Source organism: Centropristis striata, chromosome 20 (genome assembly GCF_030273125.1).
Source record: "Centropristis striata isolate RG_2023a ecotype Rhode Island chromosome 20, C.striata_1.0, whole genome shotgun sequence".
Lineage (NCBI taxonomy): Eukaryota > Metazoa > Chordata > Actinopteri > Perciformes > Serranidae > Centropristis > Centropristis striata.
The window spans coordinates 15,808,005-15,948,966 of record NC_081536.1 but is presented as its reverse complement, the minus strand read 5'-3'; the positions used below and the strand labels follow the sequence as shown (position 1 = coordinate 15,948,966).

General features: G+C 39.7%; 3 protein-coding genes across 5 annotated transcripts; all 3 read left to right on the top strand.

Moving 5' to 3' along the window:
* Positions 1-20,828: 20,828 nt before the first annotated feature.
* On the top strand, positions 20,829-130,573 carry LOC131993339 (cGMP-dependent protein kinase 1). Of its 3 annotated transcripts, none has more exons than XM_059359201.1 (18): positions 20,829-21,314; positions 33,331-33,497; positions 59,975-60,088; positions 91,578-91,683; positions 99,594-99,657; positions 104,341-104,418; positions 106,882-106,976; positions 116,289-116,354; positions 119,045-119,119; positions 124,168-124,264; positions 124,380-124,519; positions 126,467-126,556; positions 126,924-127,065; positions 127,852-128,015; positions 128,166-128,288; positions 128,383-128,445; positions 128,557-128,623; positions 128,729-130,573. In XM_059359201.1, the coding sequence occupies exons 1-18, from the start codon at positions 21,058-21,060 to the stop codon at positions 128,825-128,827; spliced, it is 2,007 nt and encodes a 668-aa protein (XP_059215184.1). In that variant the 5' UTR covers positions 20,829-21,057; the 3' UTR covers positions 128,828-130,573. The 3 variants fall into 3 exon arrangements, with proteins under 3 accessions (XP_059215184.1, XP_059215182.1, XP_059215185.1); XM_059359199.1 differs by lacking the exon at positions 20,829-21,314 and adding an exon at positions 26,212-26,773; XM_059359202.1 differs by lacking the exons at positions 20,829-21,314; positions 33,331-33,497; positions 59,975-60,088; ... (2 more) ...; positions 104,341-104,418; positions 106,882-106,976 and adding an exon at positions 116,031-116,057.
* Positions 94,477-97,324, top strand: LOC131993340 (tripartite motif-containing protein 16-like). Its single transcript, XM_059359203.1, has one exon. The coding sequence runs from the start codon at positions 94,544-94,546 to the stop codon at positions 96,311-96,313; it is 1,770 nt and encodes a 589-aa protein (XP_059215186.1). The 5' UTR covers positions 94,477-94,543; the 3' UTR covers positions 96,314-97,324.
* Positions 130,574-133,057: 2,484 nt separating the features above from the next.
* On the top strand, positions 133,058-135,565 carry LOC131993682 (dickkopf-related protein 1-like). The gene is made up of 5 exons (XM_059359673.1): positions 133,058-133,105; positions 134,200-134,428; positions 134,549-134,693; positions 134,899-135,033; positions 135,153-135,565. The coding sequence occupies exons 2-5, from the start codon at positions 134,225-134,227 to the stop codon at positions 135,416-135,418; spliced, it is 750 nt and encodes a 249-aa protein (XP_059215656.1). The 5' UTR covers positions 133,058-133,105; positions 134,200-134,224; the 3' UTR covers positions 135,419-135,565.
* The last annotated feature ends 5,397 nt before the right edge of the window (positions 135,566-140,962 follow it).

Sequence of the window (140,962 nt, the reverse complement as noted above, 5' to 3'; positions counted from 1 at the left end):
AAAGTAGCCTACAGACAAAACCAAAATATAACAAATCTCCTGTGTGAAACAATCAAAACTGTCCAACTTTATCAGAAAAGTTAGTGTTCCCGTGGGACCCCATCACTTACAGTAAGAATCTGAAAATAGGTTTTCTGGGGCTTAAAGACAGCCAAAATGTAAAGTTAGCTACTGACTTTCACCCAATTTCACTCGAGGAATGAAGTCGTGAACGTAGTCTTGGGAGTCCAAAGTAAACGTGTCCAAAAAGTTTATCTAGCAAATTATCCAATGACTGATCCGTGATGATTATCGTGGAATCTAGCCACAACGGCCTCTAGAGATACGAGATCCAAACAAAAGCTAATAAGAATCACGACCCCAGGTGCCTCAGCTGGATCATTGCTTGGGAGTTTGAGGAGTTTTCTGCAGTTGCCTGCTAAAAGAGCAAGAGGTCCTCATAATTCTGTGCATGGAATAAAGAGGGATATATTTATCTGAGCTGGCTGCTTGGCCCGCTGGGGAATTTGCTGGCACCCTGGAGAGATTGTGTTGGCCAGCCAAGCCAAACTCCCACACACTACTACTGTACACAAATGAGGGAAGGGAGGAGTGAAGCTGTGCTCTAAACATCTTCTAGTTTCAGCTGACTTCATTAAATAGGCCAGAGTGATGCTCTCAAGATAGTTCAGCTTAATGTGGCTGAAAATACTTCAAATGTGCAGGTGTGCAGTCTGTAGTGAGGAGGAAAAACAATCTGTTCTTAATTACTCACATCATGCATTTGATTTAAGAACTAAAATGCTTCTGAGTCTTTTAACCCAGGTATTATTCAAATAATATTCTGTAAATGATTTTTACAACATGAATAATGTGTTGTCGTGTTGCTCTGGCGTCCACGCCGCAGCAGCCTGTTTCCCAATCTGTCCTTTTTCTACGCTCTGCTGCCCATCAGTCATTTTCCCAAATACATTTCCCTGCTGCGCTTCAGTATTTGAAAGTACACACTTTATATTTACAGTTACGTAACAGCGTCACAATATACTTCCTGCTGCTACAGTGTAACCTTACGCTCCCTTGAGGCAGTGAAGCCAAGGGTAACAACAGTCTGATTCATGGGTTCACAAGCAAATTCAGTTCTATTCTCAGCAGTGCTGTGGTCCCTCACCGTCATACCATACTTAGTCTGTGAAGATAATGTTGTTGGAGTGCAAATGGAGTTTTTGTCTATTAATGGATGGCTCGGAAAGTGGGTGGTATGAGAAAGAAAGATTCGGGTAATAAACCTGCCACGGTGTATACAAACATCGGTGTATACAATCATGACTGGAGTCCTCATTCCTTCTGGTGCTTGTACTGATGATAGTTAATGGATAGGAAGACACGCACACATGTACAAGCATAAAGTCCATTAGTTGTTTGATGTCTTGTAAAGATTAGGAGATTATCAGTTTGGACATTAATTCCTCCACATGTCTCTGTGTGTGTTTCAATCATCTCTCTAGTGCTGTGGAGTATTTTTTGAAGAGTGTGTGAGTGAGAATGCATAACCTCCTGTGATTGACATCCATGATAGGGCATAGTCACAATATACACAAACCTGCACTGAATTATTGTTCTGGCCACATGGGGGTAGCAAAAAGTCGCTACATCATTAGAAGCACTTTCTCAGTTTATATGGTGAAGATGCTAGGAAACAGTTACAAACACATCCAACAGTTACAGAACAACATTATCAGTCATGTCTGTGGCTACCTGATGAATATGAGTCAAATTTTCACTCTTTTTTCACTCTGTTTTGTCTCCACCAACGTCTGAGGAAAATATTAAGCTTTTTAGCTGCTAAATGCACAAGATGTTCATCAGGTATTTGCTGACTGTGACTACAATTACATGCACAAAATATTTCCTTTTTGCCCTTATTCTGAAAAAGACAATTCCTATTTACATGAAAATGAATATTCCACTAATATTCTCGTTTACATGCAGCCGTACAACAAAATATGGACAAATGGAACAGCTTGTGCCATTTTACTTTATTGCATCAAAATAGTTTTTTTGAAATAGGAAGTTAAGCTTCCGGCCCTCTTCTCAAGGCAGAGATGTTTACTGTACTCTCAACAAACTTGTTGATTATGTGATTGGTCACCACAGCATGACGTCGGGCTTCTCCAAAAGTTGAGTCTGTTTAAGGTATTTCTCCCACACACCGATGTGTTGATTTGTCTTCCCAAGTGCACTACCCCCACTCAAATAAAAGGGATTATTTGTGCACTGCCAAATAAGGTCTGAATCCATTCTAAAAGTCACGTCCCTTGGCAAAACAATCCTAAGTCCTTTAGAAATCAGTCCACATGCTGTTATAGGTAACAGAGAAAGTTGGGGAAGGTCTCAGTTCTTAAATTACATTACAACCCATTAACATATAAACTCTAAGCTGTAAAAAGTGATTAATATGTTTGAATAGCTTCACATAGCGTATTTAAATATACAACAGCTTGATATTGTCAGTGCTCTCTTGGTCTACTTTGCTGCAAGCACAGATTTGATGGACTGCAAAAGGTCCAAAAAATATCAGCAGCCAAAAACATCAAGGCAAGTTTTTACATCCTTTTTATTGCCAACAACTTTTGAGATACGGTTAGGTCAGGAGAAAAACAAAGCTATCCTCCAACAACAACACCCTTCATCTAGAGGCTTGATATGATTGAAACACTCCAGACCCTGAACGAATGTGACGGCTGCTGCTGAAGACGGTGACGGGTGTAATGATGATAGTTATTGTCATTGCACGCACACACACTATTATCAGTGCGGGTGAGATGTAATGCCACCCCCCTTCCCCTCCATCAGGGCTCCTCACACATCTCAAGAGGCCGTGAAATGACCAGAGCTTTAAGAGACGAGTGTGTTACCCCACCCCCCCCCACCCCCCCCACCCCGCCGCTAACCATTGAAGTTTATCCTCGCTTGAGAGCTTGCTCATCTTGCCACGCTCTGTCAGTTGGGCCAACACTCCCTCCAGCCTCTGACCACTTGAAATTGCATTGCAGTTTCAGTCCATCTACCACTGGAGAGGTGACTCAGTAACTGGCAGTCATAACAGCCAATATGATAAAGTTGTGATTTACAGTGGTGGAGGTCACCCGCGGGACATGTCGTATGAGGGTCTAAAGTTGGGAGTCAAACTCTGCCTGTGCTGTTAAGTTTGGATCCAGTTTGTGACATTGCTTCCTATACCTTCTATATTCTTACAAGATGTGGATTGAGTGCCTGTCCGAACTGGAGCCATGTCAGAGACGACATACTGTGTGATATAACAAGTCAAAAGTCAACTCACGCCAACTGAGGGGACTCTTCGTGACTGATGGAAACAGTTTCTGTGCCATCTGTGCATAGTCCTCGCCACCAGTGCTGGCACAGTAGGCCAGACAAATATGTCTGTCCTCTGTCTTCTCACCACTCTACCTGCGAGGACGATTTTAATGCATCATCCTTGAACAGACACTCTCATATCTGGCTGTTGAGTAGTTTATTTTTGTTTATAGATTTTGGAAGCGGGCCATGTTGCAGACATGTTCGGGTGAGCAGATGGCAGACTGATTACTGTCAGATCCTGGTTGCCGAAGTGTCATCTAGACATAGACCACACAGCTGCTGAACTGTGGCTCTACCGGCATCTATTGATCACAGTAATGTGAATTTAGTTTGCCCTCCTAGTTCAATGACTACATGAATATATGCCTTAGCTTAAAAAGCAACTTAACAAAGCAGTGATCGCTGCCCTTTCTGGTTAGAAGTTTCACGCCTCTATAGCTGTGTTTTTGTTCAATTGTGAAACCAATTTTAAGTAGAAAACCTTTGAATAATGTAAAAAGGAAAGTGAATGTTTTCATACACTGCTTTGGAGAGAATAAACTAGGCTTCAGCGTAGTTACATCAGCCAGTAAATAAGTAAATAAAGACGGACAGAGGTCTTCAGAAATTTGGATTGTGTGAATTTTAATTGTTATTTCATGTAAGCAACATTAGCATTCATTTGGAATTGTGATTCAGGTCACCTGGCAAATGTGCATCAAATATGCATTCTCTTTTAGCTCTGTTTTTGGTCTCCACCAACTCCTGTGTCAAATATTAAGCTGCTTAACGTTTCACTATGTTCACCAGATTATTTTTTATTTTTTATTTTTTATTTTTTATTTTTTATTTTTTATTTTTTATTTTTTATTTTTTATTTTTTATTTTTTAAACCTGTAGCGCAGTAGCGCGGCCCCGTCACGCTACTGCGCGTGCGCAGAAAAGCCGCGCATGCGCAGAAGAGCAACTGAGCCGCGCATGCGCATTGCGCAGAAAAATAATAATAATAATTAAAAATAATAATAATAAAAAAATCAATTAAAATTTTTTTTATAAAAAATTAAAAAGTAAAGAAGTAAAAAGTGGCAAAATGTAGTGGAGTAGAAGTATAAAGTTACATAAAATGTACATAAAAGTACCTCAAAATTGTACTTTAAGTCCAGTACTTGAGTAAATGTACATAGTTACTTTCCACCATTGCTACCTGCCTCTTCTAACTTATACATATCAGTTAAGAGTCCTCCTTCAGACACTGTATGAGGATTAAAGGGATAGTTTGTGCATTATTATACAAAACTTGTTGTTTTGTTGTTATTTAATAACTTGCAGGTCGTTGCCTGCTCGGGCCCTAATTAGAGAAGCTTTATGGTTGTGAATATACTCTGATCTGCAATAACTGTTTGTGACATCATGCCGATGTTGCTTGCTAATTGTAGAGAGAACATCTCTATTTCTTTCTCTATTTCAGTCCAGGGCATTCTGGGCTTTTTTGGCTGGGCAAAACAAGGGTAAAGGTAAAAGCAGCACCTATGTGCATTGCTCATGGCAACCCCAGCAACAGTGTGTGACCTGGTACTGTTCCACTGTGGGGTCAAGCCCTGTCACCTGAACTCACTCAGGAAATTTTTCTGCATGACCTTGCACCTATAGTGCATGGCTCTCAAGGTATCTTTGGGAAACTAAGATTAGCCTTCTTCTTGCTGGACAAATTCCCAGCTTCCTGTAAAAGCTCACAATAAAACATTAATGTATCTAAAATGAGAAAATGTTCCTTTTTCCGTCAGCACACATCGAATCCAGGTCTGAACAGGCTTTGAAAGGCCCATCAGCAGGGAATCAATCAATAGAGAATGATTTTGAAATATGAAAGCGAACTGCAAGGTGGACTGAAATCGAGCCTTCCTCCTCCTATTTTCTCTTCCTTTGATTATTCTCAGTGGGTTGGTGAGCAGCACTGATGATGATTCTTGTATTCTCATGCTTTGTATCATGCCCCGCTGTCTGACTGACTACTGCATGTGGATCATTTTCAAACACCAAAAGCCTCAAAAAGCCAAGAGCCGCCTTTGATCCAAGATGTCATTGTGACTTTTTCTCTTTTGGGATGGCATTTGGAAAGAAGAACAAAGCTTTGGTCAGCAGATGCTGAAGAGGGAAAATGTCAGCGATAAGTTCAGACTATATAAAGTCTGGGACTGTCATGTTAGTTAAGTAAGTCACAACATGAGCAGCAATGAAAATAATGACCATATATAGAGAGTGGCGAGGCTGTCACTGTAAAGTCAAGGGCACAAGAGTCCTTGAGCAAAATACTAGAGCACTAAAGCTGCTCTTTTGCAGTTCAACGGAGTGCCAAAGCACATTTCTGAAGAGATCTCAACTCATCAAACATCTTTCAAGGCCACTGTTATTTTGAACATCTTACTCTGAATCTGTAATCTTTGATATTAAGAGACTCTGTTCTGATGTTCTGTAGCTGCTAGATTTAGCCCACATAGACCCATTTTTATCTTAAGGCAGTGACATGAGATCTTAAGGGGGAGATAACAGGTCAACAGCAGATGCCACTTAGAAGTGATGTACATCATCTGAAAGCTGGGACTCTGATGATTAAACTAAGATGAACTCTGTGTCAATTTTTGTAACCATTAATCGGTAATAAACAATTTGCTTTAGTGAGTTGCAAGTTGAAATGTTATCAAGTTTAGAATTATAATGACTGACAACATTATGATGATGAAGTAAATGTTATATTCAATTATATCCTGTTGCAGCAACTTTGTGTTGATACCATTTGATACAGATTTGGTGCTAAATTGAACAGTTTTATATCTAGTCAAGAACTGATAAAAATTGTCAAAACCTTGAGGAACACCAAAGAAAAATCCATGCTGTGATTGGGATCAAAAATGTCTGCTATTTAGAAGATTTCTGAAAGAAGTGCATTTTTTTGGGCAATTGGATTGTGAACACTTCTCTTTTGGAAACTGCTGAGAAACCATTTTATTGTCAATATACCTAGAAGAGCCATCCATCCTTTGAATGCCCCAGGACTCTAGTTTGTGGTAGTAAATCTTCATGAGGCTTTGATGATCTTGGAGGTCACAACAGGTCATTTCATACAGTGAGGTCAAGTCTCAAAAATGCTCCCACTGCAATGAAATGCTACTATTGAAACAAAGATCTTTAAACATTCAATTCAAAAGAGTCTAAGCTTTTCAGTCATATCCAATGTATGCAAATCCAAGACCCCAGTATGCAGAAATATTCAAATACACCATTTTTAGAGTAGGCGAAAAGAACATGCATGCAATAAACAGCATGGATTTTGACCAAAAGGTTATTTTGCCTGCTTCCCAACAAGCTATCATGACATGGTCAGTCCCAATGAATTCCTCTCCAGCGCTTATGAGGGTCTCAGAGGGTTTATAAGTAGAGCCTGTAAAAGCAGGTTCAGTCTCATCTTTATTGTATTTTTTAAAAGCTGATTTATGTAGCTGATACTCTCAAGTCTGCTCTGTTAAGTAATCATGCTTTTTTTGGCCGTGGGAACATTACCTTTTGCTCTGCTATAAAAAAAAAAGAAAAAAGAAAAATGGAAAACGGGTTCTTGTGACAAACACTAGAGACTAGATGAAAGGGAATATATACAGTGTGATGACATGGCTTAGTGATGGTAGAAATTAGAGAAAAAACTGCTGCTGAAATCTATACTGGAAGATGATTGTGTCCACTGAGTGATGCTGTTTGTCTTGAGGAGCCTGTACGAGGTCAAAGGGTTTGCATAATGGAGAGTCCTACATGGCTGATTTACTGCTGCACACGCAAATGAAGAGTGATCACGCCTGGAACATGAAGACGAGGAGTGTTTTCCCAGCAGCCATGCTTGACTCTTAACCAGATTTCTCCAAGCGCTCCTTCAGGCTGAGTCATCCACCAGTTTTTTTCACAGCGGTGAACAGTAATACGCGCTCATGCAGGAAACATGGTCAGATTTTTACTGGGGGCCTGCTTGTATTGTACGCTGTTATGTAAAATAGCCTTCATGCACGCATCTATGAAGAATGTCTCTGTTTCTGGTAATATCTCTGCCGTGATATCCAAGAAAGAGATGACCACTCAGCTCGTACATATTACATTAGCGAGCAGTTGCCTCTGGAGGCCCGTCCAGTTATTCTGGGTGAGCTCCTCTGGCGCCATGTGATGTCGATTGGAAATGAAGAGGGCGTCGCAGGCTACTAGGCAACTGCAACGAAGCGCAAATCAGAAGGAGCTGCAGATAAGATCTCAATCTCTACTGATATCAATCAGTCTTTGTGATGCAAATATGGAGATCACATTTGCACGTAATCCACAGTGAGCCAGCTCCTTCTTGCCAAAGGATGGTTCCTTGAATCAGACATCAAAGCAGATCGGCGCTTTCAGCTGCCAAAGAAAATTAATGATGCTTTTTATATCACAGTCACTCAAATCTTTTCAGCAAGATGACTTAGGGAAACACTCAAACTTTAAACGGCCGCACACTGACTCACACCGATCTCAACAAGGCAACAATAAGAACAAGACAAAGAGATGGAGAAGAACAAAAGATGTTCCAGTGTGCTTCTATTTCGGTGGTGGAGGAGATCTCAGCTTCTGGATGTGACTGAGTGTGGGCTTTTTTTCCTCACATTTTCTCACCACGGGATCTTAAGTGACAGCTGAGACAAGACGGCGTTTCTCTCCTTCCCCCGTTGTTAACACTCACAGCCACGGTGGGCAAATGTCAGTCAAAGATGTCGGCCTGTATCCTTAACATGTCTTTGCTACTGTCTCTTCTTTGCACTGCAACGTGTTGCAGTATGCTAGGGCTGGGTTATCACATTTATTTTTCAATCAAAAACAAGATAATCATGACCACAATTATGCTGCATTACTTTGCAAAATGATGCTCTTGTTTTGTCTTGTGTTACAAATTTGCCCATTTTGCAGAATCACTGATTGCAATAACATAAATATATATTTGGGAGTTTTCAGTAGGTTGTGATAGTGCACTACAACACATTTGTTCTCATTTATTTATTTATTAAATTCATGCTTAGTAGTTTTAAGTAGGTTGGTGAGTGTGCTAAAACAATTTTAATCTAATTTCTATTACAAATTTGTATCCTTTTAGCTTTCTTTTATTCATTTTAAACTCTTTTCTGTATTATATTCTTACTTTCTTTGTAAAGCACTGAACTGCAATTGTGTATGAACTTTACTTTGGTACAATTCATATTTTTTCTTTTTAATATATATTAAATATATGTTTAGTAGTTTTTAGAAGGTTGTGAAAGCGCACTGAAACATTTTTTATCTAATTTATTTTGGTAAAAATTTATTTTTATTTGTTGAATATATGTTTAGTTGTTTTCAATAGGTTGCAGAAGTGCATTAAGGTTACAACATAGTTTGTCATTTTTATTTTCATTTCACTGATTTTTATCTATTTTTTAACATTATCAATTTAAAGTGTATATATTTAGCTATTTAAAAAAAATATTTTTATTTTTTATATTTTATTTGTTTCATTGTTATTTTTTTACATTTAAAACTCAAGAAAACTACTGTAAAAAGGCATTTTTAAGTAATGCAAATTTTTTTTACTTTATTACTAGACAGCATTCACTAACAGGTCCTGTAAGTGCGGTCAGACACTATTTTTACAGCACCTTCCCGTAAGGGTGATAGTAAATGGTTTCACAGCAAGAGGGGGATTGTTAACCCCATGCAGTCTGCTGACATGCTGCAGGTGGTGGCCTGTTGAATGTCCAGCTGAGACAGGAATGTGGAGGCCCTTTAGGTGCAGGGATAAACCGTGCAGACAGGAGAGGGTTCTCCTACAGAGCTAATGTTAGCACTTTCAGTATATTAAAGGTATGACAAACATTGTTTGGAGCATTAAAGCACCATAATAAGCTTCAGAGGATTGTTTACAGCTAGGTCTTAAGGTCACATGTTGAGAAGGGGTTTAGTTCAGTGACAGGATCTAAGCTAAGCTAAGCTGCACTGTCCGAGGACCCTTTCTTGTCGGGGCCCTTGGGGTCTCCTACTGATATATGTCCCTCTGACCGGCTGTGTCTATCTTTAGCTGTGTAGACTTTTATGAGCCTGTTGAGGTAAAGGCGTGCTGTGGCACTGTTGTCACGGCTCATTCCAGACGCTCGACCAGCCGCTGCTGTGACTTTACACCACGTCCTTCCACAGGTTGTGCAAAGCTTGCTTAGTTTGCTGGGAACCCTGCAGAGAAAGGCATGTGCCGAGGAATTCAGGGGTCCAATAGCTGTGATTTTTAGACTTCTGAAGCTCACAACTGCTACTGTCTTCTTGCTAGTGGAAAGCCATTACTCAAAGCTTGTACTTAAATACAAATTTTACATACTTTTACTTTACTAGGGGGGGTATTGTACTTTTCAATGTGCGTTACATTTATTCGACAGCTATTTTACCTCAATCTAACAGTGCTGCAAGAAGTATTGAGATCTTTTCAAGAGTAAAAGCAACAATACTACAGTGTAAAAATACTTTGCATTGTAAGTATTGTTCAAATATACTTAGGAAAAATGACCCCACTCCAAATGTATTATAGTATTATATATATATACATATATATATATATATATATATATATATATATATATATAGCTATTCACACTACTTAATATAATAATGACCCATTTTATGTCTTACATGTTAAAGCTTGCCTGAAAAGTAACTACATTGTTTCAAAATAAAAGTAATTGTTGCCTTTTGAAGTTAACATATAAATCAACTTCTTTACGCAGGTACATCATGTTCTACTTCACCCACATTACCAACACGACTGCGTCCAGTAGGATTATGTTTTTACCCCAACCCTGTTCGCATTTCCTAACCTTAAGCAAGTTTCATTTTGCCTAAACATAACCATTTCAAGAGCATAGACGTTTATTACGGTGTAATTAGAGTGTCCGTATCTGACGCTCAGAGGCTCTGGCCAAGCGCTAGCAGGTTGATATTGTTTATTGATAAAACAATCAGTGGATCAATGGAAAATGTGAAACATATTGTCCACAATCAGTAGTTGCAAGCTTATATACAATATTTAAAAATGTGCTCAGCCTTAAGCAACTGCATCAGTAAATGCTGCTTACATATAAGCATCAGTAGTATAAATATATAATATATAACAGTAGAGTATAACGCTCACAGATCTTTGGATACGTTAGGGACATTTTTTCCTACAAATATAAACCTTTACTTCAGGATTTTTACAGCGTGGTATTACTACTTCATTGTAAGGATCTACCTCCACCGCTGTAGCTACCTATAACTCTGCCTTCTTCAGATGCTGATAAAATCATAATGCAGGGAGTTATTAAAAGCTAATGATGCAATCCTCTTGTAATAGGAGGAGATGCCTGATTTTAAAATCAGGTTAGGTCAGGAGGTGGGATTAATACATATTCTCAGAATACACTGTGACTGCTCTTTAAAGTGAGCTACGTGACGCTATAGGAGCAGAGGAAACCTTTCATCTCTCTGGAGAGGTATGATGCGCCATTTCAAACGCTGCCATTGGTCAGAATGTCAGCACGCCTCCTATTCATTCATTTTTTTTCAGTAATTCATAACACACACAACCTGATGGAGGCCAGATTAACCTCTGTTTTACAAGTGATTACTTATAGAAATAAAAGAAAGTTGCTGTTACAAGGCTGTGTTAAAAGCTTCAAATAATATTCCTTTCTACACAGCTGCTGTGATATTATTTTTATTATTCGCTGTAGGTTTTCACCATTTAGTATTATTGTTGACCCATTTCTACAAACCTTATAAATTCGTCTGTTGAAGATGTTGTCAAACAAGCCCCAAATTCTGGATAAAACCTCCAACTCATTAATTAATAAGCCTGCTGTCCCCCAGTAAAGTTGCATGGTTTTTTTTTTTAAAAGATCTGTTCTTATTTTTACTGTTGCATTATTTATTATGTGCTCATTATTCTTCCATAGTCCTGCTGCCTGTACATTTGTTATTTTTTATTATTTTACATCTCATTTTAAGGTCTGTGAAGCCCTATGCATGTTTTTCATTTTGAAGCATCTATTTCATTAAAGTTTACTTTGCCTACTGTTAATTTTGTTCAGTTGGGAAATTAATGAGATTAACCATAAACCTCGCCTTTTGCAGAACATTTGTTTCATCCTTGCTTCTTGTAGCTATTTTCTCTATTTCCTTTCTCTCTTTTTGGAAAGGAAACCTCCCAAGTTACCTCACCTGACTTCATCTAAGCTACATCTTCATCTTTCCCTTTTCAAAGCAGGCATTCACCTGAAGCTGAATATCAGGTGAAGGTGACTTGTAGGTTTTGAAAGGATCTCATGTTTAAGATGAACTTCTAACCCGGAGAAAATATTTTCAGAATTTCTTGATTCCTTTGGACACAAACATCACACATCTCTCCTTTTAGACTGACAGTTTTTTTTAAATAGGAGACTCTGCCAAATGGAAAAATGTCAAAGATTTTTTTTCTTAATATTCCTTGAATTTATACTGCCCCCAATGTCCACAATTGTTGATATGCTTATATCTGGCTCTGATAAATCGTTATTAGGACTATTATCAGTATCAACCTTTAAAAAATGTTTTACAAAAAAATTAACAACAAATATACAATAAAATGACAGTAGATTTAACATACTGACTAAAGAAGACTATTCAGTTGCCTTTTTATTTTATTTTGTTTTGTAATTGTTACCAACAGCACCTTTACTATTAATAGGCAGAGCATGTTTTTGAATAGTTATTTAAGCAATCAAACTTTTGGAGGGAATTTATTGACATAATTTTGTCTGATACTAAAATTCAAAAACATAAATTACTAGTTATGAAAACTTGAGTGATTTTTCAACAAGTTAAAGGGGAATTTCTCTAATAACATTATCATTTTCTTATAAAATGTTATTAATATCGTAATTGCATAGTTACTGTGAACTGTTTTGGCCATGATAATCATACTGTGAAAATTGTGGTAGCCCTACTACATAACTGATGTAAGTACATCATGTTATACGACATGAGCATAGAGGTGTAATGCAACAGATGTCTTATTTTAATCGAAACTGGGATCTATTTCCAACCCCCTACCAAGTAACTGCAAATTCTCCTGGAGGTTTTATTCGATGGCAGGAACACACAGACTATGTGGCCGTGTGAGCTGGAGGACTTTTTGGTTTTCTCTACTGCAAACTTCCTGAAAAAACATAATTCTTTGGTTTTAAAATACAACTTTTCAAAATCACAGCTCAAATGTGCTCCACCAAATGCTTGAGAAGCCCATTGAAGCGCAAAGAAAACATCCTCAATCTGGGACTTTACCAGAAGAATCCCCTCATTGTATGCGAGAGCTCTGACCCTCAAAGAAGAAACTTGGTCATATAGCTTCCATATGGTACGGTTTACACCAGGGGAGGGACGTGGTTTCTCAAAAGCGCTTCCATTAAACACATTCCTTGTTAACAGCCTGATAACGGCTCACTAGTTGATCCCAGCTCTCCAGGGATGTGACTCATCACTCAGGTGTGTTTACAGCTTGTTACAGAAGAAAATTAAGCTTCTTTGGAGAAGAACTACCACGCTTTGTAACACATGTTTGGAGGTCCAAAAACCAGTCAAGGCAGCTCATACTCTCAGGCTGTTATTCATCGTAAATGTGTCTCAGGTGACGACCTTTTCAAACATGTGCTTTCGCTAACACAAACATGAAGGAAGAGAGGCAGAGACGACGAGAGTGAAGCAGCGCTCACGTATGTGTGAGGCTCGGAGGTGAGCTGAAGATGTCAACGGGGTCATTTCATTTCACACAAAACCATCAATTACATCCCACCTCTGCTGCTGTATTAGTTTGTTGCTTTAGTGCAACGGCTGTGGGGCCAGCTGGGGAGAAAGATGACTATTTGTTGTTTTGCAGCCTGAGAGGTGAGAGGGATTCTCCACAGCTTATGTAACATCATTCAATACATCCAGGGTTTTGTCCTTTACTCGAGATGGATGTCAATAATGTGATGAGTGCAGGGATAAAGATAAACTGACTAAAATGAATAAAAATCCAGATTTTTTACCACAAATTAGACACAATTTTATCTGAAAACCAGTAATTAAAGCCTGGTTATTTACAGCTAAGGTCAACCATCACATGCCAGTGTGGTAATAATCAACACATGCAGGAAACCAGAAAGTACATTTTTCTGTCATGACAGCATCACAACCCTTTTGTCACTGCTCCTTGATGGCAAAGTGTCAGACAGCTTGGGACAGGTGTGAAAAGAGACACCTCTTTTACAACTGGGAATTATGTGGAGGAGAAAAATATAATCCTCTTTGAAGCCTCTACTTTCTCCAGAAAAGATGAGCTGGTTTAGCTGCGATCTGGTGGATTTGGTGGAATCAGGCGGAGCGATAACAGCAGATGATGATATCTGTCTGTATGTTCTCCCCTGTTACTATGTGTCTTCTTTTTATCACACTTTCAGGGCCTCAGCAGACCAAGTGTGACAACAAAGCCAAACAAAAATGTGTCTTTTTAAAGTTGTGTTTGCTACTGCAACTCTATCTCACGTCACCAAAACAAAGGGCATTGAAATTAAATGCCTATTGTGTGCTTTAATTTAGAATTTAATTTTCACTTATTGTTTTTTTCAGTTAATATTTGCTGACAAAAGATGCATCTCTAGCCCCTTTCATAGTGCGGTCCAGGAAATGTTCCCCTATATTGCCGAAAAGATATGTGCCGACTTTTCGCCTTAAGGCGGTCATAGTGATCCTGCGAAGGTGTGATATTCTTGCCCTTTCATATTGCAGTCTGGAGTCGCGGAATGAGGTGGGAGGATAGTGAGAGAAGACGATAGTGAGGTGCGACAGAGCAGCAACAGTGCTGTGCAGCTGACTACCTCTGGAGGCGGAAAATTGGTGGGATCATTTGATCCCGGCATCCCGCTTCAGGTGTGTTCATAGTGGAGGGCGAGACGTTACAGAGCCGTAAATGTCCCGGCATGAAACGGCACTATGAAAGGGGCTACTGAGACAAAGGTTGAAGAGTCCACTGTACGGTGGCCTTGAGGGATTAACACAGGCAGATACAGCAAACACATGCAGACCAACAATACCTGGATTAATGGATGCACAAATAGATAGATGCTAGTAATCACACAATGTGAATTATAACATCTTAAACTAAAATAAACTTAAATCATTCGAAAACCACTGACAAGTTAACTTCAGTCACTACGTGTTTCCATACTTGCTTGTGTTTTCTCTAACACGCCCTCATCCATGTCCAGAAACTACATATATAACTGTGAAACAGTCGCATATCATCATATGAAATGTTACAGAGGGAATGTTGTGAAACAGAATTACTCTGAAAGGTTTAGGCAACAAAAGTAGTTGGTTAGGTTTAAGAAAAGATAATGGTTTAGGTTCAAATAAGCACATTGTTACATTACATGACGTAAAAAATGTCATTGCACACAGGAAACAAACAGCTGTCTCTTGGCTGAAAGTCCTTTGTTTCTTTGACCCATAGGACCGTCCGCACTTCCTCTTTCTACTGGCTTTGTTGCACTGTATGCTACATCACCTGACTTCCTCCTTTGCTCCTTTTACATAATTACTACGTCTACTAGAGGTCGCCACTGAACATAAATGTAGGTTGTTTTTGTGTGAGGATGATTTGGTTTTGTCAATGTCTTTGTGTTGTCTGTGTTTCTTAGTGCTGCACATGTTCTTAAACGGGTGATCTTTGTTTTATTTCTGTGCTTTGAGCCCTCGGGGCCACCGTACACATGACTGAGGTCATAGCAATGTTATCCCGTCATCTTCCAGCACACCTGGAAGATGACGGGAATGCAGCATTCCAACCGGCGACCCCTGACCTCCTGCTCGCTTCACAGACATTTCTTCTCCCTGTAACACCAGACGGTGAGAGTATTCTCCCACTCACTGTCATGTCATCTTTACATCACTGTTTTTCTTTTCTCATTAAGACTTCCTCTTTGAACAGAGTCTAGAGCAAAAAAAAAGTTAGCTGTTGAATTGATTAGTAGACTGAGAGAAAATCAACCAACCAAAAAAATGTACTTGTCTAAAATTTGCTGGTTAAAGCTCCTTAAATGTAACTATTTCAGACATTTTTTAAGTGCAATTTATGACTGTTGGTTAGAAAGAGAAAAAAAGGAATTTCACATTTCACATTTTATAGTAATTTTTGCATTGCACCTTGCAAATCAAAAAGGTATTGACAGATGTTGGTCAACCAATCTATCAGTCAGGCTCCTGGCAACTCTGTGGTTAAGGGATGGTTAGCCATAATAATTACTTGGTTAGGGCCAAAGTAAGATCACTTCGCCAAAATGACCACAGGGACGTCAGAACAATGGCATGGAACCAAAACAATGATGGTGATGTGCAAAATGCCAAACTCAAGGCTTCAAAAATACAAATCAAGAGAGTCCACAAACCAATGGATGACGTCATGGTGGCTACATTCAGAGTCTGTAGTCAATTCATTCAAGTATCAAGCATCATTCATACTTGGTATAAAAATATTGATTATATCTACATTAAAGTTGACTAGTCTCCTCTTAAATAATCTACAGCAACTCAAGTTATCTTTGACGGAGAATTTTGAGATATGCCTTATCTTCACCGATCTGACTATGATAGTACAGGATAAAACAGGAAGGCAGGAAGGATGTATCATCATGCATTCACTAAGTCAATTTCCTGAGCTCCGGTTTTATCCATCTCCAGTGTGAGAAGAGTGATCAATCTGCAGCTCTGGATATGATATCACGTTACAATGTAAGACTACGTCGGCGTATGATATTGCTGCTAATCTGCAGGGTTTGCTGTAGGGTTTTACTGGACTGACGAGGCTCTGAAATAGATTGCACCAAGTTTGTCCCAGGACGTCTCTCTCCATCTTTCACCTTCTCCCAGCGCTCATATCGCCTCTCTGGGGATGGCAGGCCCAGGCAGGCGGCCAGCTGGTGGTGTCTCAGCGGGATGGCAGCAGAGTCACCGAGAGCACAGTCAGATGTAGTATCAAAGACATGAGTGGCTCAAGGGGGATGATTCTCCGGAGACGCAGCTGTATACCTCTCTTACCGCTGCACTTACAGTAATCCCCTCTAAGGTTTCCATACTGACATGATCGTGTGTTTGTGTGTGCGTCTGCAGGGAGTTTAGCTTTGTGAATGGTTACATAAATCTTTGTATGCAAGCGTGTGCGTGGGTGATAATGATGTGCAAGCATATGTCTGGGTATACCCAAGATACCTCTCTCTATTTCATCAATGTGTGTGTGTGTGTGTGTGTGTGTGTGTGTGTGTGTGTGTGTGTGTGTGTGTGTGTGTGTGTGTGAGTGTATTACAGGAAAACAGTGACTAATGTCTGCCCTCTTCTCTTCCGTAAGCTGATCTGTCCCTGAGGCGAACGAGAGGGCACCGGCTTTTCTCTGCCCAGAGATGCTTTAGAAACACTGCAAAGACAAGCACATGAAGCCTTTATTACAGCTCGGCCAGACTCAGCAATCATGAACTCAATGGCGCCTGTGAACGGCCACTCTTGCGCGCAGTCAGAGCATCTATCTCTGGGTGCCGTGAGGTTAACTTGGCGTCCATTACCTAACCCACAACATCCAAGGGAGATGACCCATGTAGTGCTCAGACAACACAAGCTGAAACTGGTAGTGCAGCATTACTCACTCTGTGCAAACATGGGAATAGCGAGTGTGGGGGCAACAAAGGTACACCTTTTAGGCCAATGATGCTGATATAGTCCTGCTGCAGGCTGGTCTTAGTCACTTTGTAGTTATGAAAAGCAGAGCTGGGCACTAAACTTAGATACTTTTAGGCACTGATCCAATAGCCTCCAAAGTATCGAGTATCGGAAAAAGCCTTGTCATTAAATACCAAACGTCAATATCTGGGGAGATCTCATCACCATCAGTGTGCCAATAAACATGCAGCAGGCTTGTACCAAGATCTAATAATGCTGGTTTGGCTTGGCTGTATGTTAAATGTCGTATATCCAATGCATGAAAAACTCTACGATAGAGACAGGGTTCCTGTGTGTGTGTTGTTGTATTTTGAAAGGTTTGACTGCAGTGTACATCGTATAGGTGTAAAGATGTGAACTGTAGTGTGAAATTATGTCATTTCTATTGTTAAAATAGATTTAATTCATTTCATATCAGAAAAAGTATTGTTCAGAAACTAGTACTGAAAATACCCAGTAGTCCTTATAAAAAGTAATACAATAAATATATTATGATTAGGTGGTGACCTCTATTGGCCGTACTTATGACGGAGTAAAGGAAGTCAAGCAACGTAGTATAAAGACTGAGAAAGTCTGTGAAGGGAAGAGGTCAGAGTTGATAAATGGGTACAAAAAAACATAACAGAGCTTTTACCCAGGGGACCTGTGAAACCAGAATCAGCATTGTTATTTAAATCATTGTTATTGTTATGAGGTTTGGTGAAAAATGGAACACAAGTAACAGGATTATGTATTTAAATGACAAAATTTAAGTAAATGTTATAGTTAACATTACAGTTAAAATTGGTGGTATTCTGAATACAGTTACTGTTTTTGAAAATAGATTTATTTATTTTAAACCATGTACAAAAATACATTCAATACATTAATTTCCATCCTTAATACCTGGGCATGTATAGGAAACAATAAAACACCTGAAATTACTTAAAGGGATTACATTATTTTACAAGTTACAATAAATGTTTTTTCTTTGGTTTGGTTTATTTGTCCTTTTTTCAGCAGAATTAAGGCAAAAACTATGGGCTTGATTGGCATGAAACCCCGTGTGAAGCATGGGCCAAGAAAGAAATCATTAAAGTTTGTAGCAGATTTAAACCACTGGGCGGATGCACAATTTGTTAACAGTGCGTGAAAGGGCATGGACTTGGCAGACATTTGCGCTCTCGAGTGCCCTTCTAGATAGTTTTAATTTTTCTCTAAGTTTTTCAAAAGTAATTCAAACTATTAAAAATATATTAATTATGGGGCGTCCCAGTGGCACACCTGGTAGAGCTCTTACCAGAGAGGCCCTGTCCTCACAGACGGACGGCCCGGGCTCGAATCCGATCCTAATTATTTTTTGAGCAATGTAATGGTAAATAGAATGCATTACAAATGATATTTCAGGACATGTATTCAGTAATCTTTAGTGGAAAATGTTTTAAAAATAACCCTAACAACGATGTACGACCTTTAAATTAACTTCTGTGTGTAAATATGTCTTGCTCTGCGTCATGTACAACTGTCTCCATTAGTAATGTAGAGCCCAAACCATGACCTTTTTTCTCTAAACTTAACCAGGTAGTTTCACAAAATTAACCATGGGTTAAGCAGAACGTACATATTTCGTAAGATAAAAAAACCTTTTTCATAAGATATTGTACGAACCTTTCATGAGGATATGTTGCATGGCGATGATGTAATGAGTGTTTATAGGCACAGGCACTACTAATGGGATATTGATTGTGGTGATAACATAAGATCAAAGACATTTCAGATTGATGATATTCTGCATGTTTTGTCCGAATACATGAATGCCCCTTTCTTGAATAGGATGTCAGTAGTGCTTTTTAAGTGCAACCATATTTCCCATGGATATGGATAGGGTCACAGAAGGTGACACTTAATTTACCACTGTCATAATGGGCACAGTGTGTGCTGCATACATAATTAATCGATCACTGTTTTCCACATTGATAACAGAACAACCCCGGGTCTTCACCTTGTCTTTGAATGCTGATTGCATTCACATTGCCGCTCACCATTACTATGAGACTCTTACAGAGAGAAGCAGCAGTGAAGAAGCGGATCATATCTGTTTGAGAATGAGAACTATTACAATCTACACCGAAATACTCTCCACAGTCAAGCCCACAAGTCTCACATGGGAGATGATGTTATGGTAACATTCTCCTCCAAGATGCATTTGGAAGAGCTACAGGTTTAAGGGGTGAAAGAAAATGTAAAATAATGTGTAATAAAACTCTGTAAAAAGACCCATACAGCCGTGCTTTCCAGCAACAAGCACTAAATATCTAACTCAACAAGCAGTGGTTGGAATAATAAGAAAGCAAGCAGTAGACAAGGGTGAGATATGTCGAACCACACCAGCAAAAAGAAGATCTGTTCACTCTATTTTTAACTCAGAATCTTAATGAAACATCCCCCTAGCGCCTATGAGCTCCCTTTTTTCCCTCCTCAATGAATTCATTGAGTTGAAACAGATTTAGGCAGCAGAATGAAAAATGGTGCATAGAAATGACTGGCTGGGTTGGAGATTAATATTACAGCGGGAGAAGCGATGATCTATTACTGAACTCTCTTCGGTCCACACAGCATACTGAGTATGAAAGTGATGAGCGCTGTTGCCAAAGTATGTAATTACTGATTACTCTAATCAGGAAGATAACAGGCTCTAAATCTGATGTGTAATTGACTTTACTTTATGTTAAATGCATACAATAACAACAGCAGGAGTTAAAATACATTTACATCTGCTTTCTTTCTTCATACTTAAAGCATTCCTGCAAAGTTTAAATATTTTATAGTAAAGAAAAAAAAGTTTATTTGATAGACATTTTTGTATAATATATAACAAAAAACACAAAAAAATATATAAAAAATTCTAATAAACTGTAAATATAAAATAATACACACACACACACACACACACACACACACACACACACATATATATGAATATATTATATATATTATTTTATATTTATATATATTATGCATTAAATGTTATATATATTATTTTATGGACTTTTTTGTTTCATGAATACCTCTGAAATTCATGTTTTATATTCACAATATGCAAGTTTAATTTAGTTTTAATTGTATTTCACTCCTTTGAGTTCAGATCTGACAGAATCAATGCTTGATGTAAAAAGAGAAAAGGTGCAACCATCCTACAAACATGCATATAGAATACATTACTCTTCACATCTATTATGAAGTGAAGCCTCCAGCCTATATAATGGCTATTTGCTGATGTGTTTACACCATATATACAATGTGACCACTGCACACAGCCCAGTCCTCTGTCCTATGAAAGGCGTGCGGGTTTGGGACAATTGATTTTTTGCAATAGGTCGGGGAGGTGATGTGGGTGTTTAACACTGCACTCAATGGGGGCTCGGGATTGTGCAGATAGATGGTAAACAAATATTTGACAGCAGCAGCAGCAGCAGCAGCAGCGCGGGGCTTCCTCTGTGGTGTGTTTGCAGTGTGAGAGGCGGTGAACTACAGGAGTTGTCTCGGCTCTTTAGTGCCCAGTTTGACGGCCTGCCTGCGTCCTCGGAGAGGAAGAGCTGCTGTAATTGGTTTCTCAATGAAGGATCATCAGCTGCTCCCCGGAGGCTTGGTGGACTGTAGCGTAGCGCTGCTCGATCAACCGTCCGCTCCCCGGCTTTAAACACCGCTTTGCTCCTTTCTTCTGAAATAAACAAGTGGACAGTGAAGGGGATTCTCGGAGCATCATCATCCTGCGCGTATTTAGTGGAAGATTTGCGTGCGTTTTCACAACCTGTGCGAGAAAACTGGGAGTTAATCGGGTGTTTTTTTTTTTTTGTAACCGTATCACGGAGAATCGCGGCAAAGTTTAACGCAGATTTCAACATGAGTGACCTGGAGGACGACTTTGCCAAGATCCTTCTGCTAAAGGAGGAGAGGATACGGGACTTGGAGAGGCGTCTGGCGGACAGGGAAGACGAGATTCAAGAACTGAAGAGAAAATTGCACAAATGTCAGTCTGTTTTGCCCAGCGCTCAACTTATTGGACCGAGGACCCGCAGGGCGCAGGGCATCTCCGCGGAGCCCCAGACGCACCAGGACCTGTCAAGGCAGGCGTTTCGGAGATATGCCAAGTCCGACTGGTAAGACTGTTTCAGCAGGCGTTTGTACTACTTTATCGCTCTGTTACGCTCGTGTGCACGCTTTGTGCCCCACCTTATAATAGTGTTTTCTCTCCACTACCAGAAAATGTTTGCAATGGATGGTGTGAATGTGATATTTGGAAGCACAACTCTCTCACTCTCTACAAAAAATGAAAGTGCATGTGCTGATAGTAACTCCACACACACACACACACACACACACACACACAGGTTCTTGTACCACGCCAGTGTCCTATCCCCCGCAAAGCTTTTCTTCCTGTGTTGTTTTCTGTCTTTTCTTTTTTTCCTAAATGAGAGATGGAGACGTTTGCCATGAATGGAGGAGCACTTTCATTCTTGGGGGCCGATGACGCAGCTCTAAGGCGAGCTTCAGAAAGAGCTCCTAATTGATCAGATCCATCATGGTAGTCCCACAGGACACAGACAGGAGGAAGTGCGATGCATTATTGGCTTTTAGTAGCTGGACGCTGAGGACCCGAAGTGCATGTCTGAGGATATTTAATACTCCATTAGAAAACGCTTTGTTTGACCATATGCTTCCTTCATCACCTTTAGGTGCTCGTTTTAGCCTCATGGTATGGTTTTCCTGATTTTGAGGGTTTTAACTGAGGCCTGAATCAGTTAGTATCTCATACTTTTTCACTTTGTCTCACTCTATTAGGTTTAATTTGGCTGTAATCACTCCCAGCTAAAAAGTTTGACACCCCCCAGTCATCTACATTTCTATTCTAACAACCCCATCAGGATAAATTACTTTCTATATTGATATCACACGCACACAAGCAGCAACCACTCTGCTGACTCTATTAATGCCAGAGACAATGGGGTTAATTTTATTAAGGTGGCTAGACAATTTCCTCTCTTCATTTGCATTAATAAACTGCAGACAGCAGGTCCTTGCTTGCACTCATTAACCGATGTGCCTTCAAACAAACACAAAAGTCCACAGAAAAATTCCTGAGGCAAGAATTAAATAAAATTAGAATGAAGCATGGAGGTTATAAATGACCCGGGTTCATTGAGAAGTAATGACTAACAAGCTCCATTCGCGACAAACTAATAAGAGTGTACAGATATATTCTCTGCCTTTCTATAGGACCAGGGTTCATTCACGAAATGGTGAAATTATGCGAATACTCATCTGATGAGGCACAATAAGTGCTTCAGTGGGCCTTCAGTCGAAAAAAACTGACTTCAAATGAACAAAAGTCTACAAAAACCGTTCTGAGGCAAGAAAAAATAAGATAAAAATACTTGAGGATGAAATATGGAGGTTATGAAAGACCAGGTTTGTTGAGATATAATATTTAACATTCAAAACAATCTAATGGAAGTGCACTAATAAGCTGCTCTCTGCCTTTCTATAAGAACAGGGTTCATTCAGAAATTTGTTAAGTTATGCGTGTGCTCAGCTGATGAGGCACAATAAGTGCTTGAGAGGGCCTTCAATGGAAAACAACTGCCTTTAAACAAACAAAGGTCTACAAAAGTAGTTCTGAGGCAAGAAAAACGAAAATGAAAATACTTGAAGATGAAATATGGAGTTCATGAAAGACCAGGCTCATTGAGAACTAATGACATACAAGCTCCATTCAGACAAACTGATAAAGTGCACTAATAATCTATTCTCTCTTTCTATATGACCAGGGTTCATTCAGAAATTGGTCAAATTATGCGTATACTCATCTGATGAGGCACAATAAGTGCTTCAGTGGGCCTTCAGGGCTAATTGCACAAGGTTGTTCACTCTGTGCAGTGAAACAAATGTAAACCTGTTTGCATTTGTAAAAAAAAAGAGACACAGATGAGATGACGTGATTGTTCTCCAACTGGTGTCGGGGCTAGGGGCTCCACCTGCACTGCCGGGCCTGCTGGGCTGCTGCGGGGTCGGAGACGGTGTGACCCCCATTAGAGTCAGGACGTGGCACCAGCCGGCGTCCCGCCCCACTCATCGGATTACCGCAGCATGGAGCAACGGATCCTGTTTCTATTGATCTGCATAGGAAAAGGGCTGAGCTGGATGGTTAGAGAGGTGAAATTTAAAGCGCAGAGGTGCTTTGAAGGACAGTAGGAGGGCCTTTTGATGATGGGAGGATGTGGGGATGCAACACTGGACTGGAGAAAGTCTCCAGGCACCTGCAGTTTCCTGATATGGAGGAAACTTTGCTGCTGCTCAGGCTTTGTGCCCTCCACCCTTCCCTCATATTGATGAAAGAAAAAAATATGGTTTTTAATTGGCTCAGAGGAGAAAGGCTGCATTAGAACTTTGTATTTAGAAAAGAAGAACACAGGAGAACAAATATTTTGGGGAAAATACCTATAAAGCAATTAAATTAATGACAATAAACAGTATCATCTGGTGCACAGGTGCTCCTCATAGTTGCCTTATGGTACTTAAAGCCTCACAGAAAGCTTCCACTATACTTTCATACTTATTTTTTATTTTAGTGATGTCTGAAAGCAGCTGTAAAATTGTTTGCTAAGCTGCTGATGTGCACATGTCAGTATTTGCAACGATAGAAGTGATTGCTCAGTGAACATAGAACAAACTACCTATTTCAGTCATCCACCAAGGTAATGACACATACAGCATCTTAACACTTTAGGATTAAAAAGGGTTAAAAAATATAGATTTAAGCAGTTTTTAGCCAATGCATGACTCATAATAATCTTGGCAATGTATCATTACTACAACCCGTAATTCAAAAAAGTTGGGATGCTGTTAAAAAAGAAAAAGAAAAAAGAAAAGGACTCTACATTCAATTGAATACAATAAGAAGACAAGATATCTAATGCTCAAACAAGTAACATTTGCGATCTTTTTGCAAATATAAACACTGAATTTGATGTGTTATGTTTTTATTTAAGTTTTACACAGTGTCCAAACTTTTTGGGAATCTGGGTTGTATAGACTAGATATCTTCTTTGGATATTGTATTATGGCATACATGTTTTCTTTTCCTGGTTTTAAACGCTGAATTGATGTGTGATGTAAGTTAGTGATGTACTTTCTGAGCTTACTAGAATGCTTTGTTCTACTGTTTGCCTTTACCCACTTAGTCATTTCATCCACATTACTGTCAATTATTAATCTCGTTGTGTAAACATTTTGTGAAAGCACACATCACTGCATGTGATGTCAATATTGAGGAATTTGCTAAAAAAATATCACGATATTGGATTTCCTCCATAGCACCCAGCCCTACCTAACTATCAATGAATGCAGGATGTTAATGAGTTCCTGTTGCTCACCATCAACAAATGATCAGGTCACTATGACTGCATGTGATTAGTTCACACTTAAAGATCATCTCCTAAGAAGTGTTAATTAATACTTACTGTGTGACGCCAAATTAGCTGGATTCCAGTTACATAAAAGTTTATTTTAGACTGAGGCGTTTGCTCATCCTCCTTGACAGCAAAACAGAACTTTTTTCCCCATAGAAATATGAGATATTTTCGATTATTTCAGTCTATTTTCTTGGATTGACACCTGCTGGATTACTTGGCATAGCAACATGCACCCGACAGCCATATATTTCACAAGATTGGGTAGTGTTAATTTAGTTGCATTTTTATTCATGAAATATCTGTGAATAAACACTCTTTAACTGTTTGTCTTTTAGAGGTGAACTAAAAATAACATGCAGTCACAGTGACCTCATCGTTTGTTAATGGTAAGCATTTGTACATCCTGCATTAAATCATTATGAATCATGCATCAGTTAAACATTACTTTGCTTAAAAGTTGTATCATTGGTATAACCTGTTACATACAGCATTGTGTGTCATTAAGTGTAGGACATGTTTGTCTGCAGAGAGAAGACATGACACCCTGTTGTTATTTGCTAGTGTTGGTTCTTAATCCAGCCACAAGAGGGCAGCTCCGACCTATTATTGGACCCACCGTCTCTCCAAGGTTGTTTACACGCTTTCTGTCAGAAAAAAAAGATGCTTTTTTTTAACCACCACACCAAAAACACCTATCCTCCCAGCGAGAGACACCTCCTCCATCATGCTCTTTGTCCTCGCTCTCTGTCAGCCGGTGACTCCCCCACCCTCTCACCACAGTAGGCTCATACAGCCTCAGTAGCTCCTCATCCTATCAGATTGTCCTTGGCAGTTTATCCTCCCGAATTTGTCCCGAGCACATGAGGCCAAATGCTGTTCGCTGAGCTTCAGATGACTCATCGGGATAATGTGGACAGACACCAGCAGCGCTCAGAGTCAACACAAGATTAGATGAGGAATGTGGAACTGCTGTGGAGAGTCGTGAGCATCAGTATCTTCGACTTATATATGTCTGCTGCAGCTGCTGTCTAACAATCTGGAAGATCGTCATTTAACACCTGCATCACCTGTACTTGCTCCTCTGTGGAGTTTGGCACAAAATAAATAGTTCCTGGACAAGGATTTGGGAAATGTATTCTTTTCCACTTTATATTGCACTTCTAAACAAAATACACAAGTGGCACCTCACAACAATACAACCCAATAGATAGAAAAAAACCCCGCGTTGTTTATTTTTACACTGAGGTTCATTAAGTTTCCATCACCTTCAACTTCCATTAAGGCTCCGGCGCTCATCTATTTGTAACTCAGCAGCCCCGGGGCGATCTGCTGAGGTATGATGACATGCTTCTCCGAGCAGTGGCTCTCTCACCGAGTCCATTATTCATGTGAATCGAGTGCGGCTCTCTTTGGAGTGCCAGACTGCACTGTGCCACAGATTCCTGTAGGCGCCCTCCTCGCCATGCGCTCTCTCCGGGTCGCAGCCTGACGCACTCGGGGAGGACGGTCCTCCGCTGTCACACCGCCGAAGGAGAGAGAGAGAGAGAGAGAGAGAGAGAGAGAGAGAGAGAGAGCGGGGAAACTTTGCATGATAGTGGCTGAGACGCTTTACGGGGCTCACCTTGGCAATCGCGTCAACCAGCGAGCATACCTTCGCTAAAAATTCCCAACATCCGCTTCTGGAATTGTCAGTGGCGAGGATTCCCCCCTCAAGAGAGACACGGGCTGCATCCTCTCAGGCTGTTCATGCCGGATAAAGTTTACGAGCAGAGCGTGGCAGAGGAGAGGGGATACACACTTGCCTGCATACCTTTCGATAAACTTACTGGGAAGTCGACCGAAATGGGCACCTTGCGCGACCTCCAGTACGCGCTCCAGGAGAAGATCGAGGAGCTGCGCCAGAGGGACGCGCTCATCGACGAGCTGGAGCTGGAGCTCGACCAGAAGGACGAGCTCATACAGAGACTACAGACCGAGCTGGACAAATACCGCTCCGTGATCAAGCCGGCGACCGTGCAGGTCCAAAAGCAGAATGAGCTGCACGAGCAGCAGCGGACGAAGAGGCAGGCAATTTCGGCTGAACCCACTGCCTTCGACATCCAGGATCTTAGCCATGTCACCCTACCTTTCTACCCCAAAAGCCCACAGTAGGTGTCCAGATCATTAACGCATAATATTCACTTTTAATAATGATGATAATACGATTTTTGCACGCTCCAATATGAGTTCATTCACCCTTTGTAACCTCTCTGATTCCTGTGCGTAATGTTACGTGTGGCGCAGCAGGTACGGCACCTGTAGCACACACACACACACACACACACACACACACACACACACGCACACACACACACACACACACACACACACACACACTGGACACAAGGGGGATATAATTTGCTGCCATCAGCTATGAAAATGAGGGGGGAAATATCCAAAAACTGTCATGAGTGATGGTTATCACTGGGATTTCCAGCGATAAAAGGCTGGATATCAATAAACCTGATCACAGCCTAACATTAGGAGAGAATTAAATGTCATCCACTGATGGGAATTATAGGTTTAGAAAGCTGGTGATGACAGCTCTGTGCAATGTACCAGTGCCTATTTTATACAAGCTGTGATTCAGTGACAGGCAGTCTTAACAGGCTCTCTGTGCATGTTTACCTTATGATTTGTCTAGAGCAACTCTCTCTCTCTCTCTCTTCTTTTCAAACTCTTAACCAAACATCTCTCTCCTGCTCGCTCTGCAGCGTGACGTCTGCTCCTCAAACTGAAACTGGCACTAAAATAGCCTTCTGTTGTGAAATAATCCAGCTGTCTGTTGGGTTTGAACTTTCAAGGTTGTGTTTATTATGAATCAATAAAGCTACCCCCCTGGTGGACTATCTGAATATCAACTCTTTATTCAACAAGTGCATTGAAAAATAGGCATGTTGAATATAATTGACACATTTTGATAAGAAAATCCAGCTTTAAAATTTGTATCCGGACAGTCAAATCACATATAAAATGAGCAGAATGTCATGTTCAAATTAAATATTGGGATATTATTGACTTTTAAATCCATTATTTGACATATTTCTGTCCTCGTGTTGGTGTTTTACAGCTTTGCTGGGAGATCAGATGTGTCAGATATGAATGTCATTATTCTGTTGACTCGCAGACAAACACAGCTCCAAGGATTTCATCAAAGAAGCTTCAAAAATGAAGGGGAATATTTATCTGAGCAGGGAAAGGCCATTAGTCTTTGTTACACCTGTCAGCTCCATGCGCTGGCAAAAAACACAGAAAGCACACTCTTTTCTTTTCTTTTACTGTGTTGTTTCCTGTTGTTTCGCTGTGGTGAATAAACATGCAGCGCTGGACACTGGCTTGGAATGGCAGTGACCATTTCATTATGATAGTGAGCTTTTACTGAGTATGCCATTAAAAGATTTCCGAAAGAGGCTTTTAGTGAGACCTTGAAGTTTCTTATAATCAGGCTTTTGCCCAAAAAAACCCATCCAAAATATCAACTCTGTCCTGCATTCAGACATTTTTCGAGCAATCCATAAAGAGCCATTGAAGAGTTTTAATTTATTCATATGCCAATTATGATGGGGATAGAATTATTGCATGATTTGTGATGAAATTGAGAGGAAATGCATGATGGAAGTGGAAGCTGCTTCTTACAAAGAGGTGGTTAAAATGGACAGCTTAATTTCTGCAACACCTTTGCCCAAAGAATGACATTTTGTTCGATTTCTCTCGTCTAATATGCATATACATACAAAAATTATGTTTGCAAGGTAACAGAATGCAAATGACTTGAGCGTGTCTTTGAGCATTGTTGTCTTATTAGTTCAGCATTATTTTGGTCATTCATTTTGTTTGGACATCTGTGTGTGACTTCTGGTTCTTGGAGAGTTAGAGCTAGTCATTTAAATAGAGAGTCTTGTAAGTCTTTTTGTTGCTCAACTGAGGATAGAGACGTTTTCTTTTTAATAAAACACACGAATACCCTCACAGGATAAAAACAGCTCCATTAGATTTTCTTTTTGTTTTGATTATTGAAGTGTAGCGATAATGCCTGTTGAATTTGGCTAAATGTTTAGATTTTTCTTCCACTCTCACCCACTTTATCTTCTTTACAAGACCCACAGAGTGTTCCCTACACATACGCTATCCATCCCTCTGCCTCTTATTTCTGTTAGCCTCTCCCACTTTCCTGCCACCACTCGTCTTTTTTCCTCCTAAAAGAACATATTTTCTCCTTTTAAGGAAGGCTGAACTTGCTCAGCTCCAAACTTCACTAGTGGATGAAGGAATATTTATCATCCTCACAAAGGGAGAGGAAGGCAGATGTTTTTATAAGGGTCTGGTTAGGAGACGTTGCTCAACGTTGCTATCAGAGGCTCAAGTCGGGGGGGTGGGGGGTCCGGTTCAGGGTTGAGAAGGACTGAAACCTCCTGGGAGTAAAGTAACAGAAAAGGGGTCAATGAGGCACATTTCCAGGGGATTGAATGTCAACTTTGGAAAATAATGGATTTCCAATTTGTTCCTGACCATTTAGTTAATTATATGCAGAGTTTTGCTTGCATAAAATGCATAAAATTTAGTCTAATTTAAAGCATCATTAACTCAGTAAGCATCATAAGGCTCATAAAAGTCCAGACTGCCACTTCACACTTTTATTAGGCTTTACTCCCTAAAATCTAATACGAGCCACCAACATTAAAGGGATTTCTTAAAGTTGGGATGTAAGAGAACTTTTCCATGCCAAGGCCCCTAAATAGCATTAGCTTACAGCCGGGCCCCCCTTTCGCAAGATGTCTTTAAAAACAATCCTTTTTTTTTGAGCATTTCCCCTCAACTTCCCACCAATTAGCTGAGCCCCCCTTGTGTGTGGGTGTGATGTAACTTAATTATACATATTATCTACAGTAGATGACAGTCAGCACGCCTGCAGTATGGAGAAGCAGGCAGGTGTACGGACGTACTCGTAGCAAGGTGATGTTCTGCTGTGGACGGGGGCAGCAGCAAAATGTAATGTAGCCAGTATAACATTATGCTATATTTAGAATATTTTCACTGCTTTACTTTGCCGTCAGACAACCCTTTCTGATGGAGGACTGAAGCTCTCTATGCGCTCTTCGAAACCACCAGACTCCTTTGACAAAAACAGTACTTTTACCTTACAGAACACAGGAGCTGCTCGCCTACTGCTGCTTCCTTTAGTTAGTTTGTGCTAATATCAAAGCATGTTTTTATTATTGTGTGACTTTAGTTAGGATTAGTTTGGATTCACCAAAGTCACACAATAACACAGAGAAAACTAACCGATCGAGGCAGCAAGAGATCATCGACCTCCGTGTTCTGTGAGTTAAAAATAACTATTTTTGTCAAGGAGCCTGGTGGCTTTGATGAGAGCATATGGGCTTCAATTCCCTCTGTGTATACTTAAACTGGGCTTTCTAATGACAAGGTAAAGTGGTGAAATTACACTAAATATAGTGTACACTTAAGCTGATACTGCCCTTTTTAAGTGGCTAAAATACATTTTGCTGCAGCTCCCGTCCATTGAAGAACATTGCTCTGCTTTGTGTCGGTACTCCTGGCTGCTTCTCTAAGTAGGAGCATGCCAATTCCCCATCTACTGTCGGTAGAACTATGACTATTTATAAGTACCTCAAACAACCACACTTCAGTAAATCCGAACTATCCCTTTAAGTCTTCTCTGTGTGCAGTCTCTGCCGAAAAAAGAAAGAAGGTTTGGGAAGAACATAGATAGATTGCGGGACAAGAATTTAAAAATAGGTGCAACAACTCTGTCTTCTTTGCTCAATTCCCAGGAGTAACTTCTTCTGACACTCAAGAACGGAATAAAAAATACGTAACAAGGAACCTTTGGATCATCCTGGTTCAAATAAATTAAAATCCTGAGGCTCTGGATGCGTGTTGCCCCAAAGTCTCTTTCATCCTTCTCACATCTGTAAATTGTCGAACAAATGAGTTCCCTAAAGTGAGGCAAGCTCACAAATGACAGGGAAGTCTGGGATAATGATGCTCCCATAGGAAGAGCTGAGTTTAATACAGTCAGCGGCACATACATGGAGAAAACTCAATACAGTCGGATTCAGCTGTCACTGAGATAAGTATGCCAATCTAGTGTTTTGGCTAAATAACTTAAGTAAGTAATCAGTGTATTCCCAATAGACTATGACAACCAGCTAATGTTGGTCTTTAGTAATTTCGCTCCTCACTTTCATCCACAAGCATCACTGCTGTGAGAGATTAAAAGCAGAGCGGTTTGGGGATTCACAGGCCTTGAAGCCCTAATTGAAAATGCACTAGACTGTTGAATGCAAAACACACATTAACCTTGTTTTTTTATATTTTAAGCAGGCTATTTTGAGTCTCAAACCAAAACTAATCACTCAGCTGATGGTGAAAAAATGATGATCAGTATCCGCCGGCCAAGGTTGACATTTACGTGTCAGTTATGATTCCTGCTTTTTCCTTGTGCCTTTTGGTTTGGGCATTTTTTGTCAAAGATTTGATAGTGTGTCTTAAAATTTAATGGAGAAGCTTTTGTGTGACCTTAAAAGTTCTTTATAAAGCATTGAGGGAAGGTAAGACACTGCCTATAAAACATTACCTCTCATACGGATGAATGTGCAGAAGTAGTCGCTGGATGTACGCAGTGTTCAGTACATAAATCTGAAAAAAAAGAAAGAAACCCTGCTCACTGGTGATATTGTATCATGGCAGATGTTGGAGTTTTAGAGCTTGAAGTTTGTGTAGCTGTGTGGTTTGTGTAGGACTTTGCTGCTGGCTGGCAGCAGGGCAGAGAAGCCTGTGTGTTCTGGGAGCACTGCTCCATAAATGCCTTCCAGGTTATTTGCCCTTTTAGCTTTAAGCTCCTCAGGTGATCAGTGTCAACAATGCACCCAGAAATCCGTTTTCTGAAAAGGGCACAGAGCAGGGAAAGGCAAGAGGCAGTTCACCAGTGCCTTTGAATTCTACCAGCAGGAGATAGAGAGGGTATGAAAGTTTAGCTTCTCAGGAGGGGGTCTCCTAGTTGGATTAACCCTGATACATTTTATTAACCTCTTTACTCCAACTGACACTCAAAACCGGCCATGCAGCACTCAGTCGAGCAACTCTGACATAGGTGACAAAACGCTTCAATGAACGAGTGATTTTAACTCACTGTTAGAGTCGAGTCCACCTCAGATTTCTCTTCACACTTCTTTGGCTCCTGTTTCAACCTCTGATGCTCCTCTCATTCACCTGTGGTCAACACACGAACAAACGTCTCTCCTCCTCGATCCAAGTGATAATTTGACATAATGTCCCCTTTTAGCCCACCTCACAGAGTGCTCCGTGCACCATGCTGCACCTTGACGAGCGCACATTAGTTTTACAGCTAATTATGTTTTCTCTCTTCCTTTCATCGTCATTACCACAAACACTTACCTGTGGAATGCCCTAATGACTCCATCGTTTGAATTTCAGCTTAGTACTGATCAATGGAAACAATATTCTTTCATTACGCATGGACTTAGCTATTTATTGATGTGCTTCATGCTCCACCATTATGTCGGGAAAAAAAGGATTTCACCTTGACGTCTTTGAATTGAGGATTCGTTTTTTAAAAAAAGCAGCAGTCTCGTTTGACTAAGGATTTAATTGCCTCGGAAACATAATCAACATGAATGCCTGTTGAACTGGTCAACAGCCTTCACTGGATTTTACAGAACATTTTATTCTCTGTTAATGTTTTTTCTTGAGGTGTGTGTTTGAGATACATTTAGAGCCTTTAGTACTAATATCTCTCTCTAATTCTTTCTCATTATGTCTCATTATATCCATGTCTGTCCAGACTCATATGAAGCCATGACAGTAGACAATGTTTCAAATATGGATGTTGCTTCAAAGAAGCTACAAATTCTAAAAAACTAGATGCTTCACACAGATCTTCAACCTGATAGCACAGAAGATATACAATCACCACATTTTCAAGGTTGCAGCGGTATTCCAGTTTTATAGTGTATTTAAAATAATATATAAAAATATATATAAATTGCCAGTTTTTAACATTTATTTAAGACTTTTAAGACTTTTTACCCATACTTTAATTGAAAAGTTAGAAAAAGAGTAAATTTGAAAAGAACAACAAAAGCCATTTTAAAAATGAAAAAACATTTTGAATGATTGTCCCTTGTTTGCATAATAGAAATACATGATGAAGCAAAAATTAAAAAGGTTAGAGATTTCCTATTAAAACAAGCCAACAGCAGTTTGATTGTGTTCCCAGGTAATGTGAATTTTATTATTATTTTGTGAATACATTCTGAAGTTAACATGGTACTTTATGTATTTATCTTTTAGGTGTTTGGTCTTGATTTATAAACCAATAATCTGCACCTTTTTGGGTGTGCAATCCTTATGAGTATATTTTTTTCATTCTTGAGTTGTGGCCAAACATTTTTTTAGGTGAGGTCACAGTGACATTGAACTTTGACCTCAAAATCAAATCAGTTAATCCTTGAGTCCAAGTAGACGTTTGTGCTGAATTTGAAGGTGTTCCCTCAAGGTGTTCCTGGGATATTGTGTTCACAAGAATGGGCCAGGAGGACAAATGCCTATATAATCATCAATACCACATGAATCTGTGTTTGCACATCGATGGTCTCATTTTGTTTTACCTTGTCTCCAGGTCCAAGGATCTGATCAAGGAGGCCATCTTGGACAATGACTTCATGAAGAACCTGGAACTGTCGCAGATCCAGGAGATCGTGGACTGCATGTACCCTGTGGAGTATGGAAAGGACAGCTGCATCATTAAAGAAGGCGATGTGGGCTCACTGGTCTACGTCATGGAAGGTAGGCGCACATGATAAAATATCAATGCTGCAATCAAATTAAAACCACAAGAAGAAAAAGTAGAAAAAACAGAACAAGTAGTATATAATGACTCTTTTGAAACACAGATCAAAATCTGCAGGGCTATGTGCGGTGAGATTTAAGAGCTGCGGCATGACAATGACAGAACCGAAATGAAAGGGCATTATTGACGGATTTCTGCAGAGCAATGAACTAAAATTCAAAAACGACACTTTGTGATGCCGCATGATTCACTCATGTCCCATTGATTTTGTTTTGTGTGCCTGCTGAGTCCATTCTCTTTTCATTCTTTTTTGATGGTGTTGTATTTTTATTTATTTGTTTTTTAACATGAGCATCGAGTATGTGGACTGTGAGCGCAGTGATGACAGGAACAGCAGCACAACATCCACGCTGGCGCTGATGGGGTTTGTGAAAGGGCGTTTTTGCGACATGATTTGTCACAACTGAAACTGTTATGAAACGTTCAGCGAGCCATCGTCACTGCAAACAGCTTTGACCTCAGGGAGAACGGCCTCACTCAATGGCTGCACAATAAAACTGATCATTAAACAGAGGTGAACTTGGACACTCAGACATAATACAGATTAAAATATAGAACGTATAAAACAGTATTATTGCTCTCCATCTCTCTTAAAACTCTATAATCACACTTTGCTTTCATCTAATTGCAGTGTAGCTGATCTAATATTATTCAGATTGTTTGGAGGAAATATTGTATAACTAAACAGCATGGCAGGACAACAACACAGACAAAGAGAATAAAGAAACTGAAAAGCCATAAGCTTGAATCTTGTTGGTTGGCATTTAAAGGTTAATATTTTAGCTGATATTGATTGTTCCTCTTATTGTTTCACGTCAGCCCTCTACTTTGATATTTGGCTTGAAAAGACAATTCCTGGATGCCATTGGGAGGAAAGTAAAACCATAATAACGACAATCCCATATTTCTGAACTAAAATAGACTTGGTTTATTTCTTCCACAAATCTATAATAATAAAAATACTCTGCATTTTGGTCTGTTCAAGCAGAGGAAGGTCGGATTTATCACATTTGAAAGGGCTCCAGAGACAGGCAGCGTCTGTGTTGGGATGCCAACAGAAGTGTTATGGCTGCTTTCTGTCTTCATCGGGTCTTTAGTGAGTCACTGGGTCTGAATTCAAAAACCTTTTGTGGCGCGTCTAAGAACTGTGACTTTTAGTTTATTGTATTAAGATGACTCAGTCCCATTGATCAGAGATCTTTTACTGTGTTTTGTCAACTATGACTGAGATGAATGATGCCGTCTTAGAGAAAAAAGAGAAGTGTAATTATATAAAATACAACATAACAAAAGTATAAATGTTCCAGATCAATAAAAAAAAGGACCCTTTGTAGCGCTGTGGCTTTGGGATGGCGATTCAGGCCCGGACTCAAAAATCTCAATAAATACTGAATAGAGTCATTCATGGCGCCCAGAGAATGAAGCCTACCAACTAAATACCTGCTGAACTCACATTCCCATCAGCCTTAGCTCTATTTGCATTTAATGCTAATTAGCAAATGTTAGCAACATGCTAAACTAAGATGGTGAAAGCATTATACCTGCTAAACAATAACAATAACAATTACAATGTTAACAAGCCAAAATGTCAAAATGCATTGGTAATATTTCAAGCACTTAAAGCAACAAGGAGAAATATCAATATGACACCAAATGATCTCTTTAGTGTGTGTGTGTGTATTATTTGGTGGCATAATTGTTAAGGCAACATTTTAACATTATTTATTTTATCTCATTTAAGTTATGTTCATTCGAACATATCTGAGAACATATATGACAATGATTCATTGTATAAACAAACCAAACCAAGAAAGCTATTTTATTTTGTCATAGTGATACTGTGAAGCTGAAACAGTTTCCATATTGAGACTGCTGGTACGTGCTGACATGGACTCCACCAGGTGCAGCCACTTACGTAAAGGACCTTCATGTTTCTGTAGAGTGGATTTTTATTCGTATCAGCCGATTGGTTTACGCCTGGAATGTAACTAGTTTTTTCCAGTTTATCCTATTATATTTCTCTGGAAATGGGAAGTAGTTTGGATATATATTCCTGGGAATCCTGTTTCTTAGGATTAAGCCCTAATGCTGATGTTTCATTCCACTGAGATGCTAGTATCGCTTTAGACTCTCAGACTGTAGACTCAGGGCGACAGGAGCTCAGCCTGTGGGCACTTGGCTCGAGGTTTAAGTCCCTGTGCAGACCATGTTGGGAGTAGTAGCAGCAGAGATGCCAGAGTGCCTCCTGGGCACTACTGAGGGGCCCTGGAGCAAGGCACTGAACCCTGAAGTGTTTAGAGCACTTATGTAATAGTCGCATGGACCATTTTCTGATAATACTGAAGTACTTTTACAATTTGGTATTGAGTTATACAGGATGACATATTTTTGAGGGCAGCCTGGCCTTGGCTCCCTCGGCAAAAAGCCAGTGAATATTTCCACTGGATCTTGGACTATTGCAGAAAATAGTATTATAATATTATTATATTCTGTGGCAAACAAGTATCGACAACCTCTGTAGTCTCATTTAGCCACTTGTAAGCAACTGTCTTTTGAAATACAAGTAAAAGCTTCAATTCATGAATATTATGTTAGGTGAAAACCTTTTAAGCTTGTGTTAATCACAGAGCTTATTCCAAACACCTTGAGTACCAGAAGTGCAAAACACTAACTCATTTCTGTGGTTCAGGACTTATTCTTGCAGCACTTTTAGTACTTTTTCTTCTGCAAAGGATCTAAGCACTGTGGTTCACATCCCTGTTGAAAGAAGGACGTCACTCGTCGCCCTTATCTGCAGACTGCAGAGAGAAGTCAGATATGTAAAGAGTCTAACATGTAACTGGCATAATGCAAATGACATGCAAAGCAGCACTGTGGCCTGTGCAGCAGTCATCTGAGAGGACACGTTGGAATTTGGGTAACTACTTGGCAGTGTAACAAAACCAGAAAGTGTGTCTTTAATTCACTGACTACAATTAAAAGAAACAACATCCTCGATTATTGCTCCACTGTGTTCTTTTAAGAGAGCTGTGGATGACAACAGAAAAAAAGGAAAAAGGTGCAGTTTTCCCATAAAATGAGGACACAACCCTCCAGATGCAGAGCGGAGATGAAAGGATTCAGTGGTCTTTTAACTCCGCTCACCCATTATATAGAAATTTAACGGATTTTATTCTCTCCTTGTGATGAAGGCTGTGAGGGGTCAGTTGTAGTAGAGGTGACACGACAAGCTCGGTCACAAATGAGCAAGCGTCCCTCTGACATGATGAATAGGTTCCTCTTGAGCGCGGCAGAAAGACAGAAACAAACGATACAAATCTGTAAGAGAAGTAATTGTCGAGGGGCTTTGTGATTTCCTCTCTGAAATAGAGTAATGACCTGTAGCGTAATTGAAAACATGGCTTAAATTGAGCAGTGGTACTATGACAGTAATATCAAATGTTTGGTTAATTATTTCACACTTTCAAATCCTTAGGGTAGACTTAACATATTTATCTTCAGTGAGCATTGCCAGCTGCCCGAAAATCTCTTCTACTCCACTTTCCATTTGTCTTCCTTTTTTGTTCTCTCGGTCGTGTCCCTAGCCTGCAGTTTTCATCCTAACTCTCCCCGGCCTTCTACTTGCTTTGCATAAAAAACAAATGTTAAAAGCATTGGCCCAAGGGTCGACGACTTTGTGCCAAGGTCTATGGAAGCCCGTCATAGTCAGTGACTTTTTAATGCACGCTGACAGGATGTCTCCGTGTGTCAAACACACAGCTGTGTCTGCACAACATTGTACATCATTTTCCTAGCAAATGAAGTGTTCACTGCTCCGGCAGTAGTAATGTCATTTCTTATTGAAACTTGGCAGGCTAATCATTAACGTTTTGCCACGGGGCTGACAGCGTTTATCATGCATCATGTAACCATATGTGGCACATGTAAACTACTCCTTTACAAAAAAACAGATATTTCATGGTATTTAAAAAAAATAAATAAATAAGAGCCTATTCCCCCCTAATTAGACACTAGAATGATATTTCAGGAAACATCACAGCCTCCCCATTAAAACTGAGAGCAGTTAGCTTTTGTTGCAGATGCACCTGATAATTAAAGATCAGACAAAACGGAAACGGGTCCTGGCGCTCGCTCGCAGCTATGATGAGACCATCGTCGCTGCCTGAATGAACGTTTGTTGTATTTTTGTTGCGTCCGCTGGGCTGTAACTGACAGCCCTCTTTAAAATACTGATTGCAACTGAGACAAAAGCTCAAGTTTCCATGGAGATAAGAGGGTTTTTTGATTAGATGCGTCATCTGGGAAGGCCCGTACAGGTGGCTAATGATGATAATAACCAGTATAATCACATCCAATTACTATCAAGTATTTCCTTGACAGTAAAATCCGTCTGTTTCCTTCGTAGTCATCATTCAGCTTAATCTAATGAAGGTCTTCAAGCAAATGGGTATCTTCAACCTGTCATTGACATGTTGCAGGAGAAGACGATGTGTGATAATGAGTAAGTTAAAGGTGTAAAAGAGCATAATTCCAATTTTTATAGAGATTTGATGATTAGTTTGGATGACATTTAATACCGGGTTTAGGCCAATATGCAAACATATATAGAGCACATGATTGATTTAGTCTCTTTGGCAATAAAAATGTATATTGTTGCACCTGTCAGCGGGGGAATATTTTAAAAAACGATTCACAATAAATGTCTTTGTGTCGTTAAATGTATAACTAACATTTCCACATTAAAATGTCTAAGAACAGCTTCACCGTTGTCATATATTGGCTGAGTTGTGGACTTACATTATACCAAATGTTTCCAACAATTCTCTGACCCAGACAAGCCTGTAGTTTTAATCAAGTTAACAGTCCAGAGCCCACTACATATCCCCATGCAAGATTTGTCAAGTTAAACATAGATTTAAATTCGGGAATCACAGCAGCCACAATAATAAAAATAAGAATTATTACTATGCAGATACATAAACAAACACTGGAAAGGAGGAGTAAGTCGTTGCTGACATTTAGGCTGTCAGACGTGACTAATCTGTACTGTAGTTCAGGAGATAAAGGCTGTAGACATAGGGGGGTGGTACCCTCCCATGAGGACGCCAATCAACATAATTGATCAATGGTTTACAATGAGAGTAAAATCAATCTGAAGATTCTATCAGTGTCAATTTAATTTTTCTAATGTTAGGAGAGACAAGATTTAAAAGTGGACTTCCTCAGACAGAGAATTTTCCTTCGCTTTGGATGGTTGTTATGATCTGACAAATGTAAAGGTTCACTTGATGTCAGGGTTTAGGGCTGCAAGTGATTACTTTCATTTTTAGTTACTCTGCCTATTATTTCCTCAGTCAATCAATTTTATTTTTATTTTTAGGAGACCATCTGAAGCATAATGGTGAGGTTGAAGTCATGCGACCATGGAGTAGTTTGCTATAGCATGAGTTAGCTTTTTTACTTCTATCGACTACATTAACACTTCAAACATCATAAAAGTGGTTTTCCATTTGTGAATTTGTGATTATCCTGCCGAACGAAACATGTAAGCATCAAAAATGTGTGTTTATTTTTATTTTTAAAACATGTCCCAAAGACATTCAATCTGTACATTCATGTAAAAAAAATAAGAAACCAACCAATTTCTCCATTTAAAAAGCTGAATCTAGAGATTTTGGGTCATTTTTCTATTAAAATTGGTTTAAATTAATTGATTGTTGAGACAGAAGTCTTGAGATGCTTGAGATTAGAAGACATCCAGTTTGTAATACTGCAAATATATTAATAATCAAATGGTTAAGGTTCAACCTCTATATGACTATAGATAGTGACGAGTGTAAATCTTCAAGATTATCACTTTAACAGCTGTACACAACATTCTGGGCATTCATTTAGCAGCACACAAATATTTGTTATGTAAAGATACGTTGGAATATTGATGTCCTGACCAGAGACTGAAGGCAGACTCCATCAGTGTGTATCGGAGCTTCTCTGTTTGTGTTGTGATCACCAGAGTGTGTTTAAAAGTGACGCAATGGGCAGTCCGTATGTGACCGTAATTATGCTGAATGTTGTTTACAGAAATGTTGGTGTTATAAAGATTGAAATCTCTGCTGCATTTCTGTATGCACGCTGCATCTTTAACTTACAGGATGTATGACGTCTTTCCTGGATAGGTTTCTTTTTGCCAACTTTGTATTTATATAGGAATATTCTGAATTTTCATTTAGAATTATGTGAGAAACAAGTCAGAAAAAAAGAAAAAAAGCCCAAGGAGGAAGAAGGCATGATATTCACTCTAAATTATTCATTGTATTCCTATTTGTTATCTTTAAGGGAAGATGAACTGTCTGCCCTCGTGTGTATATTTCTTATTTTTACTACGTTAACAGTGAGAGCAGGCTGAAAAGTGAGAGAAACAGGTGGGAGAGTTACAGTATGAGTCAGCCCCAAACTCCCAAGTGCTCATAGTACATTGACAGGCTCTTTGACAGGTTACCATATTCAATGCAACCATTGATGCACTGTAGACTTTTATTCAGCTGCAGGTGTTTAGGGGATTTGAGAAAACACCAAGGATTTGACACTTTCCCAACACAAATTGGATAGAGGCCCAATTATTTTATTTGACCTGCTGTTAGACAAGGCAAATATAATATTTCGACAGAGTTCTTCAAGAAAACCTCAAATTGAAGTGAGGCTTAAATGGCATCCTTTAATGTCTGAATGTGTCAGAAACAAACAATGTACGGTTTTGAGGCTTATACTGAAGCACTCCTGACAGTCATTTCCCTTTTCTTGCTGCTCTTACTGAGATATACCTCTGAATAACAATGAATAGGAATGTTTACCCACTGCAGCGTGATACTACTTTCTCTCTATAAGGGGGAGAATTTGATGCTTTTAGACTACTTGATATGACACTCAAGACTCTTGGTAGACATGAGTTCGTGTAAGCATCAACTGATCTGTCTGCTTGCATCTCTAATCAAATATAAACAGCACTGCGAAATGAGAGTCACATGTGTTTACATTTTATTTCATGGCATATTTTATCCTGTGATAATCCTCTTTAGCTTCCAGTAGCACCTTATCACCTCTCTGTCACCTTGTACTCTCCCTAGGCTGACTTATTAAAAACCTGACATGAAAACAAATCTCAAGAGCCCCTCAACATTTATACTTTTATTTGTTTTTATACATTCTACGGAATTGTCAGCCTTGGAATAAAATATGAGCTTTCACCAGTGCTGGGCTGGGTATCTGTAATCAATATCTTTAAGGTATTGACCAAAATGACCAAGTAATATCCAAACTTCTCTAGTCCTGGCAGCACATCACGCCCACCCTCATCCACCTTCACTGGCTCCTGGTAAAATCACGCATTGATTACAAACTCCTTCTCCTGACCTACAAATCTATCGACGCCCTCGCCCCTCCATATCTCACTGTCCTGCTCTCACCCCTACACACCATCCCGAAACCTGAGGTCCTCTAATACAGGTCTGCTCAACACCCCCCGCACCAAATTAAAAGCTTTTGGGGCTTCAGCATCGCAGCCCACACACTCTGGAACTGTCTCCCGGCCCAAATCCGTAATGCTGCCTCCCTGGACATTTTCAAGAAACTCCTCAAGCACCATCTGTTCACAAAGGCTTTCGGACTCAGTTAACCCCCTCAACCTGTCATCAGTGCCCAATTTTAAAGTCATGCCTATTGTATTGTAAAGCATCCTTGGGCTTCTTGAAAAGCGCTATATAAATTTAAGTTTTTATATACTATTATCAGTTTTCATTCTTCTCTCTACTGCTGCTTGTGATTGGCCCCCAACAGCAGCAGCAACAACAATAGGAAGAGAATAAAAGTAGGACGGACATTGCACTGTTCGCTGTGGTCAAAATGGTGATTGTGGTTTTTGTTGTGGTGGCAACACACGTCATTGTGTTGGAAACACAAACAAACAAGCCAGCCATAGGGCAACACAGTAATCAGTTTTTAAACCAGGAAGTAAGTTAGCATTTTAGCACCCTGGGGTCTGTCCTATCAAACTCAATGATTTTGAATGATGGGTTTGTAGTTAGATGCCTGAAAAAGGGAGCGTGTTTATGTTCCCTGGGTCCTATGTTCCCCTCTTTGTATGAGACTGGGGAATATAGGACCATTTTCCCCCCTTTTCCCAAAAAAGGGTCCTATGTTCCCCGGTCTGTTACTTGCATAGGACCCTTTTTCAGAAAAAGTAAATGGCTGGATTACGTTGAAGTCATGTGACCGTGGAGTAGTTCTCTATAGCATAACGTTAGCTTTTTACTTCTGTCAGCTGCATTAACGCTTCAAACATCATAAAAGGGGCGTCCATTTGTGAAGATTATCCTGCTGAAGAAAATGTGTACGCATTAGAAATGTGTGTTAACCACAGAGCTTATATTCTGCAATGATCCAAAATCCAATAAAAAAATCCCATAGGCATAATTTCGTTTGCTCTCTATTGACATCATTATCCGCTCTCTAGTGAAATAGTTATTTTATTTTGACAGAATCTCTCAACAATGGCCAGTCCGTGCATATAAACGGACCATTGTCCTCCTCCGTGCTACAGTGCACCAAACTCCCCCACTCCCCTGACATAAACAAATGACAAATACTTAAAAACAAATTAAAAAAATTATGCATTTGTTGCATATGTTGATGCTTTTTCAGAGTAAAAGTGATTAATTATGTGACTGATCACAGCCCCCCAAATAAAGAAGTCACCAGTCGCAATGGTACCAGCTGCTCTGACCATCCTGCCTCTGACCAATCTACTCTCACTCTACTTCTATAACTGCAGCCTATATAGTGTGTGGTGTGATGAAGTGGAGCGCAGTGTATTTCACGGGGAGTGAATGCTACCCACATGATGGGTATGTAATAAATAGGGAAAAAGGTATAAAATGAAGTACTCTACTGGTATTGTTATCACTTTAAGGGTACTGGGATTGGCACTAGTTTCACACTTACAATCATCTTAACTTAATGGCCATCAGCAAAAAGAACCAGTCTACAAGCTGAGAAGGCATCAAGCTGGCCAGTTCCCTACAGAATCTTTAAGGGACAAAATAAATGAAAGTCTCTTTGTGAGACTCTGACAGCAGGACTCTCGCTGCGCTATAGGCTGTAGTCTTCAGAGAGTTGCCCTTTGTGCTCGCAGACAGAAGAGACATTGGCTCCTCTCTCATCTCGAGCAGAGTATAGAGATGTAATCAACACCTGAGTGTGACTTAGTGTCATTGGTGTGAAAGGACACGATACATGAAGCACATTAGAAAGACTATCTAGAATTACTGCAACTACTGTTGTTAATAAATTATCGTCAGATTATTTTGATATATTCGCATACTAATTAGCTGACATGAAAACAGAGAATGCATTGGGTGACAGAAACGTGAGTGCACTGCTCCGCATTGTTGCCTGGCAACTTAACTAATGCAGCTCAGGAAAGTAAAACGTTGAGGCTCACAGAATTTGGTTTGATCGGCCCCGGAGAATCTAACATGTAGCCAACATTCGATACTGTCTATTGTATATTGACAGCAGTGTTCAGCAGCGAACTGTAGGTTAATATTGAACCTCGACCCACTGCTGAGCTCTGACTCATTCTGCCTGCTGAACAGGTTTCTCACAGGGAATTCAATTTCAACTACTTGGGACTAAAATCGAATGTAAGATTGACTTTGTATGCGTTCTTAGTAACATGGCATGCAGTGCTACTATGACCGTGAGATTGAGTCACATAGGCTATCGGCTCTCATGATAACACTAATTAACCTGTATGTGGAGGTTTATTAAAGCGTCCCCTGGGGAAAAGGTGAGGGGTCTGTAATTGGAATGACATTTGAATTGCCTGCTTATCTCCTGCACATCAAAAGTAACTGTCAGGATCAGGTGGTAGCCCTGTACCTGTCCACTTAAATGTGGTCGCCACCTTCAGAATATAATGGAAGCAAGTGCAAAGGAACTGAATTGACAAGGCTGCAGCGATATTTAATGAAAACACCTGTGCAATGACATTTTTCTTTGCTGCTGCTGCCTGAAATGTCAGAGATATATATTAATTCACTTACATCTTTAGAAATGTATACTTACAGCAGGTGTGTGTGTGTGTGTGTGTGTGTGTGTGTGTGTGTGTGTGTGTGTGTGTGTGTGTTTGTGTGTTTGTGTGCAAGTTTTATTCACTTGACTGACAGCAACTGCTGATGCACCGGGCATGAAAAATCTATTACTGTGAAAGAGCCTGCAGAAAATATTTTTATTTTCTGGCATCTTTGCGATTTGATTTTTTACTCCAAATGTGAGAAGTGAACAGATCCTTTACAGATCAGCGCTAAGGTTGTCAGAAGCATCGATACTTTGATAACATGTGTTGAAAACAATACAATGTCTGTTAATTAGGGACTAAAAAATATGGGATTTTGAGACTAATGCTGATTTTTGCAGGGGAAATATCCACTGATTATCAATAGAGCAGCTGATAAAGGGAATTTTTGAGCTGGAATGAAATTTGACTTTTTTCCATGTGGATTGTTCACTGATTTTGCATCAATATAACCATGCAAAGCTACTCAGAAGGCTGCTTACTTAATCAACCAACCTCAAATATATTTAAAATTATTGTACATTATTATACAATGTAATACATTGTCAGCCGTTGGCCAAACCACATGATAATTACACCATTTCTAAATCTCTTCAAACGTTGTTTTCTGTATTCAATGTTCTATAAAAAAAGTTTTCACTTTATATACACAAAATATACAATATATATATAGTGGTCGACTAATATATCAGTCTTGCTGTCCTGTTAATTCTAATTCTACATTAGATAGTATCCAAAATACTAAAGCTATAAAAAGCAGCTCTATAATAAGATTTATAACCCAAGGTTCCACAGATGAAACAACTGTGTGTGCAGGTTGTTAATAAACAATGAAAGTTAAAGGTTACCGTATTTTATGTGCCTTGGACTTTTTCATTTTTGTCGTGGTATCAAGAGAGGTATTGAGTATCATTTTTTATTACTAGTGTTATATCAAAGTTTGACATTCTGGTATCGTGACAAGCTTAATCAGTACTACATTGTAAATTGTAGGGCTGGGCAATATATTGATTTTACATTGATGTTGTGATATGAGTTGTCTTAGATTATGGATATCGTAATATGACAGAAATATCCCTGGTTTTAAATGCTGCGCTATAGTAAAGTGATGTCATTTTCTGAACTTAACAGACTGTTCTCGCTGTTTTATTGTTCACCTTTGCAATATCAATATTGAGGTATTTGTTCTTAATTATCATAATTTATTTTCTCCATATCGCCCCGCCCTAACAATTCATTGTTTTTTATTTATGACGAACAGGGAAACAAGAGGAAAGCATGTGGGCAGTTTTATACGCACTAAACCAGATTCGGGTGTCTTTGTTTTTCAGGCAGGTTGGTTAAGGTTGGCTGCATTTGCCGACATGCAGTCTAACGATCTGAAATACCTCTATCAAGAAGAATAAAACATCAGCTAATGTGCCATTTATGTGCAAATAGTGTGCATGCGTGTGTTGCAGACTAATAATCTCACCTACGCTGAGCTGTGCACCATCTGCCCTGAACACCAAGTGAAAATACTCTGTCTCTGGCAAGTGTCTTTTCTCATTTGCCCTCCCCGCCTCTAAGTTGTTCCCTTTGTCACTTTCTCTCTCTTTCATTCTCTCACCCTCATGTGCACACACAAATACACACATACACACAGGTACCAGTTATCAATTCAAAATGCTCTAATACAAAACCAGAGACATGCACCAGAGTTTCCCTCCATCACTCCTCCTCACATTTTACTTTGACCCCAATCTGTCCTCCTGTCACCATCTTTCTCCACTTGCTCATCACTTCTTCTTTTCCACAACTGTCTTCTTCTTCTTTTTTTCTCTTAACCCACCTGTCCGTCTCACCTCATTTTCATTCTGCCTTTCTTTTGATTTATTCTCTGCCATTCTTTCCTATTCACCCCCTTTCTTTTGCTCCACTCTGATTAGTGTGAGATCGCCTTTTATTTTTTCCCCCTGAACTGTAGAATAAGAATTGATCCCCATTTTCACTCCATAGAGGCGGATGAATACACCTCAGAGAAGGAATTAATGAGTGATTTGTGAATGATCCCTGAGCCTTCATCCCTCCTTTGTGGTTAACGACGCTTTTGAGAGTTCTTCATCTGGAAAGACGATGAAAGCAGTGTGTGTGTGTGACATAAGAGGAGCGGAGGAAGAGAAAAGAAAGACAGACAAGAGCTCACGAGCATCAGATGAGGCAAATATTATGCAAATGTAATGCCTGAAACTCCAGTCTTAGCTTTGACTTAGTTGGATATGAACTGTACTACGCTGCACGTTTTTCTTCGTGTGTGTAAAAGTGTGAGCATGAGTGTGAGTGTGCATGGGGAGGTGGTGGCCATAGACTTGGAGCGATGCTGAGAGTCTGCTGTGACTGGATAAGCTGTGTGTTTGCTTAGGTTCACACTGAGGATACAAGATAGGGCACGAGTAATCTGCTGTGCTACAGTGACGGATAAATCCCCCTCGTCACCCCGAGACTGGCACGTGCACAGCACACACACACACACACACACACACACACACACACACACACACACACACACACACACACATTTACTGACAGCTGTTGGCCCTTATATATGCATATCATATAGCTGCAGAAATTAAGAAAAAGTTGCATGCTGGCTCTAAACAACATTATTACCTGGAGGCAGTGGAATAATGTCAAACTTTGAATGTTTTTGTCACTGATTTTATTGTGAAAGCCTGAATACAGTGAGCTGGAAAGGCCAGTTTCATCAATCAATGTCACTGGAGTCAAGGTTTACAGGAGACTTTGAGATAAGGTTTTCTTTTAAATTACTCTTCTCTCACTGCAGACTTCTTATTGAGTCTCCTGTGGTAAAATTCTCTTTGGTCTCTTTTTGAACTTTGATTGCCTCCGCCAAATACTCTCCACCCCTGCTTGGGAATTCTCACATTTTATTTTGTACAAATCACTGTTCTGAGATAACTTTGTGTGTGTATGTGCATGTTACGTAGTGTAAGTGTATGCAGATGAAGGAGCATATCACTGTTGCATCTTACACAACTTTTCCAAAACTAAGAAAAACAGTCTTGTTCTTAGCTTGATAACAAAACCTTTGGACGTTATCGAAGAGATCTTAAAATGATTACATGAGCCAAGAAGGTTAAACAATTCTCAGCCCATCGGGCAGCATGTAATCCTAAAGTAGTCAAAAAGAAATGGCAAAAGCTAAAAATACCGTCTGGTGCACACCTTGGCTCTGTGGATGGCAATGTTAGTCCATTGTCCAGCACTTTTCTTCAGATTAAAGTATCTCAGCAGCTATTTGATTGCATCACTGCTGACTTGAATGTGCAATGACTATCTGCAATCTCAGGTTTATTACCAGCTCAGCCTCGTATCGTAATGAGAGCTTAACAGAGGCCGCAGTGGGTTGCAGGTGGGGTGGGGGGGGGGGGGGGGGGGGGTTGCATATGTTTTTCATGCAAAGAACAAGAAAAAAGGCAGTGACAAGGATGCCACGTGTGTAGACAGTGTTTAATGTTTTTACTGTAACATTTTTAAGGTTTATATACCAAACACACATGCAAAATGAAATTATACTGGTGGGATGTCTAAGTTTGAATCTGATTCAAATGTTATCCTAGTGATTATTCTGTGGATAAACCCAGTAATCCCTGCCCCTAAAACAAACAACAAAATAATTATAAGCGCTTACTAATTGGAAAAATAAGACAATACAAGATTCAAAACTGTGTTACTAACCAAACCTTGAGATTTGTTTTCTTTTGCAGCCCTATTTAACTCTAATAACTTTGGCAATCCTCCAACTTTTCTTCTAGGGCGACCACCAGATAAATGTTTTAAATTTGTCCTATACTTTAGTTTATTCCTAAAAATGTTGTGGTAACGCATTACCACATTGTATCATGTGACATCTCAATGTTGCAGAGTTATGCAAAAGTAATGTACCCAGTAGTATAAAAAGTTACTTTATTTCCGTAGTTTTTAAGTAATGGATTTCTTCTTTCAAAAATAAATGTGTAATACTGAGTTTTATTGAGTAATGACCCCAACACTGATGACCAAAAACTTAAACTTACTAAAACTAATAACATTCCCATCAGCCTCAGCTTTACTTTGTTTTACTGCTAATTAGAACGTGCTAACATGCTGCATAAACTGAAGCAGAACATGGCCAACATTATACCTGCTAAACATTAGCATGTTAGCATTTAGCTCAAAGCTGTGCCTCACAGAGCCATTACCGTCACAGAACCCTTAGTCTTGTCATGTATATTTTGCTTTTATGCATGTAAATGATTAACGTGTATGTTTGTGTAATGTTTTGTCGCCCCACACTATTATTACTGTCAGGGTGAATGCCTACTCATGTTTGTGGTAATGCAGCGGGCTAGTAAAATGAGACCAGGCTGCGGAAATGAGAGAGGCCCATTATTGTAGTACTTCAGATGCCATATTAATCTGTATTCTGATGTTGACGCTGTCTAATTAAGTCTGGCGTGCATAAAAGAAAAGCTACAGTATGTGCACATGGCATGGACGCTAAATGCTAATTACAAGGCTGTGATTTGGTCTGTGAATACAAAATGATCATTTTCACTGCCCCCTGCTCAGGCTATCAATCAGCTTGTCAACACAAAAGCAATAATCGGAGTTTGATGACTGGGAGAGTAGCAGCGAGGGAACCGGGACTATTATAATGTTTTTAATGAAAAAAGAGATAGGAGAGGGGTCTAGACGAGGGAATTAACTGTCGTGTCTCACCTCGCATGTCCTATTACTGCCATTGAATGAAAGCAACCTTCAGTGCGAGGCTGAGAGGCTGTACAGGTAGACATGTGGCACTACAGTGAGTTCTCGCTGAATTTGTCTCCAAGGTAAAATGATGTAAAGAGGATGAAACCAGCTGCCCCCCGTATCCTGCCAGTGACACACTTTTTTTGTGTGTCTTTAGGTCTCACAAACCACTTGCAAAGAAACTGCAGTGCAATTTCTCCTCAGTGCCAATGGCAGGGAGCCCTGCGTGAGGGTGCCTCAGTCGAACTGAGAAAGATGTGAAGTGCTCTCATCTCAAATGATATGAGTGCTCACCTAAAGCATCAGGTGTCCGTCCTCCTCCGCTTGCATCTTCCTCCCCTGCTGTCCCACTGTTTCTCCTCGGCGCTGCCTTCTCACATCTCGCAACCCGATTGCCTTCTTTCAGCTTTTTCTTTTTCCTTTGCTGCTCCTGTTATAAAGAATGGCATACGTATGAGAGAGTTTGACGTCAGCTTGTTTGCACTAAGAGCCGACCCGCCGAGCAGTGCATATATACAAAGCTTTCTGCTCTCGTCAATTTAGAAGGAATGGAGGCAAAAAAACATGAAAGTGAACTAAGTGCACTCCAGCCATAACAGATGACAGTTGAGCTACACTAGTAAGTTGGCAAATGTGTGACTGAACTTTGTGCTGAACCTTGAATCTACTCTCAGTTTTCACTCAGTTTAAGGGTTGAGGAAAGTTTGGAGAGAAACCAACTGATATGACCTCAACAGGGTTGGACCGGGAATAACTAAATAGTCTAATATAATAGTTAATATAATTGTATAATGTTAGTATACTATTATATCACACAGTTTTTAGTATATTTATATAATTTCACATAACAGTATACTATATACCACTGGTATAATATTAATTCCAATCAGACAGTATGGCAGTTTAAGAAGACACATCCAACATTTATTATTTTTGATGGTTTTGTATCTTATTGGTGTAGTGGTTAAAACTTTCGCCTCACAGCAAGAGGGTTGCAGGTTCGAATCTGGATTGCGGCTCTTCTGTGGGAGTTTGCATGTTCTTTCCATGTCAGAGGCGGTTTCCTTCTCCCACAGTCCAAAGACATGCAGCTTAGGTTAAATTGTTGAATCTAAATTGTCCGTAGGAGTGAATGACAGTGTGAATGGTTGTCTGTCTCTATGTGTCAGCCCTGCGATAGTCTGGTGACCTGTCCAGGGTGTACCCCGCCTCTCGCCCAATGTCAGCGGGGATTGGCTCCAACCCCCACAACCCAAATTTGGATAAGCAGTTAAGGATAGTGAATGTATCTTTATTAAGTCCTTGAGCAAGAAAAATCCTCTGCATTGGCGTATTATAATCATAACTATTCATGCATAACAAGGAGTTAAAGTTTCCTGCAGCATGTGAAGCTTTTTTTAAAGCCCTTCTCCATTCGGGCTGCGATTGGGAACACTGACATGTGCTTTGCCAAAATGAAAAGTTGAAAGTGTCGACAAAAGGCGCCTGATATATGCTGAACCCAAAGCTTGCTTATCTTATCTCTATTAACCTATGTCTTATCACTTCAGCAGCAGAAACCTCACTAACAGGGACTTCCACCTCGCATCTCTCAGTTTTCCAGCGCCACTATTACATGTTTTTTCCCTCTTTTTGTTGGTCCATCTTGCTTCACTCCACTATTGCTCCAAATCTCACCAAAAGCTGGGAAAGGGTCCGGGCCAAAGGGACTGGACTAATAGTAATTGGCTTGGAGAGAGAGACTGACAGATGGACTCCCCAACCACATTGGACCGGCAGCCCAGTCCTCTGGGCCAGTCAGCCATACAGCATTTTTATATATTTTTATATTTATATTTTGCATTGCATCGGCCCATTTCTCAAGCAGCCCATCAGGAAAACCCCCAGTGCTCCAGATGGCTCGTCCAGCTCGAACCCAGAGCGTTATGAATCAGGGCTTATCATCTGCATGCCTGTGTGCAGGCAGAAGTCAAGATGATTTGGTACCACTTATTTTAACATTAGTTGATTTCAGCTGCACGGTACAGGAGCTGCATACTCCATCCTTCATCTTCAGATTCCCAAAGCTGCATAATGCTGCACAGACAGGTACACAAGTTTGTCGACTGAAGGCTTATGAAAGTCAACAAACATTTTTTGGGGGGTGATAATACAGATTTGTCACTGTGTGGAACCGGGATGGAGGACAAGCCCAGATCTTTTTTCTAGCCTTAACCATCTTGTTGCCTTAACTCTGTTATTACAGTGGTAGACGAATGAGAATGGGTTGCAGTGGTTGTGATTAAACTTATCTGTGGTACAAAAAGGTCAAGATTCAACATATCTGTGGTTTACGGAAACAAACTATGCCAACATTTATTCTGGCCACTGGGCTGGGAGGACTCAGGGCAAACATCAAACAGTATATTTACAGGCTTTACTTACTCTAACCACATCATTGTGTAGCTAAATAGAGCAGATTGTAGCTTAAAGTTTGGGCAGCAGTAAAACATTATTAATAAAGCAATATTAGTAAACTAATATCAGAGTTTATTGGCTCTGACAGGATAATAAAACTTGTTCATTCAAGAGTGTGGTCATTGTGGAGGCTGTATTTTGTGGTGTTGATGAACATTATACAGAAAGGTGTTTCTGTTATTTAGCCTGCTCTCACTGATAAATGGGGTGAAGAAAATAATAGAAAAGCTTCAATCAGCACCACAAGTCATGACGTTGAACATCTCTAAAACAGATAAACCAAAATCTAGATCATTTAGGAGACAGCATATGTCAATATATAATTTAAATAAGATATGACTTTATTTATCCCGCAGTGGGGAAATTTAGTTGTCATAGCAGCTCAAGATACAGACACATAGATATAGAAGACAGAATAAGAATATAAAGAATAAAATACATAAAAAGACATACATTCTATACACATTATATACATACATTTCTGCTATTTGGCATTTAATATTAATATGTTGTTTTTGTGTTTGTTTGTTTCCCCAAAGTACTTTGCTTTTTCACAGATATTGCACATTGGAGAAAATATATTTTAGCATGTTAAATAAGTTAAATAGGTTGTTGCATGTAGTAGTGTGAACATCAATGAATACATATATTTAAATATATAAGTGGTATGTGACATATATAATATAGAAATATTACAGAAGGCCTTATATAGGCCTAATTTGGTTGGATGTAAACAAAAAATTGCATACATTAATCAAATTATAGTAAGTTAAACATTATATTTAATCTACTAGTTATTTCTGATGCCAACTAGCAGTTTAGCAACATCCAAAATATAGGATGCTACCATCCCAGCGTGACAGGAGCATTGGTTACTGCAGTGGTTACCGTCTGAAAGTATTTTAACATTTGCATTCCACAAATCAGAGACAACACTCTCTGTCCCTGTTTTGGCGGTCACCGGTCAGGCATCCTCCTGCTGCTACTTGTTCTCTTTCAGCCTGCAGGTATACACACAGGGATTCTCCAAAACAACAACACTCAGTGTTTGTCATTTTCGGTACCAGGGTGCTTTACACTTATACAAGTCTCTCCCCTTCTGAGTCACACTCCCCGATTAATACCAAAAACAGCTCTTTTACTCTCTTTTTCTCTTTCTCTCCCTTTGTGTTTGTTCTTGCTGCTGGCTCCCTCTCACATCCTTATTTTCTTAAACTCGAGGGTTTGTTTTGTTTTCTAACTGGAGAGGAAAATAATGCATGCTTTGAGCTTGAACACTACTGCAGGACAGCGGGTCCTCATTATTGAACCACGGTCACAGTTCTGTGATCTGGAGGAATTGCCTAATTTTAGTTAGATTAATTAAATAAGCCATTAATAAGCCTGAAACCCAAACAAAACCGTTTTGACATCCAGCACTCTGAATAATCTTTTCAGTCAATGTGAAGCAGAGCGGTGGCGTTCATCTTGAGATCTGTTTTTTTTTTTCTTTTTCTTTTCCATTTTCTGATGTCTGCCCACTGTGTTGATTCATGTGTCTCATTTCTCATGACTGGGCGGCTATGAATATTTGTTCTGCTAAAAGTGTTTTTTGAGAGGTCACATTGTGTTCTTTCACAAACAAGGTGAAAACACGAATAACTGCTCAGAGCAGATGCAATCAAAGGCTACGGCATCGGGCATATTTAAGTTGAACTTTTGAATGAGCTTCAATTTATGTGATCTTTCAAACCATACATACATACATATATATTTTAAAGGAATAAATAGCAGATGGTGATTTTTAAACCCTGGAATTTTCTGAACCCATTTCAGTCCCTGATGAATAGATCCCACGCTCAACAAAAAAGAGCTTTCAGCGTCGGGCTTGTTTCTCCCATGGCTTTTCCTCCATAAAAAAACATTCAAACTCTCAGATGGAACGTGACTGTTTTTCTCAGAGACATATCACCGCTCACCTGAAGTCACTTTAGCAGAGTACCAACTTCAGCATTGTACTACCTAAAACCTTCAGTGGTCATGACCCTGTTTTTTTACTTGCCAGTGTGAGCCGGATGTAACAATGTTCAGCTTTATCTACCATGCAGAGGGAGAGGATTGAGTAATCTGACCCCTGAGATGTGGCGGAAGAACAAGGCCCATCAAGACGAAGACGGGATGGTGGTTGTGTGTTATACCCCAGAGGGTTTGAACTCCCCCACATCCTGTGTCTCAATGTCCATTTTGTGCTGCTTGAAAAACATAAAAACTATCAATGAAAGAAGAGACGGAAGGATTAAACAGTATGCTGCGCCTGACCCCAGAAACTCTACTTTATTTATAGACGCAGCCTAATGGCTTCAGTGTGAAAGACTCCACATGAAAACCAACAGATGTCCTTTTATCCAAATTTATTTCGGGGTAGCGGAGAACCGTGTGTCATATGCAGCTTGGAGAGTAAAATCATTACAAAATTGCCTTGATCTTTAATCTAATTGTGTTAATCGCAGCAATCAGGATAATTATCAGAACAGACAGACCAAGGGACAACAGAAAGTCCTCATTGGTAAGGTGAACTGTTTGATATTGCGTAAAACAGGAAAAAAGACAGATTACATTGCATTATTAAGGGACTGTGGTTCCTTTATGTACATGGTTGTCCTTTAAAATCATATGATTGATGACTTTAATGCAAGGCAAAGCCATTCTTTAATAAGCCAAAGTCTGTTCTGTTGGCCTTAGTACAAGAGGAAATAAAAGTCCTCCAAACTAAATAAATATACATTAGAAATCAATCTAAATTTAAATAATATTTTCAGTTCTTCCAATTTTCACATTTTTAGTGGCACGTCTGAGAGAAAAATCAATCGTTCCATAATATAAATTTCCTGAACTACTTCTATTCTCTTTACTCAGTCACACCTTCCTGGTTATTGCTTGCTTTTTTTTTTTTACTTCCTATTAGATCTGTCCTCATTTTTTCATACCAATTGGCATTTTTCCCAAATACATAAGACTACAGTCACAATGCAGGCGCCTGCAGAGTCTTATTTTTATGTTGAATGTGGGCAGTGCAGGGTGAGACACACATGGAAATCAGTTGGCTGGTTTACAGTCTGGTTGCAGCCAAGTTGGGTCAACCACACAAACACACACACACTTCTTTATCATGACCGTTATCAAAGGTCACCAAAGTTGAACTTGACACTTTGCAAAAATGCAAAAAAAATGCAAACCTAAATGGCAGAATAGACCATTTGTCAATACCACCAATTACGACACATATTAGTGTTTTTGTCAAAATGAGAGTTTCATATCTCACAGTACCACGGAGCATGCAAAAAATAGCACACATGTTATTATATACATACACGTACAGTTCACGGTTGTAAAAAGTTTCTGTGAATTAATGCTAAAAAAAACCCTGACCTAGGTTAAGGGCAAAAAACCTCCTGGTTAGGCATTATGAAAGGCAGTTTAAATAGTAAATAAATGTACATAAAAGCCGAAAGTGAAGTAGTTACGAGCCACCAAATGTAATTAACAAACTGTGAGCCACGTAAGTTATGTAAACAACATAAGTTACTTAAACACTAATTTACTTTCACTCAAACCATTTTTGAGGGGAGACCAGTCTCTGTGCTCACACAGAAAGAAAATTATCGGGAAGCAAATATCCGCCAATGTTAATTTTGTGGCATGCCCTATCACTAATATTAAAATTAATGCAGCCATCAGGTTCAGTCTAAAAGATGGTTATCTTAATAGAAAATACCTTTTAATTTGGTCAGATATTCTCCAGATCATAGAGGATTATTTCAGTCACTCCTGATCGAGAGGGACCACATGCCTTTTTATCTGTGAAGTCTTTTTTAGCACCAGCGTGAGATAAAGTTGAACAAAAAGACAGCAGCTTTTTGATCTGAAAAGCAGCCAGAATCACATCAGAGCTTGAGCCAGAGGGAAGTCTGCTCTGAGGTCTGTCCTCATGTCCCACAATGTGGAGCGCACGACTGTGTGCATTCAAATGATGAGCCATTAACAAAGCTACACCCCCTCAGGGGGAGAAGACATGCTGTTAGACATTGACATGGAAAACCCTGATGGCAGTTAACATTATATATGCCGTGTTTTATGAATGCTTCATTTTCAGTTGACCACATATTTTAATTTGCCTTTAGTCAAGACAGTAAACAGCTGTTGTTAAATGGCTCGTCGTGATGTAAATGTACTGTTCTTTGATATCGGATCGACTGCCCAATGAGAGACCATGTATTTGCCTGTGGTGCTGTGATTTGAATACCATTTGAATAGAACTTGCATAATGTGAGGTGAATTACAAGTGAATGTCTGTGCTACTGTAATAAAATGTGAGAAAGCAGGTATTATTAGACAAAAACAAACAGGAGATGAGCAGGAGTGCTGGCATGTTTGGATGGATTTATGTGAACTTAAACTTAAAAATAACAGATTCCCTAAAAAAAAAAGACCATTAGTAGAATTCTTATAATTGGATAATTGGATTACCTAATTTCCTAGCAATTCCCTCACTGCAGTCGGTGAGTCGTCCAAAACAAGAGCTGTGCTCCAACTACTCATATCTCTGAGGGATTAATTACATGGCCGACCACAGGAAATTATTAGCCTTGTCCATAGTCGCGTGTAAAGGGTTTACTACCTGATGTGCCTTTGTCCTTACATGAACCCATCCCCAGACACTGCTGTTATTAAACCTCAGGCGCCCCTTCGTGGCTCCTGGTGAATTACTCTGTCTCATGTCCTTCTGAATCTGACAGCAACTATCTGTAATGTCACAGATATACATGTATCACTGCAGTGACTTTCTTCGTTTCTTTCTCCTGTAAATAAAATTCCATGTTGCTACTCTTTTGATCACAGCTGACAATTTTTTCTTTGCTGATTGTGATATGGTGAGGCTCAATAGACACTTCAAATAAGTACAAAAGCTTCTTTGCATATGACATCATGCATCGGCGCTCTTTCCAGATGGAGGGAAGTTATGAGGCAACGACAACCAGCTATGCACAAATACCTACGATATGTTCTGTTAATTGCACAGCTGCAGCAATCAATCAAATCAGAGATAAAGTAGCGAGTCCTGAAAATAGGGAAAAAAAAAAAAAAAAAAGAAAGGAAGAGAAATACAGAGAAACTGTCTTAGGTCTGAAGGTGTGGGTTAAAGTGAAGTTAAAGCATTTTGTGAAACAATTTCGAATTACAAATATTTTTAAGCCATGACACAGGTGTTTAACATTGTTTCACAAGGCCTCTGGGGATAGTAGGTAAAAAAAATGTCGCTAAAGTTGGAAAGCTAGTAGTGTGATGCCAGCAGCGCATCTATGTAACATGTTATATTGGAGTTTAAATAGCAATATAAAAAGCATTTACAAAATTAGCTGTTTTTGGACAGTTCTGGGGATTCCCTGAGGGGAACTACCCGAATATGACAAACCTTTAATGGCAACGTATCTCCCAAATTGCATAGATGTTCAGTAAAGCCTGGACTTAACTGGTGGTCCATTTGTCCAAATGTTCTTCATGAGCTGTTGTTTGTGTTTTGTGTTGTCTGCTTCTAAACAGCTGACAGACTTCAATGCTGGAGAGGCATTGGCTGTGTTCGATCAATTAAGACACACTCATGTTAAGTATGGTTCCTGTAAGATAAGAGAGTGCTCTGGAATAGGAATCAAAAACAGCATTGTTCTATGATCGTCCTAGTTCTTGCAGTGCAGATACAATAAAAAGGCAGAGTTCAGTTCAAGTTTCCTCTGGTCTTAAAACACCTATTGTCATACTCTTCTAGTCTAGATTCTTGTACAATCATCTTGCTCGCCGTGTAGCAGGAAGTCTGCAGCATGAGGTAATTTGAAATGATGATCGTGTCCAGACCGGGCAAATCGGTCAAGGTGAGGAAATCCTATAATTTTTCATTTTGACTGGATGACATCCACTATGAGTTTAAATTTTCTGATGAAACCTTCTTTCTGCACGTTCATTCAATCCTGTTATGTAGTCACTTTCTTCTATTTCCAATTTTGCAGCATATGGATTTAGCACTTCCTGCCCTCCATTGTCATAATAATCAAGTGAAAGCAACAAATGCACGGCTGCCTTTGGTCTTTGCTTACAGAGTTCCTGTTAGAATAACATGGCAACCATTGACTCTTCTTCTTAACTATTCATCATCAATTTTCTATCTATTACACGCACGTTTAATAGTTCATAATAAGGTCTCTGGGGCTCTGATTGGTGTCAGCATCTCAGCACCCCTCACAGTTTGCTGATTAGTCTGGCACACATTTGTTGGGCTCAATCGATTCTCAATGGCGCTTCTCCAGACTTAATTCTTGTAGCGAATTGAGCTCAATAATTATGTTCTTTTATAGACTTTGCAGGGCTTGATTGGCACTGCAAAAATTATTACAGCTATACTCTAATGTTTTTACAGTTGCTCTTGTAAACAAGCATCAGGGGATCCCTCTTTCCTGAGAGAAATCCCGAGGTGCACAGGAAGTTCTGTATTTTATTCTCACGAAAGTGACAAACATGAGCTTGTTTGGAAGAAGACAAAAATAGAAGGAGAAAGACAGGAAACTACAGTGTACAATGAGTGTTTTCACATTGCCAAACTTCAAAAGCATTGTACCAGTTGCTGTTATCAGATTCAGACACAGCAAGTTTGCGAAAGTGAGCAGTCTGGTGATTTTGTGCCATTATTACTAAACTAAAAGAAGCAGAAGTAAAACCTTTAAAGGGATTTATGTGTTTCTTTACTTTTTCAATCAATCTAAGGAGGCTCTTTTGAATACTTAAGCTGACAATAATGAACGATGCACAAGCAGTGCATTGTTAAAAGGCTCAATAGAGAGATTCTCCAGTAGTTTTTTGGGATCTCCAGCTGTTTCTCCATTCGGGTGGATAAAGAGGAGTGTTGCATGAAGCTTATACACAAGAAAAAGTCTGTCAGACATGGGCAGTGAACACAGCAGGGAGGTAGACAGTAAGATGGTAATACACTTTAAAGAGCTGAAGATTTTCTCTGCGTGTATAGTTTCATGCTGAGTTTTAATGGATGATGTATTGTTTACTATGCCGAAAGAGGTGCACCATAGTTCCAATAAGGTGGAGAAAAATACAAAGTGAAGAAAAGTATTAGGCCCCGAACATGGCAAGTTTTTTGGGGGGCTTTTTGTCAAAGGAGTTCACGGTCCCCTCTAACAAGATAATGTGTCAAAGTGTTTCCTCTGTGGATGACTCGCCTGCTCTTATCATCTTGCCGTATTTCATCAGTAGCCTAGGGCCGATTTTAACGGTTTTCTTTGGGTTTTTTGCTCTCTGTGAATCAGTGTTATGGTCTCGCTGGAATGCTGAGTTTCCAGGAAAGTATACATGCTTGATGAGGCTTGTCTAAACACAGAGGCAGCAGCCATCCCCCTCGTCACAGGGGCAAAGAACCTCTTACAGTGTTAAGCAGAAAAGCATGGATTTATTTGCGTTAAACCTATATTATGCTTCCTCGAGCTGCATGTAAGCAAACAAACACAGATGTTGTTCAGACACTTTTGTGTGTGTGTGTGTGTGTGTTTCTTTTGTATGGCTTGGTGACATAATGCAATGTGATAGTAAGCAGAGTTTTTTTCATTTAGCACAGCACAATGTGAAGAAATTGTAAAAGAAACGAGAAAATATAAATAAAATTCACCCCGGTGACAGTGTAAACATGATGCTACATCCGTGAAACAAACATGAAAGAATTTGGATTTATGAAGGTAAACAGACAGGACAACGACAACAAAGGTGACAATATGAGATAAGATAACCTTTTATTGAACCCCAGCGAGGAAATTCGGTTGTTGCAGCAGCACAAGGACAGAAATAAATACAGTCGAGTATAGAAATAAACAGAAATAAACAACATGAGGTACATAAACTACACTAGAATAGAATACAAAGTGGAAGTAAACAAGTTTCAGTGGTGTGATGTGATATATGTGATGTGATATATATGTGATACACCAGTGAAATATATGATTTTTATCAACTAATGATATAGAATATAATGCAAGAGTCAATGTCAGTGGATATAGAATGGTTCATAATGATACAGTAAAGAATATGAGACTATGTAAATAATATATCTTCCTATTTACAGTATGTTATCGATTCCTAAGTCGTCACCAATAGAGTGGAATTGGATACGTATACTGCATTATCTGAATTTGCTGCATGTAGCACTTCCTTGCTGTACTTTAATTTTAATGTATGTATCTCTTGGGGTGTCATATGTTCTGTATGTCTTGCATATTTATTACAAGAAACCAATAATAGTTTGTTTTTTTAAAGAGACAGCATAAGATTAAATGTAGTGATATAGTACCATATATATGCATTGTTTATTTAAAAAAAAAACATATATATATATATAATACTTGATTGCAGGGAGAACCTTTAATGTGCATCTCTGCAGCAGCATGACTCCATTTCAAGTAGATTAAAAAGGCCATAAGAAGTTAGTTATTTCATTTTGCTCTTCATATGTGAGAAATGGATGGTAATGTTTTAAATGCAAAAAATATGTCTATGACTGTGGTTCCATATATACTGCAGTAACAATACTTTTTACCACCCTTTGTTAATGTTTGACTTTTCCAGCCCTTACCTTAAGACTGTGAGTTATCGAAGCTTCAAGAAGAATTTTCTCACATTGCTACTGCTGCTTTGCTATTTAACACGGCCACAGGCACCGGCTTGGTGGGAGGCCAGTAGTTCTTGGAAATTCCACATTGCAAAATAATCTTATTTTTTTCCAGCCCAGTGAGTCAAGAGCACTCTGGCTTGGTGGCCCCAAAAATGAAGCAAAAGCCCTCAGACGCCTATCATCCACTCCATTTCATCACTGAAACTTTGTTTGCTGCACACATTGAATGTAGCAGAGGACTCACACACTTGGGTAATCAGGCAGGAAAATGAATGTGCAATTTGAATAACATTATGCTTAATGGCGTACCTGTGCTTCTTTGCATGTGTCAGACGGGAAGGTGGAGGTGACGAAGGAGAGCCTGAAGCTTTGCACCATGGGGCCGGGGAAGGTGTTCGGAGAGCTGGCTATTCTCTACAACTGCACCAGGACTGCCACGGTCAAGAGTGAGTCTCCACAGACACCTGCAGAAACGTCCAAAGTGCTCACATCAGTCTGTGTTGAACGGCCACACGTTCCCCTGGTGACAGATAATGTCACCTCTTCACACAAACACACACATACACACATCCACTGAAATCTGTTACCCGGTGTGGGGGATTATGGGTATTACTGCCTGTAGGATATCAGTCGTACATTTACACAGGAGGATCACAGGGCCTGTTTAGACCTGGAATTAACATGCATCATAGGCGATCCGATTATTCTGTGTTATCTGTGACATGAGAAATACTTTCAAAATATTATGTTTAAAAATACAAAAACAGCAAAACGACACACAGAACTACTTATAGGATCCAAGTGGTGACTTACGAGGCTGAAAAATGAAGCCAATAAGTAAATGCCTTAGACCTGCATTCTTTCTAATGGCCAGACTGGTTGCAAAAACAAGTCTGAAAGTCAAAAGAAATGTGACCCTACTACTTCTCACTTCATTTATTACCTCAGTGAACATTTTCCTAACAAGTTTATGGTTTCAATTACTCGTTTTAAGTCTTCTTTAATACAGCGTGATGTTACATTTCTAAATTATGTTCCCATTTAGAGTAAAATAGATGATAAAGCAGAGGACTGATACCACAGTGCACTGTGTTTTTGTTATCAGACTTTGACTCTTTCACAGTGGGATTTCATTGCTGCAAGGTTAATTGTAACATTTTGGCAGGATAAAAATGTCTTGTTTTAGTTGGACTAAAAGACACTCTACGGAGTTATTTTTTCTAATGATTTTTTTTTAATATTTGATGCAACTTATACTAAACAAGCTAGCTAGCAGGTGCTGGCGTTAGCTGATAATTGAGCTCAGGCAAACCAAATTGCCCAAAGATGTTTGATGCAGTCTGAATATATATTTCTATGAGCCTTTTTCCAAATTTCAGAGGTTGTGGAGAAGTGACTGAGTGCATACTGAGGACATCCTTCAGTGTGAGACAGAACACGTTCTTGTACACAATGTTAAAAAAAAATGTGGCTATATAAAGACCAGACCACCTCTTCCAAATGTGGTTTAAGCGATTGGATCTCAGTGCTTCCTGAATGCATGTTTGGTGCAGTGAGACAGGTGTGATCAGATCATCCATGTTAACGTCAGGTCTGAATAGGGCCACAGTCACTGTATAGCACAGATAGCATTACTCCTCAGTCATGATGAAACAGCCATTACCACTCTGTGTTGTCACAACACTCCAGTTAAGTGTCTTGAGAGACCCCCCGTGAGTTGAATGTCAAGGTCCTCTCTTTCATGTGTCAAAGCTCCAGCTATGAAGGATGCACAGTGGGTGAGTGGGTGGTCTATCAGACTGGCGAATTGAATAGTCTGTCTAATAGAGTAAGCAGAGGAAACTGAGAACAGGACAGGACAGATGGTGGACTATGCACATTTGAGACCTAGTGTGTTCGAAGAGTGTGCGACAGCTTGAAAAATGTGTGTTTATGTGAGGCAGGAAACGGGAAATAACTGAAAAAGTGCCTTGGAATAGAATAATAAATAGACAAAAAGGTGAGATGAGATAAAAAGTCTGGAGAGTGAAAGTGTTTTTGTGCTGACAAACGCAGCTCAAATTGACACAAATGAATGTAGGTCAGTGTCTGAGTGAGTGCTTCAGCTGGCACTAAACATCAGAATGATAATTCAGTATAATCACTATTGACCTGGTAAGTAATTCCACACACTGAGCCGGTTGATTGTAGCATGTGACGTAGGTATGAATGAATGCATGAAGTGCAGGCGGGGGGACGGGAGGGGGGGTCCCGAGGGCCTGCAGGAAGTGTGAGTTAGAGTGTGGAGGGAACCGGGGTTGATGGCGGTGGCAGCGAGGTTGCACTCTCCTTCCTGACCTCTTTCATGTCCCATGATCCCCTTACGCTGACCAACCAACCTGACGGAAACTCCCAGCTCCCGTTGCTATGGCAACATGTGCCCACTGGGAGATGAGCCAATTCTTAGGGGATAAAATATTCCCCTTCCCACAGGCGACAGAGTGTCTGTCTTTTTTCCTTTTGTATATTCTTCTGCTTGCCACCGGCCCATCGGCATGTACTCCCCGCAGCGATCTTTAGAAGTGTACGTCAGCGCTTTTGCTGGCGAGGTGGCGGCTTACTAAAAAAACTCTGTGTGGAACAAATGATGTAATTGTCTACATGGGCAGAAGTGTGTTTCAGTCTGGCAGGGTCACCGGCACTGTCTCAGAGGGTTGTGGTCTTTGTTTTTAATGTATGTCTCCACACAAGAATATACCAAAGAATTCAGTCTGATATTAGAGGTGGTGGTCTCCGACGGAAATCACAAAACTATCTGATGAGAGTGCATGGGGGTTCAGTTTCCAATCAACAACTCTAATTAGATCTGCTCATAGAATCCTGTAAGACGATATATCCTCAGTGTAATTTCAATTTACATTACATGGTCTTCTTAGTCATATCCATAAATAATAATAAACATCTCGCTAGAATTTGATGATGAAACTGCTAATGTGTACAGTACACCTCCTCCGTCCTTTAACTGCAGAAGTAATTTACAATATAATGACATTATTGCCAGCTGTGATAATGAAGAGATTATTGGAGTCTGCTGTCTCTGAAGAAATCTTACAAAAACAATTAAGAGCCATTATGTGCAATAACTTATTCAGATAACTTATTTTTGCAGGCTTCTCCACCAGTGTTTAGGTGACATAATGATGACATTTGCATAGTTTGTTTCAATTATGGAGCATTGTGCATCATTTTGTAGTCACAAATGTTTAACATTTGACTTGAATTTGTAACTCAGCATGAAAAATGACAGTTAAATGAGCTTTAACTGTTCTGGTCCAGCTGCTTTTAGTTTTAAAGCACCAAAACAGTGACGCAGCATATTGCAACCCATTTACTTGAAATTAGTACCAACCATTTTCAAAGCATACTTCAGAGTTTGGGATTTTTCATTGTGTCTTTCCTATCTTCCAGGCATCATTTGGTTTCCTTTTCATTTCAGAACATTATGAAAATCAGTGACTTGAAACTGGCTTGATTTCGGAGATTCATCACAGCAACCATTGTGTGTGACTGCTGGCTCTCCAAATCAGTCTGCACTTACAACAAACAGGGATAACATGACAACAATACCAGCAGACACAATGTTCACTGTGATAGATTGTCCATCACACACTTAATTTCAGTCCTCTGCAAGTTGTTTGTCAAACCACACTGGTATCAAATAGACACCAGTGATCGCCTGGAAGGGAGGGAAAAAAATCCCCCACATTTTTGGAAAATGTTTGGCAGTAATGAGCACTATCTCTGATTTATTATAAAATGTCTCAAAAGCAAAATTACTGCTGTAGTCTGTTGAATTAAAATAATGAACAAACAGAAGGCTGCGTAAAATAAATAAATAACACACTCAATCAACATGCAGGTTTTCCTTCTAAACTGTTGCACAAAAAACATGGATTGGACTATTTTATGCTGCAAGTATTCATCTAATTACACATTTCTAAGCCGGTGCACTGCAGGCATGAGGCAAAATTGCAAGCCAAAATAACACAAGGATTGGGTGAATTTCTATTAAGTCTTGCATTTCTATGCAAATTCCCAGAGGGACTGACAAGGATATTCATTTTCCATCAATCCCCCTCATTCTCAGCCTTTAGGTGATTTCATGTGTGAGAACTTGCTTGGACTCTCCCCAAGAGAAATGGATCCTGTAAAGTAAGTTTGCCCTAACTCAAGCATTCTTTTCAAGCAGCACTTACTCTCAGGCTGCGTTGTGTTCCCTACAAGTTCTACCAATCAATAAGTTTCAGGATAGAGACGCTTACAGTTAGTGTGGAGTTATGGACACATTTGGGGTTTAACTCTGCCAGACTTGGCAAATGAGGTATATTGCCTGAGTTTACAAAAAAGTCCCCTCGCCAGCAAATCCATATTAGATCATTTTCACATGACAACAATCGGGAAGCTTGCCGAAGAGAATTGTCGGTGATAGGGGTAGGAGTGAGAGACATGAGAGCGAGGTGATAAATACAGGACAGCAGTGACAACAAAATGAGGGAGCCACCTCAAGGGAAGTGGGAAAAAATTGGTATTTTTTGTCTGAAGATAGACAAGAGAGGAGGACGGTGGCCCGCTGCTAAAAATATTCTTTTATAGCATCAGAATGTCACACTTTCATGAAGGCTTGGACAGCATAAGAGGATGCAATTCAGCATGGTGTGGCATAAAGCTGTGCAGCACTTGACAGAAGTAAGCAGCATTGTGCCACATGACAACAGCAGGAAAGAATATTTAAAATAATATTGTTGTTGTGGCTCGATTGATCTGCTGGAAAGGCCCACTAAAGTTTTAAAATCATCCTTAAGAGGTTAACTCAACCACAAGTAGTTATTTTCACCATGATTGATCTGTCAATTGTTTTCAGGATTCGTTGTTTGTGGGGCTGTAATTGACTAAAGAAATTCTTAGCCGACTAACACTCGATATACATATTCATAGGCATACACATACATCTTCTCCACTTCTCGATTAGTTAAAATAATCGACAGATCTGTTCCACAAAGAGTCATACAGTCTTCAAAGAACTAAATGACCATAATCGAAAAATAGTGCCTGAAACTATTTTCCACATCTTCAAATGTCTTATTTTGTGCAAACAATGACGAAAACCCAACAATATTCAGTTAACAATGATACAAATACAGAGCAAAGCAGTAAATCCTCACACTATTTCACAAGTCGTAACAACCTGCAGGCTCTACCTCACTTTTCTGTTTAAAGGAGACATATTATTCTCATTTTCAGGTTCATAGTTGTATTTTTGGTTTCTGCTTGAACATGTTTACATGCATTCTTTTTTTTTCATACTTTCTGTCTTAATATACCCATATTCACATGCAGAGCAGTATATTCTACTGAGCCTGCATTTGATATAGGAAGGGGAGCCAAATCCAAATGGCTTGATAACTCCCATCTTCTGCTTTTTTGTGGGTTAATTTAGGTAATTCAGATACACAAATGTGCACAAGCACAAGTTTTTCACATGTCCCCTTAAAGTGTACTTACAATATTAAGCAATCACTGAAATAGTTGCAAATTACTTTGCAATTATTTGATTCAGCAATTTATTTAACTGATCATTTCAGCACTACATGGAAAATAACCAACTACAGTCGTGCTTTTACTCTGCATGATTCATAGTTTGGTTTATGTTTGTTAACTGGCAAACAAGCCATCACCTGCTCTAAACTTACTTCTGCTCTAATAACAACCCATCACAAACAGATGCGCTCTGTGGTCTATATTAAATATTCTGCGCTATAAATACAGAGCTTTTTCCATAGCTTTCAATTGCATCTCAATGTCTTTCTGAAAGAAAAAAAGACACAATATAAAATTAAGAAATTAATAATATTATGATTCTTACAAATGTGCAGCAGATCTATCACACCGAGCATACTGTTCAGTCACGGTGGCTCTGAACGAGTGTCGGGAACCCTGACACTGTTTTGGTCCAGTCCTATCTTTTAGAGAGTGAGGTCACTGCCAGTCACTACTAACATAATCAGAGAGACTGATTATCTGGTGCTCCATCTTAATGATAGTGGTGGAAGAAGCAGTCAGACGTCACTGCAGATACTCAGCTGCCGCTCTCACTGGGAATCATATCTAACGCACATGAACGCTTTACCATACGACCAGATTACACTTTTCCAATTAAAACAACGTCATAATTCATGCTGAGAAGTACCTTGAGCATTAAAAGGGAGATCCAGACGAAGGAAAGGGAATCCTATCCATCAAATATACTGTTGGGGATTCGCCAGCAGCAGGCACACAGCACACACACACACACACACACACACACACACACTTCACACACTTACTTCACCGTTTCTATCAGTCTTTGTCACTCACTCACTCACTCACTCACTCACTCACTCACTCACTCACTCACTCACTCACTCACTCACTCACTCACTCACTCACTCACTCACTCACTCACACAGAGCCAGTGTTGTACCGTTCAGTCAGGTTTGACAATTTATTTTCATGATGATCAATGTCCAATATGGATGGACATTTTTTTTTACAATGGCTCGCCTCCACCTGTCACGCTGCTGTGCACATAATCGAGAATTTGGCTTGAGCTGTTTTAAGGAGCGTGGGGTCTGCAGGTATTGGGAAAAACAAGCATGACTAAGAAAATTGTAGTGTTAAATTGACTGGAAACTAAATGAATACAAAAGAGAGCTGTTACAAACAAGCAAAAAGAAAGCCTGTTCTATCTGTGTATGTTGAATGATCAGTGTTAAAAGCTTAATTTGGGGATTTATGGTATTATCATCCTGCAGGTCAATCCATGCATGCACAACTGGAGATAATCCCTATTAATTGTTTTTTTATGCATCCTATTCCTGGATGTATTACAGACAATATGAATGAGAATGTGCACTCAATTATATCAGGATTTAGATTTGTCCTTTCCCAAATTTTGACAATGTAACTCCCAAAGAGTCCCCCAGCGGGTAAGTCTCCCGCCAGTCTAGCAAATTTGCAATTACAATTTACTTAAAATAAAACACATATTTGTGTCTAGAAGGAAAATAAACACATGAAAAGGATTAAAAATTGGTGCAATGTTGATTTATATCAGCCACAATATTCAGAAACTATCAGCTACTGTATAATATAACGCCTCATTTGTGACACCATACAGCAACACCACACGGTGCAGTTGAGAATGCTTGAAAACTACAGTTACCAAGTTTGGTAAAAGAAGTCAAAATAAAGAGCTTAATGATTAAAATATTCAGCTTCCAAGTGGCAGTAGAAACTCAAATTTTATTGTAGCGACCGAAATAGACTGAGCCTAAACATACACAACTGCCAGCCGACTTACGTCACTTCAGTGCTCTGGTGGGTGTGCAAATGCAAACAGAAAAGAGACCTCTGAGCTTCCCAGTGGGCGGTTCCTCTCAGGGAGTCCCCAGAACTGTTTATGTATTTATGTGACCTGTCCAGGTTGTACCCGGCCTCTCACCCAACACCAGATACTCCATGCTTGAAATACATTTCAAAATAACTCAATTAGAATATGACATGTCTTGCATGGCCAGACCTACCTCCACAGCGCTGGAGAATGGTTTGGCTGCACAAATTTTTAGTCCAGGATATGGGGAAAAACGCTCTGGCTTGTTTGCATTTCTTGGATGATGCTGCTCCTGCAAAATAGATAGTGGGGACTGTGGAAGAGGAGGAGAACGCCATCTAAAATAGGACACCGAACATGACTGGTGGTTGATGAAAGGGAACATCAGACTTAAAGGTTGGGAAGCGCTGATGTATTGTATGTATCTAATGAATAAATGTATTTGATGCATACTGATGCCAGCGAGTCCATACATTATAGATTGTGCATCAGATATTCATCTCAAATTGACATTTCCTTTCTCCTAATGATTCCTGTTATTTGACATTTATACTCTATCTCTCTTCTAGCTAATGTGGACTGCAGGAGAAAATTAATATGGATGGTAGCCAACCATGCCAATGACTCAATCTGTCCTTTAAGATTAGGGGCTCTATTTTTATGAGGGTACATGTTGGGGTGGGACTTGGCAACACGTGTCATTGACTCGTTAATAAAGAGATCTGGAAGCCTTTCTGCCAGGAGTTTAGTTGTCCTCTTTACTATTCTTTTTACACAACATGGATTGAGTCCTCTTGAACTTCACCTCCTGGATTTTAAGAGCTGTGGAAGTACCTTCAAACGCTTTCTGATGTATGCGCACTAACCTGCATTTTGCCAGGTGCAGTTTTTAAAGTGAAACTGTCATCCACCTCAGCTTGCTTCATAGATAAAACATGACAGCCAGCACAGGGCCAATGCTTTGGCATCAGTATTCATACACACTGGTGTTTCTAAAAAAAGCCCTTCATATCATGGCACCACAGAAAGAAAATTAAGCCACAGCAGCAGCATTGTCCTGGAGACTTCTGAGAATGGCCCTTGTGACAGAGTGATAGCTCAGCTGTTTAAAAGCCCTTCCTTCCGCTGGGGAGTGAGCAAACAGTCATCTTTCTAATCAATCTGAGAGAGGAAAATGTGCATGCGAGTGTGTGTGAATGTGCAAGTGTGTGTGTAGTAGACGATGTCTGCTCAGTCTCAGGAATCACCCCGTCCACAGTGAGTGAATCTTGTTTTGGCAGAACGAGATAAGTTACAGGTTTCACTCCTTGGAGAACCAGCGAGCAAGTTAAACATTATGACTGGTTGTGAATGGAGGCTTTTGCTGGAGACCGTTGTGTTTAAATAATAAAACAGGTTGATTTAAAAATGCCAGGGTGCCCTCTGATGCTCTTAAACTCTCATCACAAAGATATGCAGACTACCTCCAAAACATTCTTGATACATTTTTAACATTTTACACAGAAGACTTTATATAATGAACTGGCAGATCACCTCCAGATTTTTCCTAAAGCATGATTTTACAACATCAGTACTTCCTGTCGGCCTGCTCTGCCTCTTGGGAACTGCACTTATGTTGGATTAGGTGGAGAATACCGAACACCTGTTTTTTACCTTGCCAGCAGGGGAAAACAACAGCATTTAATAAAATTTGTTTTCAGTGTGATTAAAATCAAGTGCAGAATGTGAAAGCAACCTCTGAACAAAAGGCATTACGTCTCTGCATTTTGAAAAGCCCTTTTAGTTTGCACTTAAAATGTGGCAATCTTCTATGAATTCAGCAGAGTGTTAGAGCACTGTTGCAGTTATGTGCCCTTCACAAAGAAATGTTTGAATCCTTACATGGAGGAAGTATGTTGGAACAGGTGTTAGCTCAGTCTTACATTTATTAGGATAATTAGCAACCGTTATCAGTCACATCAGCATCCAAGCAAACAGACATATCTTGCTCTGTCACCCCCGTCAGCATAGATGTCAAATCAGATGGAATATCTGACGAGGTTGATAGTTTACAGAGCTGACAAAATGTTACATTTTTATTTCAGAGCATTTCAGAGTCTTAGAGAGTAACCATTTTGCTTTTTTCACAGTGTCAAAGCGTCTCTTAATGGCAATTAAAGAACAAATTTTTTTAACCATAATTCCGATCTTGATTTGATCAAGAAAGGCAATTGAGTTGACCTGTTATGTTTGAAACACACTTAATAGCAATTAATTTGAATTAATTTATTAAAAAATGTAAAGGTAAGCAGAAAGCTACGGAAGCCCTGAACCGCAAGTGAAGAAAATTTTTTTTGAGATGTTATCTCGTTATTTCGAGATAGTATCTCGTAATAACGAGATAAAATCTCGTTATTTCGAGATAGTATCTCGTAATAACGAGATAAAATCTCGTTATTTCGAGATAAAATCTCGTTATTTCGAGATAACACACTTATGTAAAAAAAAAAAAAAAAAAAAAATATTAAATTTTTTACTGTCAGATATTATCTCGTTATTTCGAGATACTAAGTCGTTATTTCGAGATAACACACCTATGTAAAAAAAAATATATATATATATATATATTTTTTATTTTTTACTGTCAGATATAATCTCGTTATTTCGAGATACTAAGTCGTTATTTCGAGATACTATCTCGTTATTTCGAGATACTAAGTCGTTATTTCGAGATAACACTTAGGCCTATGCTGTCTCAGTGAACGGACCGGGCTGTCCAGTCCAAGTACCGGCTTCCTCGTGAGGAGATCCACCGCCTCGTCACGCTCGTGTCACCACACATCCAGAGGGCAACCCGCTGCAATTTTGCCCTCAGCCCGGAGGTGCAGCTCCTGGCCGCGCTGCGTTTTTACGCAGTGGGGAGCTTCCTGGAGGTGGTGGGGGACGGCACCGGCCTCAGCAAGGCACCGGTTTCACGGAGTGTGGCAGCCGTGACACCGATCCTCCTGCGCCATGCCCGGAGACACATCAGGATGCCCACCACGCGGGACGAGGTCCGCCAGTGGGGTATATATGCGTTAATGGCTTGATTACTACTCGGATACACCTGTTAGCTGTGATCACACACACACACACACACACACACACGTAGCCTTATTGCACAGGTGTGTGGGGTGACTTAAGCGCTGATAAAGTGGTGGGTGATCGATTTGCCTGGCATCGATTGATTTATATTTCAGCACCACGGCGGTGGACAGCTCCCACTAAGAGCTTCTTAAGAAGCTTCTTTGGCGGGATCTTAAGAAGGCAGTTAAGAACGCATCTGGGAAACACCCCTATCTTAGCGCTCCTTCTAAGCCGAACCCTTCTTAAGAGCCTTCTTAAGTCCTTAAGAACGAGCGAATCTGGGAAACGCGAATTAATTCGAGATCTTGAGAAAACAAAACAATAGTGTAGTCCAGACGCATAGCCAGTAATGTAATGTATTTGTAACCCGGCCCGTATGGGATGAGCCTCTCCACACCCTGGGACTCTGCGTTGTGTTGTTTATGATGATGGAGGGCGGAGGAGGGACCAGTCGGACACGGGTGGTCGTTATGTTGCGGCTCGGACCGCGTCGTGCTTTATTTCTCACAACGGCTGGCAGCTCAACCTTAAACAGTACAAGTAAACACTGGCGTGAGGCAACAGAAAGATTAAAGGCTTGTGTTGTGTCCTTACTGATTTCCACACTAACTGGTTGCCGGAGATCTGCGCAGTTTCTGTTACGCATGAGCTGTCCGTGGTACTGAAACAGCAATCGCCCTTAATGTGATAATTTTCTGTCTGATGCAGGTCTATGTTATGCTGTACGTTAACACTTTATCGAGCCTACTGATTGGGTTCATCTGTAGTCGGCACTTTGTGCAATAAAATGATTTATTGTGCCGTGCGATAGAGCCGATACGCATGTTTTGTCTTTACTGTTGTATTGTGTACAGCCTTTATAAAGCTCTGTTGGGAGAGCTTGTGTTATAGGCAGTGTTTTGCTGTCATTTCCTTTGTAATGCATAATGTTGCAAAGTAAAATAGTCACTATTTTTCCAGTTTGTCTATATTTGTCATTTTTATAGTTCTACATTTTTACGAGTCCTTTTTCTGGGAAAAGATGGCCCATCCACTTTTGTACTGGCCCACCCGAAATATTATTTCTGCCTTCGCCACCGGGTGTCTCCATGGATACCAGATGATGACTGAGAGATGCAGATCAGCAGGATTGCGGGTCACTAGAAACTTTGTGTGTGTAGTGCAATCCGTTTTGGACCCAGAGGGAATACTACCAGTGGCGAAGGCAGAAATAATATTTCACACAAGCTCTCCCAACAGAGTTTTATAAAGGCTGCACACAATACAACAGTAAAGACAAAACATGCGTATCGGCTCTATCGCACGGCACAATAAATCATTTTATTGCACAAAGTGCCGACTACAGATGAACCCAATCAGTAGGCTCGATAAAGTGTTAACGTACAGCATAACATAGACCTGCATCAGACAGAAAATTATCACATTAAGGGCGATTGCTGTTTCAGTACCACGGACAGCTCACGCGTAACAGAAACTGCGCAGATCTCCGGCAACCAGTTAGTGTGGAAATCAGTAAGGACACAACACAAGCCTTTAATCTTTCTGTTGCCTCACGCCAGTGTTTACTTGTACTGTTTAAGGTTGAGCTGCCAGCCGTTGTGAGAAATAAAGCACGACGCGGTCCGAGCCGCAACATAACGACCACCCGTGTCCGACTGGTCCCTCCTCCGCCCTCCATCATCATAAACAACACAACGCAGAGTCCCAGGGTGTGGAGAGGCTCATCCCATACGGGCCGGGTTACAAATACATTACATTACTGGCTATGCGTCTGGACTACACTATTGTTTTGTTTTCTCAAGATCTCGAATTAATTCGCGTTTCCCAGATTCGCTCGTTCTTAAGGACTTAAGAAGGCTCTTAAGAAGGGTTCGGCTTAGAAGGAGCGCTAAGATAGGGGTGTTTCCCAGATGCGTTCTTAACTGCCTTCTTAAGATCCCGCCAAAGAAGCTTCTTAAGAAGCTCTTAGTGGGAGCTGTCCACCGCCGTGGTGCTGAAATATAAATCAATCGATGCCAGGCAAATCGATCACCCACCACTTTATCAGCGCTTAAGTCACCCCACACACCTGTGCAATAAGGCTACGTGTGTGTGTGTGTGTGTGTGTGTGTGTGTGTGTGATCACAGCTAACAGGTGTATCCGAGTAGTAATCAAGCCATTAACGCATATATACCCCACTGGCGGACCTCGTCCCGCGTGGTGGGCATCCTGATGTGTCTCCGGGCATGGCGCAGGAGGATCGGTGTCACGGCTGCCACACTCCGTGAAACCGGTGCCTTGCTGAGGCCGGTGCCGTCCCCCACCACCTCCAGGAAGCTCCCCACTGCGTAAAAACGCAGCGCGGCCAGGAGCTGCACCTCCGGGCTGAGGGCAAAATTGCAGCGGGTTGCCCTCTGGATGTGTGGTGACACGAGCGTGACGAGGCGGTGGATCTCCTCACGAGGAAGCCGGTACTTGGACTGGACAGCCCGGTCCGTTCACTGAGACAGCATAGGCCTAAGTGTTATCTCGAAATAACGACTTAGTATCTCGAAATAACGAGATAGTATCTCGAAATAACGACTTAGTATCTCGAAATAACGAGATAATATCTGACAGTAAAAAATGTAAATTTTTTTTTTTTTTTTTTTTTTTTTACATAGGTGTGTTATCTCGAAATAACGACTTAGTATCTCGAAATAACGAGATAGTATCTCGAAATAACGACTTAGTATCTCGAAATAACGAGATAATATCTGACAGTAAAAAATTTAAAAATTTTTTTTTTTTTTTTTTTTTTTTACATAAGTGTGTTATCTCGAAATAACGAGATTTTATCTCGTTATTACGAGATACTATCTCGAAATAACGAGATTTTATCTCGTTTTTACGAGATACTATCTCGAAATAACGAGATAACATCTCAAAAAAAATTTTCTTCACTTGCGGTTCAGGGCTTCCGTAGAAAGCAGTGCTTGAGTAGCATTCCTGCCTTTTTTTTAAAACCAGGAATTCAATCCTGACGATGTAGCTGACCCTTATTATGCCTATTAAATTATGTTGTTATAGAAATCTGACTGATTTGACAAAGATCTGGGATAAAACATTTTGATAAAAAACACTTTTTAGAACAGATATGATTATAATAGGACATGTTTAAATCGTATCAGAAAGATTTTGAAGGATTTTAACACTTTCTAATTGTCTGTTGTGAAGTCTTATCTGGGCCAAGGGTGTTTCCTAGCACATTTAATAAGTAAAACAAAAGTAGCAAAGAAAACGAAAAGGGATCACGTGAGCCATGAAATATGATCGTGAATGAACATTTCTGATTATTCCAACAATACTTGAAAGCAACACAATTGCTGCATCTTGCAGTGTTAAAGTGAAAATTAACCATAATTTGTGTATCTGCTCAGAGATTCAGATCTCATCCAAAATTAAATGGTTTCTTTCTTGGCCCAAGCTTCCACCAAGTCTCATGAAAATCAGGCAAGTATTTTTTTTAGTAATCCTGCTGACAGGCAAACAAACCATACTGAAAACACAACACACGTGGCGGAAGTGAATAGATTAAAGGAATTACTGACATACAGGCAAAGTGTTTGTGCAACTTAATACATTAGTGGATTTTAGACCGGCATACAACAACAGGGATATACAGCTGCAGTTCATAAAAGATACATGTAAATATATGAACAATTTGAAATATGCTACTGACAGGGTGTATATTGTCACTGCTCCTTGATCATTTCATATTTTATATCCTATATTTTATCTTTTGCACTATTCAAAGTCTTACATTCTTTTTTACCTGTGTGTCTGTGTTTTATACATATTTAATAAGCATTGTTGGAAGACTGAGATCTAACATTTTTGCCTTGGCAATGCTTCACTGTAATTGTTGTGCATGTACTTAGTGAAGGAAGAGCCACATTTGCTGAAGAGGGTGCAAATTGTACTGTTGAGTGACTGGATGGATAACCTCAGACAGTATATGAAAGTAGTATTACCAGTATATAATGTATATGGTGGATGTTTAAAACCAATGCAGCTTTTCAGAGGAAAAACAAATTATTTTTAATGTTGAGAACCAAGGGTGGTTGCGTGAACCTTATCACCATCATTAGGCAGGGCCAGGCTGTAAAGAATGGAGATGAGGGCTCTTAGAATGAGGAAAGCTTGTGAGTGCTCTCTGAACAACAGGCACACGGACATCTACTGTGCTGCTGCTTCTGTTCCAGTCGCAGGTTATTTACCATAATTAGAACGACCAAGAGCAGGGAGACTGATGTACATGCAAACAGTGGTGGGAGAAGAATTCAGATCCCTTACTTCAGTAAAAGTACTAATACCACACTACAGAATTAATCCACTATGAGTAAACGTCCTGCATTTAAAACTTACTTACTGCATCAAAATGTACCTAAAGTATCAAAAGTTATGCAGAATGGCCCGCTCAGATTGTTATATATGTTCTAAATATATTATTACATTACTATTATTGATGCATTTATGTAAGCAGCATTTTACTGTTGTCCAGGTACGGCTAATTTTAACTACTTAATATACTTTAGTGGTGACATTTTTTAAACATGCACAATCATTTTAAATTGATTGTATTTTTTATGTAAAATCTTGACCTAAAAAGTAACTAAAGTTGTGGAATAAAAAGTACAATATTTGCCCCTACAATGTAGTGAAGTAGAGGTATAAAGTTACATATGTGGAAATACTCAAGTAAAGTACAAGTACCTCAAAATTGTACTTGAGTAAATGTACTTAGTTAAATTCCATGACTGCATGCAAATGCATCACAAGATAACCATTAAAATGTAAAAAATGAGAAAAAAACACATCCGAGTTCAGACAAGCAATTAGACAGACAGAGAGATGGAGCTCACACATCTATCTGAAATTGCTGTAAGCAACAGGAATTACTAATGATTGTGAGAAAAACAAATCTCACAAATTGGCATCTCATTTGCTGTGACCGACAGGTCTTCTTCCTTCAATCACCTCGTGCTGATGTGCGCAGAGGTTCACAAGAACTGCACGACCGTAAAAAGGGTTTCATTGGATAAGCGAAAGAAAAGAAGTGAAGAGAGGAGAAGACAGAAAGAATGGCATTGGTAGATAGAATTCCAGCGGGACAGAGCGGGGAAAAATCTTCTCCGTTTCCATGGCTGCCATGGAAACGCTGTTGCCAGAGTGCTGCAAGAAATGTGGTGGCAAAATGGTGATGTTGGCAGGGAAGCCCCCACCCAGCTGTTAGAAGTCACGCTTGTTGCTGCTTGTATTTTTGTCTGGCGTCGATAACTTGATAATGTGGCTTGAATGAAGGCATCTGCATGTGCTTGTGTATGTAAGAACACTCGTTAAAGGTTGTCCTAGTGTGTGTGTGTGTGTGTGTGTGTGTGTGTGTACTGAGGCCCCTGCTGCTGTTGTTGTCCTGATTCTCAGTTGGAGCGCAGGTGTGAGCCCGCAGCTAGTGGCTCTTCTGGGGCTCTAGACAGCTTGAAAGGTTAAAACACCCAGAGAGAGGCAACCTCAGAAAGACGCAATATACAGTCAGTCAGTCAGTCAGTCAGTCAGTCAGTCAGTCAGTCAGTAAGCAGCCCCGCAGGTGTAGCAGCTTCTCTTGTTTTATGCTAATAGTCTCAAGTCACAATATGAACAGGCTAATAATATAAACATACATTCTGCTCTGGGAAAGTGTCAGGGTAACTGAGGACAGCTATCTGCACTGAAGGATTGCTTTGGTCTCTTTATACTTGTTTTACACACTGTTATTTGCTGGTGAAGTTATCAGTGGGGACGTTTGTGGGACTGCTTTTCTTGCTGTGAATCAGATGCTTCTAGTCTGAAATCTTAGAGCCCCTCTAAGCCTTGCATTAAAGTGAGTTTGGGCTGATCGGATTGCAATCAGATGGTGCCTGACGGACTGTGATTGAATTGAGGTGGTCAGGGACACATTGTGACCACATCAAAACAAATGTCAATGCAATTGTGTTTTCAATCCACATACAACAACCTCCAGTATCAGCTTCTCCAGGTCCAAAAGAACCGAGGAGAACAAAACTTTGAGCCCAGAAATTAAGTATATCTCCATGCAGCAACAAGAGAAAAGTATAGTACATGTCTGGTGCACCTCCAAAACGCTATCTAGACCGTGGTGTGCGGCAGTACGACTCCTCGGTGCGGCAGCAGCCAGTTGGCGGCCTCGTCTGTTAAACGACCAACAGCTGCAGCGGGAGGAGATGATAAAGAATAGAGCGATGTGTGGTCTATCATATCTCAGTGTGGACACTGGAGACACATTTTAATGGGAGAAATCTAGCTGTAAATGGGGCCCTTTGCTTTAACTCACTTCATACATCTTTGGTAGATTGAATAGTGATCTGATCCTGAAAAAGCTAAATATAAATACATCCAAGAAGAATTCAAGACAGACTATAATTTGCTTCCTCAACCTGCCTTGTTCTGAGATGTGTTCTTGATCTCTTCTGGTGTTGAAAAGATAAAAATGCATCTGCCGGTCCACGTGCAACTATGTTAGTAATTGCTCTGTGGAAGGAGCTTGCAATTGCAAGCAGATTTCTGAGAAAATATGGCTTACAATCATATGTGTGATCTGGCCAACAGAGGCACATATAAGTGTTAATGCAAAAGCCTCAGCTGGATTTAATCTGGATGCAATACACTAAAAGTGACACGTGTAAATAGGGTCTCAGATATGGATAGTGATCTTTGGGGGTGTTGCTTGGCAGGAACATGAAAGTTAATCTTGCTAAGATAAAATTGGAGCATTTTTATGGACCTATTGATCTCATGAATCTGATGATGTGTCTACGGTAAGCAAGCGGTTTCTCATGCAGTGTAGAAAATGTAGAGCAAAGATCAGCTAGGTGTGGTGCAGCAGTCAAGAACGCATTCATTACAGCCATTTGTAGCCAAAATGCTAGACTCACTGAGGGAGAAGGTGCGATTGACCTTTTCATCCAAAAATGACTGATTGATTTCTTACCTGGATGGAAAAAACCCAAGCAGCAGAAAGACTGTGTTGCTGTCACTGAGCACAAGGGCAGCGTCAGAAGAGGAAAATACCGTACTTGATGTATGGATTATTTTAATTTGTGGAATGCTTATATTAGCCATCTACCTCCAACAGCTTTTACTTACAGTATTTCCCAATATTTTTTGCTTTTGTCACAGTTTCATCAAGTAGATTTTGTCATTTTGCCAGTTCTGTGGCGGTGAAGAGACTCTGATGTTTGGTACCATAGAAATACAATTAAAGTAACTGACTGAGTGGCAGTGGAATTTCTATTTGCTGACCTTCATCCTCCCAAAACCAAGCTTAATTTCATGCCCCATGAGAAGTGGATGATAGTGAACAAACACATTTTCTGTCATTTAGACACTTATAATTCTTTTTCCATTATACGTTCAAGTGATTTGCTTTGCAGAAAGCTACAAACAACTAAAATCTTTTCCAAGCCCTGACTGCTTAAGAGAGTGATTTGAGTGCCTAGAAGTGACCCCTAAAGAAATGTATGATAACAAGAATTGCAAGAGCTGATAATGCAGAGCAAAACCATTTTGAAAAATGTTTTCTGTTTCTTTATTATGTAGATAAAAACATAGCCGATGGCTTCAGAAGTGATAGAGTGATTGGCTAATGACAATTTAGCCTCATGGGCAACAGCTAATATTTTTTGGGGGTGGGCTCTGGTGTAATTAGTGGATATTTGGATAACAGATATCTTGACAAAGATTTGCCCGTCTGTGTGCTGGTTGTTGTTTACAGTCCGATTAGCAACTTGAGATGCAAGAATAGAGTTGGAGTTGAGAGACGATGTCTACAACTGGATTGTTTCTCTGCATATAAATGCAGATAAATGGGGAAAAAATAATTACACCAAAATCTTTGTCCAGCAATAACAATGGGTTCTGCATCAAACTATACATGGAAACAAAATCTTCGGATACCAAAATGTTATCTTATTGCCCACAGACTCTCCATGTTTCCAGTCTCTGTAATCTGTGAGTAATCTGAGAGATCATTTGAAACACAATTGCAGTTGCAAATTTCCGAAATATAAATAGAATTCTTGGAGAAAGGTTTGCAGGAAGAAGCTAAGTAAGAACTAGAGCCTGACCGATATGGGACTTCTGGACCGATGCCGATACTGATTTTAGTGGGGAAAATTAATCAATACAGTAATCTTTTGAGCAGGAATGAAAGTGGACCTTTTTTAATATCATTTTGATAATTAATTAGACACTATACAAACAATGTATTACATTGTCAGGCAATTCTATAAATGATAAATGATAATAAAAAAGTAGGAATTAAATAAATAAATAAACATATAATAAATAGCTAAATAAATATCATTACTGTTTAGTATCAGGCAATTGCTGACTATTTAACAAAAAAAAAGACCATTTCTAAATCATGCTAAGCAATGTTTTCTGCATAAAATATTGTGTAAAAAAAGTTTTCATAATGGCACATATCAGACAGCATAGACGCAGATACTGATGGCCAATATCAGCCAATACCAGTCAACCTATATATCTGTCGGGCTTTAGTAAGAATATCTGTGAGCTATAGGAAATTAAGTACAAATAATGCTCCCTAGAAAGGTATTTATTGGGTAGATAAAAGATATGCGTCAATATTTGCTTGATCACATCTCTGACAAGACGCTGGATGAACCAATATTAAACTGCTATGGCACTCTGCTAGTATTGGTTGCCACTAGCAACAGAATGTTAAACTGAAAGCAACTGCTGGTGGCAGAATAATAACACTTAATATGTGCTGACCAGTAAGATAGAGGTAGTGTGCAAAAGACAAACATTAAGAAGCTCAGACTACCATGTGCTTCTTGAAGTTGTGATTTATAAGTCAGATGTTTCATTCTTTTTTATTTGTGGCAGAATTGTCTTCAAGATCCCTGATCAGAGAAAGACATTCGCTTTGATTAATGTTTGCATGGTTATACATCATTCCCTCCTATAATGAGGCATTTCTGAACAGAAACAGAGCTGAATGTAGGACTCCTGCAGAGCAAAGAGGCCTCTTGTTAGAATAATTGCCACCTCATGAAAAAAAAGAACAAGAGTGCCATACACACATATACAATGAGTATGCACACTCACGCTGGCTTGCAGTCACTCACTCTCACACACACACACACAGTCTCAGAAACATGTATTCATCACATGCTGGGGGAATTATCACTCTGGCTTTGCTCGATATTTTTGGGTGCTGAGATTTGATGTTTTTGCCTTGACGCGTTGCAAAACATCAGCTTTGACTGACAGAAGGACTGATGAAATTCAACAATGACACAACAAGTTATCTCTTCTTGTTGTCAGAAGTGGAAAAATACTCATGCATTGTTGTAATTTTAGTGAAGACACCATTCTCATTCAGTAAGGGCTTTATCATTACATAACTAAATCTGGCAATATGTGACAGTGAGTGTTCTCAGGGTATTTGACTGTCTGACAAATTAGTAATTTGACAGACTTGAGCGTGCAGTTGGAGCAGTCCACAGAACCGGCTATATAGAGAAATGTGTCACCTGATACAACCTGGACCAGCACCTAAAAATAACCTACTGATGAATAGCAAACACACTTCATTTCCTCCATTTGATTTTCTACAGCCGGGCAGACCGAAATTTATCAGGTTATTCAAACTGATTTCCTCTGTGGCAAATACTTTCTGGTTGGTTGTATGTAATGATGAGGACAACAAACAATTAAAATGTATCTCACAAAGCGAAGAGAAAGCAATTTATGCTGAAAGGTAATCTTTTATTGGTGTTCAGATGCTGCAGTGGATATAGCTGCTGGTTGTTCTCTCTACATAGAGGCACTTCTCCTGACTATCGACGTCACCGGCTCAGGTAGCAGTGCTTCAATCATGACACCATGAAATGAAATCCGCGTAGAAAGAAAAGTGATGAATTTCTTTTAATGAAATGTGTTTTCCATAAAAGACAAAAGCCTGTTGAAAGCTGATTGGGAAAATAAAAGCGTTCTAGAGAAGACAATGTGTTACAAGTTTGATTTTTTTTTTTTACACTGTTCTTTCGTTCCTATTCATTCCTGTCTTTTCTAGTGTTCCATTCATCAACTCCTCGTCAAAGAGACATTTTGCTGGCCTGTGACCTCCTGCATCTCCTTTCACTGTTTCTGTTTCTAGATAATAATAATAATAATAATAATACAAAAGCCAACAACTATGTGATAAAATAACAGTGTATTGTTTTGCCGTTTCACTCATTTATACCCAAAATTAAAATGACCAGCCCACAAATACACAAATGTTTGTATGCAGCGTTGCCTATATCTCCCATGCATTGGAGGTTTAATATCCGTTCACTCCACTCCACACATAACACCCTCAATCAGTGACGTATGTCAGCACTACTCCCGTCCATTAATCATGACTCATAGGACTTGATTGCACTTATCTCATTGTACTGTCAGATATATTACCACTCCTACACAGTATATGTTCCAAATGACCCTGTTTCCCTTGTATATTTCCTCATAAGTTGTGTTTTTCTTGCTGTGATATTGAGCAAAGACTTCCTGTTTACATAGCCCTCCTACTCTGTTGACTGTTAAGGAAATTTTCCCTCTGCTTTATCCAAACTTTCAAACCTTGAAACATCACAGCAGCGTTAGGTAACGGCAAATGCAAATGATCTTTGTTGTTATGACAATGTCACCCATCGTGACTGATTATCGTCCATAAAGAAAGACACTCATCCCATCTGGAGACGCTACTCCATGACTGAATGACTTTAGTAGATGCTATCAGAGAGTATGATGAGGTCAAGTGCATTTGACTTTTAAATATTGCTTTTGTATCCATAACAACAAAGGCACCCTGCTCAGGTTGTCAAAGTCTTTAAGCTGGATATAAGAAATGTTTACTACCGCTTTGCTTCGGATACGAGTAACATGAGCAACCTAAAGTGGATTCAGGTGCATTAATGATGTATATGTACTAGGGCCATGCGTATGTCTTTTCCTGCACATAAACTGGTACTTATAAATGGACGAACGTGCATAGCTCTTCTTCAGACATACATACTTCAGACTGGCATATGCACATTTTTTCCTGAAATAGTCGCTGGTTTTATGAAGGTGAACATCAGGATCAGAATTATTTTCATTGCCAAGTAGGTTTTCACATACAAGGAATTTTCTGTGGTGTATTGGTGCAAAGGAACAAAGTACAAAATGTAATTATAGATGAAGGAAACAAGTACTTTGAGTCAAACAAACAGCAGCATAAATAGAAAATATTAAGAATAGAAAAAGTGAACATACATACAAACAATATTTTATATATATATATATATATATATATATATATATATATATAGGGTTAGGGTTAGAATAGATATATAGATATAGATATATAAAATAAAACAAAAAACATGAAATATCAGGCAAGAAAGTTAAGCTTATAAATTGCTTGCTGATTTCACAGATTGAAAATTAAAATGTCAATCAAAGGCGTAATTACACATTTCTTTAAAACAAAATTATAATTCATCCTTCTTTTAATATACATTTGAGCCATGGGTAGCAGCTTATGATTGTTAAAGTTTATCCTGAATTGTGAAACATTTCATAAAGTATTTTTCAACATGAACACTAAGAAGAACTCACTGATCATCCTTCTGTCATTTAATAATAATAATACTAATAATACTAATAATAATAATAGAAGTTTAACAGCGATAATGGTTTGGAGGAATATCTAATGAATTAGTGAAACCTCACCGATGCGACTCACCAGGTCTAATGGGTGATGGAACCGGTACAAGTGTGATATGCAAATAAAGGTTTGAGGCTATTTCTACATTAATTTATGTCTGTGGGAGTTCAAATATGGCTCGTGCAAGTTGTGATTACAAACCATTTTAGTTGTGAATCTACAGAGTTTTATACATCTGACCCAAGGTCTTTCAAATGTTTATGAACTTCCAAACAAAATTTGCTATAACTGATGAATAAAAGGCTGGAAGGAAGGTTTGTTAATGTTACAGAGATGAGCGGTAAATTGTGTTTTTATCTTCACAAGAGATAGAAAGCTAAAAGCACATTTTAGAAACACTTCTATTCAATCAACCTCCGACAAGAAGTTTCCGACTTAAATGTAACAAGAGTGTCCCGTCTGTGCTCAGTGGGAGATTTATGCATTTAAATATTATGACTCCCACACGTCTCTGTGTCTTTTCTTTTCTTTTTTTCAAGGACTAAGTTGGATAATTATCGTTTAGAAATTAAACTCTTTTCACATCAACATTGTTGGGACAGAAACACCTGGTAAAACTGCAGTTATTCTCTTGTAACATAGATGGGATGTCCTGTGTGCTCAGGCAGGTGAGCGTGGTGGGAGGATGGCGGGTAGCATGACGTTCAGCTCAATATGTCTCAAGCAGCTGCTTCTCCAAGTGCATAGACTCCTGTCTCCCACACGGGGTGAACATTGGCAGAGCTGGCAGCTGGAGACTGCATCTGATTAAGCTACTTTTCGATGTTGGAATTCAGTGAGATGTGAAAGCTGTTGTAAGAGCACACTCTACCACACTGACTAAAGACATGCAGTGCTGCAGATAGCAACAAATCTTGTCAATCAAAATGTATTGTCTTTTGGCGCAGTAACTAGAATCTGTTATATATCGAGACTGGTCTCCCCTCAAAAACGACAATATAGGGCGTTTGTTCAGGCAGAAAATACGCCTTATAATCACGTTTGGACTGTCCTCCACCGATATCTTGCTGATGTCATAATAGTGATTGACAGAGATGGGGAGTGGCGGATGTCACACTCTGGGCGGGAGGGAGGTGTGAAAACAAAAATTACTTTTTAAGAACCGTATGTTTTATATGCAACTTCTGTGGCTCACATCACCCTCATAACTACTTCTATTCCGGTATTTATGTACATTTATTTACTGTTTAAATAAATGTACATACAGGAAGATTTTTGCCTTAAACCTAGGTCAGTGGTTGCGTGAAATGGTCATATGGGTAATTTTGAGACAGATGAGTGGTATTGACAAACGGTGTATTCTGTTGTTTAGGTCAGAGATCTTGTTGGCATCTGCTACACTGTCTTCTGTTCCTTGAAGCTTCAAGTATAATAATAATTACATCCATAATTATGAGGAGAATTCCTCTAATGTTTTCTTTTTTCTTTCGGCTCTGTGACACTGTCTGGCGTAAATGACCTGTCCTGCTTTCTCACGCTCTGAAGAGCTCATCCAGATGTAATCAGACTTGGCTGATATTATTAATGACTTAGGGGGAAAAGAGATTACACTCTTCCACCCTGCAGCCCTGACAGCATCGCTCTCTCAACGCTTTCCAAAACAAGGCATGAGAAGCCTCGAAGGAGTCGACTTCACGTGACTATGTGATTTTAAGTGTGTGTGTGTGTGTGTGTGTGTGTGTGTGTGTGTGTGTATGTGTGTGTGTTTGTGTGTGTGTGTGTGTGTGTGTGTGTGTGTGTGTGTGTTGCAGACTCAGTGTGAAGAGGATGATTGGTTTTCTCATTTTCTTAAACATTACAGAGAAGGAAAGCGGAGAGAAATTGAAGAAAATGTTAATGACAGAAATTTTGGTCCAGGAGAAAGAAAGTTACATATTTTAAAGTGAGAAAAGTTTTTAGAGTGACAGTGAAAAGCAATTCAAATGCCCTCAAACCTAAATATTAAAACAATATTCCAGAGTGTAAATTATCATGGTGGGTGCTCCCACTAATTAGTTCGGAGACACCACTCCTTGTCTCAGAGCTGTGCAACCCCAGGTTAATCATCTACAAGTGCTAAAATGATAATTCACAGTCGGGCTCATCCTAATAACCAACATGATTAATATTTATAGTTTTTTCTAAACACAAGTTCTTTGCTGTGTGACAATGATTTGATTTGACATAAAAGCGAGAGAGGTGGTTGAACAGAAATCACAGATTATGCTGTGAAATATAATCTGCACTGCTCTCCTGACAAATTAACAAGGCTCAAGCTAAGCTAAGTTCAGCATCCAGTAACTACTTTGTTCCCCCATCGAGAACAGTTTTCCTCCTGTAAAAAATTATGTTTCCTTATTGCTCCCCTTGGTGGTTAGGGTAGGATTAAAGTTTGGTTCAGATTCAGGGAGATCGAAACACACAGATACAGTCTTCGACACAACACCAGTATGGCTGTGCAACTGGCATTTCAGCCAGTTGACATAAATATTTGAAGGAGTTTTATGAACAAATCAGGACAGATTCCAACAGAAAAAAAAGTTTTTTGACAAATTGTGTCCTCTGGGTCTGAAAAAAAAAACAGGTCTGAATATCAGCCACATTGGTAATGAATTTGAAAAGACACACTGAGTTGTAGCAAGAAAGAATAGAAAGTAAACTAGTTCATTTCTTGAGCCTGATTTTAATTAATTTTAATTCTGTATGAACTAAACTTTGAGCTGGCGTTTGTGAAGTGCAAACTTGCACAAAACTATCTAAATACATGTCATCATCTTACATGATGTTATTATGGTAGGTTTTTTTTCCTGCTAATCCCCTACAGGCAGGACAGTAGGCAGATCTTTCGACACTTGAACATGGAGAGAAAGAGTTTATTTTAGAACTTATTTATTGTCAAATAATGTATACACAGTGACATACATAGAGCAGTGCATTGCACTGTGTTAATACTAGGTCGCCAACAAATATATTTCTTGTCAGAGTGAAGAAGTTTCCTTTTACACTTCACTGCTTGAGACTTGGGTCTAATCTTTATTTAAGTACCACTTTCATATAGCCCCGAGGTGCTTTTGGATAGGAATTTGGATTTTCAGAATCACAAATGGCAGATGCTGTGTACTTCAACCGAATCGTTGTGGGCCAGCCGAAAAACAGTTTTGACTCATTTTTAAACCCCATCATTAAAATGTGTGGCACTCACAACAAAAATCAAGATTACAGTCACAGTAACGCACAACGTTTTGATGTTTCCAAACCCCTACGCTCTCTGGATGTAAACTGTCATGACCAGAATGCAGACAAGAAATGTTGATGAGCTTATCCTATTATATCATTTAATAAGTCAAAATAAGATTACAAGAACAAACACACATTTGCATAATGCCCTAGGTTGAAATTCAGTTACAGTGAATTATGACAAAGCCAAATGAATGAGTGATGCCTTGTCCTGCTCTCAATCCTGTGGCGACATCCATATGTATATTATCTCTCACTGTTTTCCTCAGGCTTAAGCTAGCTAGTTGTCTAGTTTTAATAGGATTCACAAGCAAAACGATTGACTTATTGTTGCAAATACTTGGGAGACATTGAATGATTACGGATTACAATCACTGCATCGAGGAGAAATAAGGGAAGGAGGAGCACGAACAAATGATAATGATAACGTGCTCGGCTGTGGGCAGCATGGCTATGAATAGCCATCCTTTACTCTGAGCTGGGATTACATTCAATTTAGAGGAGCTTTCAGGGGCAAAGAGAAAATAGGTGTTAAACAGTAGCAGTAAGCGGTGTGTGGATTTAAGTTATAGTGATTTTAATCTAGGGAGGAAAATAAAACAAATTTATGTCAATCACATACTTCACATGCACATACGTACAATGCACTCAAAGGAACTATCATAACAAGATATTTGAGATGGAGTAAATAATAAAATGCAACACACATCTGCTACATTTTTAAATTCACCCATAACTTTCTATGCAAGCTCACACACCCGTGCAGGTTGATGCACGTCAAGAGGCCACTTTAACAGCATCAATGGGAGTACATTTTTCACAAAAGCAGCAATTTTATCACATTTGGCCCCACCGTTGGTACCTCGACTACTGTATCTAAAGTACCTCCCCTGTCTGCATGATATATTGTGCGCTCAGGCTTCAATTATTGCACATCAAACACCACAACACTCCCCAGATCTGCCTCTGTGTGCTGCACCAAAGCCATTTTTTTGAAAGACACTGGATGCATATTAGGGAGTGATATATATTATCACGATTTGTTAAAGTGAAGTCACAATATGTTATTAATAGAATTTTAAACATTTTGGGATGCTTTTTTCAACTGCATATTATGCCATCTTTGTCAACATAGTTTTCAATTTATTCATCTCACTTAAGTCACTTTTATTGCTGCAAAACGGGATTGTCAAGCAGACAGACCAACACTAACAAATTGAAAAGTTTTGAATTACAGTCTACATAGTCCAACTTTACTGAAAGCAAACATGTGTGGACTATATGTATACTGAACAATGCAACATGTACAAAAAAAGTTCTGCAGCACTTAGGGAATTTGAAAGTATAAATGTAAACTCAGACTAAAATGAATAAAAACATATCAACTCAGCATCATCTAGTGGACTGAAAAAGAAGATTTTATTATTCTAGCACCAAAAGCTTTAATTTGAACATTCAATATTAGTAATAATGTATTAAAATATCATTACTTCGCTTCCATGTATTGATACAATATTGACATGCATAATATCACAATACTATATTGTACTGATCCCTAATGCATGTATCTTAAACTTCAGACCGCCACATCTACTGAAGAACTAAATCAGATACAACTGAAATATGGCTTGAGCCTGACCGCTACTTGATTTTTGGGGCGGATGCCAATACTGAGTTTAGGGATAGCCCAGAGACAGAATGGGCTAAGTAGTAAGTAAATTTGTTTGTTTTGTGTTCCAAAATGCAAATGGTACATTTCTTGACACCAGCTGTGTTTTGCTTCAGTGACTTTAAGTACTTGTCTCCTGTGTCGAATAACATTATAGTGTGGACATGACTGAAAGCAGTTTTGTAACTTTCATTCTGTGCTGCTTGGAACTGTATTAGAAGTCTTTCTTTCTCCTGGACAAACTATGTGATGTCTACACTTTAAAGCATCTTTTTCTGAATTATATGTTGTGAAAATGTACGCACATTGACGCCGATACGGACATACTGGCTAATAAAATCATCTGAGCGACATATTGGTAAGGTCTGATGTGAGCAAATGGGCAAATGTTAATTATCATGTTTACAGAGTAACACTAAAGGCTAATACATACTCCGCAAGAACAGAGAAATTTGAATGACGTCATTTTGTTCTTGCAGCCCTGGGAGAGAACAAATTTCTCTGTTTTTGACACATCATCCGGGCAGAGTTTTTTTCTTGTGTGGTGTCCTAGAACTATTGTGTGATCGGTCAGAAATTTGAATTTGACGTGTGCTGCAGTGCTAGGCCCTGTGAGGACTTCCCAGGAGTTCTGCACTTGAGTTTCTTGTGAAGTATGGAATGTCCTGGTAAGAACTTCTCTGTTTTTGTGGAGTATGTATTGTGTTCAGAGTGGGATACTACACACTACATACTCAGAGGATTAGGTAATGCATACTACATACTCAAATTATATACTCAAACACCTCTGTATCTGGCATAGTGTTAACTACAGGTGGCAATGCATTACGTTACCCCCATTACCCTGAGAGTTGAAATGAAATTTTTAATTGGGCCCTCTAGATCTAATGTAGGTCACAATTCAGCAGCTTGCTTGTCTAATTCATGCCTTAAAATATCAGTAATACATTTTGGTCTACTGTTAAGATTTAATAAGAGAAAATTCAACACAAACCGGCTGCCAAAGGTCATTCCTGTTGTCAAACCCCTGCTGGATTGCATTAAACTGCAGGTGTTTTTTTGTCTACCCATCTACCCACTGTACAAACTGTACAGTATGCATGAATTTACAGTCAACCATTGCATGACTGTTAAAGCCCTAATGATCATCCCACCGGAACAACAAACTGCCCAATTCCTCAAAACCTTTTAGAGACAGCATCCTTGCATCTCTCCAGCACTGCCTGGGGTGTTATGTTCATCCGGAAAGCTGTGAAGCTAATGGTCGGCAACCCATGAGCATTAAAACATTCATCTGCGCGCTCACTACAGGATAACTAGCTCCCTGAGTCTCACCGCAATTTAGTCAAGCCTCCGAATAATACGTTTACCAACTGTGGTGCGCTCCAGGCTCCCTACATATCTTATTTCCCAGTGCCCCACACTCCCACACGCCAAAACACTCCATTGCGACTGCATAGTGACGTCTAACCTCCCACTCTTGGTGCTCCGGGGTCAAATCAAAAGGCTACTCTAATAATTTCTCTCTAGACCTCCAGTTTCTCCATATACTGGGTTTTTTGGGCCCTCAGTCTACCTTGGACTAATTTGTCCACATCACTTCAACAGATCTAACCTTATCTGCCTTACGTAAGACATAATTAGATCCAGATATGGTGGTGTTTTTTTAAAGGCTTGCAAGGAGGAGCAGAAATAAAAGGACTCTCATATCAGTGTGTCAGTGTTCCAGTGCACTGTGTTGACAGTATTTTACAATGTATACCTTAACCTTTTCACTTGTAATATTGCTTACTCTGCATGCGTGCATGTTTGATTGCACACAGCAGTGTGTGTGTGTTTATATCTACGACATCCTGATATCTGTGCGTGCTTGTGCAGGATGTCTGCATATCTGTGTATCCACACAGCTGTGTCTGTATACATTTTTATGTCATGCTGTGTGTTTTGGGGTTCCTGCTCCAAGAAAGTGTCTCTAACTAAAAACAGCGTCAGGCTGTGTAATGAGGGCATTTCTCCTGTGGATTGGCCCCATTTTAAAGTGCTGCCAAGCTCTTGGTCTTCAGAGAAATAATCGTGGTGTGTGGGAGTACGTTCAATCACTCGGGTGTGTGTGTGTTTGTACATAAAAACATTGAGTATACGAGTTAGTGTGTCAGCACAGGTGTGCACTTTTGTGTGGATGCAGATGTGGAGGTTATCACACACAACATTCAGCTCAACCTATCAGTTATCTACATTACCTTTTATCCTTACCTAAAAGACATTCAGCTGGCCAGAATTACCTCTGTGCAAAATAAACTTTCTCTGTGCTCACAAGGACACAAATAAAACCTGGTTTATTGTGTGTTTAAGTTAGTGGCACCACTTTTATTAGGTGTTGTAGTATCAGATACAGACTATTAGGGAATGCCCATTAAACTAGAAGCCCAGGCCAATCCTTCTGAACAATGGTTTACAGGGAGCAACAGCCCCTGAAATATCAAGCCTGGACCCCTAACTAGACTAGACAATCTAAGGCATCCATTTGTACCAACTATGTCATGATATACAGGATGATTGTCAGGAATAGGGCTCAAATGCTCCAATGCACACAATGCACACAATTTTGGTAAGGAAAAAGCTGACATGGCAATTTTCGCAGGGGTCACTTGACCTTTGAACTCAGATTTCTGCATGAGCATAGATTCTTTGGATACCCACAAGTCTATCCTTTACAGACATACCCACTTTATGCTTATCCCATGAAGTTTATGGCAAAAATATTTGATATCCCTAAAATCGCATGTGGACTCAACATTAGTAACAGTCTAAAACCATCATGGCTAAAGCAACATGCTGATTTCCTATCATCTTCAGGGGGCTGTTCTGTAGCTCAGCCTGTACTGTGACTTGACTCATTTTCCTATGATTAAAAAATACCACATTGTTATAAAGAGAACTGGGTTTTAGCCTTTAAACTCTGTGAAGCAGTGTAACACTGGGAGGATGAGACAGAATGAAAAGCTCTTGCGAAGGACACACACTCAGACAAAATACCAAGTAGACTGTCTCTTATCTGATGAATTTTCTTCTAATATTACTACATGTCCCCGTGGTCATGCTGCTCCTTGGGGATCGCCGGTTTTATTTTGGGGTCAGACTGGAGGATTTTTCTATCTTCCTTTTATTACTCCTCACAGTCTACTGTAGAAATGCACATTTTAAGTCATGGAGTCAAAGTGATGGCATATCTTGCAAAAGATCCTGGGAGAAACCACAGCGTTGTTTTTTTTAAACAATTACCATAAATTGGAGCACTGAATTCTGGAAGTCCTTACACAGTGTGCCTCAGCTAGATGAAATATGGGGCTTTGACATGTTTTCTTATAAATTCCTACCTCAACAACCCAATTTCTTCTAGAAAATTGGGATGAATGTGGAAATACAGTATAATGACATTCTGGTGTGAGTTAGAGTGGGTTAGTGGGTCTGATGAAAACACACATGGCTTAGTTCCAACAGAGCTGGCCCTACCCCACAAAGATCTGTCGAGGTGAAACAAATTCTGATCAAAAGTGACTACAGAGGACCTCAAAGAAAGAGTGCTTGAGGTTTAAAACACTAAAAATGGAAAGAAAGGGAATTTCAAAAGACCCAGGCCTCCATCAATCACCAAACAGGCATAAAAATGGGGGAAAGAAATGGAAGAGATTTAGCAACTTTCTGATCTTTGAAGGACTGGGTATATTGTAAGGACTGCTGCAAGTGAACTATTTATTATTTAAGGAGGTGTCAAAGGAGTGTAGTGCAACAGCAATGCATTCTGGGCATCACTCGCATTCTCTAAATCCCATGTTGTCAGTCCACAAAATCGCCGACATGGGTTTGTCCATGAAAAGATACAACAGAGGAGATGGCTGCTTTCCAAAAACAAAGTTGTGCTGTCTGTCTAAAGTTTGACTTACATTACCTGGATGCTCCATGGAACAATGCTCTGTTTAAACGAAAACAAACCAGCATTTGCTTCATGTGTAGAGACTATTATGGTTTGGAGTTTGTGCCTCGAGCAACTGCAGATTGCAATCATTGGTGGAACAATTAGTTCCAAATTGTTTTTAGAAAACTTTACAGAAGAATAGCAGGGGAAGCTGTTTGTGATATGAAACCTAACTTTTGTCACACAGTTTGTTAATTGTCCTTAACGCAAAGAGCAATCAACAACTCAAGGGCTTCAACTCATAAAAAAACTTGAGCATAGTCAAGTCAGACTCCTGACCTTAAACCAATTAAAATGCCGTAGCGTGACTTGAAGCAAGCCATCCATGCATGGTATTCCAAAAATACCAATTACCTCCAACCGCTGACTAAAGACTAATTGCCAGAATGCCTCCTGTTTGCTTTGCAGGCCTGATCAGCAGCTGGAGAAAACATATGGATGGCAGTTAATGCCAACAAAAAAGTAACTAAATGTAAAGGTTTGCAGATTTTTTTTCACCCAACTATGAACAGTGATTCCAGCAGGGTTTCAGTTTCACTTGCACATGCTACATGTCTTTATATATGATTCTACTCACATCTCAAGTTTAATAGGAAAAGCTTTAAAGTGCATATAATATTCACGATGTCCATATTGTGCATGCACAAGCTTTAAAGCTGATGCAGGGTATGTATAATGCGTATAACGTGTTGTTTTATTAATCTCATTGCCTTAGGCTAAAACCGTCTTTCATGACATTGCTCATGTGTTGTCTTCTTCCCAGCTCTAACGAATGTGAAGCTGTGGGCTATCGACCGACAATGTTTTCAGACGATCATGATGAGGACGGGTCTCATCAAGCACACGGAGTATATGGAGTTTCTGAAAAGGTGAGTAAGCCTGTAAATTGTCCAACAATGACACACAATTGGCCCTGAATGAGGCTTTGATCTGAAATGCAATGAATGAATTAACAAAATGAATTCAGGGGAGTGTGTGTGTGGGGGCTGTTTCCAAGAAGATTCTTTACTCCTCATGTGTTTCAATAAATCAGAACTCAAAACTATTTTCTGGGACGTCACTGAAGGTGTTATTCATCCCATTGGAAAAATGCTTTGCACCATCATCTTTCTTTAATATCCCTATCTGTATCAGAGAGCCATGCGCCCCAACCACCAGGAGCCTATTATCACTTAAAAGGCCTGCATGAAGTATAGGATAAAAGAAATAGAAGAAAGAAAGGAGAGCAGTGTGTGGTGATCAAGATGCATGAGATGCAATTACAGTATAAATCTCTCTCACCTCATATCTCTGTTCGACTTTCCTGTGTTTTTTTTACCATCTACTTTTGTCTTCATCAAGCCAATTATGAAAATTATATCATGTCATCTTCCCTATATTTCATATGCCACACCATTATCTCAATGCTTTGTTTCAGGGCTGATATTGGAAGCGGCTTTATTGTTGTCTCACTACCAGCACTTCCTCTCATATGTGCGCTCCAGTATAGTGCTGTGTGTGTTTAAAGTTCTGAAATAATAAAAGCACACACTCTGCCTAGGATCATTTTTATTCCACAAAACCTCATGAATCACTGTGATCAGGATCAGACTCTTGACACTATTTGACAGAGTTGTTTAATGGCAGGCAGGAAACCCGCTTTTCACTTAGACATTTCCAACAAATCTTTATACCTGAAATATCGAAAATAGGTCAACACCTTCAAAAACGACCCATTTGACTATTCCAGAAATGTCTCCTATGCAGGTTTCTTGTTGCAAAACATGCAAACCATGAGCAGGATTTGTCTGTTGCACTTTGTAAACACATCATTCAATTATCCCCTCCTCACCGTTTCAACAACACCAGAAACGCACGCCTCTTGACCTAGGTGCTCGCCAGCAGGTGACAGCCAACTCCAGCTTCACTGTTGTTTTGGAACAAACTTTGTCTGCTTGGCGTTTCGCATCACTATACATGCCTTTTTCAGGGCCATGTCTGCCATTTTCATAGCTTCCATTTGGATGCTTATGTGCTTACGATTTGGCACCCGGTCGCTACGTGTTTATATAATTCAGCCTTCACGCTCTGGGCGCACCAGTGCCCAAACCTGACTCCCAGACATGTCCCGAACACAGCAAAATGAAAGGGAAAGAAAATACAGGAAGAGGGCAGATTCAGACATTGCCAAACACTTCTAACTGGGTCATAAGTGATGATGAGAGGGATTATTTCTGTATGAGTCTATACATAGTTTTAAAGGAAAGCCCTACTCATTCAGCCTTTAAGATAAAGGTATAGTTATGTTTGGGAACTATGTAGTTAAAGATCACAGATATGGTTAAAATATACCAATGTTTATTATCTGTAGTAGTCAGGACCCAATCTCTGATGTCAAAGTCACACCCTTTGTCCAGCCACTCACTTTCCCCTCATCCCTGAGACCTAAAGGTCCGGGTACTTAATCAGAACAAGTTTGCTTTTGCAGCAGTATAAAAGTATCACACTTCTACTGCCTTTGCTTCTGAGATTGGTCTGCCATTATTCACAGTAATGCGTGATATCACAGGTTAGGGAAACATAACCATGAGTTGTTTTAAGCATTTGACCATAATAACACATGCTGTCTTTTAACTGGTGAGGAGAATCTGGAAAGCACAATGATCTTTGACAATACAGATAAGGCAAAATAAGGCCTTTTTTAATCAAACTTAATGTTTACTTTTAATGTCTTAACGTATTTGATTTGTATTTTTATTTATTTTTATTATCACTTTTTTCACCTGTTTTTCTTTGTTTTTCTTGACTCTTGAGCTGCTGTAACATTTAACGTCCCCAATGTGGGATCAATAAAGTTGATCTTATCTCACCTACGTATCTTATGAGAAGCTTAGTGGTAGTGGTGGAAGTGGGAGTCAAAAGCAGGCAATTAATACACAACAATGTTAAGCTGACAACCAGTTAAAATATGACAACTAAAATCACATTTCATTACAGAAGACAGGTTAAACCAATCTGACAAAGAGACAAAAATCAAAGCAAATCAGAGCAGACAGGGCAAGCATGCAGTGGTCAGATATGATGGCACATTGGGATGATTTAGAAGAGTAGCCATGTCATAGAGCATGTCTACTTTAACTTCGGTGAGATTTTTTTACTTGTAATGGAGTACACTGTAATATTTCTACTTGTAAATAACAATTAAATGTTTGATGATATTTGTTAGAAATGTTCTGACACAATTGCTTCAAAGCAGATGATTAAATAGGTTAAAAACAATGATGCTGCAAATTAAGTATTTAATGACAGTTTAGTTTAATAACTTCCTATTGTCGCCTATTTTTAACCTTTAACTGTTTAAACCTTTGAAGAGGAGTTGGGGGGTTGGAGAGGCCGGAAGTATTTTACAACTAAATGCTTTCAGATGGGGAGCAGGTTTTAACTGAGGCACCGTCTTAAAAAAGGAAAGAAAGTTCAAATTTAAAGTATTGCTCCTCGGCCTGGAATTTGAAAAGCCTGATAACATCTCCCTCTTATTCTTCCTGCTGTCAAACACAGCCAGCTCCGCTCTGTTTGTTCATTTCCTTGTTCCCTCCCCTTCAGATCTACAATTTTTAGAATGGGTGTAGCCAACATGGTGGTTAGAGCTGACAGGCCCGTTCACTGCAGCAACACATGTTGCTTAGATCAGAGCTCAAACTAGTTTCGTTTCTCAGGAAGTGAAACTCAGACAGTTGTCACAGAGTTGAAATGGCGCAGAAAGGAGTTCAGCTGGACCGCGAAACTTTCTCCTGTTGCATCTGTCTGGATCTACTGAAGGATCCAGTGACTATTCCCTGTGGACACAGCTACTGCATGAACTGTATCAAAAGCTACTGGGATGAAAAGGATAAAAAGGAAATCCACCACTGCCCTCAGTGCAGGCAGGCCTTCTCACCGAGGCCTCTCCTGCTGAAAAGCACCATGTTGGCAGCCTTAGTGGAGGAAATGAAGAAAACTGGACTTCAAGCTGCTCCTACTGATCACTGTGCTGTGCACTATGCTGGACCTGACGATGTGGCCTGCGATGTCTGCACTGGGAGTAAACTGAAGGCCTTCAAGTCCTGTTTAGCCTGTCTGGCCTCTTTCTGTGAGCAGCACCTCCAGACTCATTATGATTCAGCTCCGTTAAAGAAACACAAGTTGGTGGAGCCCTCTAAGAAGCTGCAGGAGAACATCTGCTCTCACCATGATGAGGTAATGAAGATGTTCTGCCGTACTGATCAGCAGTCAATCTGTTATCTCTGCTCTGTGGATGGACATAAAGGCCATGACACAGTCTCTGTAGCAGCAGAAAGGACTAAGAAGCAGAGAGAACTCGAGGGGAGTCGACAAAACATCCAGCAGAGAATTCAGGACGGGGAGGAAAATGTAAAGAAGCTTCAACAGGAAGTGGAGGCGATCAATCGCTCTGCTGATAAAGCAGTGGACGACAGTGAGAAGATGTTCACTGAGCTGATTCGTCTCATGGAGAAAATAATCTCTGATGTGAAGCAGCAGGTCAGATCCCAGCAGAAAATCGAAGCGAGTCGAGTCAAAGAGCTTCAGGAGACGCTGGAGCAGGAGATCACTGAGCTGAAGAGGAAAGACGCTGAGCTGGAGAAGCTCTCACACACAGAGGATCACAACCAGTTTCTACAAAACTGCCCGTCACTGCCACAACTCGGTCAATCTACACTCTCCTCAAGCATCAATACGCAACCTCTGCGCTACTTTGAGAATGTGACAGCAGCCGTGTCACAAGTCAGAGACAAACTGCAGAAAGTTCTGAGTGACAAATGGACAGTGGCTATGTCAGAAGTCACACACAAACTACAGGAAGATCAGCGTGAGAAATTGACAGCGGCTGCATCCAAAGTCAGACACAATGTCTCACCTACAGGGAGAGCTGAATTATTAAAATATTCATGTGAAATCACACTGAATCCAAACACAGCTGACAAATGTCTAATTTTATCTGAGAGAAACAGAAAAGCAACAGTGGAGACACAACAGCAGTGTAATTTTAAAGACCGAGACAGCTTCCTTGGATGGTTTCAGGTCCTGAGTAAAGAGAGTCTGACTGGACGTTGTTACTGGGAGGTGGAGTGGAGCGGGGAGGGAGTTCACATAGTGGTCGCATACCAGAATATCAGCAAAACCAAGAGCTGGAGTGATCGTAGGTATGGACTTAATGGCAAATCTTGGGTGTTATGTTGTCAGAAAAAAAATTGTACCTTCTTGTACAACACTGTCCACACTCCTGTCTCAGGTCCTGTGTCCTCCAGAATAGGAGTGTACCTGGATCACAGCGCAGGTATTCTGTCCTTCTACAGCATCTCTGACACCCTGACTCTCCTCCACAGAGTCAAGACATCATTCACTGAGCCTCTCTATGCTGGACTCCAGTTTCCTTATTTTGGAGTCACTGCTGAGTTCTTAAACTCAAATCGACAGAGCTCACTCAGTGGTCTTAGGTACCTCCAGAACCTTCTCAGATGAACTCATGTAACCCTGATTGATTCAATCTGTGTTCCAAATGTATAAAACTAACAATTTAAACTGTTACCAGACAACTATTTCAACCAACCAATACTTTAAGCTAATTATTTAACGGTTTCTCAATTTCATTAGGCAAAGTATTTGAACTGTTAAGTCAGTAGGCTACTTTTAACAAACTCCTTCAGCTGCTTATCCAATAGTTTAAGCTCACTATATAACCTATATCTGCTGTGACTTTAGCTTTTAAATTGTCTTCACTTCAGCTAATGTTTCAGCTTCTTGTCTGATAGTTATAGCTGTATCAACTGTTTAGTCATTAAGGTAAGTGATGCTAACCATTTGAACTGTTTCAGTACTTTTAGCTAAGTATTGTAACCATTCATTAGCTTTCTCAACTTTGAATCCACTGGTCGACTTTTAGATAACTATATTAATCATATCTTTATAACTTTAGGATTATTATTTTAATTGTTTAGTCAGGGTTTTTAGCTCAGTATTTCAACTGTTTATCTATTACTTTAAGCTTATTAGTTGAACTGTTTATTAGTCATTGCTTTTAGCTACTTGTTTACACTTTTGCAATCTTGATAAGTAGGTTTTCTCAGACTCTTACATAACTGCAACATGTTTTTGTGGATATGTGTATATATTTTTTTAATCAAATTAATTTGTACTTTTTTAATTGAGTGGAGCCACTCTACAATCGTTCCATGTACCCCCTAGCAAGAGCAGAACAACAAAAGAACCCACTGGGTTGCAAATACCATAACCAAACTTTTTTTGCTGTGACAAATTTTTTACTGAACAGATATCACCTGTCAGTCAAGCATTACGGGTGTTTTGACATCTCCTCATTAGTTGTTCTGTAAATGTTTGAGTTTCTGTGTCTGTTAAGCCACAGAGAATATCCTTGCTCACAATGATGTTTGTTTACCTGAACTGAAAAATTCCTCTGTATGAAAATGGACACTTCTGTGCTCTAAATGATTATTAAATGCTTATATACATGTATTTGTACGTTGTTATTTCTCTCCACTGCTTTGGGTCTTAAGAGAGAAACCAGAGAGAGAAACCTCTATTGTAAATCAATCTATAATCACATAAACATGCATTTTAATTTTTACTTTTACTTCACTGAATGATGTTCCAAAACTGCAAAGCTCTTATTGTAATCTTTGGGACAGCTATGCCTCTTTTTGCTCTTTATCTATGTACCCTTTAACCATGAATGAAGACTTAAAGAGATTTAGCGCCAAAAATATAGTTACAACTGGATAAAAAACACTATTGATCTTACTTTCATGTCCTAAGATTGTAGCTATTTTAGTGATTGCAATGACAAAAAAAATACTTGCTATCTCTATTGAGTATATGAGTATGTACTGTATGGCAGCTCTTGCCTCACAGTGGCTCTTATATAACAGTCCAACAGTAAGTAAATATTTAATAGATGTACGTAGTTCTGGGTTTGGGCTTAGTCGGTGTGTTTGGTTTATAAAGAGGTATCGGGGGGGGTGGGGGGGGGGGGGGGTCACAGATTTATAGCAACATTTGTCAATTGAAAATATGTAGATAATTACATTATGAGAAGCAGATCTAATAAAAGAGCTGAAGTTGGTTTGAGAACAAACACATGCTGGTCCCTGGGTGTTAAGCTGCTGTGAGATTACATATTTGCTCTCACAAGTTGTGGAGGAGGAACACAGATGAAAAACTGAAATCCCACATGGTTTAACATACGGGAAGTGAGAGTGTGCTTCCTTTTTTTTTTTATTACCTCTTTCGAGCATGTATTTGAAATCACTCACACACATTGCTCCAGGAAGATATGCAATGCAATTCTAGTGTCTAATGAACTGACAAACATCACCTTGGTTCACAAAATGCATATAGCTGTGAATTGATATTTTTAAAGGTTTGTGGGCTATTACTCTACCCTCTGGCCCTTTCACTTTACATAAAAGTCTAGCTATAAGGCACGGAATAACAGCAGACAGCCATCTGCCCAACGATTTGTGAAAAAGCCCGGGAAAATAAGCATGGGAAAGCATTAATAAAACCCCTTCATCAAAAGAGTGCTGGTTTTATCATTGTTTTTCTCATGCTTTACTCTGTGTCCTACATTTTATAATAAACTATTAATAAGTAATCTTACAAAATAAAATCATTGTATTTAATGCTGTGAAACAGTCGCACGGTTGCTGTTTTTAAACATGTAACGACACTGTTAAAAAAAGAAAAAGGAACAATTGCGAAAAGGAACTACCAAAATTACTTGGTTAAGAAAACATTCAACTTTATGATAAATAACTTACAATTATGTGGGTTATCTTGGAATCGCAGTGCATTACTTCTCGTATGTAAACTACAAACAGTGACTGAGCCTGTACAGCCTGTACAATCACACAAGCAATGACTATAATGATTTTGAATGTTTCAGATGATCAAAAACACCACATTAGTGAAACCACACTTCCCCATTGGCCTTTGTACAATTAATTAAAATCCTGTAACACAATTAAGATGTTGACTTGGAAATTTACTACAGCAGAAGCTCTTTGTTTGTGTCAACAGCTTCGCAGCTCAAGGGATTGAAACTCCGTATGTTTCATCCGCTCACTGCAGAGCTGATTTACTAGTGCCTCTGACAAAAAAGCAACAACACAGGGATCAACACAGTGGCCAGGGCCTGGGTTGGGGGCCAAGACAAGATGGTTTAGATTACTGTAATAAAGCATGGAAAATGAGGGGGAAGAGGGTGTGATGGTGAAACAGAAAGCGAGGGAGAGATGCAATGGAGAGATAAGTCCCTTTGTTCACCAACATGGCTTATTTTCTCTCCTCCTTGATAAACATTGGGCCAGTTTTATTTAGTAGGCTTGATAACAGGCAGATAGCGTCCATTGAAGCTGCCGGGAAGCAAACGGAACAAACATTAGAGCTTCATGCTGGTGTATTCAACCTTAGGGTCTGATTCCCTGCTGTGTAACTAGACACGTTGCCCAGTTCATGCTGAAATATTTATATGTGCATACTGTAATACAATATACAGGCCAACTGCCATAGCATATTATTGACTTCTATGTGTTCCTGTGGCTTATATTTATGGTGTTCACTATAGAACAAATGTCTGCTTTTAGTCATAAGCTGCCATTCACACAGCTTTTTACCTTGTTTTTCTGACAAAGACAATAACAACATAATTCATCAGTTACATATGTAATATGTATGAACCTGTTCTTTGAACTAAAATTGCTTTTTCCCACCCTTTCTCCTGCAGCGTTCCCACATTCCACGGCCTTCAGGAGGATACTCTGAGCAAGCTTGCCGATGTCCTTGAGGAGGTAAGTGCCTTATTCCAAAGCCAGTGACATCTGCAGCACAAAGCAGATGTCACAAGCCTGCTCCACACATTTAAATAGATTCCCATTCATCCACTTTCTTTTATTTCAGTCAGAGTGGTGAGCCAGAAGGGGAATGGAAACAATTCCAGATAGTGTGCACTGGGAGGAGATTTTTGATGGGGTTAACAGAATACAGTGTAAGAGTAACCGTTGATCTTTATTTTGTGCTCAGTGTGGTGATGTTGAACTAAATAGTTCACCTGCTAATTCACAGTTAATTTCAAGTTAGTGTAGGGCTACCAGTAAACATTTAGCTTTAAATGGGGGCAAACCTTCGCAGCAAGATGAGACACATCGTAATCCATTTTATTTAATGATGTAAGGTGACATCCATTTTGACTAACATGTCAGTGCAGAGATGGAAATTCAGCACTTTATTCAGAGTGAACTAAATAGTTTTGATTCATTAGTGAAATGTAAACCAATGGAAGCCAAGACTGACTTAAAAAAAACTTGAAACATTGCAGCATGTTTTTCAAAAGATGCCAGCTGTCAATAATGGACTAAGACATGTTAAAATCGTTGGTATGTCCATTTAAACTGCAGAATGTTTTTCTTCACACTGGTGAAATCGTGCATTTTGAGAGTTTTTTTTTTTATCCATCTGAACACCACTTCGTTTGATGTTTTTTTTCCAGCATAATTTAGTTATGCAAACACTTTCTCATTTACACTTTTGATGTGTGCTGCTAACATTGAGGCTTTCAATGTGGCCTTTGCCTGCCTTTTTAGATTATTCAATGTCACTGAGCTTTTATGTGCAATTATTTTATAACTAAATTACTTCCATTCTTTTTTCTTTTAAGAAAAGATAAAGGGCAACAATTATGCAAACTAGTTGCAGATATTTTTAATCTTTATAGACTTATCCTTAGGACTGTGTTCACTGTGTAATATTTACACTGGTTTTTGCTAAGAGCAAACTAAAGATTTGTTTAAATTAGAACTATATATAGTTCGACAATATAAACGATAATTGCAAGCACCCCTGCAATATGGTGAGTATTGTTACTCTTAAAAATTGTAAACAGACACATTTTAAACCTGCAATAATTTACCTACCTAACACAGAAACTCATTGTGCTATTAGTTGTTCATCGTGAACAGGTCACTGAGGGACAAGTTAACATAAATGAATGGTAAATTAGCTAAACAAATGACCATAAGCTTACATTTTTTAAAGGGGCAGTTCACTCTTAAATCCAAATGGCATATCAACCTAGATTGTCTTTGTTAGGTTGTAGTGTTGGAGACATCAGCCAAAAAGAAATGGGTCTTCTCTTGGATGTAATAGAATTAAATGGCACTCTGCTCATCTAGTGCCAAACAAGACATTTGAAAAGACCTTGTTGTGAGGAACTATTTTCTTTCCAGTACAGGTCATTCATAAACCTGCTGACAACAAGGTCTGCAGATTATCTTGAGAATCTGGGTCATGATTTCTTTTCTTGCACTTTGAGCACCACAGGCAAAATGCAATGTTGTTCCATTATATTTGACAGAAGGCAGACATCTCTGCAGCCAATATCTCCAACACTGCAACACAATCTCACACGAACACAATCTAGACAAATAGCATGATAGTTAAGCGGATGAATATGAAATTTTGATTTTTGGGTGAACTGCCCCTTTAAGCGCTTTGACTTACTGCAATATTTTTAAGGGTTTCTACTTTTCTGGTGGAGTTGGAAATTAAAACATTGTTCTTATTTGGCTAACGTTATCGTCTTTGCATTATAATATTAATTTTAATCAATAATATTTGATTTATTGATATAGGTGTATAATGTCAGGTGTTTCTTCTTTAAAAGTTTTTCTGTGCTGTAGAGAATAATCTACATAGATCATGGTGATCACATCTTTAAAATAAATACTAACTTCTGACAACTTCGAGCATATGACAACAACAATATCTGGTTAACAGCCAATCAAATTGCAGCTGGGCAAAATGTTTGCCAAGCCTATCACTTTCATTCAATTCAAAAGACTTTGGGCCTGGACACTGTAGCATGCAATGTGCAGCCAAGTGAGCCAAGCAATTAAAACACCCTTAAATAACTATTTTATTCAGCCAGTGAAGATAAATAACAGCAGGAATGCCATGCATTAGTACAGAATTATTAAATTACTCATTAACACACAAAAATATACTATTTTCTTTAAAGATATATAATGAACCGAGGGGATAGGCTATTATAAAAAGGGACATGTTCCATAAAGCTAGTTTATCAAATAATTCAGACTTATTTCAAGTAGTATGACTCATTTTCAGTTCATTCAGTTTGTACATAGTAACCTGGCTTGATCTATGTTGAATAAGAAGTTAATTATCTTATCTAGCTCGGTACAACCACAAACAACGTCACAGTATGCAACTTTGCTGTGAGTGGGTGAAGGCAAAAAGGACAATAATGCAAAGAACTACAACTACAAAAGATCAGCAGGGTAATAAAGGCGTTTAGCTCAGCATGATGAGGCAGCTGGTGCGGGGCAGGAGAGCCAAGAAAAGGAATCTTACACATAACAACTTCTATAGTGAAGGACAACTCCATCAATGAAAAGAAAGAGATTGTGGGAAAGTACATTGGTCCATGGAGGCTGCAAGCTATGCCACCCACATCAAAACAACGTGCAGCTGAATTGCAAAACAGTTTCACAGATTTTGGATGGAGATCTCTTAAATTTTCTGTCAGCAGGTAAAAACAAGCGTGGTGGTATATGTCGTCAAGTGACCCGCACCATTATCAGACAACCTTCACGTTCCTGCGATCAAATCCTCTTTAACCAAAGAGCAAACTATTTTGCCAGCAATTAAATTAATGAGATAACAATTTAGGCTTAGTGCAGGGAAGACATATGTGAGTGAGCTGAGAAAATACACACAGTGTTAACCGTGTGAAAATTAGATGTTTTGCATGGCATGCCTATAAATGTACTCTGATTAATGTGTTTGCACTTTTGACTGAGGGAGATATTGGTGTTGAGAAGTTGATTGAATTTGTATTTATTAGCTTCATAGACTGTTGATTGCCATCACCCCATAATCAACCAATCAGTGGTGCATGGCATTTGAATTAGCCCATCCAAGGTTTCTTCTATTTTTTAAGATAAGATTTCCCCTGTATATGCAGAGGTCCTATCGGTTGGTTGTGCTGGATCACATAATGGTGAAATCCATCATGCTCTCCAATTTCTTGTCTTCTACCATATTAGATTCTTCTGGTCTGCGATCGATTATTTTTACACCTATCTTTTCATCGAGGAAATGCTAGAGAAAAAGGGCGGCATTATAAAATAAATATATAAACGAGAATGGCAACAGGGCATCCACAGACCTTCACAGTGGTTCATTCATGTGCTCCATAGATGGTCCTAATTGCCAGGTCAGGAAGTTGTATTTGCTACAACTGTTTAAAGAACACATTTACAGCTGTTAAGAGTATTTGCGTGATAACAAAGAGCGAAGAAAATGGTTTAGGTGAGCCATTAAATGCCAAATAAAAATGAGATCAGCCCCATGATTCAGATCCGCTCCTAAATTAAACTGGTTCTTCCTTGGCCCATGCTACCACCATCCACCAATCAAGCCAGTATTTTTTCTGTAATCCTGCTGACAAACCACACCAAAAACATAGCCTCTTTGGTGAAGGTAATACAACTGAAGCACACATCCTAACTGCAGCCTACTATTAATAAGAAGCTTCTGTGTGACGCAGAGCAGACATGAATCACACACACAAGTGTGAAGTAAGATGTTAGGTGAAATAATGTGAGAATAGAGACCTGGAACACGTCTACTGCAGTGTGGAATATGCTTATGATCTAACAGGAAATAGTGAGCTAGGTACAGCATATTGTGTTTTTTGCTGGGAAGACGAAAAATCCACCAGAACTTGCATTATGAAAAACAAAACCTGATGCATGTTTGCCCAAGGTTCTTATCATGGTTTGTCAGTGACTCCTTGTGCTGTTTCTGTTATATGTTTCTCTACATCATTTTATAACTTGATGTAGAGAGTTGATGTATGTTTCTCCATGGGACACAAGAGGTTTTTCACATCATATTAAGTTATGTCACATCTTGTCTCACTTCAACCTTGGAGCAAATGCATTCTTTATCTGGCTCTGAAGGTCATTTTCAACGCAAGGAGTCAATGTGTGTGTGTGAAAGTGTTTTTGTATTTATGTGTTGGCCTTGTGTTACACTGTAGACCAGTCAGGAGGTTATGCATAACTAATGCATGCTGGGATAGACTTTGGCACCCAAAACACTGAACATGATTACTTTGTAGAAGAATAGATGGATATATTCATTTTACTTTTGTAAAGGAGCAGTGATTTGCCCTCAGATGTAACGCAGCGGTATTCATTTATTCACTCGTGTTCTTTACCTGCTCATTCACCTTCAAGGTCGCAGAAAAAAACACCCTGGACAGCTTGCCAGTCAGAAAAAAAACATCTAATTGTAATTTATCTCACGCCACCCAATTCAGCCTTTCTTCCTCTGAAGAGTACTTTTTTTGTTTCTGGTGAGAGAGGTCTCACTCCCAATGTGAGAAAGCAGAGAAAGAATCTTGATGTGCTCGAATAACACTTCTCTTCTGTGGTCTTCTCTTCTGACAGACACATTATGGAGATGGAGAGTACATCATCAGACAGGGGGCCAGAGGAGACACCTTCTTCATCATCAGTAAGGGAAAGGTGAGAACAGAGCCTCTAGCCTACCACCAAAATAGTCATCACGACATCACATCACGGGGCATCGCGACATCTCGTGGCAAAAGGCACCTATCTTTGAAGCAAAGTGGTAGTATTTTTGGGTGGAAGTTGGCTTTCATCAATCATCTTGAGATAAGGGAGAGAACGCCCCTGTCATCAGATGCTCGGGGAACATCTTGAAAGGAGAGTGGAGTCACTTTCATTTCACCTTGCTGTCATCAACGCCGGCTTTCACACTGAGTGCAGATGACATGCTTTCCTGTACAACATCAGCACCGTTGCTTTCATGTGCTTGTACTGTTAACATGTTTTGATGCTGCTACTCTCTCCTCATTTTGTCCCTGCTCATCACCCTCAACTTCCTGTTCTCCACTCCCCTGCTACTCTTGTTCATCATCATCATGTACGTTTGTTAATAACATCATTCGCAGTGTCAATAGTCTCTTAAATTATCCACAAATGCTAAGATTTATCTTTGTCACACTAAATATATCCATCAAATTCCCCCTGATGTCCAACTGAGTGAGTCTTTTTTTTACTCTCCTTTGACCCCAAACAGATGAAACCCACATCACAAGGTCAGCACAACAAGAACACAAGGATGGCAGACATGACCACAAGCACGCACACACACATGCACTCCTGACCTTATCAATGCTTTCCGCTTGGCTTTTTCCACATCTCTCACTTTGTCTCCATCTAGACCACAGACAGTGTACTTTGTCTGGAGGACATTCCACCAAAATTTTGGCAATGTCACAACACAAACACAATCTGCCCTTTGGCCTACACCCTTACCGTCTCTAAGTCCTTCTTCTAGTTCTATGTGCTTTTTTTCCTGCTCCCACATGATCAAGCTGTTATCATTCAATGTTCATACTCATACCTATGAAATGTAATGCACTATAATTCATATTACCCACATAATCAATGTATCATAATGAACAGGTTTGTATGGTATATACAAAATATGACTATTCTATTTAATGTTGTGAAACAATCACATGATCACTGTTAAAAACATATCACAGTCACCGTTCAAACAAATCGAAAATGTTGTAAAACTGAAGTATTTGGTTAGGTTATGCAACAAAACTACTTGGGTAAGGTTTGGGGGGAAAAAAGCAGGGTTTGTGTTAAAATAACTACTTCTGTACATAACTACCTGACACACTGTGGTATATCTACAACCCCAAAATAAAAAACAGTTGTAAAATTGTGTAAAATTTAAATAAAACAGAATGTATGAAATTTAGAATAAGTGTATACATTTACAAAAAAGCAAAAGTTTAAGCATTATATATCATGTCTTTGTGCTGTATTCAATTTAATGTAGTTCACAAAGGATTTGCAGATCATTGCATTCTGTTTTCATTATGTTTTTCACAGTGTGACAACTTTTTTGGAATGGGGGTTCTATATACAGAACTCAATTTACAGGTAAACTTTGTTATTGACCACGAGTGTTACTTTTAAATGGGATAAGAACACTGGTCTAACAACAACAAGCCTTATTATAGGGCATCATAAGCTGTGCCTCCTGGCTCAAAATTCTATGGGTTATCTTGGCATTAGAGTGCATTACTTTTCTTAACAGAAAAAGAGAGAACACCCTGATGTAATCATGAGCCAGGACATGCAGTCCTGTCTGCCTAAAAGGACAAAGTCAGGGGACGTTATAAGAGCGTCAGGGGTCCTCAAACAGAGGACTGTCACCCAGGTGACTGCTTTTTGTGCCCCATGTTTCACAACTCAGTTTCTGCACTGCAGGAGCAAACAGAGGTGCAGAAATCGCTCGTGTTGCTGGATAAAAAATGTTATAATAAAAATTATTATCCTGCAAATCTTTATTTGCAGGAAAAAATGTTGCTGCTGTACAAGGATAGGTTATCATATTAGATCATGAATATTTGTACTTTTACTCAACTATCAGCTACGTTACAGTGTGCTGGATACGCTGCTACATCTGTGCATAGCTGACTAATGGATGAAGACAAGATCCTTCATTAGGTGCAACGGCTGCCTCCATTCACTTCCTTTAAAATCTACTCAAGTGCCATCACGTTGATTTGTAAAGTCTACCGGCAGAGCACAGTGCCATCACTCACATGTCATCTGACTAATGAAGTGGTCAGCGGCGCCTCCCAGATCCTCACCAAAATGCAGTCACCTATTTGTTACAGACTACCCATGCACAGAGTTATCTGTCACGCCAGCTCTTCTCCCCTGTTTGTAATAGTATGATTAACCTGCCATCTCGAGAGATAATATACAAGTCACTTTCTTTTGGAATGATGTGTAAATGAAATGTCCAATCCTTTACTTGCCACACATCTCCCTACTGTTGCACATCACCCCTTCTTTTTTCTATTTTTTCCCCATCTTCCTCCCTGTCACACTTCTCTCTTTAACTCTCCTCCACCTGCATTTCTGTCCTTTCGCCAGGTTAATGTGACCAGGGAAGACTTGCCCAATGGAGAGCCTGTCTACCTGCGCAGCCTCGGAAAAGGAGACTGGTTCGGAGAGAAAGCCCTGCAAGGGTAAGATTGTTCCTAATAACACTGCCTCTTCCAATTTAAATCTTCTGTTCTCCCGCTGTTTCGGTCTCCTTCACTGTCACCCACTTCCCTTCTAATTTTCACTTGCAACCTTTCTTTAATATCCTCCCTCTTGTACTTAACGTGCATCTATCCTTCCTAATTTGCCATCAATCAGCCTCCAGCTCTTATCTGTCCCTACTTTTCTCCACCACTCAGTCCTCTTGAGAGGCGTGATCACTTGCCATGTGTTTGGAAATTCTTAAAGGCAGGAAAACATCACACATCTACAGCCCAGATTTTCTGCAGCTGTTCCAGACATATTTTTGAGATGTGACTTAAATAAATATTCATGGTTGTAGACTAAAGGAATACAAGCCACACATAGTCGCATATTTAAAATGCAAAATATGAATAACTGTATTCTGTTACAGATTAAAATAGTGTTATTCTGATGCAGTTAATGTCTTGATTATTTGAAGAAATTATTTTATTACCTACGCCAAGAAGTAATCATAGCATTACTTGATCGATTTTATTGCATTACACATTTTAGGGCATCATTTTAGGGCACCTATTCAGTAGTATGTAGTGGAGAATGTTTTAAAAGTAATCTTTTCCAGCACTACATTTTACATTTTGAAGCAAAGACAGCTTGTTAAGTTTAAGTTTTTCAGAAAAAAAAGAGTCGAAATCTTCATTGAAATCCAAATGTTTTATCAGGTACAACTTTTTTTTTTGAGAAAATGATAAGATATGTTTTTGTGCCGCAAACGTTTTTAAATGATGGATTATGGAATAGTATTCCTTCCTGATACTATATAAACAGCATAAATATCTAAACATGCCGCGTTTCTACCAAACCACTTCTACAGAAACTACAAACGAGGGCACATTCAACTTCTGTGGCATGCTCCTCTTTCTCAAGCTCTATTTTTGCCCAAAATCAAAAGAAAAAAAGTGTCAAGTGACAGTGGAGATCCCTCGCAACCACACCAAGTGACAACACGTCCATGCTATATTTGCACACAGCTATGTCACACAGAAATCACAGGGAGAAAGTCATTATTTAGTGTGGATTTTGGCATTTGGCTCGTATAGTGTACTCCCAGCTCATTTATTTTCAACAATATTATCTATACGCCTCTAAGATTCTTTTGTCCTTTCTTCTCACTTCCTGCCTTGGTTGCCAGAGCATCATGAAATCAAGGACATCTCCACGCTGCCCTTGACTGTATTAATGCATTTCAGCCTCTTTTATTAACATTTGTGTCAAGTAGGTGAGCATTGTGGCTACAACTTACACAGCAGCTTATGTTGATGGAGATAAACAAATAAGACAGGATGAATAGCCCCCAGCAATACAAATATCTATGTCTATACAAGCCTGTGCCAGGAATTTCTAGCTGTGAAGATGTACTGAGGCAAGTTTAAAACAACCAGGGTGTATATACTGTAGGGACCAGATGATTCATGGCTATTTCTAACATTTGGTGCCATCTTAGTGCTCAAATGTTTTCACTGAAAGAACACATTTCTGTAATAAAAGTATTTTATATGGCTTCTGGCATTAAAGCCCAATACCCTGAGGTGATATTTTTACCCTGGTGTTTGTCCTGTCATGTCATGGCTGTGTGCCTCTGTGCACAATGTATTATTAAACAGAGGGAGAGGAGAGATGATAAAAAAAAAACAGTCTGAGGTGTATTATGTCTGTGAGTGGCCAGGTAGAAACAGACAACATATGCACTCATGAGAGAGAGAAAATTTGAATGCGTGCAAGCACACAGTCAACAGGAAAAAAAAATGGAGATGTCGCCATCTTGTGGCCGCTGATATGAAAGCCTTAAATTACCTCAATCACACTTCACGAGCACATCATAAACACTTTAAAACAGAAAGATCCTGAAGTGAACCCAAACAGTGTCCTTTAAAAAAATAATTTCCAGCTTTTGTGTTGTTAAAATACCGTACAAATCATTCTTTTAATTTTCAAAAGGAGCCCTCCAGATGCTAGATTTCATGTTTAGGTGACAGCTGGAATTGCACAGATGGTTGGGCTTTTTCCCATATGTTAAAGCTAATGACTATAGGATATAAAGAAAGGCAGAGCATTAATATGCATGCGGAACATGCAAGGCACGGGAGGCTTGATCTCGTGTCAGTGGGAGGAGTAGGTTGTTCCACATAGAAATTTGATCCTTTTACACTAATGAGACGTAAAAATGTGCTGTTTGATGAATGACAGCATAACACAAAGTACTAATTTAGAATGGATGGAGCAGCTGTGCTACTTTTGTGTTGAACTATTTGAATTTTCCAGGAATTCAGTGGTTTCTTATAAGTGGCACTTTAAAGGAAGACCACAAAAATTGTACTGTGTCATGCTGGTGAATTTGTATGTGCACATGTATGAGCCTCTATTAACACCACATGTATTCTCTATGAAAAGTAAAGCACTGAAATTCATCGCTTGTAAAGTGACCCAGTGTAAAAGCTCCGCAGGTCCCTATGGGGTGTGTGTGGGATGGGTGGCGGATGGATCAAACGAACCACAGCTTTCAACCAGGAGACTGGCAGTCCAATGTTTGTGTCCCCATTGTGTCCTGTTGGAAGTTATGAACGGGGTTGTTTTTTGTAACCCTAACCCTGTAGCAAGTCTGCAATATAAAGGCAACAACAGAATCTTAATTTGATCTTAATTTGATCAGCGCTGAATATTTTGACGGTTCGAAATGAGAATCTTGAGTTGTGCTGGATGTCAGTCATCCTATTGAACCTGCCTTATGTAAGATGAACGGTAATGCCACCCTGGGTAGAAATCTGTCTGAAAGAAAGAATGACCACATGCATGTGCCAAAGCAAATAAAACATGAGCTTGGCAGATATTCATTCATTATCCTTAACCGCTTATCCGCACTCAGGTCGCGGGTGGCTGGAACCAATCCCAGCTGACGTTGGGCCTGGACAGGTCGCCAGACTATCTCAGGGCTGACACTTATACAGACAACCTATGGGCAATTTAGACAATTTAGAGTCACCAATTAAACCTTAGTGCATGTTTTTGGACTGTGGGAGGAAATCGGAGTACCCGGAGAGAACCCACGCTGACACAGGGAGAACATGCAAACTCCACACAGAAGAACCGCAGGCCGGAGTCTAACTGGCAACCCTCTTGCTGTGAGGCAAGAGTGTTAACCACTACACCACTATCAGCCCTCAGCAGATATTTCCTCATTTCCAGGATATTAACAAAGTAGTTTTGGTGCATAAACATAAACATGTTTAAAATTCATAATTGTGAAGAATAACATGAATCCCAGTACAATGCTTTTCACAGGAAATCATACAAACCCATTCACAGGTATATATTGTATAGTAAAAAAAAACATTTGTAGTGTTTCCCAGAATATAGCAGTGTGCAGTTTTGAAAAGCCCTTTAAAGCACCTTCAAAAGCATCTCATGCTTTGTTTCATCAAGAAAACAATATATTTTCTACATCCGTCCAAAACAAAGTACTCTCCCCAACTCGGGTTCTGCTTGTTATTCTCTGCTATCACAAAGGCTTTTGTTCCGGAGTGTCTTGAGCGAGAGAAGCATATTCAACTACACCTTTTGATGGTCAATTTCAATGATTGAGATGCTGGCCATCTTCGAGCTAGGCTTTTGATCAGAGGGCTCTTCTGCAGGGCCATCTTTTTAATTAGGAGTTAACCGTGTGTGTCCTTGCTCATGAAACTGAATAGCCCCTACTCAAAAGCTGCTCCATCTGAAGACGTTGCCTTTGATCTGTGAGAACAACATATTTACAAATCAAAGTCGGTTCTCCTGCCAGCCATAATGGTTGCGTCCGAGCTTCGGTCAGTGCTTGTGTTTAAGGTGTGTACATTAAGAGCAGCCGAAGAAATATCAGATTACATGTTTTCTCTCATGGGTTAGCCCTTAATGAATTCTTCAGTGCAGTGGGTGGAAGCTCTAGGAAAAGATGGACCAACAGCATATCTCATTGACATTCTTCCTGTCATGGACTTTCAGTTGAGGTGTAGATCCATCAATAGCATAGACAGTGTGTGCCCTGACCTCCTCTCCTGGGCTTATGTTGTGTGTGTGTTTGCCGTTGTGTTCCAGCAGAGGATGAGACATTGTTATAAAAAAAAGTGTGATGTCACTGACAGAAATATGATTGGTGTCAGTGTCAGACCACTTTGAGACCAACAATAGCTCTAATAAATCACAGGACAGGTTGCCACAGGTAAAGGAGATGAAACAAACCAGGAAGTCCACCTTTACAGATATCAATAAAAAAAAATTTAAAAAAAGGAAAGTTAACACAACAGCATAAGTTTGTACCGTTTCTACAGCGACACCACTGATGTGAACCATAGAATTAGCACACTGCTATAATGGGCTAGGGGTGGACACTGATAAAATACATTTACTTGAGTACTGGTAAGTTTTTTTCCCCAAAGAATCTTGCTTATCTTGAGCATTAATTTTAGGCAATACTTCCCGCATAGTATGCCTTTAAGATTAAACAACACACAATGGTTTCATTAAAATGAATGCTACATTTTTTAATTAAGTTCTTCTTCCTTTCACTCCAAAATTACCTTTAGTCTTATAATAGGCGTGTTTACACTGAGTACTTTTTGAGGGTTTTTTTTGTTGAGTGTTTACGCCCACCAGTTAGTTCCCCATGGTGCTTTTGTAGCGGCTAACCAACAGAGTTTGAATGTGACTGAAATAGTTCTGCGACACTTTAATGATTATTCAGCGTCCGCGACCGCAACATCAGTGACGTAACGCTGACAACAGACCGACGTGGCAAGTTCAAACCGTTGGCGGTCATTCTTTTTCCTTTGTTCATCGTCTTCTCTTCTTTGGTTTCTTGTTCTCAAATTTCTCGTCTCAGTCTGCTCTGCTTATTTCTTTTAAAAATGGCACTGTATGTTGTGATTGTGTCAAGTTCTACTCATGTCATATCCCGCCTCAACTGTATCCAATCAGTGTCGACTAGTTAGTAGTGGCTCAGAAAAGTACCCGAGGAAGGTACTTTCTGAGCCGCTACCTTAGCAGCTAACTGGTAAAGTGGGGCGGATCTTGGGCCGATCCTCTCTCTCAAGCCACACCCAAAGCGGCTCACTAGAGGGAAAAGTACCTAATAGAAGCACGCTTAATAGCTCATCCTCCACAAGCTATAGCATTCACTCCTGTTATCTGCTATTAACTACAAATCTGTACATTTTGCATTGCTGCTCTATATTCTTGTCTGTATCCTCTGTATATTTTACTTTGCTCTGAAGCATACCAAAGACGTTTCTTATTTTATAGAGCTTCTGCTCCCAGTTCATCCCATCACAGCATGAACACGCAACTATCAAAGATCCAAAGCCTTTTTGAGACTGCTTGAGAATTACTTTGTCAATGTGAATCCCCATGTTCCCCTTCTTTTTTTGGAAACATGCACAATTGTTGTATTGTGATGCCGTTACGAACAGGGACTGTTTCCTCAGACTTTCCCACAGGTCTAAAATGTATTTTAGCTGTTGGAACCCAAGGGAGGGATGGGGATGGAGGGGTGGGAGAGCTGAAAACAGCATTAAAGCACAGAGAGTCAGCTGCAGCTGAATTCACAAAATAACTAACAATTTCTCAAGTATGCACCATTCAGGCAGAATGATCTGTCAACTGTAAACTGTGAAATAATAATTACAAACACTGCCACAAAGGGCCACTAAAATATATTCCATACATGAGAAAATGGGGACCCAGTGGGTGTTTTCATGTGCTTGTGAAAAGCGCAGACAACTAAGACTTGAGAGTAACCTTTTAGTTTGGTTACTCTAAAAACATAGCTTGTGTCTAAAATATTATTCAGCAGCACAGCACTTAGAAACAAAACTGCAGCACTCACAGAACAAATAGTCTTTTTACCTGTTGTGGGCAGCTAGATCTTGCTGTGAAAAATTTGTTTTTGCTTGAGTCTGACTGTACTTTTGGGGCCAGTTCAATATAAATATAATGGTTGCGTATAGCTGGTTTATAATTTGAACAATTTATGAGATGGATGTTACATTTCTTGAAACCAGCTACATTATGCTACAGTGACTTTAAGCTCTTGACCCTGTGTTGAATGACATTATAGGGTTGACATTGCTGAGAGCAGCTTTTTGTCTCTTATTCTGTGCTGTTTACAAACACATTGTAAATTGGAGCGCGCTCTGTTGGACAAATTAAGCAATGACACCATTTAGAAACTACCAAATTGTCTTTTTCTGCATTATATTCTGGAAATAAAAAAAATTCCATATTACAACATATTCACCAATATTGATATATCTGTGAGAGGACAATATCAGCCAACAAAATCAGCTAACCGATATATTGGTTTGGCTCTACATTATGGCCACAATAAATAAGTGACTGTTTTTTTTTTCTGTGCATGCTGGACGGCTACTGTACACCTGATATATACTACTCAAGATTTGACGCATGCGTGCTGTAACACCACAAATGCACCAATCAGGAGGTGTATAAAAATCAAGTGGGTGTCTGAAAGAGGTGGAAAAATCTATTCATGAATGTAAAATGTCCGGCATGCCTCTGAAAGTGGTCATACTCTGCAGTTATGTGGAAAATGCACAAATTGTAGTTAATGGGAAAAAGCTGCACAAACCCTGCACAGTCATTTACTTAAGTACTTTAGTACCATTCTGTACCACAGCTATCCCGGCCCACCTGAATACCTTACAGTCATAGAATTAAAGCATTAAAAGTACTGTACAGTGTTTGTGTCGTTAACACTATCATTGGCTGTGTATCCCACAGTCACCTCTTGCTCTTGCCCCCGTCTTGACCCCGGCTTTACTTCCCTCACTGCGGCCCATAGCTACTGCCCCACTCTCAGCCTCCACGCCAGTACATTATTTTCATAAACCCCTTCCCAGGACACCAGATCACTGTCCAATTACCATGTTCATTTCAACTATCTACTGGAAATCAACACCACAGACTCCCTCCTGTGTAAGTCCAAAGGACATTCCAGACACAGCGTGCAGCTGCTTTTAGTGCGTCTTTGCTTGTGCATGTGTGTATGCGTGTCTGTTTTCAAGCGTGTTTCTTGTTGCACTGCAATTAACAAGTGCAGAGCCATCTCCGGCTTAGTGGATGACTTAGGCTCAGCAGCGTGCAAATGAATCATTCTGACAGATATTCTTTCGCGATTGTGTTTCACATAGAACATCGGTAGTATCAACGCAATGGCACACTAAGTTATTCCCCACAGTCGACCAGTGGAGGACAGGTGTAACAAGCTGCTTTCTAATATGAAACCCTTGAGGTCTCTTAAGGATGATTCATGCTTATGTAACCACTATTTCAATATAGCCCAAAGTGTTGTGTTGTTTAGTTGTATCACCATGGTTAGTTAATGACACAAGCACTGTACAGTACCTTTTATGGGACAAATTAAATCATGTAACAGATAGTTGATGTCACTGTAGTTACGGCTGATTATCGCTGATGAGAAAACGGATGTGTGTGTGTCTGAGGAGTTTCCATTTGTTTAAATATCCAGCATTTAGAACGTTAAATGCATCATGACATATTAAAGTTAAAATAAAAGCTTTTGAAAGTTGTTTAAATCCTCTGCATTTGGAATAATTGCCTACTAACTTGTTTTGTCCTCGGATACATATCGCACATCACATGAATTAAAAAGCTCATTCTAGTTGCTTGAAAGAGGCAGCTAAATTTGTAGAAGTAGGGGTGATAGCTTTTGAGAAGTGACTCTACAGCTGGGAGATTGTCACTAGCAAATTCACAGCTGGGACATTACAAGCATGTGCGCCTCGACAGCCCTTAACAGAGCAAGATGGCTCCCAATTCAGCTTCTGAATGCATCATGAGGGTCTCTTATGCTTCTCTTTATTAATTACTCTAATCTCAGAACTTCTTCCCACCTCGGCCTCGTGCAATGTTATCCACTGAGAACTTATTATAACCGACTGCCACTCATATTGACTCATGTTCCCCGAAATAATTATCACATAATCAATACCAACAACCACAACATCTTGATCCAAACTGGAACATGTGTTGTTCTTTCACCCATTAACCTGGTTATTAATACTGTAACTGTGCTTATGTAAATGGTACTGAATGCTGTTGTGTTCAAACAGAAGAACAGGTGGGGCCGTGTTTGCCAGAGTATTGTGTTAAGAGCATGGATGCGGGCCATAAGAGCTTATCAGAGGTGAATGAAATACTGTATGAGCTTTTCTAGCTAGAGGGCCCCAATAGTCATCTGTTAATGTATCCTTTGCCCCTGACAAACACCACCTCTCCTCTCCTCTCCTCTCCTCTCCTCTGCTCTGCTCTCCTCTCCTCTCCTCTGTCGTCCTCACCTTTCAAAGTGTGCTGTTCCCCCACCAGCTGTGACCTTCATTCAAAGGGGTCAGCAGAAAGAGTGAGGCAGAGTGTGTTGGAGTTTGTGCACGAGGAGGGGGTGTGTTTCATAGAGGGAAGGCAGAGGGAGTCGACATAGCACGAGAAGGAATTGTCACCTCAGCTCATTGAAATAGGTTGCCGTATGTCTGAGTTCACATCAGACTAGACACGGAGAGTGATTGTCAGCTACTGTTGGCACTTAAATTGAATCAATTCTTTTCGAATCTAGAGCAGAGCTCCCCATCGGGATATTAAATTCATTCAGAGAATGATCTTTTTACGTTTTTTTAAAAAGACAGGGCACGAAATAATCTGCTTATGGGACATCCCCTGAAGAATTTCCTGTCTTTTTTGTAATATTTTAGTCTGCATTAAAGTGGATAACACTGCACTTGGATTGGAGATTTCTACACAAGTACGACAGACGTGTCTTTTGTGGAGGGCTGCCCTGGGCAGTGTGCTGGTTCAGAGCTGGTTAGAGCTTATCGCTGTGGGACTCTGTGTGCAGAAAATCTTTCAGAGTGAAGGATGGATTCTTGGGCTACGGACTCAGAGGACTCCTGTGATTGGGGCGACTCCTCTGAAGAAGCATTATCATCAGAGGAAGACGAACTTGATGTCAAATATAATAAAGAGTAATGCCAATCATGCTGTTATCTGTGTTGCCTGTTGAGAGTGATGACTTCACCATGTGTCAGAGCCATTTATGTATTGATTGGAGTTGAAAAAGACATAACTAACAGATGTGTCATGTTTTGACTGTTTCCATCATCACAGCTCTGATAAAATATTCAAAATAAATCTGTTATTTTGTATTGCAAATTTTGCTATTGTGCCTGATTGTGTTGTATGATCTTATTTTCCAGGGAGGACATCAGGACGGCCAACGTCATTGCAGCAGAGGCCGTCACCTGTCTTGTCATCGATAGAGAGTGAGTATGAATAAAGTTCTTCCACATAATGAATTTTCTATATTGTTTATCTATTTCCTTGGCATTAAAATGGTAAATGACCTCAGTCAAAGTCCGCCTGTCATGAGCAGCCATGCAAAACTAGCCCATAAATTCTGCTTTTAACTGAGACACCAACATGAACCAGTTTCTTCTCATGAAAATGTAACATTTAGCCTACATGATCCAATACATTACATTTCAACAAATACAATAAACATGAGGTTAGCAACAGATGGATTTTCTAGGATTATGCATCCCTTTCACTCCACATCAATGCAGTGCTTGTTTGTCTGCACACAAAGTTTTGGAGCTATAAAAGGCAATCACATCATCACCTAAAGTCTGCTGACTGATTCAGCTTCTATGTTTCATTATTGCCCATTACATGGGCATGTTGTTGGTTGTCGGTAATACATGGGCACATCTTATTACTTAATTAAAAGCAAATTAAGACCCTGCCATTAAAAGTTAAAGCCACATATCAACAACATCCAGAAACGGCACAGCCTTCTCTGGTCTTGAGCTTATCTGAGATGGACTGATGCATAGTAGGAAAATGCTCTATGGTCTGACGAGTCCACATTTCAAATCTTTTTTTTTTTTTAAATTCATGATGTTATCTGAGGTAAAGAGGAAAAGCTCCATTCAGATTGTTACCTGCAAAGTTCAAAAGCTAGTATCTACGGTGGTTGGGGGTGTGTTGGTGCACTTTAACATCTATGAAGGTACCATTAATGGTATTGGAGCAACGTATGCCATCCAGACAATGCCTTTTCTGGGGGCGTCCTGCTTATTTCAGAAACAAAATGCCAAGCCGATTTCTGTGTAAGAACAGCATTGCTTTGAAAGAAAACAATGCGGGTACAAGACTGGCCTGTCTGCAGTCCAGACATGTTTCAAAATAAAAATGTCTGTCACATTATGAAGCGCAAAATACAGCAACAGAGACTCCCCAACTGCTGAGCAAATTAAGTTTTATATCAAGCAAGAATGGGAAAGAATTTCACTTTCAAAACTGCAACAATTAGTGTCCTCAGTTCCTAAATGCTTACAGAGTGATGTTAAAAGAAAAGGTGATGTAACACAGTGGGAAACAGGACGTGTGGCAGGACATTAAATATATTGTCTTACTGTTTTCAATTTTATATATATGTCGAAAATGGATTTAGCAAATGGACTAGACAGTGTTCCAACTTTTTTTTGCAATTAGTGTTGTAGGAAATGGTGGGTCTCTGAGCATCTCTAGCATTAAGTTGTGTGGTGAGAATAGAGAGACAGATGGATTGGGCGCAGGGAGGAGATGGTGTCAGCTTACCCAGGGCCTCCCTCTAGCCTCAGGGAACACGGCAGGCACAAATGGGCTATCCTCAAAGCTAGCAGAGAGGATAGTGAGTGAGCCAAGCAGCACAGGTGATTATCACTGCTTTTCACTCTGGCTGTCATACAAGCGGCTAATGCTGTCACAGTCCACAAAACTAGCTCATCATGTGTCTGTGTCCCCCAGCCAAGCCAGTTTTGGTGCCTATTCCAGGTTATAAGTATTTAAACCTTCTGTGTGCATTTATCTGTTTTTTGTATGTCCACGCATGTGGGATGCATCAAAAGGAAACAGTGCTGCTTAAGAGGTAAGATAAGGATAATTGCAGGAGCTGTGCAGAAGAAAAACGGGGAGATGGAGACAGTTGGAAAGAGATGGGGAATGAAAACAAATGGCAGGGAGTCGCCGATTGAGTGCAATAGACACTGTAAGCAGCCAAACATTTAAAGAAAAGCTCAGCTTGGTAACAGTCCCAGCTTACAGGCATTATGGTCTCAACAGGAGAAAACACCAGATGTATTACATCGTCTGGCTGACAGCTTGATGAGCCTTGCCTGAAAACTGTCTCAGTTAGTTGTTCTTCCAGGATGTTTGGAGTCTTCTGCATAGGCAGAAATACTTCAGAGGGAAATGAGCCGGAGCGTAGCTGCTACTCTTCTTGTACAAGATCTCCCCATGAGTGCAACTTCGAGGGTTTTATTTCAGCAACTTAGCACATAATGTAGCTCATTATTCTGCAGTCAACATCTCATCATTATGTTTCTTTAGTGTGCATATCCTCTGTTGTCATACTAATGATACTTCATTAAGTTCTGTTCTGTAAGTATCTACTGAGGAAACTGATTATATATTGTAATTTATAATTCTTCTATGGCCTCAACGTGGTTGTTACTTTCAGTTAAAGAACTTATTTTGTCAAGGGAATTTTTTGGCTAATGATAACTATGATAATACCCAGTGACTTTTGTGCCACTCAGCACAGTATGTTTTCTGTTCTATAATTCATTCATTAAATTTTGAATTATGCACAGCCTCTACTTTTGTCTCTAAAATTCCCACTCATCCCCCGTCTGCTATCACACTATTTACACCTCTTCGGGGTTGCTCTGTCTTCATCTGTTCTACAGTGATTTTTAGAGGCTTGTCTCTAAAAGCAGACTGATGAATATTTAATAGTCACTGGCAGTGTTTTTCATGGCAGTCTGGCTATATATTGGCTGGCCAGCTTCTTATACGGATTGCCTGAGGTGTACAAACTGCAAATATGTTTATTGCTTTGGGCTGGTATAGATTCTAGATTATTGAGCAATATAAATGTTCTGTTTTTTAACATCTTCTGTCTGTTTTGCAGTTCATTCAAGCACCTGATCGGAGGTTTGGAGGATGTGTCCAGTAAAGGCCACGAGGATGCTGATGCTAAAGCAAAGTAAGACAATTATAATTTATTGGTATGCCTGAAATAATTAAAATACCCACTATGGAAATTTATCTTTGTGCTTTGGTCTGTTGTTTAAAACAATTAACTTGAAAATGTATTTTCAGATTCAATAAACAATTACAATGTTCCATATCGTGACTGCCCACCAGCTGCAACACTGTATAAAGAAACTGGAGGCCAAGTGTTAATGCATTGTGCCTTAAGGTCTGTTATATAACAAGACAATACCCCTGTGGTAGGCCAGAAAGCAGAGGCCATGACCTCCGCCTCTATTTCTGGAAGAATTATGTACTCTATTTATCGTCGCTATGGAAACAGGAGAATAGCACTAAAGGAGGCACCTTGGCAATGGGGTGGGCATCTTGGGGTACATATTGGCATAATCTGATACCTCGCTCTCTCAGTGCTATGTCGTGTGTCAAGGTGAGGAGAAACAAGAACCTGGTAATGACAGAATACAGCGAGCGGGAGAGCAGGAACGGCTTATCGCCCCAGAGAGGGAACGAGAGGACTCAGTGGAGAGAGACAGGGAGAGAACAGGATGGGTGACAAAGCAGACTAGACTTCTGTCCAGTGCTTTGGATATCTAGCTGAGTGCTGAGAGTGTCAGTCATCTTTTGCAAGTCAGTGGAATTCAGCAGAACATAACACCAGTTACTGTTTTGGACAGAGCCACTGAGGAAAGAGAGAGGACAATGGGGGCGGGCGGCATAATCGGATGGGGTGCATTGGCATTCAGCCCTGGCTTGGCCCCCCTTATGGCTCACTACCACTGATGATTGCCAGCAAATGTGTGTGATAGAAAGACACCTGCAGGGTGTATCCTTTGTCCCATTCCTCACATCCCTAGGTCTGTAGGGAAGCTACTTTCAGATTGATTTTTATGAAACTAAGCATCAAATCGTGACCATAATTTGTATATTATTATCAAGCCTGTTCTCTACAGAAGTTTCTCTCAAAATAAAGCCTTTCTCTCCTCCCTAATATATGTCACATCTTTGCTCTTTTCACCTTGATTAAGGGAGCTTTCTGTGCCGCGTGCTGTGCGTGTCGTCTCTTACTGGTGCTCCCTGCCCAGAAGAGCACATTTGTTTCTTGACGGGGAAAGCCTGAGTCAGGATCCCACGGTGATGGAAACTATCTCTAATTGGTCACAGCGGATGAGCTCCATGCAGCAGTACTGTAACTATACAGCAAAGTACAGCTGCTCTCTGTGAGGTTGACAGGTCTTTTCGTCAAAGACTACCTCCCCGCTATGCGCTATATGTGCACATTGTTTTTGATCACGATGCTGCTTCTCTCTGCTCCACGTTACACAAAATAGAGCCAATACATCCGTGTCTGTTGAAATATTTCTACAAGCCCAAAACATGGATAGACAGATGGATAGATCTCCATCTATAAATACTACAAACTGCTCCTTTAAAGAGACAGTAGCAGAAGTCTTTAAAACTTGGACCTGGTTGCATGTCATTCATGAACTCTTTCTCCTCCCATACCCTGTCAACTAGCTTATAAAGGCATACAATTCTATTTAAACATTTTTTTAAAAACTGTTTTAGGTGCTTAAATTAAACACATTATTTAGACTGATAGATCAACAGCTGCATTCATTACTTTTTTGTGATGAACTGATCTTTTTTTACATTTTAATCTATGCACCAAACTCCATGGCTAATAACTAAAGCCAATGCAAAGTGCCAAAAACTGCAGTTCCCTGAACAAGTCAATCCTCTTAGACCCCCATGTTAAAAAAGCCCAACTTTACGGCAGAAATAACCATATTTCCAGCCTGATACAAAAAACTGTTTACTTTACTTTTCACTTACTGCCCATCTAGCATGATGGACACACAGGAATCCGTAAGTAAGGAATCCGTAAGTAAGTAAGTTAGCATCTTAGCGCCCTAGGGTTTTGTTCTCACAAGAATCCATGAAATAGCTACGGATTCGCTTAACTCAAAATCCGTGGAATAGCCACGGAATAACTCAAATTTCCGTGAAACTGACACGGATTTCGCTACAATGCAAGTTAATGACAGTCATATCCCGTGGCTATTCCATGGATATTTTTTCCTATTGGTTTGTTCCAAGTCACGTGACTTTTAAGGTCCCAGCAGTCAGAACAAAAAACATGGTGGACAGTTCTCTAATTTTTAATGAAAAAATCAATATTTTGACTTGACTTTGATAAAAATTGATTTTGATCACATTTCTAGCGAGAAATCTATGTTTTATTTTCTAAATATTCACTCAGTGAATGTACATAATCACTTTGTATGTTGGAATAGCCACGGGATATGACTGTCATTAACTTGCATTGTAGTGAAATCCGTGTCAGTTTCACAGAAATTTGAGTTATTCCGTGGCTATTCCACAGATTTTGAGTTAAGCAAATCCGTGGCTATTTCACAGATTCCTGTGAGACCATGTTGGTTTTTAATGTAGTCTCTTGTAGATTGTAAATTATGTTAATAAACAATTTATTAGGTTATGATTTTGTTATCTTGTCAAAACCACTGGTTAGCTTGTCAGAGACCATCTGAAGCGTAACAGTAGTGATGTTGAATGTCGGCTGCATTTACACTTCAAACATCATCAGAGTGGTGTTCATTTGTGAAGAGTATCCTGCTACACAAAACACGTAAGCCACAGAGCTTATCTGCAATGATCTAAAATCCATTGCAAAAGTCCCATGGGCAAATTCTCAATAGACCCCATGGCGACTTCCGGGTCAGCATACAAAAAGACATCATTTCGTTTGCTCTCTATTGATGAGAAAATATGAACCCACAATGACTCAGCATGCCCCGTGTCTCTTGAGCAGGTGTAGGAGCTCAATAAGTAATAAGGACTGGTAAATAAAAGTGACATTTAATGAGAGTCAGCCTTAAGGTCAGAGATGCAGTCTTCTCCTCTCTCCTCTCCCCTGAGTCAGGCTAAACCAAAAGGAAATGAGGACAATAGCACACACACACTCTCACATATACACTCACACAAAGACACATGGGGATTGCATCATTTTTTATGATCTCATCCGTTCACTGATACAGATTATCACCCACTGGGGTGCTACTTGACCTGCAAAGGGACACTTTGTATTGCTGTGCTAGTAACACATTTGCCACGCAGCAACAGTAAGTCACACGTCATTTTAAAATTCATATACAAAAGACCTCAAAACACATCTAACGAACCAGGGTTGGTTTTCAAGGTCATGGTTTAGACATCTATTTAAGGTGTATGTATAGTCCACTGGGTCTGCTCACCAGTATCATATTCCATCTAATGCTTCAGCCATTGACATAGACGAGTGTTTTTCTCTGCCCATCTGAAAAAAACCTATATGAGCATTTGTGTTGTCGCTTGAATAAATATCTCCACTATTCATAGACTCCCAGAGAGCCTATGTGTCCTTGGTTGTTTTTTCCTGAAACAAAACTAGTCTTTACAATTCATTGTAGTGAACTTATAACTTCGACGCCTGGTTTCAAGGTTGTCTAATTGTATTGGGATAAAGAAGAATTAATCTTTTGCACATAATAGAATATACTGGTTGACTCTTCTATTGTTAACTTAATACAATCACTTTATTTCTTGGTAAGGTTTTAAAAGGCCTTGGAGTAATTGTTCATCGAGTATTTTAACTAGACCTTGATTCTTCAAATTGGGCAACACTGCCATCTCCTGGCCAAACGATGCTATTACCTTTCAACCTTTTTAAAGACCTGCATGATGTAAAACGATCCCCTCATTCCTGCCCCCTTTATATCTTGACAACATTTGCGAGACCTTCCTCATTATGTGCACTCATAAATCCATGTTTGCGCACGTGGCGGGCACCAAGACCTTATTAATAATCCTGACCCACATGCAGGAATGCATGGACTCTCAGTTACCTCTCCATCCTTTTGTTAAGCAGATAGCATTTTGGGATTTGGAGTGTTTTCTGGGCTGGCTTCCAAATGATGGGAGGGGAGAAACAGATAAAAGGATCACCTGTAAATCTTATGTGCTAGTAGTAGTTGCTATTTATACATGAATAAACAGTGACTGTCCTAGTAACCTAATGTTTTTCTGAGAAACCCAGTGGCTTAGTAACTTGCCAACACGTGTCCCCGCTGTGCCCACTGGCATGTAGCTTAGGGAGGTTTTGTTGTTCTAGTCTGGATCTGAAGGAGTGAAATCCTCTTTCCACATCTCAAAAGGCCACCAGAGATTAAAGTGAAGTTTAATTTACCGTTTTATTTATCAAATTCCAACCCAGAACAGTGCTCAAGAAATGAGTCATTGTTTAACAATTATGAAAATAAACTTAATCCCAGCTGCGCCAGGAAGAAGACTGCTAACTTATCTCAACAAGTCTTCCATGGAGGGGTATTTTTTGACAAATGTCTGTTATTGGGATACAGCTATACTATTTTTATGTGAGATAAGACCTGAGGTTGACGGCAATACTCTTGTTCTGAGTGACCCAGAAAAGGCTGTCCAGGCTCAGATCTGTCCTAAGCTCACTGATCCAGAGACTGAGCTGATGAAACTCTGTCTGGATCAAACAATAACCAGAGAAGACACGAGGCATCTGGGGATAAGGGCTGGACACATGGAAGCAATCTCCGCTGCCAGCATGTGCAGGTCGGCAGTGGCATGTTTGGTGGCAAACTCAAGGCATGTCTTAAGAGCCAGCTGAGCAGCGAGCTCATGTGACGGATGTCCTGTCTTTGTTTTCTTTTTCTATCAAGACTGGGAACAAGCTGGGGACAGACAGTTTGTGTTCAAAGAGAGGTCAAAGCAGGACTAAACTCTAACACATCCTGTTCACGTATTCATATTTATACACTCCACATCCTCAATAACATCCTCGATAGATTACTATGAGTTAAATCCTCTAAGATTTGCAAACAAATGAGCTAAAGGAGAGACGGATATTTTGTCTCAGGTTGTTGAAAGTGGATTATCTCCTCTTTCATCCTTCATCTCATCTCTAATCCTGTTCCCATTCTGTCTTTTTCCCCCTTTTTTCCCCTGGCACTGCAGGTATGAAGCAGAGAATGCATTTTTCTTCAATCTCAACCTAGCTGACTTCAACATCATTGACACTCTGGGAGTCGGTGGCTTTGGTCGTGTTGAGCTGGTAGGGGGCACTGCAGTGTGACAGCAGCATCTTTACAATTGTCTAACAGGCTGTGCGGGTTAACGTGCAGGCTGACCTTGGTATTTTAATTTATTTTCTTTCCTTCTCTCTGCAGGTTCAGCTCAAGAGCGATGAGAACAAAACCTTTGCCATGAAGATCTTGAAGAAGCGGCACATTGTCGACACAAGACAGCAGGAGCACATTCGTTCAGAGAAACTCATCATGCAGGAGGCCCACTCAGACTTCATTGTTAGGTACACATGCCTTTCAATAAACTACTGTTTATACCATACATGTGACAAGAATCCAAATTTTATCACCTCAGAGTCAATATGACCTGCTTCTTTTTCATCTTAATAAAGGTTTCCTCACATATGCAAGTCAAGTATATAGGAAACTATTTGCTTTGCACCATAAGTGCAGAATAAATGAGTGTTCTGTGTACCTGTGTTGTTCCTCTGGTGACCCATACGGATTGTTTATCCTGCTCTCTTCTTTGAGTATGATGGAAAATGTTCCAACTTCTTTTCACCCTGAAAGAAAATAAGAAAGCACAAGAGTGTTTATGTTTATGCTAGTTTATATAATGCCTATATCTTTATAAATGTTTAGTAGGGTCAACAAAATGACTATTGCTCAGCATATACTGTGTTTGAAAGACTGATAACAGATTATTAATTATTTTGCTAAATAATTACATTCTCAAGCATCCACACAGATAACATTTTAAGTTTAGATGTAGGCCTAGCCTACTGTGTATGCATGTAGCATACACACTTATTTACTCAGGAAGTCACTTTAAGTGACTGTGAGACCTGAACACAAAGAAATAAAGTAGGAAAGAAAAAATACAATAAAAACAAATAATAACTTGAACAGTACACTCAGTAGAGTTCAGATTTCCGCCAAGCGTTGACAAACCCCTGCAAAACATGGCTCTGTTCGATCCAAACTCCGCTCAAAAACAAGCATTTTAGAAATTGTTTAATTATCGATTTGTGGCCAGATCTGGCAAAACCTGATTTGAGAGTTTTAACACGTCGGTATGATGATGTTAGTTGTTTTATTTAGTTCATACTTTTGATCACTTTATTTCCACCCAACATCTGTTTATTTGCAGGTACATACCACTATAGTAGTAGTGGCAGTTATTCATGCGCAGTTCCCGGAGATGTTGTCGAATTTCACGTATGTGCACCTTTGCATTAATAATCCAGATATGGCGGCACTTGGTTATATATATATATTTATATAATACTAATCAGTTCAAATAATAAAATAAATAAAAATAATAATAATTAAAAAAAGAAAAAGAGGTACATACATTGGTCATGAAGAGAGTACGAAGTGCATAAAGTCTGAGCATTCACTGATAATGATTAAAAAAAACAATCATATAGTTATTAGAAATTAAGTTTATACATTCATCAGGCTGTCATAATATTGAAGAAATAGTTCTTTTTTTGTCTTTTACGATTCTGAGAGACTTAAGAAGATCGTTGAATTCAAGTAGAAACACCTTAAACTTTGGCTGAGCTTTGAGAAATCTGTGTTTGTGTATAAAGAACTTACAAGAGAGAATTAAGAAATTGTTTACAAATTCAACAGATTTGTTACAACGAGTAAAATAACAAAGAACATCTTTTTTGGTGAATAGGTATGAGACACTAAGAAAGTTAGATAAATTATTTCTCAAGTCCACCCAAAAATTCTGCACATTACATGCGCATGAGCAATAGATTCCTCCACATCACAGAAGACACATTTACTATCCATATCCAGAAGTTGTGACGTCAGACATCGGATTGTGGACTGCTATTTTGAAGCCTCGTGTTCGTAGTTTTTGCTGTCGCCAAATTAATGTTTAGCTATTGGTAAATGCCCAGAACGGCTCTGGATTCTGAATGATGCTAAAGTGTGTGTCTTTTAGTCCAAAGAACACTAAACAAGACACTTATATGTAACTAAAATGTTCCAGCTAATTTAAATTAAATGAAGACATAGTTTGAGCGGGTCAAAGTTTGCAGCTTAGTACAAAGCAGCAATAAAAGCTATTAGGGCCACAGTTAATGATCATGGTATTGGAAAATATTGCTTTAATATAACGTTAAAGTCATCTTTGTTTACACAAAATACAAAGAAACACCAAATATTTTTGCATTTGAAAGCAGTTTAAGACATCATCCATTTTGTGTTTTCAGACTCTACAGAACATTCAAGGACAGCAAGTACCTCTACATGTTGATGGAGGCTTGTTTAGGAGGAGAGTTGTGGACCATTCTTCGAGACCGGTAAGCTCTATTTCACCAGGTCAGATATAACTGAATGGTATTAGCTGTTGCTAAATCTATTAATGCTAATGATGCAAAGAGTAGGCCCACAACATGAATGGGTCATTCCTATGTTACCAAGGTCCTTCAAATGTTTTATTACTGTTATTTTTTTTCAGATTTATATGGCATTTAATGGGAACATCACAAAGGATATATGTGCTATAATAGGGTCCTTTGTTCTCTAGCTCTATGTTGCACATAACCGGGACTTGGAAAAGATGCTCCCCAGCTCTATATTTTCTTAATATGACATGGATTATGGGTAGGGTAAGGGACTTAAATCATGTCTCTAAAAGTGATGAAATTGCATCTGCTGTGTTTCCAGGGGTTCATTTGAGGACTCAACCACCAGGTTTTACACGGCGTGTGTGGTGGAGGCCTTCGCCTACCTGCATTCCAAAGGAATCATCTACAGAGACCTCAAACCAGAGAACCTTATACTGGACCACAGGGGCTATGCCAAACTGGTAAGAGATTAATAAGGGATTGCCACCCAATGAAACTGTTACATACAGTGTGTTTTTGAGTGAAGGGTCATTTTTATTAATATGAAAGAATTATGAAATGACATCCAGGTACATTTACAGAGCTAAAGAAGATAAGGCTGCAGATCAGGGACTTCTATGTGAATGGTGTGATATAAGGAGCCTCCAATTCTAATTACATTGTGAGAGTCTGTATTGTTAAAACATACATTATCCGTTCCGAATGTAATGTACTGGTTTGATCATATAGCCACAATTTGGAGCCATGAACCATTATTTCTTTCTGTGACATAAGTTTATTTGCTGCGAAAAGGCAGTAAGAGAGGAACTGCTGTGGTGAGTCTTCTTAATGCTTCAGATACACCAAGATTAATTAATAAAGGCTTGTTCTAGTGGAGTATTAGCAAAAAAACTGTGAGTTGCATTTTCTGTGTTCACATTCTGTCAGTCAAGTTAGAAATGCTACAAACAATCAAAGTTTCATCTTTCTATGATGCGACAAGAAGGATCAAAGGAAACTTGAACACTTGCCTCATGTTGGCAGTAAATAGAAGTAAAATTGAGGTTAAGTAGGGTTCTTTGTTTTTTTGGGTTGCCGCCATTCCCTTCCCTCCTGCTGGAGAAACCAGTTTGTTGCTTTTGGCGAAGCAGCAACCAGCTGCTCAACTCTTCCTATCCATCATGCCAAAGCATCAAGTGAAAATACATTAATTCAAATTCCTTTTAAGCTTTGTCTGATTGACAGAACAAAATCTTTCTTTCTCTCAGGTTGACTTCGGCTTTGCCAAGAAGATTGGGTTTGGGAAGAAGACGTGGACCTTCTGTGGGACGCCGGAGTATGTAGCACCAGAGATCATTCTGAACAAGGGCCACGACATCTCAGCCGACTACTGGTCTCTAGGAATCCTCATGTTTGAACTCTTAACTGGCAGGTACACACAAGCCTGGGCATGCCCATAAAACTCTTAAGTGTTCCCTGTGGTGGCATGTATGGTATTGTACACAATAACAAATAAAAAAATGTAAATAATATTAAGAAAAGTTTTAAATCGGGACTAATATCTTTGTCCTCTGTTACGCAGCCCTCCATTCTCTGGCCCTGATCCTATGAAAACGTACAACATCATCCTGAGAGGCATTGACATGATCGAATTTCCAAAGAAAATTACCAAAAATGCTGCCAACCTTATTAAAAAGCTATGCAGGTGAGTGCCGGCGCTTCCAGCGATAGTTTAAACTCAGAGCAATTCACTTAAGTGGTCTGTATGATGACTCATCATATGTTTTTTTCTGCTGCAGGGATAATCCTTCAGAACGACTGGGAAACTTGAAAAATGGTGTCAAAGACATCCAAAAGCACAAGTAAGCATGTCTATAAAATAATATAATCCTCTTATCTATTTTTTTTTAACTTCGCATCCCAGGAAATTGTGTGGAAAACATGATTATGATATTATTGCTGTTTCTCTTTAGATGGTTTGAGGGCTTTAACTGGGAGGGCTTGAAGAAGGGGACATTGACGCCTCCTATTATCCCTAATGTAAGTGTACACTGCTGATATATTTTCTTTCAGTCTCCTACTCAAAATACATTTGTTGTCCGCTTATTCAGTCTTTCTGTGATGACACTTCTGTCTTCCCACCAGGTCACATCAGCAGTCGACACGAGTAACTTTGACAACTTCCCAGAGGACAACGAGGACCCGCCCCCCGATGACAACTCCGGCTGGGATGTCGATTTTTGAAGTCCTTCTCTCCCCTTAAAACCAAAAGAAACTCTTCTTTTGTTGGCTTGAAGGCCATCTTAAAGACATGGCTGTGTAAAAAAACTGCTTTAAAAAGAGAGGATATGGAAAAAGAAGATGAACAGATGGATGGCAAACCCTCTGGGTCACCGATATGCCTTTATTTCACTGTGGCTCTGGATCAAGCATTTATAATGGGACTGCTGTAGCACTTCTTCGGTGTTGTCTTACACTCGGCTCTAAAGGCAAAGGGAGAGAACGTGCAGGGATACACATACACACATAAAACACAACAGAGGCTGATAATGGAGCCATTTTTCCCATGTAACAGGGAAAGATGTTTCAAGGGTGGATGAATGTTCGATAGTTGTCTAAGTCTTGGTTCTAGGAGAAAAACAAGAGTGTGAAAATGTGGACTGCTCAAGAAAGAGGAGTCTGATGATTGATTTTTGTTTCTGTGATACTTTCTCCGCAATATTTGGTGAAATATTTGGAGGACTTTGGGAGGATATAAGATGTTACTGCAGTTGCTCCCTGGTTTCTGACATGCAGCTGCTTGCTGCAATCTCCGATACTTTCCAGAGATCTACACACAACAGTTTGCAAGTTAAACTGGTATCAAGTGCTCAAGACTAACCTGAATGTCACCGATTTTCTTCTTATTTAACATCCATACAGCATGTACGGTACATAGTATTTGAATTTCACACATGAACACAGCTAAATCAAATACTTAGTACACTTTATATAAGATTAACCTACCTTGAAAAGCACAAACGCTGTGCATTTAGTGGAAAGAGACGTGACTCTTAAAAGTGCCCTGCTTGAAATTTAATGAATCACACGCCGACACATGAAATGTCAGCTAGTATTTTCATGAAGCAATGTGTCATTATGCACTTAAGACCATTAACTGAGAAAATCAGCAGTTACAGATAATTTTAAGCTTCAGTAGATGAAGTCACAGTCTTCTTTTGTTCTTTAATATGCTTTGAATCACGCATATGAATGCTACTCTACCTACATACTTCTTAATTTAGTTTTTTGTTTAATTTTTTAATCACCCAAATGCCTCGTACTCTGTTCGCCCCTGTATAGTTCTGAAATAACTGTGAACATGGTTTCAATGTCTTTGGTGCTGTTAATGACACATTATAATAGGCAGTGATGAGATGACAGTGCTGGTTATTGTTTTTGTAAAGTGATTTTTTTGTGCTTGATTTCTTTGTAACGTACTTGACTTCCTTAAGAAAATTGGAGACTTGTGTCAATTTGTAAACTTAAGTGAAAATTTGTTTAATATCACTTGACGCCATGTTACATTGTGCTAAGTGATACTCTCGAAGTTTTTAAACATCCATACGAATTAATCATCTTCGTCTTTGGAGGCAAAATCGACCACATTCACATCTTAAGACTATCTCGACTTAACTTCATCTTATGGATATTTTAAAATGTCTCCTAGAGACAAATGGAGAAAGAAGAAAAGGGAGATTTTATTGTGTGAAACTCACATCTTTGACCACTAGCGCCATGATCTCTCACCCAGCTCATCACCTCTCATGTCCAAAAATCAGAGCATAAAATCAGAAGAAATGTAAGTGCCTTAAATCAATGGCATACAAATTTAACATCACAAGTCCTTTTTGATGCTGCATGAACACATATACACCTCAAAAACGTATGTGTCCTCTTAGATGGCTGCTTCTCATCCTTTGTTATATCTAATAAATACATTAATCACCATGGAAAGACAATTTCTAGTCATTTGATGGCTGTCAAAACTGCATATGAAATACATTTCCTGCTTACCCCTTTTGATTTAGCTCACAGGAACATTTATTAACAGAAAATGATATAAATCCATCATACCTGATACAGCTGCAATGACATGCTTTTCTCTAAAATGCTCCTATGAAGTCGACCACAACTGGCCTGATATAAATCACAGCTCACACGGACCATCTTTCATCTGTTTAAGTCATGTAATCTGAGCATGTAGAGATGGCAAGAATGATTTGCAGTTTTGAATATTTCACAGATTACAAAACAATACTCCTCTTTAGCGGTATGATGGCATTGATCATTTTCATCTTCAAAAGTCTCATTTCATAACAGCTCAACTCATATTTCATCCGAGGAGGCGGAACAGACTGACACACTTACCATTTAGATGATACAAATCATCAAATGATGTTGATGGAGAGCTAAGAATGAGAAGAAATCTTAGTTCTGTGGGCATACCATAAGTATTTTGCTGTATTAAGGGCAGCTTATGTTTATCACAAAGCCTTATGTATGCCATCATTCTAAAAACCACTGGTGTTGAGTCTTATATTGACCGCCTTCTGCAATGTTACCTGATATTTGCCTTGTGTTATGTTGTTTATTCTGCTGTAAATTAATTTTGCAGAGTGCCACCTGTAAGATTTTTAAAATTATAGAGTAAAAACAATACTTTTGAGTGGTGTTTGTCTCTTAGTTATTTTAACCTTTTCAAGAACGTGTGGACGCTGCATCCTCGGACTGATTTCTGCCTTGCAGATGCTGTAGCAAGCTCAGTGAAGACACAGGTATCACAGGAGACTATCATCATATGTTGTGGGGGGTTGCATGCAGTTTTAACTATTATAACATTGTGCATTTGAATATTTCTGCATAGTGGGGTCCATAAACAGTCTTGGAATTGCATAAATTGGGTTTGACTGGAAAGCTGAGACTCTTGATAATTAGTCCTCATAGCCAATACATTGTAGTGAAACCATTCACTTCACCACTTCAACCCGCTGTATAAAATGACCTGTTGTGACCTCTGGGATAATCACAACCTCATTAAACTTTACAACAATAAACTAGAGGCTTAGGGAATCAGAGGATGTAAAGCTTAAAACAGAAATTTGACATTAAGAGGTTTTCTAAGCAATTTCCAGAGTAGAAGTGCTCGCCACCCACTTGCTGAGAAAATGCAATTCTTGCAGAACTCTTCAAAATGTTTTTCATACCAAATCACAGCATGCATTCTTCTGTGGTGTTCTTCCAGGTTTTTGATCTCTTAATGTGGTATGTTGGAGGATTTTTTGGGGTAAAAAAATAGTTAAAAATAGCATCAAATCTGTTTAACAAATGGTATCAACCAAAAAATTGCTGCAACAACTTATGAGAGATAATTATTCATGGAAATGGTCATTGTGTCCTTCTATCATTATGTTATAAGCACTTTTAACTCCAAATTTTCAACATCTGGATAGGCTCCTAACTAAAACATGTTGTTTATAGCAGATCCATAACTTGACACACAGTGCTGAGCTACACATAAAGACCCAATGTCTATTCTAAAAATTTAAAAATCGTCTCTGGTAGGAAGTCGTGGAGGGAAAGAGGTTAAAGAACACAGAATAATTGATTGAGAACATTTGCTGAGGAGATGTTGCAGTTCGCTGTAGTTGACACACGAGGGAGCTGCAGGTAAGACAGATCTCTCTCAAAGCAGCTTCCTCAGCCTGATGTGAACTGCCTGAGATCTAATAATCGGTCCTAGAGTTAATGTCATCCACTTACTGGTAAGTGCAGATGATTCAGCTTCTCTGGTCTCAGTGTTATTCACACAACAAATCTGTTTGGGGGACAGGGAAATGGCTTCAGTCATAACAACAGGGTGACACTTCTGCGAGATCAAAGGGGATCAAAGTGCATCAAAGGAGCTCACCTTACCAGCACTGACATTTAGTAAAGTGGAGATAAAAGCGCTACTTCAAAAGACATACTGCAATTCAAACGCGCAAAGTGCTACAGTGTGTTTGTCAGGTGTCTATGGCGCATCTCTCGCTCTCGCACACACACACACACACACACGAATATGCACGCACACACACGTCCTCACACTCAAATATAAGCTACGTGACCCGCAGATGACGTCCAAGTGCAAAGGTATCTTCGCAGAGCAAATAAAGGGCTCGTTTCCATCACGCACCTGTGTTTCTCAGGTTTGTTTCAGTCATTTCCAGAAAGAAATAACACAGATATAATGCACTATTTTGCTAAATGGGACTTATTCTTCGAAAATATATTCACCAATACTCGTTTGTTTACTGGTAAATGGGGGACATTTTCGCGCTTAGAAGGAAGTCTAACACTTTAACGACTTATTTTGCATGTTTCAGGATATTTCTTGCAGTGGAGGAGCCCAAAGGGTCAGAGAGCAGGACACATCAGAGTTGCCTTTAATCTCAAAGTGCCAGTCAACCCTGAAAGGCCTCGCCACGGAAGTCCATTAATTCGGTAAACTTTTCACACCCCTTAATGGTCTGCATATCCAACACATTGATGTCCGCCACTGGTGTAATCAAGCACACTTTGGAGGATAATTGCCCCCTTTGCAATCAGAAGGATCAAATGAAGTAGTTAATCGACGCAAGTGACTTCAATCACTGTCTTCACACAGCCAAAGGGCAGTTAGGCTACTTGAATGTCAAAGAAACTGCAGTAACCAAACAGCTTTTATAAAGAGATGTGGTGGAGTTTATGAAGAAAGAATCCCACTCTTCTCAGTTTCTACCACAGATATAAAGATAAATCACTTAACAGATAAATGTGCTGCAATATAATGTGGCAGATACATTTGTTTTTAGAGTAATTACGCCAATAGCGGTCATTAAAGTAAAATATATACTTATAAATAGTGAACTGTTGGCATCAATGTATTTGGAAAACAAATGAAACGTTTGATTAAGTGAAGTATAAAACAAGAAATTAATATTTCCTGTCTCATAATGGTTTTCTTTGAAAATAAGATGCCATAAACTAATAGCTTGAGGGTAAAATAAATATAGTGAAGCTTTCACATGGTTTTAAGTTAGTGTTGGGGGAGAAAATGCAGAATAGGGCACACATTTAATGGACTTTGAGAAAAAATTACATTTCTTTTAAGAAGAAAAGTGGAAATATATTATTTATTTACTCTTTTTTGTAATTGGAAACTTGATTCAAGAGGTAGAATGTCATAACTGTGTATGAACTTTAGTTCCACTTTGCATTACGAAGAATTGGGTATTTAGACTTTGCAGGTCATTATCATTACACAAACATTGTGAAACGCAGTCCTGTGCGCGGAGAATGGATGGCCATTTCCGTACAGTGGGGCTCTCTTTGAAATTCCACCCCTCCGCCTTTGTTGTGCACAGCGAGGGGCGGGAAGACAAACAGGTCCACATGTATAAAGAGATCATCCCAGGACTGTGAGTCAGGAGGCTTCGAAAGCATCGTGCTGAGACTCTGGAAACTTTGTCATTCAGGATTCAAGGCCGCTTGGACTTTGTCACACAGCTTTTTTTTCCAGCATAATAAAAGGGATTTTTCTTTCCGTGTGTTTGCAGCAGAGCAGAATTTAACAGGAGAAACATGCAGATTCCGGCTGCGCATCGCTTCTTGGCTGTGTATCTCACGCTGTTTGGATACCTTGGGGACGTTTACGCGGGGACAGTGCTGGTGAACTCCAATGCAATCAAAAACTTGCCCGGTGGCAAAGGCACCGATACTGTCAGCCCGAGTCCGCGGACATCTCCCGCCGGTATCGGACACAAAATACCCGGAGACACCTTGCAGGTAATTAACTTTCCCGTGCGTAAAAGTCAAGCCTGTGCGCCACGACAGAAGTTACGTTTATGAACGATTTTATATGTAATATCTCAATGACACGCTGCTTCTGTTTTTATCAAACTATAGCAGTCAGGTGTTTGCACGTATGATGAAGACTGTGGAGGTGATGAATTCTGCAACGACGCCCGAGGCGCCTGTCTGCCCTGCCGTAAGAGCCGGAAGCGTTGCGCACGGGACTCCATGTGTTGTGCAGGAAACCGCTGCAGCAATGGTGAGCAGTAGCATCCCATAGGAGATAAATGCTGATATAAATGATGTACCAAGTTTTTTTAAATGATATTCTGTTAGTTGTGAATAGTTTGCATGTAGTCACACAACCTTTTCTGTCAGCATTTTTACTGATATCCATTAATTCTAATTTGCACTCGTGGTAAAAAAACAGACTCTAATGGCTTTCTTTCTTTTGACCTTTCCAGGTGTTTGCCAGGCAAATGATATATATGGTACAGATGCATCCATCATCACTGGCCCGCACAAACACAACAACACCATGGAGCATCACAGCAAGAAGCCTCCCACTGCCCACAGCAATCAGCCTCATGCTGCTAAAGGTGAGTGTGCTCTTAAGAATCATCAATCTTTATTAGGCTGAAGTACCAACACAAGCAGTTTTCAGTGAAGTCTATTTCATGTAACATATTTTAATCTCTCTCTTCCCTCAATTTTCCAGGCCAGGAGGGTGATACTTGCCTGAGATCTGCAGACTGCTCTGAGGGTCTGTGCTGCGCCAGACACTTCTGGTCTCGCATCTGTAAGCCCGTGCTGACGGAGGGCCAGGTGTGCACACGCCACCGCAGGAAAGGCACCCACGGCTTGGAGCTGTTCCAGCGCTGCGACTGTGGCGACGGTCTGGCCTGCCGACCAGAGAAAGGAGAGCGAGACCACAGTGTCAGCAGGACTGCAGCCCGGAACCTACACACCTGTCAGAGACGCTGACACTATAGCGTGGACACATAAAGAGACAGAAATACACACTCAACACACACACACACACACACACACACACACTCAGCAAGCCCACAAATCAGTCACAGACACTGACAAACACTTCTCAGCCTTGCATACACCAAAGATGCTGACACACACACACACACACACACACACAAAGACAGACACCCAACACCTAAGACATTCTTTCCTGCCAAAGTTGCTGACACAAACAGCACCCGGAAGGATAGACATGATTCCTGTAAAAGTGATACGCCCAGAGGGATGCAACAGTGCAAGACGGACTGATCCAATTCCCCATCAACAGATGAGGAGTCGGAAGTTAGGAAGTGACATTTCAGAAGTCTTGGGAAGATCGATTCATGTCGTTGGTAATGGCAGAGCTGTTTTGTTTCTCTTTTTATGGAACTTCAAGCCTCAGTTATTGCAGTAAATTACTGTATTGTAAATATTATCCTGAAGGTGGCACTTAATTGAGCTATGGAATTCTGTCAACACCAGTATTATAAAGACATGGTGCTGCATGCATTGTAAATGTGTTATATATATTGTTTTATAAGAAAATGTTATATATAGAAAAGTTGAATATATTTGTTTTATTAAACATCATGTGGTAACCTTAGTCATTCTTTCTGCCTGTCGTTTTTGGCAACGTTTTTTCTGGTGGACTATGTTACAAAGAACAAAAGTCTTTTAGGAAATAGTTTTAATGAGGTCTCACTTAGAATTATTCAAATATAAATTCTCCTGCAGCTGTAATAGTATCAACCATTTAGTCCAAATATTCATTTAACAGTTGGTACGAGTGGGACATGTTTCTCGCAGAATAACAACCACCCCCTTTTGGAAAGCAAGAGTTATTTGAACAATTACTTGGTGGTGTTTAACTCGTGGCCCAGTATTCACAAATCAGTGGTTGAGGCAGTGTGGATGGTTTAAATGTTTGGCACAGATATTCTTCTCAGACTCATTACACACAATTGCTGGAATATGTGCAAACACACACTCAGAGAAAACATACTTACAACAAACAACACACTTTTGTGAGTCATTACTGGAGCCTCAACAGGCCACATCCTGCTATGGAAGCAGATGATGGTCCTATTTCATCAGACCAACATGAAAAACAGGACAGGATGCTGCCATATCAAATGATAACTGCAAAGGGGAGTAATAACAAAGTATGTGTGTCCTGCCGAGGGTTTGCCACCTAACCCTTTGGTGCTGCTGGCTAGTTTCTAATTATAACTTCCCTGCCTTCATGTGCAGCAGAGCAGATAGCTAGCTATCCAAACTAAAGCCTCTAATTACTTCATCTTACTCAATCTACACAAGGATTCATGAAATGAGGTGCACCGCAGTATTTGTGATGCAACTTAAAAAAAAAAAAAAAAAACGTGATCTTGGTTCACAACTTGTCCAATTGCACAGCACAACCCATTTCCTGGCTGTTGTGCAATGCACATGCTCTAATGTGTAGGCTATGAATCCACCCAAATACACCTTGGTGCCTGTAATTAGACGTGTTTAGATTAGAAGATGGCGAGGAAATTACTGTACTTTCTGCTTGATTCTTATGTCAGATCAAAAGAAGCGCATGACACTCTTGATATCTGACCGAGCCAGATAACCTCTTCATCTGTTTACTTCCAAAGACATTAATCTCAAGTGTCAAAGGAAGACAAGGTGAGGTTTACTCTGTCTGTCATTGAGAATCAGTGTTTAAAGGTAGATAATGTCTTTTACTCAAGGGCTGTACCTAAGTGTTATTCTGGGGTGCTTTACCTGAATATTTTCCATTTTATGTTACTTTATACTCATTTAACAACACTTTGGGGGACACACTGTACTTTTTACTCTTCAGCATTTGTCTGATAACTGCTGCTGACAGTTACTTAAAGCTTTTTTAAAAGCTATAATGAGCCTATGAAATGCAACTCCTTGTTTCACAAACTACATTCAAATATATTACCTTTGGTACAAACCTTAATATGTTGAATATAACATTCGTTCGGTTGCTTTGTCTTTTTTTGGCATATTTCAGAAATTTGAGAGTGAGACCATCAATGTCTTTATGTCCAGACCTGCTCTCCAATCATTTGAGAGTATGAATTCAAATTTTGAGCATTGTTTTTAATTTATTCTCTTGACTGAATTAGCATCCACTCAAATCCCTCCCAATCAAATCAATGCACATTGTTCATAGCATCCTGTCTGCCAAGCCTGTGACCAGCCGACTACACCAAGATGGGATGAAATTCAGAAATTCAACAATATTTCCCTTCTGGATTCTGAGGAAACATCCATAGGTAAAATTTTATTTGAGAAGTAATCAAGAAGTAAATAAATATAATAAGTTGCATGACTTTGACGAAGTAATTCAAATAATCACACTACTTATTTCATTTTAAATGGGGTAATCTGTAACCCATTACATTTTTAAGCAACTTTATCAAAACTATTCAGGAGTCATTCTGCCTGCATAATGAGTAAGTTTTGCTACTTATATTTTAAACTATCACAGAAGTTCAATTTTGAATCCAGGACTCTTACCTGTAGTTGAGTATTTCTACTTGATATTGCTACTTTTACTTTAGTAAAGAATGTGAATACCAGAACTAGAGGTATTGACAGGCAGGCAGACATACAGAGACACATACCATTTAAACAATTTACTGTCCATTCTTCACAGTAATTAAGAGTAATGGGCGCATTGTCAGCAGTACAATACACCATGCAGGCTCAGCCAAGTCATGTTTGTGGGGGTCCTGGAATCTGTGTGTTTGTGTGTGTGAGCCTGTCATCATTACACCAACCACAGGCTAACACAGGCCACAGGCATGTGCCCTAACTCCAGGAAGGCCAGGGTGTGTGTCACACACTCAGCTACGGTTCATTTAGTGGACTCCAGAGAAACAACGGCAATAACAACTGCATCCACGACAACAGACACACATAATCACGTCCCTGCATGCTACCTCACAGCGATTACACACATGCAAATACATTTACACATGTCTACACATGTACACACACCCTTATAGGGGAGAATGTTTGGGTGTGATACACAAACAACACATCGCCCAAGCAATGGCATACTAACCAACCAACATTTGGTGTTGTCATACCAAAAGAATGAATCAGCATCTCCAGCAATATGTGATTTCATGCTACTGTTCACTTCCAAAAAACTGGAAACATGTAACTACAGCAATATCAACATGCATGCATGCTATGATTAATGGAAATTATAGGTCAATGCTTGCATCTTGTTTTTTTTGTGTGTGTTTTTTTGCCAACTTAACATGTAAGCATGCAAGCATGTTCTGATCTAATCTTCTGGATTGATGTGCATCAGGTGAGAAGTAATTTAGTAACACTTACTGGGTAATAAAACCCAGAACTTATTTGTTTATACTGCGGCCTTCAATTCTGCTATCTCCCTTTGCAATCTAAGAAGCACAATAAAGCTTTTCTCTGCCTGAGTAACTGCTGTATCTGCCATTGTTATTCTAGCATCACTGCCAAACACCCTTGACAGACATCCCTGAGTTAACAAACCCATGAGTGAACCATCAGAGATGAAAGGGCAAAGAAGCGAGGCAGTGTACACAGGCAATGCATGTTATTTTGTCAGATGAAAGAGACGGCATACTTCTGGAATGAGAATTCGGATCAAAACCAAGCTCTTATGTAAACAAAATTTCACAGGGAGGTGTCAAACAATGCTCACTATTCATCTCTGTGGGATGACAATCTACCTGATTGAGCAAGAAGGGGAAATCTCCCTGTCCTTGGGAAATAATAATTAAACAAAGGACAACTCATTCAGCACAATGCGTTGAGTGTGTGAATGCAGGTGGAGAACAGGTTTGCTCCACTGATTTAACTTCTGAGTGATGTCAACACAACAGGGGAAACAAGGGTTTTCACAAAGTGAGTCGATGACGTATTGTACCTTGATTGGGTCTCGTGTTACATGCCAGGTAATTCACCAGTGACAATTGTTCTCACTCGCCTCCTACGTATTTGTATATCGTATTTCCACTTTCTCTCTTAGTCGATCTCTCTATCCTTGCATAGAGTTGAGCCCAAATTAAGGCATAATCCTCCTTTCCCAGGGTGAGATGATTTTATTAACAGAGGATGTGTTTAAGCTTAGTTTAACTAAAAACATGAAGCCTGGCTTTGGCTGCAATATGCTATTAGGGAGGGTTACATGCTGGAGCTTTTTCTTGACAAAGAACAGTTTATCTATTTGTCCAGTGCTTCTGTGCTGCTCTACAGATGCTGGTAAGTAGATCTGCTACCTTGAGTCAGAGCCAGGCTAGCTGTTTCCACCTGTTTCCAGTCTTTATGCTAAGCTAGGCTAACCAGCTGCAGACTGTTGCCTCATCTAATGCTGAAAGAAGCGTACTTTGGGACAAAATCCTTTTTCCAAAAGTGAAAGAATCATTTCCCCCAGAATTCTTATTGAAACCTTCTCATAGGGGCTTTTTTCTTTTTTGCCAAACTACACAAACTGTTTCACCTCGCCGAAAGAAGAAGAAGCTTAGCAAAAAACATCTAAAACATTACAGCTCTCACGCTGTCCCAAGCCTCTTCGTAAGTCGATGTTTGCTTCTTTCTGCGCAGTGATACAGTTGGGAAGATTTAGTTTGGTAGAAAGAAATAGTTCTGACATGAAATTGCTCACAACAAGGTCTGTGGATTATCTTGAGTAACTGGGTCATGGTTTCTCGACATAGACATTGCTGTTGAGATTTCTTTTTATGTATTCTTTTGGTGCTTTGAGCACCAGTATCTAGTTCCATTATATTGAAGAGAAGGCAGACATCTCTACAGTCAATATTTCCAACACTTGGGAACTCACACCAAACCAATCTAGATTAATAGCACTTCAGGTACAACAAAAAACATGTCCCTCCAAACTATTCACTTAAAATATCAGCATGATGTTTGTGAAACATTTCCATTAATCAGAGAACTGTGTGTGGGGCTTTACATGTGGCGACCACAAGGCCCAGCCTGTCTCCCTCTGCTATCCCAGGGACAGAGCAGTGACACTGGGTTTGCTCACCAGGGGAGGCTCACGAATGACTGGTTTGATCCATCCTGGTGTTCCTTCCATCTGCAGCTGACACCTCCTCTGTGGTCCTCCCAGGTCCCTCTCTGATGATGTCATACCACGTTTAAGTCCCCGTTTACCACATGAAGAAAACGCTGCTGCTCTGACTTCAGCTGTAGAGGCTCATGGTTGGTAAATGTGTTGAACTAACACAGAAACAAGTGGTCGTATTATGTTGCCTAAGCTGCCTGTTACAGTAACACTGCATGCAAGCCCAAGTAAAGAGATACCTGACCACAATACCCTGTGTTTTGCTATGCTCTGTTGCCCTCTGTACTCATGTTTATTTTCCCTTTGCTTCTGGATTTTTGAGCCGAGCCAGTGGTGGCAGGACTCGAAGGCTATGGGCACTTGAGTTCATCCTCCACCACCTGCGTCGTTCAGGTGGATTCCCTCAGTCTCTC

Bases quoted from the DNA above. Each gene is read 5' to 3' on its own strand.
- LOC131993339 (XM_059359199.1), top strand. From the start codon at position 26,373: ATGCCGGATAAAGTTTACGAGCAGAGCGTGGCAGAGGAGAGGGGATAC. The intron at 128,016-128,165 runs GTACACACAAGC...TCTGTTACGCAG, and splicing joins TTTGAACTCTTAACTGGCAG to CCCTCCATTCTCTGGCCCTG. The intron at 128,624-128,728 runs GTAAGTGTACAC...TCTTCCCACCAG, and splicing joins CGCCTCCTATTATCCCTAAT to GTCACATCAGCAGTCGACAC.
- LOC131993340 (XM_059359203.1), top strand. From the start codon at position 94,544: ATGGCGCAGAAAGGAGTTCAGCTGGACCGCGAAACTTTCTCCTGTTGC.
- LOC131993682 (XM_059359673.1), top strand. From the start codon at position 134,225: ATGCAGATTCCGGCTGCGCATCGCTTCTTGGCTGTGTATCTCACGCTG. The intron at 134,429-134,548 runs GTAATTAACTTT...ATCAAACTATAG, and splicing joins TACCCGGAGACACCTTGCAG to CAGTCAGGTGTTTGCACGTA. The intron at 135,034-135,152 runs GTGAGTGTGCTC...TCAATTTTCCAG, and splicing joins TCAGCCTCATGCTGCTAAAG to GCCAGGAGGGTGATACTTGC.